At 35.5% G+C, this 111,253-nt stretch overlaps 14 protein-coding genes, 1 long non-coding RNA gene, 1 other non-coding gene and 7 pseudogenes across 20 annotated transcripts; 6 read left to right on the top strand and 17 right to left on the bottom strand.

The window, feature by feature from the left end:
* Window positions 1–5,920: 5,920 nt before the first annotated feature.
* Window positions 5,921–9,977, top strand: LOC104790188 (formin-like protein 1). The gene is made up of 4 exons (XM_010515895.3): window positions 5,921–8,138; window positions 8,222–8,427; window positions 8,629–8,873; window positions 8,961–9,977. Exons 1-4 carry the CDS (start codon window positions 6,220–6,222, stop codon window positions 9,780–9,782), a joined length of 3,192 nt encoding a protein of 1,063 aa, XP_010514197.2. The 5' UTR covers window positions 5,921–6,219; the 3' UTR covers window positions 9,783–9,977.
* Window positions 9,978–10,024: 47 nt separating this feature from the next.
* LOC147949859 (uncharacterized) lies at window positions 10,025–11,189 on the bottom strand. The gene is made up of 2 exons (XM_087510938.1): window positions 10,791–11,189; window positions 10,025–10,432 (listed from the first exon to the last, which is right to left on the bottom strand). Exons 1-2 carry the CDS (start codon window positions 11,187–11,189, stop codon window positions 10,025–10,027), a joined length of 807 nt encoding a protein of 268 aa, XP_087367064.1.
* Window positions 11,190–11,643: 454 nt separating this feature from the next.
* Window positions 11,644–15,656, bottom strand: LOC104707900 (putative F-box protein At4g10190; annotated as a pseudogene).
* On the bottom strand, window positions 12,331–13,504 carry LOC104707907 (uncharacterized; annotated as a pseudogene).
* Window positions 15,657–21,837: 6,181 nt separating the features above from the next.
* On the bottom strand, window positions 21,838–28,679 carry LOC104707883 (putative F-box protein At4g10190 pseudogene; annotated as a pseudogene).
* Window positions 28,680–29,291: 612 nt separating this feature from the next.
* LOC147949858 (putative F-box protein At4g10190 pseudogene) lies at window positions 29,292–30,340 on the bottom strand (annotated as a pseudogene).
* A 1,730-nt stretch (window positions 30,341–32,070) lies between these two features.
* On the top strand, window positions 32,071–33,665 carry LOC104790179 (rhodanese-like domain-containing protein 4A, chloroplastic). Its single transcript, XM_010515883.3, has 4 exons — window positions 32,071–32,788; window positions 32,899–33,001; window positions 33,132–33,277; window positions 33,349–33,665. The coding sequence occupies exons 1-3, from the start codon at window positions 32,202–32,204 to the stop codon at window positions 33,234–33,236; spliced, it is 795 nt and encodes a 264-aa protein (XP_010514185.1). The 5' UTR covers window positions 32,071–32,201; the 3' UTR covers window positions 33,237–33,277; window positions 33,349–33,665.
* Window positions 33,657–35,967, bottom strand: LOC104790171 (uncharacterized). Its single transcript, XM_010515873.3, has 9 exons — window positions 35,731–35,967; window positions 35,377–35,443; window positions 35,206–35,288; window positions 34,997–35,099; window positions 34,739–34,895; window positions 34,513–34,641; window positions 34,344–34,430; window positions 34,161–34,205; window positions 33,657–33,960 (listed from the first exon to the last, which is right to left on the bottom strand). The coding sequence occupies exons 1-9, from the start codon at window positions 35,816–35,818 to the stop codon at window positions 33,811–33,813; spliced, it is 909 nt and encodes a 302-aa protein (XP_010514175.1). The 5' UTR covers window positions 35,819–35,967; the 3' UTR covers window positions 33,657–33,810.
* A 443-nt stretch (window positions 35,968–36,410) lies between these two features.
* LOC147949857 (uncharacterized) lies at window positions 36,411–36,901 on the bottom strand. The gene is made up of 2 exons (XM_087510933.1): window positions 36,584–36,901; window positions 36,411–36,488 (listed from the first exon to the last, which is right to left on the bottom strand). The coding sequence occupies exons 1-2, from the start codon at window positions 36,899–36,901 to the stop codon at window positions 36,411–36,413; spliced, it is 396 nt and encodes a 131-aa protein (XP_087367059.1).
* A 2,985-nt stretch (window positions 36,902–39,886) lies between these two features.
* On the bottom strand, window positions 39,887–40,995 carry LOC104790158 (B3 domain-containing protein At5g24050 pseudogene; annotated as a pseudogene).
* Window positions 40,996–47,746: 6,751 nt separating this feature from the next.
* LOC147949856 (uncharacterized) lies at window positions 47,747–50,528 on the bottom strand. The gene is made up of 4 exons (XM_087510923.1): window positions 50,522–50,528; window positions 48,729–50,090; window positions 48,404–48,553; window positions 47,747–48,177 (listed from the first exon to the last, which is right to left on the bottom strand). Exons 1-4 carry the CDS (start codon window positions 50,526–50,528, stop codon window positions 47,747–47,749), a joined length of 1,950 nt encoding a protein of 649 aa, XP_087367049.1.
* Window positions 50,529–50,550: 22 nt separating this feature from the next.
* Window positions 50,551–53,031, bottom strand: LOC147949855 (uncharacterized). Its single transcript, XM_087510916.1, has 3 exons — window positions 52,548–53,031; window positions 51,364–51,578; window positions 50,551–51,288 (listed from the first exon to the last, which is right to left on the bottom strand). Exons 1-3 carry the CDS (start codon window positions 53,029–53,031, stop codon window positions 50,551–50,553), a joined length of 1,437 nt encoding a protein of 478 aa, XP_087367042.1.
* Window positions 53,032–53,178: 147 nt separating this feature from the next.
* Window positions 53,179–54,297, bottom strand: LOC147949854 (uncharacterized). The gene has a single exon (XM_087510910.1). The coding sequence runs from the start codon at window positions 54,295–54,297 to the stop codon at window positions 53,179–53,181; it is 1,119 nt and encodes a 372-aa protein (XP_087367036.1).
* A 3,869-nt stretch (window positions 54,298–58,166) lies between these two features.
* On the top strand, window positions 58,167–59,810 carry LOC109126548 (putative F-box protein At3g25460 pseudogene; annotated as a pseudogene).
* A 900-nt stretch (window positions 59,811–60,710) lies between these two features.
* LOC147949853 (U5 spliceosomal RNA) lies at window positions 60,711–60,825 on the top strand. The gene has a single exon (XR_015565557.1). It is a non-coding gene; the product is annotated as a U5 spliceosomal RNA (small nuclear RNA).
* A 150-nt stretch (window positions 60,826–60,975) lies between these two features.
* Window positions 60,976–62,791, bottom strand: LOC104790124 (putative CRM domain-containing protein At3g25440, chloroplastic). The gene is made up of 3 exons (XM_010515843.3): window positions 62,521–62,791; window positions 62,154–62,445; window positions 60,976–62,069 (listed from the first exon to the last, which is right to left on the bottom strand). The coding sequence occupies exons 1-3, from the start codon at window positions 62,661–62,663 to the stop codon at window positions 61,176–61,178; spliced, it is 1,329 nt and encodes a 442-aa protein (XP_010514145.1). The 5' UTR covers window positions 62,664–62,791; the 3' UTR covers window positions 60,976–61,175.
* A 69-nt stretch (window positions 62,792–62,860) lies between these two features.
* Window positions 62,861–65,564, bottom strand: LOC104790148 (poly(A)-specific ribonuclease PARN-like). 2 transcript variants are annotated; one of them, XM_087458061.1, is made up of 8 exons: window positions 65,212–65,564; window positions 64,990–65,120; window positions 64,683–64,891; window positions 64,485–64,597; window positions 64,266–64,382; window positions 64,036–64,150; window positions 63,725–63,937; window positions 62,861–63,609 (listed from the first exon to the last, which is right to left on the bottom strand). In XM_087458061.1, exons 5-8 carry the CDS (start codon window positions 64,380–64,382, stop codon window positions 62,960–62,962), a joined length of 1,095 nt encoding a protein of 364 aa, XP_087314187.1. In that variant the 5' UTR covers window positions 64,485–64,597; window positions 64,683–64,891; window positions 64,990–65,120; window positions 65,212–65,564; the 3' UTR covers window positions 62,861–62,959. The 2 variants fall into 2 exon arrangements, with proteins under 2 accessions (XP_087314187.1, XP_010514159.2); XM_010515857.3 differs by having other exon boundaries at window positions 64,697–64,891; window positions 65,212–65,558.
* Window positions 65,565–65,730: 166 nt separating this feature from the next.
* LOC104790115 (serine carboxypeptidase-like 21) lies at window positions 65,731–68,717 on the bottom strand. Its single transcript, XM_087509035.1, has 13 exons — window positions 68,543–68,717; window positions 68,296–68,441; window positions 68,107–68,177; window positions 67,881–68,003; window positions 67,689–67,791; window positions 67,519–67,595; window positions 67,275–67,376; window positions 66,856–67,185; window positions 66,623–66,688; window positions 66,395–66,516; window positions 66,198–66,311; window positions 66,065–66,110; window positions 65,731–65,977 (listed from the first exon to the last, which is right to left on the bottom strand). Exons 1-13 carry the CDS (start codon window positions 68,680–68,682, stop codon window positions 65,894–65,896), a joined length of 1,524 nt encoding a protein of 507 aa, XP_087365161.1. The 5' UTR covers window positions 68,683–68,717; the 3' UTR covers window positions 65,731–65,893.
* Window positions 68,718–70,312: 1,595 nt separating this feature from the next.
* LOC104790106 (putative sodium/metabolite cotransporter BASS3, chloroplastic) lies at window positions 70,313–72,596 on the top strand. 3 transcript variants are annotated; one of them, XM_087458046.1, is made up of 6 exons: window positions 70,313–71,033; window positions 71,231–71,326; window positions 71,407–71,439; window positions 71,538–71,713; window positions 71,798–72,045; window positions 72,148–72,596. In XM_087458046.1, the coding sequence occupies exons 1-6, from the start codon at window positions 70,889–70,891 to the stop codon at window positions 72,386–72,388; spliced, it is 939 nt and encodes a 312-aa protein (XP_087314172.1). In that variant the 5' UTR covers window positions 70,313–70,888; the 3' UTR covers window positions 72,389–72,596. The 3 variants fall into 3 exon arrangements, with proteins under 3 accessions (XP_087314172.1, XP_010514113.1, XP_087314170.1); XM_087458044.1 differs by having other exon boundaries at window positions 70,403–71,033; window positions 71,216–71,326; XM_010515811.3 differs by having other exon boundaries at window positions 70,393–71,033; window positions 71,407–71,713.
* A 22-nt stretch (window positions 72,597–72,618) lies between these two features.
* Window positions 72,619–73,872, bottom strand: LOC104790097 (uncharacterized). The gene is made up of 2 exons (XM_010515797.3): window positions 73,646–73,872; window positions 72,619–73,145 (listed from the first exon to the last, which is right to left on the bottom strand). The coding sequence occupies exons 1-2, from the start codon at window positions 73,778–73,780 to the stop codon at window positions 72,858–72,860; spliced, it is 423 nt and encodes a 140-aa protein (XP_010514099.1). The 5' UTR covers window positions 73,781–73,872; the 3' UTR covers window positions 72,619–72,857.
* Window positions 73,873–79,907: 6,035 nt separating this feature from the next.
* LOC104790087 (cytochrome b561 and DOMON domain-containing protein At3g25290) lies at window positions 79,908–81,785 on the bottom strand. The gene is made up of 3 exons (XM_010515790.3): window positions 80,921–81,785; window positions 80,577–80,831; window positions 79,908–80,380 (listed from the first exon to the last, which is right to left on the bottom strand). The coding sequence occupies exons 1-3, from the start codon at window positions 81,572–81,574 to the stop codon at window positions 80,117–80,119; spliced, it is 1,173 nt and encodes a 390-aa protein (XP_010514092.2). The 5' UTR covers window positions 81,575–81,785; the 3' UTR covers window positions 79,908–80,116.
* Window positions 81,786–82,356: 571 nt separating this feature from the next.
* LOC147949852 (uncharacterized) lies at window positions 82,357–83,751 on the bottom strand. Of its 2 annotated transcripts, XR_015561734.1 has the most exons (3): window positions 83,614–83,751; window positions 82,878–82,978; window positions 82,357–82,788 (listed from the first exon to the last, which is right to left on the bottom strand). It is a non-coding gene; the product is annotated as an uncharacterized LOC147949852 (long non-coding RNA). The 2 variants fall into 2 exon arrangements; XR_015561733.1 differs by lacking the exon at window positions 83,614–83,751 and having other exon boundaries at window positions 82,878–83,163.
* A 20,199-nt stretch (window positions 83,752–103,950) lies between these two features.
* Window positions 103,951–109,371, top strand: LOC109126538 (putative defensin-like protein 148 pseudogene; annotated as a pseudogene).
* The last annotated feature ends 1,882 nt before the right edge of the window (window positions 109,372–111,253 follow it).

The following is a 111,253-nucleotide window of genomic DNA, read 5'->3' as shown; positions in this document are numbered from 1 at the left end:
TTAAACCAATAACAGTTCAAAATTTTAAATATTTTCTATGATTGTTCATGTTTAACATCAAGCAGTCATATAACATCAAGTAGTCATATAATTTAATTGTTATGTTATAATAATTTTATAATGTTTTACATTACTTTAAATCAAGAGTTTTTTTTTCTTTCCAAAAAGGATTGCAATAGAAAATGGTGGCGGACAACAAGACTTCAATAATGATAAAAATCATGAAATTCTTAATACAAAAATAAAATTTTGTACATATATTTATAAAATTTAAATTGTATATTATACTTGATATATATGTTTATTATATTAGAAAAATACTTAAATATTTAAATAGATGATATATCAAAAAAATCTTTAAATCCTCTATTACACCTTTTTATTTAGTTAATCTCTGTTTTTTTTAGAATTAAAATTATATTATGTTGACTTTTCTTCTAATAAAATAAAGAAATAATATATTTAACAAAAGGTGCACAAAAAAAATATTTAACAAAAAAATCATTTTATAAACTTTTTTTTTTTTTGGTTTTCATGTTTAGTGGAAATATTTTTCGCTGAAAATTTTGCTTACTCAAGTTTTTCATTTATTCTACCAATCATACAGAGAAGTCAGAAAAATGCTTGACTCATGATTACAATGTAAACATGTTAAACAAGGCAAAAATAAAAGTATATTTCCTTAATACAAAAGTGAGGAATGTTTTTCTCCAAACATTATTTCACTCTAAACTTTGTTTTCTGAAGATTTCTAGCATCATATATGTATAACTTTTCCTCGTAAATTCTTGTAATGCGGATTACATTTTCTATAAGTTTGTTTCGCTCGTATAGATGATAGTTTTGTGTCGTTGTAGGGTATATGATTTAGGGTCCATGCTCAACTTTTAACTTTCACCATTATCGCCTTTAAGTAGTACTGAGTGAAGATAACGATCATATATAATCAGAAAAAGAAAATGAAGTTCATAATATGACTGATATGACAAAGGTGTAATTATTCTTTACCATCATAATAATTTCGCATGATTACATTTTGCAATTATAAAAAGAAAAAAGGGGGTGGAAAAAATATATATAATTATATATGTATGGTTTTGATTGTGTTCTTTCAAGAGTAGAATATTCAATTATGATAAGTATAACAACAACAATTAGCTTGACCGTAACTGTTATTTTCCTTTCGTAATGAATTTGCGTTGCAGTTTTTTGTATATAAATATATATATATATATAATATATTGTGAAATGATTTTGATTTAATGTTATGGATTTGTGATACCCTCGTTTTGATTGTGTGTGACTGGTATAGGTTTGATTAGTGTTTTTTGTGTATTACCAAAAAATGTTTTATTGAATCTAACTTAGTATAGTTAAAATTTCTCCCAAAAATTTCTATTTTTATTCGAAGAGAATATTTAAACTATTTTCATATTCAACTGTTTTTGTCAGACATAAGAATTATCGTCTAGTGTTCGACCATAAACATATTTCCATTATTTTTCCATTTTTTTTATAATTACAACTAGTTTTAGCTTCATCTCCTCACTTAAATTTTTATTCACAATTTTCAACAGCATACATTTCAATATAATTCTTCATCTATTTATCTAAACTGTGCGTGTATCGGAGGATGTGTCGATGTGACTCAACCTTCAACTGTCTCTAGTTAGGTTATCAATAAAACCATGCATATGTCAAAAGCCTTAGTTATTCATACTTGTAACACGATTTATCGCGGTATGCATAAAAATTTTAAAATCATAAGCAATTGTTTATACATAATAATAGTAAGATTTTATATATATGTGGATTATAAATATATAATGAATAATATAGTTTTAACTGACTTTTAATTACAGTATGGAATTTTAATTTATTTGATGTTATACATAATGAATAGTTACTACAGTTAAGACACATTTTTAATTTAGTTATAATATAAGTTTTAATTTTTTTTATCGTCCACGGGCCATGATGGACTGACGGTTGGAACTTGGAAGCGTTAAGGTGGAGAAGTGATGAGATGATATGTGGACAATGACCATCTAACGTTCAAGTTAGAAAATATTCGAAGACAAGTTACATTATACTTAAATGCATGCGATGCTAACAGAATAAAAATCACGACCCAGGAGTAAAAGCCTAAAGCCATTTTATTAAAAACAAAATAATATAATAATAAAATAGTTCTGAAAAATATCTCAAGAGTGAAATATTCTCCAAATGAAAGCAAAAAGTACTACAGTATTTGGCTATTTGCTTTTGCTACCGACAAGGCGACATACTCTCTTTTACCCGACTGTCCCTTCAATTCTCTTGGGGTTTTTGATGCTGGTTGAAGATGAGATAATCGTCGATGGACATATTTTGATGATACGGAATATATATATATCTCAAGTTCTCAACATTGGAGTCTAACCGTGGAGACACAGTTGGTTTTTTAACGAGTGGCAAATGATACATATTATTTAGGTTATGTTACGTTTTCTATATCCATTTTAATGTTTTCTTCTTTTAGAGTGATTTGATTTTCTAAATAGGGATGAGAACGCATTTTTAATTATGTCATGGACTCATGTATCAAATATATGGGAGCTTTTGGAGGTTTTCATCAAATTAGGTCACTAATAAATCCATAGTTTATACCAAGTATAGAAAAACCTCATGCAGAAATTCATAAACCAAAGAAAAAAACCTAGCCGTGTGCTTATATAATTATATTGTCGAGAAAGCAAAATTTTGACCGCCCCAGCGATCTCGATCCGCCTAAGTTTTCTCCAATGGATATAATTAATTAAGCTTCATACTGAACTAAAACTTAAAAAAAAAAAAGTATTTGAAAAATAGAGTATAAGTTTAAGAGTGGAAAACTCTTACCGGATTATCTGATCACGACTCCCATCTCAGCCACTGATTCTCTAATACGCATAAGGGTTTCAACATAAGGTTTAAGGTGGATTTAAGTGTGACTATTAGGGTGTACCCCTAGTTAGACATTGTTTCTATATGCATTTTCTTTAGAAGATATTGCGGACTAAGCATGTGCATTGTGCAATTGTGCATGTTCCAAGATTAAGAGTTATGTTCGGAACCTTTGACATATGGAAGGGTTCTGCTCACAGAAGTCTCTAACCATCTTCAACCACCATTTCCGTGGAATTTAATCGTTTGAAATGTTATCAAGCGACTTTGATATCTAACACTACAATCGTAACACCATATCATACTTCAATTTTTTTTTTTTGTCAAACACTTTCAAATTTTTGTTATCATTTTACTGAAATAACAATACAGCCATATATATGTAGCATCCATAAAAATATGGGTTTTTGGGTATTTTTATTCCTTTTCCACAAATATCACCATTAATTTTTTTTTTTTTTTTTCGTCGAACTAATTTTATTGAAAGAGTGAGTGTGTACTTATGAGGTCTTTTGCGTAAAAGTATAAAATGTAAAGTATACAAATCAATTCTAGTGTGTCGGTGGTTTTACCTGATACTCTCGTACTCTTACATTTTCAGTACCATTCCCACGTGACCCAATTATTTTACTCCTATTCTTAGTCCAATTATGGTTTATCTAGCACCTCATTTTATTTCAACTTTTATATGCACTATTATTATCTAACTTTATAGATTTTCCTAAAATTCTCAGGCCCACAAATTTTATAAGAATCAAAAAAAAATTTCATTAAATTTGATAATTTTTGGAGTCCTGGTAAATTCATTATATCTGTCATTTTCAATACTATCAATTTCTAGTGATTTGTCTTTCTGTTGCAAACAAAAAAAAATGATTTAAAACTATTAATAACATGTGTAGTGCCCATTTTACGATTGCGAAATATTCAATCAAACACAAACAAAACCGATATGTTATGGTTACGTTTCTCGTTCCAAAACGTTGCATGAGACGCAGGGAGCATTTGCTTTAGCCGCAGTGCCTATTGTATTAAAAAAATTTAAGGGCCAAATCTAGAAATATGGTTATTGGATGAAGAAGTATTCATGTAACATTTATGGGTTAACTATTTGCAACGATCGAATTAGTATTTTAATAGATATTGGTTTGAGATTACTATCGAAATTTAACATTAAGCTCTTGGTCGACATTGATACCTTAATACATCTATAAGGTACTAATACCGATAAGTATGAATTACTATATAAAGTTTAACATAGTTATAGAAAACTTTAGGGCTCTATGGTAAAAAAAAAGAAACATAATATCTAGTTTGAGGAAATATCTTTAAATTATTGGGTTGATGATGTATTTTTTTTTACCCTGTTTGTCTTTTAATCGCTGCGATAGCGATAGCGACTCCGACGAAGGCAAAAAATGTAACAGAAATGAAAAAACAGTCGCTCAATATGATCGCCGGTGACATCATTAATGAAGATAAAGAATCGCTGTTATTTTTAGCGACACAGGTGCATATCTAATACGTTGCCGTTATAACATCGTATTAAAAAACTGTTTTTTTTGGTCGCTAGAGCGTCGGGAAAAAGAACAGGACATCTCAAAACTTTTACATAATTACACTGTAAAACTTTGACATTTGTAAATAATGTTTTACAGTGTTTAATTTTTATTTTAAACTTAACAGTACCTGTTCCACCCAAATTTTGGCTCTCTATCTATTTCCCTACGGATTTAAAGTTTTCTATTTATGAAAGTTCAGCACCTATTCCGAACACTGTATACAATACACATAAATTGATTTTATTGACTTACGACACAAAATTGATACTTTAAAATTTTTTAGCAAACCAATAAACCATATATGTCAAAAATCTTTCATCGAATTAGAAGATTTTTTTTAAAAAAATTAGTAATGTTTTTAACATGTCTAGCTCAAATTGATTTAATTAGTTAAGGATAATATAATTTTTATAATCCAATTTTGCATATATATTTTAATAGAAATTCCTTTAAATACCACTATTTTATTTTCCAAAATTACCACAAACACAAAAAATTGGTTTTTAAGGATGTAGAATTTTTTTTTAGGTTTAGGTTGACACATTTAGTTTTAGGGTATAGTTTTTAGGGGTAGGATTTAGTATTTAGAATTTTGGAATTAGTTTTTAGTATTAAAACTTTAATTTAATTATGTGGTATTTTTAGAAAAATTATATTTTAATAGTATTTTTGGAAAAAAAAAAATTGTGGTATTTTTGGAATAAAAATATATTTTAGTGGTATTTATGACAATTGTACATATTTTAATATAAGTGGAAAACATCTTAACATCTTTAGAAGGAAAAGAAATGAGTGGTACTATTTTTTTACTCAAAATTACTATGTTTTCTTTTAAAGAGTAAAAGTTCATATTCTTTCAGTTTTTGTTGAACACTTTTCCACTTAAAACATAAAAGACAATTTTATCCATTAATTAGTCTAATTTTCTTCTTACATTTATTTCTCTCATATTCTCATTATTATATTTATCCTAAATCCTCCTTTTAATCTACACCAGCCTGAAATCCTAAATCCTCCTTTTAATCTACATCGGTGAAAACTGAAAACACATGGACCGACCATATACACTTTCTTCGACAGTGTCGGTAAACTACAGTAGTAATAAACTAGTTCTCGCAGTATACACCCACTTCCTTATTCTCAACCATATATTTTAATATTTTCTTTTCCATACTTCTTTCTTTAATACAGCCGTCGTCACACCGCCGTAATAATATATATTTTTTTTTAGTCTCACTTTCAAAAAGCTTTTAAACCGAATTAAATTAAATAAATAAAGAAAAAACAAATCCACTCGCATTTTAATATTCTGCGTAGTACGGTGCAGCAATGCAATTGCAAAATGCACAGTGTGTACACACTTAAACATAAACGCGGACACACTATTACAAAGTCCACGTCTTTTCCTACGTGTCATAATCCCATATGTTCTTGTCTGAATTTAGTCCCCACTACGTAACACGAATAATTTAACCACTCTCCTCTCAATCTCAGCAGCTCTTTTGGCTTTCTAGTTCTCTCTTCTCTACTCACTCATCCCTCTCACCATCACTAAACTTGAGATGTCAAAAACACACAATTAAACAATAATAATCAAAAGAAGAGAGCGAACAAAAAGATCGATCGAAATCGAAACCATTACCACACCACAATCTTAGCTGGATTCATCACTCTCCTCTTCTTCTTTTTTCCCTCCTCAGATCTTGAACAAGAAGAAGAAGACACAAACACAATGCTCTTCTTCTTGTTCTTGTTCTGCTTCTCATCTTTAGATCTTATCCACGCCGACCGTCGTGTACTCCATGAACCATTCTTCCCTATCGATTCACCACCGCCCTCACCTCCATCACCACCACCGCTTCCTAAACTACCATTCTCTTCAACAACTCCACCACCATCAGACCCAAACGCTTCTCCTTTCTTCCCATTAAACCCTTCATCTCCACCACCTCCTTCACCATCCTCCTTCGTTTCTTTCCCAGCTAACATCTCATCTCTAATCGTCCCTCACGCCACTAAATCCCCACAAAACTCCAAAAAACTCCTCATCGTCGCCATCTCCGCAGTCTCCTCCGCCGCTTTAGTCGCCATACTCATCGCTTTACTCTACTGGCGTAGAAGAAGAACAAGCAACCAAGATCTCAACTTCTCCGATGACAGCAAAACATACACCACCGACAGTAGCCGTCGAGTCTACCCTCCTCCTACTCCATCCACCGGAACGGCTCCAACACGGCGCAATGGAGAGGCTAGAAGTAAACAAAGAACCACCACTAACAACAACAGCTCTGAGTTTCTCTACTTAGGAACAATGGTGAATCAAAGAAGCATCGATGAACAATCTCTAAGCAACCGAAGCAACAACGGATCGAGTTCAAGAAAACTCGAATCACCAGATCTTCAACCGCTTCCTCCACTGATGAAACGAAGCTTCCGGCTAAATCCAGATGTTGGTTCAATCGGAGAAGAGGAAGAAGAAGAGTTCTACTCTCCACGTGGCTCACAAAGCGGGAGAGAGACATTAAACCGGGTCGGAGCTCCGGATCATCATCAAAACCCTAGATCTGTTAACAATGACACTATCTCTTGCTCATCTTCAAGCTCAGGCTCACCGGGAAGATCAACGTTCATTAGTATCTCTCCTTCAGTGAGTCCTAAAAGATCCGAATCAAAACCTGTAGTAATCACTACCACCGCCGCTGCACCACCACCAGAACCGTCAAAAACATCTCCGGCGGATTACAGATTCGTTAGGTCTCCGTCACTGTCGTTAGCTTCGTTATCGTCGGGATTAAAAAACTCCGACGAAGGAGGAAGACTAAATCAAATCTCTAGATCTCCGACGGTTACATCACTCACAGCTTCACCGGAGAATCACAACAACAAAAAAGAGAATCTCGAAACCTCTCCGTTATCATCTGCTTCAACTTCACCTGAACGACGACCAAACGATACACCAGAAGCTTACTTGAGATCTCCTTCGCATTCCTCTGCTTCTACATCACCGTATAGATGTTTTCAGAAGTCTCCGGAGGTATTACCGGCGTTTATGAGTAATCTCCGGCAAGGTTTGCAGTCTCAGTTACTATCTTCTTCTTCTCCTGGAGGAGGAGGAGGACAAGGTTTTCTCAAAGAGTTAAACGCATTGCGTTCTTCTTCTTCTTCTTCCTCCACTTGTTCTTCACCGGAGAAAGCTTCTCATAAGTCACCTAAGTTGTCTTCTCGGAACTCGCAGTCTCTATCGTCATCTCCGGAGAGAGACTTTAGTCATAGCTTAGATGTATCACCAAGGATTTCGAACATTTCACCTCAGATTTTACACTCTCCGGCGATGTTGGCTGCAATGGGAGGTTCACGTGTGCCGCCACCTCCTCCACCAATGCCGTTGTGGGGACGACGGAATCAGGTGGCTACTAAGGTGGAGACGATATCAAAACCGCCTTCTCTTACGCCGCCTTCACATCCTTTTGTGCTCCAATCCGAAAACCATCCAGTGATGACTTCTCCTGTAGAGGTTCCAGAGACGGTTAGTGCGAGTGAGCCGACGGAGGAGACTCCTAAACCGAAGCTAAAAGCGTTACATTGGGATAAAGTTAGAGCAAGTTCGGATCGTGAGATGGTTTGGGATCATCTTCGATCAAGCTCTTTCAAGTGAGTTAATGTGTCTCTTATTTGATACAGTTATGGTTTTTGTGAGTGATGTTTGTTATTGAAGTTATTGATGTGGTGTGCAGATTAGATGAGGAGATGATTGAAACGTTGTTTGTGGCAAAGACGCTGGACAACAAACCAAATCAGAGTCAGACTACTCCACGATCTGTTGTCCCGAACCTAAACCAAGAGAACAGAGTCTTGGATCCTAAGAAAGCTCAGAATATTGCCATCTTGCTTCGCGCACTTAATGTCACTATAGAAGAAGTTTGTGAGGCTCTTCTTGAAGGTAAACTAATGCTGTCACATACATAGTTTCACAATCTTTTTCTCCTTTCATCTCCAAAATATGAGTTTTTCTCTGTTTGTTTAGCTAGTAAGAATCATTTTTGAAGTCATGAATGATTGGTAGACAGCTGAAAGATTCTCTTCATTCATGGTTGGGAGATTCTAGGTGTTATATTAATGTTCTTTGTTATGCTTTTTTCAGGCAATGCTGATACACTTGGGACTGAACTTCTTGAAAGCTTACTAAAGATGGCACCAACAAAAGAAGAAGAGCGTAAGTTGAAAGAGTATAAAGATGATTCGCCTGTTAAGCTTGGACATGCTGAGAAGTTTCTTAAGGCAATGCTAGACATCCCATTCGCCTTTAAAAGAGTTGATGCGATGCTCTATGTAGCTAACTTTGAGTCTGAGGTTGAATACCTGAAGAAATCTTTTGAGACTCTTGAGGTATTACTATATTATAGCAAGCTATGTTCTCTCTTTTTTACCTTTGTTTGTATCGGATCATGACTTCATCTCCAATGTTTTGGGTAGGCTGCTTGTGAGGAACTGAGGAACAGTAGGATGTTCTTAAAGCTACTAGAAGCGGTTCTTAAGACAGGAAACCGTATGAACGTTGGGACAAACCGAGGTGATGCACATGCCTTCAAGCTTGACACGCTTCTCAAGCTAGTCGATGTCAAAGGCGCTGACGGGAAAACAACTCTCTTACATTTCGTTGTACAAGAGATAATCAGAGCAGAAGGAACACGTCTCTCAGGTAACAACACCCAAACAGATGACATTAAATGCAGGAAACTCGGCCTCCAAGTCGTATCAAGTCTCTGTTCAGAGCTAATTAACGTCAAAAAAGCTGCTGCAATGGACTCAGAAGTACTAAGCAGCTACGTCTCCAAGCTTTCTCAAGGCATCGCCAAGATCAACGAGGCTATTCAAGTCCAATCAACGATTACAACAGAAGAAAGCAACAGCCAGAGGTTTTCGGAATCGATGAACACGTTTCTGAAAAAAGCTGAGGAAGAGATCATAAGAGTACAAGCTCAAGAGAGTGTAGCGTTATCTCTAGTGAAAGAAATCACAGAGTACTTCCACGGGAACTCGGCTAAAGAAGAAGCGCACCCGTTTAGAATATTCTTGGTGGTTAGAGACTTCCTTGGAGTAGTAGACAGAGTATGCAAAGAAGTTGGGATGATAAACGAAAGAACAATGGTTAGTTCTGCTCATAAGTTTCCTGTCCCAGTGAATCCAATGCTGCCACAGCCTCTTCCTGGACTCGTTGGACGAAGGCAACCATCATCTTCGTCGTCTTCTTCTTCCACTTCGTCATCCGACGATGAACATAACTCATCTCATTAGTTTTCTTAAAGTGGGATCTCAGGCTTTTTGTTCGTGCAAGTTGTTGTAAAAAGTATGCAGTTGTTTTGTCATAATAGGTTTAAATATATATATATATATATATAGAGGAGAGGGAAAGAATTTGACAGAGACAAAGAAGTGTTTTTAATTTTTCTTTTCCACATTTGTGTAAAATAATATAGGTTTACGTTTAAATGTGTTCTTCTTTTTGTTTTTTTGCCAACAAAGGGTACAGGATTGGCTCAAACAAGCCAATGCGAAGGAATAGTGTTAACATAGGTAGCTAAATGCGGAACTGTGCGAACGCGTCTCGCAAGATTATCCGTTTTACCATTCTGAAAGCGCGGAATGTAGACTAATGTAAAGAAGGTAAACTCCTCTTTATCCGCCTGGATGTCCTCCAAATAAGGTGTAAAAGCTGGCCACTCGGAAGGCGAAGACACCATCTTCACTAGGTTGGAGCAGTCGGTAAGGAAAACAACAGATTGGTTATCCGCTCCAATCATACATCGCATGGCCCAGACAAGGGCCTCAATCTCAGCATGAAGAGAGGTTAGACTACGGCGAAGATTGACAGCTCCCATAGTGGGGACATCACCATAGGGCGACGTGCAGAACCACCCTCTTCCTGCATAACGGTCTGTTGCTTTCTAGGAACCATCTACAAAACAAATACAGTTCGACAAAGAACAAGGAACACTGAAGCCCCTGCTTCCCCGGGGAACAACCTCACTAGGAAAAGTCGATGCGACCGACAAGTCCTCTGTTTGAGCCAAAGCCCATGCTTTTGCCTCATCCTCCGCTAGTCGCAAGATCGCTAGGGGGTTGGAATCCAGATTACTAAAGAGTTTATCATTACGCGTTTTCCATTTATACCACAAGATCTAGGGAAAAAATTCATGTGTCGGAACATTTGGAAAGCGCCAAAAAAGAGAGTCCATGTTTGTGAAAGATTGAAGCTGATGGAAAAACACCTAGGGCAGTCGGGAACTGCGACAAAGCCCAAACCTGTCTAGCAGGTGGACATTCAAAGAGGGTATGATTAATTGTCTCCTCCTGAAAGCCACAAAGACCACACATTGCATCACAACTCATACCACGTTTCCGTAGATTAGTTGTAACCGCCACACAACCCGAGAGAACTTGCCACATAAAATGACGAAGTTTTGGTGGGCACCTAATTTTCCAGACAAAGGCCTGAAGAGGTGTAATATCCGGGCCAAAAACGTTTGGCCCAGAGGGAACCGTCTGATGAGAACGTAGACAATGATATCTTGATTTAACCGAATATGTACCAGACTTAGTAAAATGCCATCCCGGCAAATCCGGTTTATCCGGTTGTCGCAACGGTAAGGCAGAAATTATAGCAACATCTTCCGGTAGAAACGTAGCTGTAAGCTGAGCCATATCCCAGAAATTAGAACTCCTGTCAATGAAATTTGCAACTCAGAGCAAAGGATCTAAATGCGATCCTGGTTTAAATGTGTTCTTCCTAAAACTAATAATTTAAGGATAAATTAAATTTGTTCATCTGATCTCTTTGCTATTAACAAAAAGTTAATATATGTGAACTAAGGTAGTAAACTATTTATGGAATTGTCTTGTAAACTATAAATTAATGTCTCACTCACTATGCAACAAGTTGTTGCCAACAATTAAGGTGTCCAAGTTTCTTGCCTCTAGAGGACACAAACCATATGAAAAGGACATAAGTTTTAGAATCATTCAAGATCTATTACAAAGCGTTAGTGTCCTCACAAAAGAAACTTGAATAGTTTGATAAGAGAGATAACTAACATTATTCCTTTGGCCTCTCAGGGAAAAAAACTGGAAATCGTTTGAAGACAAGTATTTTAAATTACCAATGCAAAAATTAGTGTGACCGTTTATAAATCACTTGCTCCGGTACTTTTTTACCTTCTTCAAAGAACCTGGTTGGATTTGAACCAAACTTGGAACATAATTGACTAGAAGTGAGCATTTAGATTTGGCATCGTGATGATCCACTTGTAAGAAGGTGTTGGAGATCCCATTTTTACCGGGACACAATAAAACTTTGTTATGCGGGTCAACCAAGAAATTCATCCCACTACAAAGGCAATAAGGCAATCATCATCTTCATCTTCTTCTTCTTCATCTTCGTCATCGGACGATGAACATAACTCATCTCATTAGTTTTCTTAAAGTGGGATTTCAGGCTTTTGTCTGTGCAAGTTGTTGTAAAAAGTATCCGGTTGTTTTGTCATAATAGGTTTATATACATATATATATATAGAGGAGAGGGATTAAAATTGACAGAGACGTTTTTTTTTTCTTTTTGTTTTCCACATTTAAAAAAAAAATGAAGAATGTTAACAAGGTGTTGAAGAAAGGAGGCTACTTTAAACAGAGAGCCAAGAAGTCATTCAAACTAAAAAAACATAGCCAAGAAGTCTTTCAAACTAAAAAAACAGAGCCAAGAAGTCTTTCAAACTAAAAAAACAGAGCCAAGAAGTCTTTCAAACTAAAATAATAGGTGAAATGTATTGCCGCCCGTGGATATCTTCGGTTACTTTTGTTCTAGTGTGCAGCGTGTGGCATGGAAAAAAGAGGCAGCACCGAAAATCGCAAGTATAGCTGAGAGTTGAATCCAGAAGTTCCGCATATTGCGTGCCGCTTCCGTTGCTTGCTTCATTACCACAGCTTCTTTCTTCATTTCCTCAATTATGTAAACTTTGTTTCTGAACGCTTTCTCCATCGACTCTAGCTCCACCGCATAGGATTCTTTTCCATTTTCTCGCTTCTGTTGCTCGCCAGTCAATCTATCTTCTCGGCTCTCTAATTCACACAACACAGATGCAGTTCTCTTTAGCATTGCTAAGTTGCGCTCTGCATCCATTCCAGCGGCTTCTACTTTTGTTTTCAGAGCACCCATAGCTTCTTTGAGCTGTACACGCTTCTCTTGGAGTATAGCCTTTTCACTTTTCAATGATTCACACTGACTCTCCAAATCATTCATTGCTGTGAGCAAACTCTGGCCCTCAATCTCAAGATCCTCTGTAGTTGCTGTTTCAGTCGTCTTCTCTGATTTTAAAACCACTACCTTAAGATCCTCTACATGCCTCTTCTCCTCAACAAGTGCTTTTATCAGCTTCTTCTCTCTTGAGCTCAACTTGCGCAAGGGAGTTGTTTAGCTGACCAACTTTGCAGCTAAGCTTATCGTTAATTTTGGTTTGATCATCACAATCCTTTTGCAGCACATAAACCTTTTTCTTTAACTCCTCGATTTCTCCTTTCTGTTTGATCTTTACACTCTCCATGTCATTCTTTTCACTCAAAAGCGCTTTGATCTCACTCTTCAGTCCCTCAACCTCCTTCTTCCCCTCATCAACTGTCTTCTCCAGACTAATCTTCTCCTTGTTCACCACTTGGATCAACTCTTCTCTCACCTCCCTCTCCTTCACCAATTTATCGTTTTCAGACTTCAACTTGGCAATCACTTTCTCCAAATTGGATTCTTTCTCCTTCAACCGATCAGACCCATTCTTGATTAAGTCCCTCTCATCACAGACCTTCCTCAACTGTTCCTTGTCCATCTCAACCTTACCTGTAAGCTCATTTATTTTACCTTTCAAAACCCTAATCTCGACCTCCCCATCACTCTTCTCCCTCATCAACCTCTCTACTTCAACACCCATTACTCTAACCTGATCCAACTGGCCACGCAAACCCGTTTTCTCCATTGGTTTTTGGCGGATTCAAGGAGGTTGCAAAAGGAAAGTGGTGGCCAAGAATAGGGTTTTGAGAGAGACGTTTCTGTTTTGTTTTTGGGGTATATTTATATAATATATAGGTTTACGTTTAAATTTCTTTGTTTTTCCTAAAACTAATAATTTAAGAATAAATTAATTTTGTTGATCTGATCCTTACTGTTAAGATCTTGAATGTTTTACTAGTTTTTAGTTAGTTTTTAGATTTTGTTTCTTTGAAAATCTATTTTTTTACCTTTCAAGATTTTTTAAATAAAAATTCTCTTAAATTTAGGAAAACTAGTTTTTGAGTGGCTTCTTCCAATTTGAAAGAGAAAATAAAAACCATAATTTTTGGCTTTTGTAAACAAAAAAAATATATTCAACGAGAACATGTTTTATTTTTGAGTTTTTGATTTTTGATTTATTAATTTTAAATTCAATAGCAAAAACAACAAACCAAGAAATCAAAAACAAAAAATTTCAAAATCTAAAATCTAATAACCATAAACCATCTAAAAACTAATAAGTAATAACCATTCATGGCCTAATTAACAAAAAAAAGTAAATTAATACACATGCATAATGCACTTAGGTAGTGATAACAGTAACTATTTATGGGATCGTCTTAATGTCTCACTCACTATGCAACAAGTTGTTGCCAACAATTAAGGTGTCCAAGTTTCTAGCCCCTAGAGGATTCATTCAGATAGAAATCTTCTTCTTGTGAACACTAGATCCGTGATAAACTGATCCCAAACACGGCTTTTTCTATAAACTGCGAATATAGGACAAGTCACCATTATATACACTGAATATATCATCTTGGGCACAATAAACCATATGAAAGGACATAAGTTTTAGAATCATTCAAGATCTATATCACTAATCGCAAAAGAAGCTTGAATAGTTTGATAAGAGATATAACTAATAATATTATTCCACTGGCAAGGGAAACAAAAAAAAAGGGAATCGTTTGAAAACTAGTAATATAAATTAGCAACGCGTAAATTAGTGTGATCGCTATAAATCACTTGCTCCGGTACTTTTATACCTTCTTCAAAGAATTTGAACCATATTTGGAACATAATTGACGAGAAGTTGGCATCTAGATTTCGCATCGTGATGATCCACTTGTATGGATTTATTTTCTCCCAAAACGTGTAAAAAGGTGTTAGAGATCCCATTTTTACCACGACACACTAAAACTTTGTTATGCGAGCCAACCAAGAAATTCATAGCATTACAAACGCAAAAAGGCTTTCGGATATTGGCTAAAGTAACTGATAGGAACTTGATCCATGACGCGGCTCCAGTATTCTCAATCTTAGTTGCAATCCATATATTTATATAAGGTGCCCTATTTTGGATCTGCGCATGTACATCCATGTCTTAAGTAAGCAAACAAAGTCGTTGTTGCTCTTCTCTAGTCACTGAAAATATGATAAGAATGACGATCACCTGGAAGAGACACACTTCTAAAACTCTCTGTTGAATAATCAAAACTTTGTAAGAAATCCACTTTGTCTTTACTATAAGCAAGCCAGTAAGTATTTCCATTCACATACATGACACGGCCCCTCCACGTTTCTATGGACCAGTCTGTTGTCTTACCAACAACCCTCCACGAACTAGAGGTAAAGTCATAGATTTCGTACTCAAGTAAGTATGGCATAACTTCACCAAATTGTTGCATCCCCAAGATTTTGTACTTGTTGCATGAGGTTTTACCGAGAGCAAAGTAATCTAACTTCGTATAGGAGCTTCTGGGTTGAATCCAACTGGTTTCATGTGAATATGGGTTCCAAACAATGAGTCTAAGGTCTTTGGTGGTGCATAGCAATAAGCCGTCGCAGTGTAAGATGTTCCATATTTTGACTTCTTCTGAAGACTTGGAAAGAGGATCTTTCAGGCTAAATTGATCTGTTACCATTACCTTGTTGTTGTGAATTTCGCGGAGATTGACGCTCATTAGATAAACCACAAAATCAATTAACATGATTACCGTAGCATGAGAACGCTTCTCCGCTAGTCTCACATCTTTGATCAGAGCATTCCATCTTTTCGATACACATCGTAATCGTGCTAGAGAAGCTGTTGAAGCCTTATCGAGTATTTCCACTACCAACTCCTCTAGAAGATACATTGTGCTCGAAATTAGGGTTGAATACTTGGGAAACAAGAGAGACGATTTGTTTTAGACCTAAAAAGACAATCAAATCGGTTGATGCGTCTGGATTTGTGGCCCTGTAATGCTATTATGAGAGGCCCACGACTTCCACTGGAATCAAAAGTTTTGCGTTTCGTAATTTCGTCATTAATAAGAAAAACTACACCATTACGTTTCTTTTATCATTAAGTTTATATTTCAAAATGTGATCTGCTGAAACAGGTTTCTAATTATACATACATCTGAAATCAAATAAATATACGTGTTGCAAAATTGAACTTTTTTTTTTATAAATTTGGTTTTTAGTTTACGATATCTATACAAAGTAGATTAGATCCGCGTATTTACACGGACATTTATTTTAAATGTTGATTTTATATTTATTTGGTATTTTTTTTAAAAACGAGATTTTGTGTTCACGCACATATATTTCAAATGTGCCTTATATTAAATATATATTTTACTTAATAATAAAGAGTTTGGTTGGTGAAGATAAAGAAAGAAATACAAGTAGTATATCTTTTAATTTAGACCAATCACAAAAGCATTATTAAAAATTTTACTCTTATTTTTTATCTACATCTTTCATGTAGTTTGCAATATTTTGTAACAGCTTACCGATCTATGGTTTATTTTGTACAGCTTTATATATGTTACCAATCAACCACAAAATAAATTAATATTAATAAAACAAAACTCTAAAGAAAAAAATGAAAACTAATATTATGACATATTTGAAAAATTAACATTATCTTAAATATATTTGTTCCATATTTTGTAATCTCATAGGTAATAATTTTACTACTCGTCTAACTTATTTTATATAAAACTATACTAACATGTATATAAATAAATCAAAAATTCATATAAGTTTATTATTTTTCTCAAATTTATTACGCTATCCTGAATATTAGAAGTAAAACAAATGAAATTAAAGGCAAATTTAATAATCTCAAGAGACTAAAAAAAATAACATATTATATATAATACGTAAACATATGTTCTAAGTAACGTAAACATGAGCTTTTTTTTGAAAAAATTTTCCTCATAATTTTAAGATTTGACAAAAAAAAAAGAACTTATGAACGATTTTATATAATTTTCGTGTAGCTTTAATTGATTATTATACATCCTCATAAAAATAGAACAACCTCATAAGAAGTTAATTTATAACAAAAGAATGCTTTGATAATAGAAGGCAGTTTGATTATATTTAATGTGGATGTATTTGAAAAAATATTTTATTATGAGAAATTTATTAGTTTATATACAAGTGAGTATTAACAATCATTTTTTATTAGGATTAATAATTGACTGTATAATTTCTTTAATTATGATATTTTACTAATTAATAATTAATCGTATAATTTCCTTAATCTTTTTTTTGTGTGTAAAATTAGTAACTTATTGATAAATAATACCACATTTTGTTTTTGTCGTCTAAAATAATACCACATTAAGAAAAATAATTAATTAATTAAAAGAGCATTGAAAAATGATACTAGTATAATTAAATTTAGTGAATATAAATTTGAGAAAAATGACAATGTCTTAGAGCATGAGCTTGAAATAATTTTACTTTATTATAATCCTATGTTTTACAAATAGTGTCATTATAGCATTTTTTACACATATTAAGAAAAATTTATATATTTTTCTTATGCCCTTTTGTAATACATTAAATTAAATTCTCTCTACTATTAATAAACTGAAATAAATAGGAGTTATAATTGATATTTTGCTGGTCAATTTTGTCTTGGAAATACAAAGTGTCATTCTCTTTGTAAAATGGAGGGATTATATATAACATATACTCCCTCCGATTTTGTTTATTTGACGTATTAGGAATTTTCATGTGAATTAAGAAAGTTGTAAACTAAACCAGAGGGAGTAAGAGATATGAAAAGAACCTGACAGTCAATCTGAAACAAAAGCTAAAGGTGAATTTAGAATCATTCAAGATCAATCACAAAGCATAACTGTCATCAATGGTCTTGGTTACTACAAAAAGTAAGAGATATGAAAAGAACCTGACAGTCAATCTGAAACAAAAGCTAAAAGTGGATTTAGAATCATTCAAGATCAATCACAAAGCGTAACTGCCATCAATGGTCTTGGTTTATACATAAGAAGTCAGAATATAAATATTAACATTTTTAAAGTACATTTTGTTTTATACCCTTTAAGTTATACTTATTTACAAAATTAATCCCTACAAAATTTTGCAAAAATAATAACTAAAATACAGCAATTCAAAATCAAATATTCAATTAATCTATACTATTAAAAGGAACCATTTTTAGGTATGTAACCATAAAATTCTCTATTATTACATGTAATTCCATTAGGATTAGAACAAACAAAAAACTGAAGAAAGGGCATTTTGGTATTAAAAAAAAGAAATGAAAAGACGCGGATCCTATATTAACCGATCCGAAAATGATTAACCCGATCCGAAAGTGATGGGCTAGGAAAAGAACAAAAAAAAGGAAAAGGAGGAACACATGGGATTTTCAAAATTTTAAAAAAGGAAACACACGATCCAAGCGTGTTGGGCTACGCTAAATAATACGGCCCATTTTCATATTACGTATCCAAATAATTGGATCATTAGTTTCTATACTATTATTTATTAACTGATGAATGGAGGAATATGTAAAACCATAAATACACAGATATTCAGTTCATGCAATCACGCATATTTTCGGAACGAACATTACAAAAAAAAAAAGTATCCAAACAGATATTGATTAACATAAAGTTTGCCCAATCATTCATTATAATTAATTAACGACTGATTAAATGTAAATACTTCCGTGAATATCGCATTTTAAAGATACGGTGAACTTAAAAATATCAATCCACATAATTAGTATGATCTAATTGAATGGCAAGTTTCCTAATTCAAAATTTTATATAACGACTATGAGAAACACTTGCTTACACAATCTTTCTTAAATGTAAAATGCTTTTCACTATTTCAGAAATGTGATATCCCTCCATCTAAACCAAAATTACATATCGTTACGAAAAAATTACAGTTGACAAAATCTTAGCTACTTACCTAATTTTCCTTCGCCGATAACATCGAATCTTTAATTTTAGTGTATAATATTAAAATTAATATCATGACCTACAACTATAAAAACCGTACAATTTTTTTGTTACTCACTCGAAGCAAATACAGAAAACAGTCCACAATTGCAATCGACCCACAAAACAAATGGCAGCAACAATGATTTCACAAGCTTTGCTACTATTAAGCCCTTCAAGATGACTTGGAAGATACAAGTCAAGATTATATGGAGATCATACTTGCTGATGTAGATGTGAATATATTACATGGATCTATTGCTTTATGTTTACTATTAAAAATATTGACTGTTTACGTTTTATTTTAATAGATAACTCTGATTCATGCAAATTTTCAGCTGACTAAATCTATGGGAAAGGGCAGGGTTGATTTCAAAGCAAGTCCTACTTGAAAAAAACCAAACAGAAAACCACTAATAATCAGACGATGTGCGGGGTTGATTACAAAGCAGGTCCTACTTGAGAATAGAGTAAACCTCTATCTAGGAATATTAATTTCATATCCGCCATTGATAAGGATCAGAGAAAGGTGTACAAAGCAACAGAGGGGGAGAAGCTATAATTTTTTTTTTTTTTTTTTAAACATGTAAATAGTATAGAAAGTGTAGAAAGCACAAAGGTATATGATTGTCAGTTTCAAGAGTCGAAGACAAAGTATATGTTTATAATAGGGACCTCTACTTCTATTTTATTTACATGTTTTTAAGCAGTCATTTGGATTTATTTTAGTTTTTGGATTGACATTTTTTTTTTTTTTTCATTACTTCAAATTTTAAATCAAATTGTGACACCAAAAATGAATTTTTACTTAAATATTCTGCCTTTTCATTCTTTTTCTTTTTTTTTTTTTTTATGTTTTTTTGTTATAAAGTTCTCACCTGTTTCTTATAAACAATATTTAAAATATTTAAGAATTTTGACCACAAAAAGTATTTACAAAAAACACAGTTGTTAAATGAAAAATAATCTACCCCATGAATCCATTTGCTCATATATGTTAGTAAATGGGTACAAGATGAAAAAAGGTAATTCAGAAAATAGAAAACATTATCTAAACTCTGATGATAAAATAAGATACGAGAATTTCGGATCACAGGATGAAATCATATCATTTGGAGGATCAACTTGCGTGCCTGGACAGGTTTGACCTGCTTGAAAATATTTTAACATGTTACGTGGCAAACATAACATATGAGTTTGACCCGCTTGATATGAATATTTAGGCCATCTGATTCATGCAGTTTTAATGCTTTTTGTTGTTTTTGTCAGGTTTAATAGTTCACAAGTTTAATATAAATCTACCTAATCACTAATCCAGTTCACATTTAATGTGTGTCTGCTATCATGTCGATTTGAGGTGATTAATGTTTCATTCACAAACTTGATATAAACAAACCAATATAAGTTTATGTTATAGATGTTATACCAAATGAATATATTTATTACTAAAACTTGATCCAAAATACTTACCTATTTTCTTATCTGATGGATTAAAGTATACAATCTAAAATATGTAAATTATTATTAAAACCATTGTTATATCTATTAGATGGAAAATCATACTTGAAAAAAGACATACCACCTTTCTCTTACTGTATTTTCTGTTCTCAAATAGACATACCATATTTATCTTACTATTATTATATATAGTTGTTTATATAGATAATAAAAACAAATTGGATAATTCTTTTTTGTCTAACCTCAATAAAAAACAAATCGAATACTAAACTGGTATGAGTTTATGAATATTAACATTACAAAAAAATGCTCTTACAAATATAATCTCACATATATATAATATATTATAAACTTGATAGCAAACTTAGTTTTTGAAATCAACTCCGCACGTACGTGTGGGTCCGTATCTAGTATGTCTATAAAATCGTTACACCAATTTGATTCCTAAAATATCTCTTCTAAATTTATTTCTATTTTTCCTAAATCAATTTTTGTTTGTACTTATACAATCTTTACATTTAACATCATATTCCTACCTAAATTGATATTTTGAATCGAGTATTATCCTTATCATATCTCCACTTCATTGCTATTTTTCTTTATCAATTAAAATCTTATTATATTATATGGTTATATGGTGGGACGGGTTCTAAAACTTGACGGGTTTGAATTAACATTAGTATAAATTTAAAATATTATTAATTCGATGTTAAAATACGCGCTAAATCTTCATTTAATTATTTGGTCAACATTACAAATATTAAAATATTTGCCATATCAAATCAAGGTAATTTAACTAAATTCTGTAAAACAATTAAATCATTAGTAAAATTATGTCTTAATTAGATAATATCTTATAAATTACCTATTATGTATGTTATTATTTATACTAATAATGAACAATTCAAATACTAATTAACTAAATATAGTAAACAAATCAAAGTTAAAATTATGTTATATAAAAATATTGTCCCACGGTATACGGTAATTTAAAATCTAGTTGTAGTTTAGTTAAGAGAGACAACTAAAGAAGTGATTTTTTTTCTTTTCTACCTTTAAATTTGTTGTTCCTAAAACTAATTTAATTTAAGAATAAATTATATACGTTCATCTGTTCCTTGCTATTAACAAGAAAAATTAGTACACACATATGCACTTAGTTAATAATTGTCTTGGAAACTAATAATTGTCTCACTCACTACAACAACTAAGGTATCCAAGTTTCTAGCCTCAAGATAATTCATTCAAAAATAAATCCTCTTCTTGTGAACACTCGATCCGTGATAAACTGCGGATATGGGACAAGCCACCATTATGTACACAGAAAATATCATTTTGGACACAATAAAACCATAAAAAAGACAAAGCTCAATGTGAAACCAATTAAAAGCTAAGGTGTCTAAGTTCTAGAAGGATCTATCACAAAGCGCAAGTGTCATCACAAAAGAAACTTGAATAGTTAAATAAGAAATATATCTAATAATATTTATTCCACTGGCAGTGAAAAAAAAAACTGGAAATCGTTTGAAAACAAGTAACATAAATAAGCAATGCATAGATTAGTGTGACTGTTACAACTCACTTGCTCCGATACTTTTTACCTTCTTCAGAGAATTTGAACCAAACTTGGAACATAATTGACGAGAAGTTGGCATTTAGATTTCGCATCGTGATGATCCACTTGTATGGATTTATTTTCTCCCAAAACGTGTAAAAACTTGTTGGAGACTCCATTTTTACCGCGACACACTAAAACTTTGTTATGGGGGTCAACCAAGAAATTCATCCCACTACAAAAACAAAAAAGCTCTGGGATATTGGCTAAACTAACTGATAGGAACTTGATCCATGACGCGGCTCCGTTACTCTCAATCTTAGTTGCAATCCATATATTTATATAAGGTGCAATATTTTGAAACCATGCACGTAGCTTCATGTCCTGAGTAAGCATACAAAGTTTTTGCTCTTCTCTAGTCATGGATAAGCTAAAAATATGATAATAATCATGATCATCCGGAAGAGACACCCTTCTAAAACTCTCTGTTGAGTAATCAAAACTTTGTAAGAATTCGCCGTGGCTTTTAGTAGAAGCTGTAAGAGACAATACCGTGGACCTTGACACAACAAAAGCCCAAGTCCAAATCTCAACATCAAACATTCAAACAGAGCACAAACAGACAAAGAATACACCCTTGAGCAAGAAGACCGTTAACGACAGTACGAAGAAGATGATGACGTGCTCAGATAAGAAAAAATTTGATCCTCTGCAAAGCTTGTCGGATGACTCACCACATACAGCTGTGACCCAAGGATAAGCTTTTTTTATGTATATTCTAGATAGTTCCAAAAGAGGTGTATATATGAGAGATGTAAAAACCTAAAAGATGATAATCAAAATACACAAGTTCCTTTCAACTTTACTCTTGCCTTCTCTGTTCGTTCATGGTATCAGAGCCTTGAGAACCTTAACAGGTGAATCAATGGCGACAACATATCCCTTTCCGGATAACGTTCATGTCTCAAGTTCGGTCACTCTCAAGCTTACTGATAGCAATTACTTGCTTTGGAAGACGCAGTTCGAGTCTCTGCTGTCTAGTCAGAAGCTTATTGGTTTCATAAATGGTGCTGTCACGGCTCCATCTAAAAGTCGTCTCGTTGTCAACGGTGATGTCACCACCGAAGTTCCAAACCCCCAGTATGAGGCTTGGTTATGTACTGATCAGTTAGTCCGCTCCTGGTTGTTTGGGACCTTGTCTGAGGAGGTTCTTGGCCATGTCCACAATCTCCAAACATCATAGCAGATCTGGAACTCCCTCGCCGAGAACTTCAACAAGAGCAGAGCAAGAGATTTCTCCCTTCGTCGCAGCCTACAACTTCTGTCAAAAAGGGATAAGTCCTTCTCTGCATACTGTCGTGAGTTTAAGACTATTTGTGATTCTCTGAGCTCCATTAGCAAGCATATTGATGAGTCCATGAAGATCTTTGGCTTTCTCAATGGGTTGGGGAGAGAATATGACCCTATCACCACTGTTATCCAAAATTACCTGAGCAAGCTCCCTACTCCTACCTTCAACGACGTCATCTCAGAGGTCCAAGGATTTGATACCAAGCTGCAGTCGTATGATGATTCTCCATCCGCCAATCCTCATCTCGCTTTCATGACTGAAAAGACGAACCCGTGTGCTTCCCAGTATCAGCCAAACTCAAGAGGTCGTGGAGGTCGCTTTAGTCAAAACAGAGTAAGAGGTGGATACAGTACTCGAGGTCGTGGCTTCTCTCAGCATCAATCCAGCTCTACAACGCAAGGGGAGAGACCAATCTGCCAAATTTGTGGCCGTACTGGTTACACAGCGATAAAATGCTACAACCACTTTGACAATAACTATCAAAGTGAGGTCCCAAGTCAAGCGTTTGCATATCTCCGCGTGTCTGATGAGAATGGAAGAGAATGGCACCTTGACTCAGCGGCTACCGCTCACATCACCACCTTAACCTCAGGTCTACAAGATGCTACCTCGTACAAAGGGACTGATGCTGTGATGGTTGGAGATGGAGCCTACCTACCGATCACTCATATTGGATCAACCACCATTTCCTCTGCAAAAGGTACTATTCCTCTTAATGAAGTTCTAGTTTGTCCTGATATGCAAAAGAATCTTCTATCAGTATCTAAGTTATGTGATGATTACTCTTGTGGAGTGTTCTTTGATTCTGATTTTGTATATATAATTGATTTAACCACTCAGAAAGTGGTGTCAAAGGGTCCTCGTAAAAAAGGACTATATGTACTGCAGAATCAAGAATTTGTTGCGTTCTACTCAAATCGTCAGTGTGCAGCAACCCTGGATACTTGGCATCATCGGTTAGGACACTCAAACTCAAGGATTCTTCAGCATCTTCGAGCCTGCAAGGAGATTGAAGTGAATAAGAGCAGAACTTCTCCCATTTGTGAGCCTTGCCAGATGAGAAAGAGCAATAAGTTACAGTTTTTTTCTTCTGATTCTAGAGATTTACAACCCCTAGAGAGAGTTCATTGTGATCTTTGGGGGCCATCACCAGTTGTTTCAAACAAAGGATTCAAGTATTATGCAGTTTTTGTTGATGATCATTCTCGGTATTCTTGGTTCTTTCCTTTGTGATTGAAGTCTGAATTTGCATTTGTGTTTGTTGCGTTTCAAAAGCTGGTCGAAAATCAAATTAATATCAAAATAAATATATTCCAAAGTGATGGAGGAGGCGAGTTCACAAACAACTTTCTCAAGAAACACTTCTAAGAACATGGCATTCACCATCAAATTTCATGCCCCTACACTCCACAACAAAATGGAACTGCAGAGAAAAAGCATAGACATTTGGTGGAACTTGGTCTGTCCATGATGTTTCATAGTCAAACACCTCTAAAATACTGGGTGGAAGCCTTCTACACGGCTAATTATATCATCAACCTCCTCCCCTCCACGGGTTTGAAGAATATAAGTCCTCATGAAATTCTACTGAATAAGAAGGTTGATTATTCTGCTTTACGGGTGTTTGGATCGGCTTGTTACCCATGCTTGAGACCACTGACACAACACAAGTTTGATCCTCGCTCCCTCCAATGCGTCTTCCTTGGATATAACAACAACTACAAAGGTTACAGATGTTTGTATCCACCTACTGGGAAAATTTATATCTCCAGACATGTCATTTTTGATGAATGTACGTTTCCCTTCAAAAAAAAATTCAGTCACCTCCTTCCTAAATATCACACTCCATTGCTTCAAGCTTGGCAACATTCACCGTGTATGTCTCCTGCTCCAGTGGTTTCCCCTTCGGTTCAACTGTTGGACAAACCTACAATCAATGTTGCACCAGATTTGGAAACTTCTTCTGCAGCAGAGACGTCTGCATCAAACAATGTCGAAACGAACAATGATCATCAACATGAATCTAACTCTCACATTGCAGACGACGATGATGGTGTTCCTGTAGAAGCTGAAAATGTCCATCCCATGACTACAAGATCGAAGGCTGGCATTCACAACCAAATCTTAGGTATGCGCTTATTGTCTCTAAGTCCACTTCTGATGAGCCAAAAACTATCGCCTCTGCAATGAAGCATCCAGGATGGAACACATCAGTGATGGACGAAGTTGGAAGAGTTCATCTGCTAAACACATGGTCTCTGGTTGAACCAACGGAGGAGATGAACATTTTAGACTCGAAATGGGTTTTCAAAACCAAACACAAGCCTGACGGAACAATTGACAAATTGAAAGCTCGACTCGTGGCCAAAGGTTTTGAAACATTCAGTCCAGTGGTAAGAACATTCAGTCCAGTGGTAAGAACGACAACCATACGTCTTGTCCTCGACACGGCAGTGGCACATGATTGGCCTCTGAAACAACTCAATGTATCAAATGCCTTCCTTCACGGTGAATTGCAGGAGTATACATGTTTCAACCCTCAGGCTTCGTTGATCCAGAGAAACCAGATCATGTCTGCAAACTGAGCAAGGCTCTGTACGGTCTCAAACAAGCTCCATGAGCTTGGTTTGACACATTCAGCAATTTTCTTCTTGATTTTGGTTTCGAATGCAGCACTGCAGATCCTTCTCTGTTTGTTTGTCATCACGGTGAGGAGGTTCTCATTTTACTCCTTTATGTTGACGATATTCTCCTCACAGGCAGTAGTGACTCACTTCTGGAACAGCTATTGATCGCTCTTAACACACGGTTTTCCATGAAATATCTCGGTCCTCCATGCTACTTTCTTGGGATAGAAATTGAATCGTATGATGGTGGTTTATTTCTACATCAAACGTCTTATGCCTCAGACATCCTTCATCAAGCTGGTATGTCTGACTGTAATCCAATGCCCACACCCCTTCCGCAGCAACTTGACAACTTGAATTCACCACTATTCTCCGAACCAACATACTATCGAAGTCTAGCGGGCAAACTATAATATCTCACCATCACTAGACCTGATCTTCAGTATGCTGTCAACTTCATCTGTCAAAGGATGCATGCTCCTACGGATTCAGACTTCAGTCTCCTCAAGAGGATCCTCCGATATGTCAAAGGAACACTAAACATGGGCCTACCAATCAGGAAACACAACAATCCGGTTCTGTCTGCCTTTTGTGACAGTGATTATGCAGGATGCAAGGAGACTAGGCGATCAACTGGTGGCTTCTGCATTTTGCTAGGATCCACTCTAATCTCTTGGTCCGCAAAAAGACAAACTACAGTGTCCAACTCCTCTACTGAAGCAGAGTACATGGAGCTCTCCATTGTTGCTCGAGAACTTACTTGGATCGCATCTCTGCTCAGAGATATAGGGGTTCCACAACACCAACCAACAAAAGTATTCTGCGACAACCTATCTGCAGTTTACCTCTCCGCTAATCCTGCTCTTCACAACAGAACAAAGCACTTTGATAAGGATTTTCACTACATTAGAGAGCGAGTGGCACTAGGTCTCATTGAAACACATCATATTCCAGCTCATCTCCAACTTGCAGATGTGTTCACTAAACCGCTGCCAAAACCGTCCTTTATTGATCTTCGTCCCAAACTCGGTGTGTCTACTTCTCCAAAGCCTTCCACGCCAAGTTTGAGGGAGGGTGTAAGAGACAATACCGTGGACCTTGACACAACAAAAGCCACAGTCCAAGTCTCAACATCAAACATTCAAACAGAGCACAAACAGACAAAGAACACACCCTTGAGCAAGAAGACCGTTAGCGACAGTACGGAGAAGATGATGATGTGCTCAGATAAGAACAAATTTGATCCTCTGCAAAGCTTGTTGGATGACTCACCACATACAGTTGTGACCCAAGAATAAGCTTTCTTTATGTATATTCTAGATAGTTCCAAAAGAGGTGTATATATGAGAGATGAAAAAACCTAAAAGATGATAATCAAAATACACAAGTTCCTTTCAACTTTACTCTTGCCTTCTCTGTTCGTTCAGAAGCAAGCCAATAAGTATTTCCATTCACAGACATGACACAGCCCCTCCACAGTAGTATGGACCAGTCTCCAGTCTTACCAACCCTCCACGAACTAGAGGTAAAGTCATAGATTTCATACTCAAGTAAGTATGGCATAACTTCACCAAATTGTTGCATCCTCAAGATTTTGTACTTATTGCATGAGGTTTTACCGAGAGAAAAGTAATCTAATTTATTGTAGGAGCTTCTAAGTTGAATCCACCTGGTTTCACGTGAACACGGATTCCAAACCAGCAGTCTATTGTCCTTTGTGTTGCATAGCAATAACCCGTCGCAGTGAAAGACGTTTCCTATATCGGCTTCCTCTGAAGATTTGGAAAGAGGATCCTTTAGGCTAAATTGATCTGTTACCATCACCTTGTTGTTGTCAATTAGGTTGAGATTGACGCTCACTAGGTAAACCCTAAAATCAAGCAACATGATCATCATAGCGGAGTGCTTCTTCGCAAGTCTCACATCTTTGATCAGAGCATTCCATCCTTTGGATACAAATTGTAATCGTGCCAGATAAATATCTGGAACCCTAGCTAGTATATCCACTACCAATTCCTCTGGGAGATACATTGTGCTCGAAGTTAGGGTTGAATACTTGGGAAACTAGAGAGACAAGATGAGAGAGGTCTTAATTTAGAGCTTAAAAAAAATCAAATCGGTTGTCGAGGCCCAAGCCTTCCACTGGAATCAAAATGTTTTGCGTTTTCGTAATCTCGTCATTATACTTGGTTAGTTAGATATCTCTAATAGAATTTTTAGTTAGGTATATATTTGTTTTTTGTTTAATGTTAAGATTTATACCAAATAAAAAAAAGTTTACACTTTAATTACTATGACACCCCAAATACATCATCATACATAAAATAAAGAGAGAGTAATGGAACATGAACATCATACATAAAGTAAAAAGCCCCCTCATATGAGCTTTGCCACACTTAGAGTGGACTACAATCAAATTAGAAACTAAAGAGAAAGATTCTGATAGCTGGATTCTCTGGCGAGAAGGAGTTGAGACGGTTGCGCATTTTTGTGGAGATTAAACGATCTCACGTACTTTACTTACTAGTTTATTTTGCATCATAACTCTATAACTCTGTAACTCAAGATTACAGAAAATACTATCGTTTGAAAAAAAAAACTCAACATTATATATTCAACTTGCGTTGGATATATAAACTGGAATTATATATTCTTTGGGAACAAAACAAATTGGGCTTGTTCGTTTGGTTGACGCAGGCACGCAGGCGGTTGTGGCTGCGTCTACGTTTTTAACCGCTGAATCGAAACAACGTTTAAAAATGTTAGACGCAGGCCGCAGCGTCATAACGCAGGTACCTGCGGCAAGCAAACAAACAAACATACATGCGTCTGCTGCAAGTACCTGCTGCAAGCAAACAAACAAACATACTTGCGTCTGCTGCAGGTACCTGCGGCAACGAAACGAACAAACCCATCAATAGAATAGCAACTTATTTAATATTATAGATTGTGCATAAATTAAAGTAGTGTGTGGAAACTACAAGACATTACAAATTTGTTCTCATGGTTGGCCATGAAACCCATCCGAAACTGATGATGATTAACTATAAATAGAGTAGCAACTTATTTAATATTATAGATTGTGCATAAATTAAAGTAGTGTGTGGAAACTACAAGACATTACAAATTTGTTCTCATGGTTGGCCATGAAACCCATCCCAAACTGATGATGATTAACCATAATCTACTCTCGTCTTCTAGTCTAAGTAAATGTCTCACTCATTATGAAACAGCTAATTAAGGTGTCCAAGTTGCTATAATAAACTCTAAATGAAAAGAACATGATCCGCTCAATCTGAAACAAAAGCTAGAGTATAAGTCTTAGGATATAAGAGAGACAACCAACATGATTATTCGATTGGCAGGAATAAAAACAGAACATCGTTTAGAAACAAGTTATATAAATTAGCAATACATAAATAACGTTTAAAGTCTCAAGAGTTGGATAGAATGCATAAATTAGTTCGACCATTATGTAAATCACTAGTTGTTCCGGTACTTTTTTTTTACCTTTTCTTCAAATAACCTTATTGGATTTGAACCAAAGATGGAACATAATTGACAAGAAGTGAGCATTCAGATTTGTCATCATGGTGATGCACTTGTATGGATTTATTTTCTCCCAAAATGTGTAAGAACTTGTTGGAGACCCCATTTGTACCGCGACACACTACAACTTTGTTCTTCTTGTCGACCAAGAAATTCTTCGCATTACAAACGCAAATAGACTGGTGGATACAGGCTAACTTGATCCATGATGCGGAGTCGTTACTCTCAATCTTTGTTGCAATCCACACATTTATACGCCGCTCGACCTTAGTTAAATAACAAAGTTGTTGTTCTTCTCTTGTCACTGATAAGCTGCAAACTTGATAATAATGATGATCCTCGGGAAGAGACACACTTCTGAAACTCTCTGTTGAATAATCAAAACTTTGTAAGAAATCCACATTGTGTTTACTATAAGCAAACCAGTAAGTATTTCCATTTACAGACATGGCACGGCCCTTCCACGGTAGTAGAACCAGTCTCTAGTCTTACCAACAAACCTCCACGAACTAGACGTAAAGTCATAGATTTCATACTTAAGTAAGTATGGGAAACCTTCACCAAATTGTTGCATCCTCAAGATTTTGCACTTGTTGCATGAGGTTTTACCGAGAGCAAAGTAATCTGATGTCCTGTAGGCGCTTCGTGGTTGCAGAATCCACTTGGTTTCACGTGAATACGGATTCCAAACAACAAGTCTAATGTCTCTGGTGGTGCATAGCAACAAGCTGTCACAGTGAAAGATGTCGCGTATTTTGACTTCTTCTGAAGATTTAGAAAAAGGATCTTTTAGCCTAAATTGATCTGTAACCAATACCGTGTTTCTTAAACTTTAGAAAAATGATCTTTTTTTTGCACAAAAACATATCACAAGCACGACGAGAACTTATCGTGAGGAGATACGTGTTTGCAAAATTAAACTTTTTTTCATAAGTTTAGTTTTTAGTTTACCAAATATATACACATACGAATGCTCCATGCTGGACCATGCATCAACATTCAACATAGACGATAGATATATAGCCATTGTTTGTGTTGTGGCATGAGTAATACTAACTTAAGAAGGATATTGTGACTCTCCACCACAAAATTAGGGAGATTGACTCTTACATGGATTTAGTATCAGTTTTGTTCTCAACATCTCTCCAATGAACTTAAGTGAATCAGATGTTACCCCGCGGTGAAGTATAGTTGCCACTTGCCAGTCCTAACGTTAACCCAACAGAGGCAGTATGGCAACATTCCACTCACATACCATTTCTGGAGAAAAAAACGAAAATAGCCATCACAATTCCTCTAAATGGGGATTTCTTAGTGTAAATATATGTAGATATATATATATATCTATATATCTGTCAACCGAACATTAATTTAAAAAAACTTCAAGTGATATTTCAAACCGGACAAAAAGAGTATATAAAAGAAATTGCTGAAATTAAAGATCTAGCAACCGAGTAAGATAATCTGCCCGCAAATTCGACGAGCGTGAGATCTTGGACTAGGAGAAATGAGGGAAGATGCCTCGTAGCAGGAGAAAATTGTCCAGAAGATTAGAGAAAGCATGCGAGTCTTCAGGGGCTTGAGTCATTGCTACTAGATCTGCACAATCCGTCTCGAAACTCTGACAGGAAATTCTGCCTACAAAGAGACATTTCATAGCCCAAAACGGAGCTTCCAACTCTGCGAGGAAGGACTTCATCGAAGACATTTTACACCCAACAATAAGGTCTGAGCATCTCCATTACAATACCACTAACCCAAAGTTGAGTTTGGATTAGATGCTTTCCAGGATCTATCTAATTGGCAATATGGGCCCTGACCCGGATTCACTGAGGGAACCATAGTATCTGATGGATCTGAAGGACCACTGCCTGAGTTTGCGCATCCTCCCATAATATTTGTCACTTACCGCCTGAGTAATCACCTCGTTTGGCGTGAGTTGTATACTTTGGAACATTTTTTTTTATTTCTATCCTTCCAAATCGACCATAATATCAAAGGTAACTGATGAAAAGACTTTTGATCTCCTACATGAGATAATCCGCTCCCATAGATAAAATTAAGGTTCAAATACACAGCCTCATAAGGAAAACCTAATTTGATACGAACGAGGACACTCAAAGAAAGTGTAGTTAATTGTCTCATATGCTGAATCACATCTTTTATACATGGTATCACACTGGATACCTCTATAAGCTAAACGATCCGTCACTTGAAGTAAAGATTATTTTTTTTGTGCTATGGAGATTTCTTAAGAAAAACATCAACTGGTCAACAATGTCTTTTTGTTTGTTTTCTCAAACCTCAACTCCAAATCCTAATGAAATAGTAATTGAAATTAGTTTAGAAAATAAAAGAGTTGAAATTCTTTATTTGATGACAACTATTAACTTTTTTGTATTCATTGAAGTTTTTAAAAAAATCGTTTTAGTGTCATTGGTTCTTTTAAATGGGCTTCTCTAGTGCCATTCTACTGATCCGTAACAATGGCTATTTTTGGTTGTAAAGATGTACATATTGTAATTGTTATTTAAATTTTTCTTTTTAAAGTCAGATTGGCTATAATTCCATTAAATTAAATTTAAGTTCATTTTATATTTTATCAAAATATATTACAATATTTTAATGTGTTTTATGTTGGATTAGTAAAATGAATATTAGTGGAGTATATGGTTTATTTTAAGGTTAACAATAAGATATGAAATCAAATTAGTTTTTTTTGTCCATTTAAAAACATTTTAAAATAAAAACACATTTGTCACTTAATACAATTTTTATATATATAAAAAAAACAAATTTATTTCTCTCTTTTTTTTTTTAATTATCTTTTTTTCTCTTATCCTCTTGGCGCTTCCACTCATCGTCCGTCTCTCGTCGTCATATCACTGATGACGTCTCTTCCGATGATCCTCGCATCCTCTACTCCGCGAGGAAACCTAACAAAAACTTCTTCTTCAACTTCTCAATTCCCAAATCCCATTCTAAATTCACCAAAACAACTCCGAAACTTATCCAATAAAACCCATCTCTCCCTCACCATCTCCCAACTCATCCTCACATCCCCTGTTCTCGCAGCTGACTCCTTCGACTCAATCTCAGACCCACCTACCGGAAAAATCGATTTGGAGTCAGTCTTGGTCACGATTGACAATTTCTTCAACAAGTACCCATTTTTCGTAGCGGGATGCACTTTCATGTACCTTGTGGTGTACCCGGCTGTGATTTTTTACTTGAGGAAGTATAAACCAATATCCGCCGTGAATGCGTTTCGTAAGCTCAAGACCGAACCTGATTCGCAGCTTTTGGATATTAGAGATGACAAGACTCTGGCTTTATTGGCTTCACCGAATCTTAAGTTTCTTGGTAAGAGTTCAGTTCAGGTTCCGTTTTGTGAGAGTGATGAGGAAGGGTTCTTGAAGAGAGTTAAAGGAAGCTTCTCTAACCCGGAGGATACAGTTGTCTGTGTTCTTGACAAGTAAGGGGATAAACAAAAGCTTCAAACTTTAAGACATTGCTCTGTGTGTGTTGTTGTTGTTTTGAGAGTTCTCTTCTCTTACATGTTTTTACCTTTGATGTGGAAGGCAGTTTTGATGGTAACTCGTCGAAAGTGGCTGAATTGCTGATCGAGAATGGCTTCAAAGAGGCTTATTATATCAGGGGAGGTGCGAGAGGGAAGAATGGTTGGTTGGTATGTTACATCTCTCTGTCTGTAGAATCAATATGATCTCTTTTGAATGTTTTCAGATGTTTGTTTTGGATTAGGCTCTGTCATAAAGGTTTGGAATTTGTCTTGCTTACCTTATTAACCTATGTCTCAGGCCATTCAAGAAGAGCTTTTGCCTCCACCTGTGCATATGTCTACTGCGAAAAATGTAAAGTCATCAAACAACAATGAAGCGTCCATTGTTGGAACTGAAAACTAGTTCAAGAGCATAGCCTAAGGGTGTGCAGATTCTCATTCTTGGTTAGTTTACGTCATGCTATAATAAAAGATTTTGTTTTTCTTGGCTCCCAATTTAACTTTTGCCTTTGCAGTGGCAAGACATGATACTAGCAAACCATGGAAGAGTTACATCAAGAAAGCTTCTCTTGGTGGAAGACTAGTGATATATTGAAAGACTTGAGTAGATCTCAAGACCACTCTATGCTTGGCAAAAGCTAACCTTGTCTACAGAATGATTTCTCAAGCCATTCCAATAAAATGAGACTAGTTATTGTTCTGAAGCTTTTATGCTTTTGTACCTTTTCATATTTGTATTGTATGACTAGTTATAACTATAGAAGGAAAAAGTTTATGTGTAATGCTCCTCCTGAGATTGTTTGAAAAAATTAACCTGCGGTTCTTTTGGTAATTTATCTTTGAGATTTACGATATCACCAAATCAAAAGAAAAGTTTACTTAAAGAGAAGAGTTTTAGAATGAGATTTGTGAAAGAAGAATCAATAGCATTTCACACAAGCTTCTAAGCTCTAACTTCCCAGCAATGAAATATAAGTCTAGTACTCTTCGGTTTCTGGTTTCACTGTCCCTCGGTTAAAGCAAACCAAGAACTCTATGTTTCCCTCAGCGCCCTTTATGGGAGATTCGATAAACCCTTTGTTGGTAAATCCATAGCGCTCAACACCATTTATTACCTTCTCAAGAACCTTCAACCATAAACAAGACATCAAAGATTGTACTTAACACGTATCTGACTGGATATGTAAGATCAAGGCTTAATGCTATCCAAGATATTAGAAAAAGAAGGAAGGAATCCAGAATAGCAACAAAGAAAGAGATTCAATTGTAGTAAATTAACCCGAGAAGATTCAATTGTTAAAAAGAGGCCAGGGAGAGCCATACATACCTCCTGATGTACTTCAGGATCTCTCACTATGCCACCCTTCCCGACCTTGACAAGATACAAGATGTTGAAGAAACAATAATTACAACACAGTGATGTTTTATGCATTATATTATACAAGTATAGCCCCTTATCAAAATTCAGTGTATCCGAAATCTAGTATCTTCAGGTCACTAAACAGAATACCTGTTGTCTTCGAGCTTCAAATTGGGGTTTAACAAGGGTAACTAAAGTTGCATCTTCTTTCATCACATTCATAATAGCTGGCATCACCTGTTCATAAATTTGTAAGTCTCCAACATAACAAATAACAATCATTGTTCCTAGAAACTAACTGAACCAGTCGCAAACTTACCTTAAGAATGGAAATGAACGAGAGGTCAAGGGTCACTACATCTACTTTTCGGGGGAGTCCAGGGAGGTATCTCAGATTTGTCCTTTCTATAACAGTCACTCTCTTATCATTGCGGATTTTATCAGCTACCTATTACAATACACCGAATAATTCACTGACTAATTAGTAACAAGGCTCTTCCCAGGATGAAATCAAACAATCTCTAGGTAAAACACTTAGCACTAACCTGACCGTAACCAACATCTACACCATAAACATGAGCTGCACCATAACGAAGCAAACAATCCGTAAACCCTCCAGTAGAAAGTCCAGCATCAAGAACTACTTTCTCAGAAACATCAACATCTAGCTTCTCAAGTGCAGCTTCCAGCTTGAGTCCACCTCTGCAAAGTGAAAGAAACACGAGTGGACAGTCGACAACAACAGAGTCTTTCAAAAATGAAGAAACTGTAGAAAGATAGGGTAACTTGGATAGAATAATCACCTACATACAAATTTTGGAACCTCAGCTGTGATCTTTATAGCAGCAGTATTAGATACAGGCATACCAGCTTTATTAACTCTTCTCCCATCCACAAGAACTTTGCCTACATAACATATCATGCAAACACTTAAGATTAAGCTACACCAAGAACTTCTTGTTCCTTCCTTAATACAAATAACATAAACCTCTATGTGCTTTAAAGGAATCACCTTGCATAATCCATGATTGTATTAGTGTGCGACTGTATTCGTTAAACCTTTCAACACATGCCTCATCCAGTCTTTGTTTTTTGCTGTTACATAACAAGAAGAGTCCATTAAAGTGAAGCAGAGAAAGATGTAATCTTCTTGATTTCAATGTTTTAAAGAAAAGACCCTAACTTTTTTCCACGAGTAGCTGAAGCAAAACATTTCATGGTACTGCATTCTCCAGCTTTAACCCATCTCCCTGAACAAATAACACATGAAACTATCACTAATGAAGCTAAATAAGTAAAAAAAAAACCAAAAGTTTCAATTTTCAAATGAAATTGAAAACTGAGCATTAAACTGAACCAGATTGATCGATGAATTCAATTGTGTCTCATTCCTCTAGCATTTTGACAATTATGCAAAAAAAATTTGTGGGTTTTTGCCCACGAATTGATTCGATCGCTCACTAGATTCCAAAATCCAGTTTTAACAGAAAGAGAACTCAGAAAATGACAATGCCCACCAAGTGTTTGTAGAAATTACCGGGGAGAAGAGGACTGTGAGATTTGGATAAGAAGCCGAGGAGAGAGCCGCTCAAGGCTATGGAAGGTCTAAGAGCATGAAATCCCATCTTTTTACTTCCTTCCTCCTTGGGGATTAAGATCGAAGAGTCTTACGTCTATCTTCTTCCTCTTGTTGCTAAAATGACAATTGACAAAATGGTATACTTTTTTGTTTCTAGGGTTGCGAAGCCTCTATCTCATAAACAGGGTTTCCGTTGTTTTCTTTAATTTTTACTTGATCATCAATCAAACCAACGTTATGTTTTTTTTTTTAATATTCAAGCAATTTTTATTAATATGAATCAGAGTATACATGATCATTAATGAGATTACAAATATAAACAATGATTTGTGTAACAAAAATATCGTAAAGCAAATTAAGTGTTGCGAAATACTTTATCATTTTTGTCATTTTAGTCAATTTCGTGTGATTTTCTTGTTTGGAAGTCATCTTCTTTAACTGATGAAATACCTATAACGCTTTCGAAAATCATAGGCATCGATCCATCTGTTACATCGCAATACCTTTGGATTGATCGAAACTCTCACACAAAAAGAGATGTCAATGGTCTTGGTTGTCATAAAACACATTGTTGACGATATGATATAAGCCATCTTCTGATTTTCCTCCATATATAATTGCTTATTATAACTTCATCTTCATCCCCGAATTGCATCTTTCTCCATGATAGTTTCCATGGACGGTTTCTTCGATTCAGGTTTGCTTGTCTCCAAGATCTGCATAAACCGGTTGCAATATGTCTTGAATTTGTTGATCCTTTTACTAACACGTAGTTAAACATGTTATGTTTCTTCTTCATTGGCCATCTTACAAGAGTGTGATATGTATGCGTTGTGGGCATTATTTGTTTGAAACTCCACACACCTTGACTCCACATCACATAGAAGAAATCCATTGCTCCAAAGAAGTTGTTTAAGATCTTCACGACAAATGCTTCTGCTGTGATTCCGGGATCCCATATGCATCGAGGGTCGCAGATTTGCATTACAACACCATCGGAAATTTTTGCCGCTTCGGGATTACCCGGAAAACAGCGTGAATGAAGTACATCATCATCACACAGACAATATATTACGCCTCTATGGAGAGGAAAGAGAACCTTGACAGTGAGAAACGAAGTAGCGGCCATAGTTATCGAGATCAGGAATTAAGACATACTAAACCATAGACTTTTTGAAAAAGACATCATCATAACCAGATCGCCATGTTCTACACTGCCAGACAAACCCATCACCAAATGCTCTTGGATCGTTATGTTTACTAGGTTAGTACTCGCGCCAAGCCGTGAGTTGTTTTTAGATTATTTATTTTTATAATTTTTTTTTTTTTTTGTAGTTTTTGAAATATATAATTTTTATGTTTTTGGTTAAGATTGTGTTTTATGGTAAATTTTTGTTTATTTCGTTATTATTTGTTGATTGACGATTTAAAAGCGGTCTAAAGAAGCATAAACACCATCTTTGATATTAATTAAAGTCTCATGATTTCCTCTTCCCTCCACTATGACTCTATTCTTAACCACCGCAATTATATCAGTATTCTTGATTGTCGATAACCGATGAGCCACCACCACGTACGGTGGTTCGGTTAACTATAACCCGGTCCAATGCATCCTAGACCACACGCTGTGACTCGGCGTCTAGAGCACTCATGGCTTTATCAAATAGCAACACCTTAGGGTCTTTATCAATTGCTATGGCTATGACTACTCTTTGCTTTTTGCCCACGTTATAATTGAACTCCTCTTTCACCAACTATTGTATCATATTCATAGACCTACAATGGTAAGTAAATCTTTCAGTCTAATCTGAAACCATGGACTTAGGAATTATATTAACAATAACAATGATAGCTACTTTTTTAAAAACAATATGGAGCTTGCCATGAACCCTAACTAAGGTAGTGCCAAATAACATTGAGTAATCATAAGAGAAACGAAACAATTTTATTAACCAGAATAAAAATCGAAGATGAGTGTTTTTGCTGCGATAATTTAAACTTTCACAATCAACCAGAATCAAAATCGAAGATGAGTGTTTTTGCTGAGATAGAAAAAAAAAAAGATACGGAGTCCGAGAATGCTTACCCCTAAAATTAAAAGCCAACGAATTAGAGTTGATTATATATGGAACGACCGCTACATCACCAGATCTTGTCGCAGAGTGAAGATCCCCTCATAATACTCCCTTCCCCATTTCTGTTTTTTTTAGAGTAACGGCTGAGTCCTCGAGACATGGTGAAGCGGAGAAGGAGAATGAGAAATGTTAGATAATTTGAACGATGACATGAACGATGACATGAACGATGACATGTAATCAAAATTTAGGTGATGTGTATTAATTGTTATAATTTTATTGTTTGTTGATTTTTACTTATGTGTCAACTTTTCATTCAACTAAAAAGTTCATGTGTCAACATTGGAGATCAATCATTTCTACTTTTATTGTATTGATACCTTATATTTTTAACTTGAACTAGATAAAATACCAGTCCGAATATTTTTTATAAATTAATTTTATTTTATTATAAATGATCAGCAAAAGTTTATAAGGCATCTAATATTTGGTATTTTGCAATTACTAAAATTTTAATGGATATTTGTATACTTCAATAAATATAAGTGTAATGTACAGTCATTTTTAGTATTTACTTCCTCAGTTTCGCAAAAAATGTTATTTTAGAGAAAAAATATTATTTCACAAAACGTGGTATTTTATATTTCTAACGTGTTTTTAATGCTAATTTTATTAATTTATTTCTAAATTCAAATCTTATTTCATTGAATTTAAACCAATAAACACTTATTAAATAGAGTCAAACATGTATAATTCAACATTTTATTAATTTGTGTGAAATGTGTCAAAATAATTACCATGTATCATTACCATATTATTTATATAATTAAATTATTTTTATAATTTACTTAATATTTTAATCATTGAATAGTTTATTTGACTCTCAAACAGTGTTTTCAATGACATTTCCCAAAAAGCAAAACGCAAAAGTAAATCTGTAAGGTAAAATAAATTTTGTCTAAAACATCGAACATAGATAATAAATAATAAAATTATCAATTTAGAAGTGCTATTGTATTAGCAAATTGTCTCTCTACTAAATATCAACTTAGTGTTCAAGTTTACAACATCGAAACCTACTTTAATTTATAAAATTTAAGATAGACAATACAAATTAAAAGAAAAAAGAAAAATACTACTGAGAAATAAAGAGATGAAAATTTTATTAATTAATTTATGTGAATAATGGTAAATAAAATGTCTTAAATTAATGTGAATTGGATAACTAAAAACATGCATACTAGTTAAGAGAAAAGAAGATGACACTGGGTATTAAGAATGCCAAATGTAAAAAAAAAAATAGAAAGAAGGAACTATGCATTCCAACGTTGGTTATCATTAATCATTGTTTTGAACTAGCCTGTTTAGTTAACAAGACAACACAAACATGTATTGCCGATTTGAAACTAGACTTGGTTATTAATTGTTGAATAACTCTAACTCTCGTAGGAGATATTTGTCAGTACATTTAAACTTTGATACCTGTCAAGTTTTATGTACAAACTTATGGCCAAACTACTCTTGCCATTGATACATTCCACAACCTAGAAGGAACTATGCATTCCAACGTTGTTTTTAGGCTCTTCATTTGTCTCAGAGCAGGACTGTGTTGTATTAGAAACATGGTTTAATTTACCATCATCTGCAACTGCAGTTTTGTTTGAGATCAAGGTTGAGAATACCTTATTCAAATGCCTCAAGCAAAAACCTGACCTGTCAACAAATTTTGTTACTGATTTGATCATTTCCGGTGAATATAATGAACCAAAACACTTGCACGATTGGATCAATTTCACCACACATAGACTTTGGGATATAATACAAGAAAAGGTAATAACGCAGTAACTAAAGTAAGACCAAACAAATAACCAGATTCATGTCAAAAATTTTAAGTTCATAATCTGACACAATAGAAGGAAGAAGTTACCAATAGATCACAACAGTCCTAAAACCCTATTTCCAAGAAATTACTAAACCTCCATGATAGCATGAAATCAGATCTCTGTGCGAGTTATATAGCCTCAACAGACAAAAGACACTTAGCAGAGACAGAGAGCAAGGGAAGAGCTACTCTGTTCCATGGCAAAACAGAGGAGTCCACAGCACCTGAACGACCAAAGACTGATTTTGTCGCCCTCTTTCAATCCGTTAGCCTCAACGATGTCGTTCCACCCACAAATCAAATTGTAATTCCAGCTTCCTTTACCTGAATCTTTCTTCATCTCCCATCTCTTCAGCATCACACCCCACTTTTGAGACCACTGATCCACGAGAATCGCTCCCACTCCAATCTTCTTATTGTGGTTGATGTCTTCGTCTATGATTCTCGACTCCACAGGCGTCAAGAAGTCGTCTCGGTGTAAGTTGTTGTAAGGCATTGAGAGACGGTTCTGTGTTGGGTTTACATCAGTCACGAACAGAGTCTTCTCAAAGATCAGTTTAGCGTCTCTGGCTCCGTTCATATCTCTCATAACCTTGACAAGCCACTCAGGCATGTCTCTCGCCGTCGGTGATAAAGGAGCAACCTTTGCTTTCTTGTTTCCACCAGTACGCTTTCTCTCTTTCAAGGCACGTCTCTTGCGACTTGTGCTCCCCGGTACTAAGCACAAAGACAGATCAGAACATGGGGAATCAGGGTTTAGAGAGTCTTTGATCATCTCCGTCTTCTCGGACTCAGCCGTTTTGTAATCCAAGAGTAAGAGTTCAGAACTAGGGTTTCCTAGGGTTTTCGTCTCCGAATCATCAGCGGCGGTGACACATGATGAAGACAGCCATGGGAGTTGGTTTTGTGGGTCTTCGGTCTCATATTCAATAGGGAACTCGTTAAGATCAATGAGTGTTGAAGACGTAGAAGCTCTATTTAAAATTTGTTGTTGGTGTCTTCTATTCATCACAGACGACCTTGTTTTTCTCGGAAAGAGACAAAAGATTCTCTTAAGGGTTTCTTCTTCAGATAACATAACTGCCGCATCCACCAGCGTACAAAAATTCGACCACATCTTCTTCCCTGAAGTCGTGGGATGAACATCGTCGTGATACATACTTCTCATTCTGATCGTACCGGAGACTCAAGTTCTTCTGAGATTTTTAACAAAAGGAAAAAAAAAAGTCCTTCTGAAAGCAGAAACGTGAGGCACAATGAAGTTGGAGAGAGGTTAGAAACTGAGAATAAATGATAATGAGAGAGCCTCTCTTGCCTTATATAATACTGCTTACATTAAAGTTAGGGTTTTTGTGTCTTTCGTTTGAGTTTAGTTTGGTTAATTACTGTGATTAGTGACTAATTATAAACTGATAATTAGGAAACTTCTTGTCATTATTTTTAAACGTAAATAAAATGTCTAGATTTTTTTTTTACTTATCATTCTTTGACCATATTCGGATCATAAGTAACAGTAATGGAAAATACTATCCACTGGAAAAGAGATCTAACCTATATATATATAGCAAAGTTATTTAAATTAAAAGAAAAATGTAAAAACAATTTTTATCCACTGATCACTGAGGATTTCGACAAAACCTCTAAATAATAAATTGATGTTGTTTGAAAAAACGGTCCAGTGCAATTTACCATCTAAAAATCCACAATTTGTTTAAAAATAATAATAATAATTGTTATTACTTTTGTAATTTGTTGATTGGTAAAAAAAAACGTTTTTTTCCTTTTCAAAGCCCCTTTTTCAATGTCACCAATTGTGGCATGTGACTCTAATAGTGATTGTGAACAATAAATTTCATAAACTCTTTAACACCATCATTAATGATGATAATGAAACTAAAAATAATTATTATTGAAATAGATCTTAAAAGAAATAAAAAAATGAGAATAATTAATTTATAAAAATAAAATATGTAAAATATCTATATATATAATATATACTTGTGGAGAGTTTTTAAGTATAGGGAGGAGAAAAAATAAAGTTTTTTTTTGTTTTTGTAGCATTTGATGTTATTAACTATTAAGTAGAATTATTACAATAACCATCATGGAAGAAACATGTTAAACCATTTGGAACATAAAAATGAGTTACAAAAGACTGATGCAATGGTAGTGGGTTTGTAGCTAAATAATCTGCAGCCTTGTTGTGTGTGCGTCCTATCCATTTAAATCGCACATCCTCAAATTTAGCTCTCCAGTGTTGTATTTATCTGAACCAATTATGCATTCCTAAGTTGATTTTGATGCCTGAGAGAATGTTTATTAGTTCTTTACCAACAAAACTGCATTGCTTGTATTAGACTCTGACATTCACTTTCTAAAGCACTGTTAAGTGTTAACTTTCATACCCTCGCTTGACAAGCATTTTTGTATGCATTTTTTGTATGTATCTTCAAATAAAGTTTGCTTACTTTTATTTAAGAAATCTCTATAAACTCACACCAAATAAACTAATAAAATTGAAAATTGCTTGGAAAAAAACTTTTAATATTTTAAACTACATGAAACTAGCATTTGTTTGAATCAACATTAGATTGTATATGTTCTTATGATTATAAAATTCCATTCAAGAAACAAAAAATCACCATATATGTATGTTATAGTCATCATAACATGATCATAATTAATTAAATGTGTGTGTAATATGTGACAAACTAATATTATTTTAATATAGTAGGTAATATGTGATAAATTAATTTTATTATATTTATCTAACCTTAAAATGTTTACATAATGTTTACACTTTTCACAACTCTTTTCCCATACTTCTCTATTCCTTTTCCAAGTTTAAATCCATCGATTCTTTTATAAATTTGATGAATTGAAAATTTTAGAGTTTTTTTTTGTTTAGATTTACTTTACTTTTGAAGTTGAATATGTAACTAAAAAACTGAGTTTTATTGAATCGAACTAAACCAAGTTGAACTAAATCAAACCGAACACAATCCTAATCAAATTGTGAGTAGCATAGTTGAGTTGGGTTATAATTTTCCTAAAACAAAAATAAACTAAACACAAAAATAAACCGACATGCCCAATCCTGATTCTTTAAAGTTTAAAGTAACTCGAAACAAAACCAGCATAAACAGAGGCTTCTCCGAACTAACCACACAATAACCAGAATGCTAATACCTAAACATAAGAGATTGGATCACAGATTAGCATAGCTTCACCTCACGGTGCATTTCCGGATTGACCACATCTCTTGGTCGGGTCAGTTGGATGTATGGTCCGTTTTTGGCTTAGGACCGGAACAATGAAAGCCGAAGAAACCAAGTTTTCTGATACTGCGCCTCTGGATGTTCATGCTATTGGGACAAGTTCTACTTGCAGATCATGAGGTTCTAATAGTTTGGATTTGCTTTGTTCTTCAATGTAGGATTTGGTCTTCTCTGTGTTAGTAGTTGTTTTCGTGTCATAGGGTTTACTTAGGTGGTTTAAGAGATGATTTCATACCGAGTCGTGGTGTGTTATTTATCTCGTTGCAGTAAAAAAAATGCAATGGTTCTCGGTCAAGTAGCGTTGGATCCGCCTAGTGATTCAGGGTGATACTAGATTGACTCATTGCATTTGGTCCAATTCTATGGAGGGGAATTTATGTTTCTTTTGATTTGGATGTAATGTTTTTGGATAATGAATAGTTGATGTTGAGCCAAAAAAGAAAAAGTTTATAGTGACTAATTTGGTTCGTCCTCGAGATTTACCAAAAGGGAAAATAAAAGAAACGAGACTTTAAGGTTTAAGAAAAGAGACTTGAGCCTCCACCATGATGACATTCCGCATTCCAGGTTTCACTGAATCCTTCTTCACCATATCTTCTTCGTCTCACCTGAAGCTTTCGATCACTTGTAAATTATACCACAAAACGTTCTTCTTCTCATCGCCACAGCCTCAAAACCTGTCGTGTCCTAATACTATAACCACCAATTTTCATTCAAGCTTCCCAATGAATTGTCCCTCGGACAATTGTCGTCCTGTTCGGGGCTTGGTATACGGTAATACTCAATGGAGTTATGATGCGACATATGGTCCTGTGCAATTGATATGTAACCCTAGCACATGACAGTTCTTAACCTTACCAAAAGTGAAAAAGAGTTTTCGTGTAGTGAAAAGCTGTTTAGGGTATGATCCAATTGACAAATAACTCAAAGTATTGTGCATGGCCTACCCCTCTTCCCATCATATTCTAACATTAGGAATTGGGAAAAGTTTGTCATGGAGAATGATCAAATGTGATATACCACATTATGGTGCTGGTGTTGGTCCTAGTGATTATGGTCATGTATATGATGGGATATGCATCAATGGTGTGTTGTATTATTTAGCTGTTCTCTCTGAGTGCTTTTTAAGATTCCATGACATAGTTTTCTTTGATGTTAAATATGAGAAGTTCTTTTATATAAAGAGAGCTCAAGACATGGAAGGAAATCTTGAATCAACTGATCGGGTACTTGTTGAATCAGTTCTGGACAACTGCAAGGGTAAATTAGCTATGCTTCAGCGCAACTATTCTAGTAAAGTACTGGTATCAAAATGTGGGTTCTAGAAAACGCCGAGAAGCATCAATGGTCGAGGCATACCTACATTTTGCCTTCTCTTTGGTTGTATGCATTGACATGGACTAAGATACTCATTGCTGGAATGACTAACAGGGGTGAAATTGTGTTCTCGCCCGTCTGTAATTAGGATTATTTCTTCATTGTCTTGTACAATCCTGAAAGGAACACTATCACTAGAGTTGAAATCACGGGAATGGAAGCTTACAAGAATAGTGAAGCTTACATCTTTTTTTTTTTTTTTTTTTTTTGTAAAACTGTGAATTTTCATTAATGAAAATGATTGTACGAATACAATAGCTTAGATACATAAGATTCTTCTTGCACAAAAAAAAAATAAAAACAAGAAGAGATCTGTTATGGTATCTGTTATTCCTCTCAATCCAAATTGTATATATAACAGCTTGTGACACTAGTCTCCTCAGCGTTTGGGTTGAGATCGAGTCTGTGATGCCTTGCCAAGACGAAAGCGCATCCTAAGTGTGAAAAACAAAAGGTCTGTAACCTAGTCTCCGAGTCACTTCTAGCCAAATATCTTCACTGAAAGCACAACGCAGAAAAAGGTGATCTCTCGTTTCAGGAAGAGTTCCACAAATACAACATGAAGTCGAGTCAATTTGCATTCCCCAGCTTACTAGGCGGGTTTTAGTTGGAATTCTATCAAGATGAGTAAGCCACATCATGAATGCATGCCTTGGTATCGCACCTCTGTACCATACATGGGATGTCTAGGAGGGCGGGTGTTGCTTGTGTTTGATTGCTTCCCAAGTTTTCTTAGTACTGAACTGATTGTGCTCTGTATCCTCTACACTCCACACAAATGAGTCTTCTTCAGTGTTGGAGGTGGGTTGTGGTATTGTGGTCAGATGGATATGTAAGAGTTCCGCTTGTGAGGATCTCGCAGGGCGTAAGCACCATCCTGACTCATTACAGGCTTGAGAGACAGTACCATTTAGGGGTAGACCTGTTTGAGTTGGACCCGATTGTCCGAAGAGGCGTATCAACGGTCCAAGAGGGTTCACCAGTCATACCAAAAGCTAGCTTTCATACCTGTACCCAGTTTACAGCGGATAAAACGGATTGCGAGAGGACGAAGGTGGAGAAGAGACTTCTACGTCCAAGAGTTAGGCTTCCTTTCATCAAGGGACCAGAAAACCGCATCTTTAATTTTGTTATTTCTGATCCATTCTGCCCATAAGGAGTCTTTTACTGTGAATAGTCTCCATATCAGCTTTAGCATAAGAGTGCGGTTCCATTGGGAGAAGTTGCGAAATCCTAGACCTTCTTCTTCTTTGGGCAAACATAAAGTTGTCCAATAGACTTTTGCATTTGCTTTCTTACTTATGTCCCCATTCCACAGATATCTTGAGCAAAGACTCTCGATGGTTTTTAGACAACCTTTTGGAAGGATGAATGCAGAAACCCAGAATGTGACTGTGCCATATATCACCGTGGAGATCAGTTCCTTCCTACCAGCATATAAGACAGCGCACGAGCCGACCAAGAGGAGAATTTTGCAGTGACACGGTCAATCAATGGTCGATAGTCAGCAATACGAAGCTTTCTGTGCATCAGAGGGAGCCCTAAGTAACGGATTGGTAGTGAACCAAGATTGAATCCGAGAGATGCAATGCTGTCAGTTTCAACCTGGTTCACCCGAGCTAGGAACAGGTCCGTCTTGGCTGTGTTCATTTCAAGGACTGATATTTGAGCGAAGTTCTGCAGGACATAGTTGATAGCTACCAGAGACTCCCTTTTACCATCGAAGAACACCATTATATCATCAGCAAAAGCCAAGTGAGTAACATGGGGGTTCATTGCTGACAGGTGGTGGCCTATATGGTTGTTATTGTACGATTGGTTGAGCATATTCGTGAAAACATCCATTGCCAATGTGAACAGATAGGGAGACACAGAGTCTCCTTGCCGTAAACCTTTGGCTCCCGGGAAATAACCACAAGATTCACCATTTACCGAGACTGAGAATCTGGTGGTAGTTATACATTCTCTGATCAAAGCCACAAAGTGCGTAGGGAACCTCATTTCTTTTAGCACATTTAGAATAAATTCCCATTGTACTGAATCAAATGCTTTCTTGAGGTCAACCTTTAACATTCCTCTCTCGGAGATGTTCACTTGGTTGAATCCTTGAACTAGTTCCGTTGCCAATAACACATTCTCGACTAGGAGACGACCCGGTACGAAAGCAGATTGGGAGTTGGATGATATATCATGGTTTTTGTGGTTTTCAACCATGATATAAGGAGTCTTTTAGAGTCTTTTGAGTTGTTTTTAGGATGTTTTTGAGTCTTTACAGGTTTTCTAGGACTTTGGCACAAAAGGAGCAAAGTGGAGCAATTTGGATCATTTTTGAGCATAAATCTCGAAGAATCAATTTGGACTCGGATCAAAACAAGGGCATCGATCGACACCACTTAGGAGCATCGGTCGACACCCTCTTCAGCCGATGAAGAATCAAAAAATTGGAAGTTTTACAATTTTACCCAAAGTTTTCCTAAATTGCAACACAAGTCCCTGACGTGTTTTAGGACATATATATAGTGTTTCAGGGTTTTAGAAAACCCAGAAGTTTTATTCTAGCAAGTTTTATTTTTCTGCAACCATGTGAGATTTTAAGAGCTTTTGGGAGAGATATCTGAACTGCTTTGAGAGAAAAATTCTTGAACTCCCTCTTTACTCTTTCAATTTCAATTGCTTCTTATTCAGAATTATGTTTTGTTTTTCATTGAATATGTCTGAGTAGTTTGCTTGTTAGGTTCAGGGTTTTTCACAGGGATTTTATGAGTTATTAGATCTGTTTATTTAGGATTCTTTCTCTTTCTAGATTTTCATCATAAGTTGTTCTTAATGCTAGATCTTTGATTAACCATCTGGATTTAGATCTTAGTATTATTGATTGATATGAGAATATAATTGATTTTCCTGACAAAAACCTTTTGATGAGCAAAATTACTTCTTGCAAAGAGATTTGATTTAGTAATTCTGTGAACAATCTAAACTTGTTTTTAAAGCTGATTTTCAACCTATAATTTTACAAAGAGATTTGGATTTTCTGGTTTTAAATTTAGATAATATTTGCAGTGAGAACTGATTTATTTTACAAAAGTGTTTAGAGTTCTAGATCTGATTTTTAATTGCTTGAATCCTATTTAATTATTGATTTAATATTTTGTAATTTCCTGAGAAATTCTCTGGACCTAGCTTTTTGATCTGAGTCAAACGCGAGGCCACAACATGATAAAAAAACCTAGAGTTTCTGTCTCCATCCTCCAGCCAGTAAATTCTAGATTTCTGTCGCAAATATGACTCCTCAGCTTTTGCCAAGAGTGACCATTTTCTATGTGCTTCCTTCTCTAGGTGAACAGCTTGCGGCGTGTTTGAGCTTAAGAGGGACTGTTGACTAGAAAGCAGTTCCTCGAAAGCTTCTGCAGTTCTCTTTTCAAGGTTGGAGTAGTTCTGCTTGCTAAATTCCTTGATGATGGACTTGAGCTCCTTGAGTTTTTAGAGACATTTAGCATTTTGGAACAATCAAAGACAATGGCGTTCCACCAAGAGTTTAGCAGGATAACAAACTCTGGATTATTGTTCACTAGAGTCATGAACTTGAAAGGCGTTTGTGGCTTTGGCTTCAGAGTATCCAAGAAGACACAACACGGACTATGATCTGAGAACCCTGGTTTGCCGAAAACACCTAGTGATTGCGAGAACTCTTGAAACCAGATATCATTTATCAAAATTCTATCGAGTTTCTTTGCTATCGGGTCCACTTCGTACTTGTTGGACCATGTCAGGGTGTTTCCATGGTAGGGGAGATCTGACAGACCAAAGTTAAGCAAATAGTCACTAAACTCACGCATGCCTCAAGTTGAAGTAACTGAAGTAGGTTTGGAGTGCTCATGAGGGAACAAGATTTGGTTAAAGTCACCAATAACCATCCATGGTTTATTGAGACATTGTTGTGAGACCGCAAACTCTTGTAGCTCTGTCCATAACACCTTTCTTTCATCACTACAAGTTGAAGAGGCATAGACAATAGAGACCACTATCTCCTTTGTGATGAAGGGAAGCTTGATCAAACAGGATACCATCTGGAGAGACTTTGAAAGGATGGTAACCGAATCCGACGGGTGCCACAAAAATCCATATCTTACCCAACTCTGAGTATTCGTAATTATTCGCATAACACCATCCTGGGGCCACTCGAGAAACAAAATTGTGAGCCTTAGAGGTTTATGCACCTTTAGCCATTTCCGGAAGCTTCTATGCTTTAATGGGTCATTAAACCCTCTTACATTACGACAAAAAATATCCATAAAAAGGATATGAGTTAGAGGATTAGAGGGCCTCCAGCCCTTGCTCTTGTACCTTTCTTCTTGAGGAGTCTCTTAGAGATAACCTTGAGGAATCTATCATCTTCATCATCTGGGTTGTCATCATCACCAGATATATTGTCTGGGTTAGAGACTTCCTCATTGGTTACACCCTTAACCTCTTGGTAAGGTAGATGGGAGAAAAGGTTTGCAGTTAGGTCTACACAAAGCTTCCCCTCCTCATGATTCAAACCTTGTATAGAGACCCGGTTTTGGCCTTTATTGTTTTTTACCGGAGATGGAGCCTTAGTGTTAGATTTGCTTGTTTCTCCAACTTCAATCACAGGTTGTACACTCTGTTTGGTGGTCCTTACCGGCTGACTTGCAACATGTTTCGATTGGTTAACAGGGGTAGAAGCCTCTACCAATGGAAGTTGGCTTTGGATAGGGGCCTTACCTCTAGACTTATCTTTCTTCGAGCGAGGGCATTCCACAGTGACATGTTTGACTGAACCACTGCTCGAACAGGTGGGAGGGGCTAATGAACATCGGGATATTGTATGTCCTACTTTTTTGCAGTGACTGCAAAGGGATGGGAGCCAAGGGCTAGATACTCTGATTCTCTTTATCTGGCCTGATTCAAATCTCGCGTTGACGGCTTCCGGGAGAGGTTTGCGTGGATCAATAACTGTGTACACCTTAGCCACTTCCAGGTTTATAAGCTTTACTGTATGTGGGTGCAGACAAACTGGGTGACCCACCTGTCCTGCGATGTGTTCAAGACCTTCTCTGTTGAAGAATTCTAATGGCACTCCATGGAAGTCCAACCAGAGAGGAACTTGTGACAGCTCAGGTCTTTTAGGAGTGACATCAGGAGACCATTTCGCCACAAACATAGTTTGGCCATCTACTTGCCAGAGACACTGACTGAGGATTCTTCTACGAGTGTTCGGACATGGAACCTTGAAAAGGAAAGAGTTACCTTCCAATTCTGACACAGAATTGTCCCAAAACTGCCTGGTCCAGATTCCATTAACAATGGCGTGAAGAGCTCCTCGAAGAGGTGGTTCTTCGTAGACTTGCCCGAGAATGAAACTGTCCCACAATTTCTTGTTCTTCTCGATTACGGAGTTGGGAATTGTAACACAAGACTCTCCTAAATCTAAGACAAAAGGGGTACCTTTATTTTCGAGATGAATCGAGGTGCTTTTTACTAGATTCTTCCAGGGATGGTCCTCGCCTTCTGGGGGAGACTTTGTCGAGCCTATCACTGTGGTTTTAGCTGTTGAGGGGGACACATGAGTGGTTTCCTCAAGTACAACGGCCGCAACCGGGGTAGCTGTGGGTAAAGGGATTTCAGATCTAGGGTTTGCCGATTCTGCTGCTGGTACCACGGTTGGGGCAGCGTTACCGGGATCTGAGATTTAGGTCTTGGCTGGCATCTTGGTAGATGCAGGCAAGTCTACAGGTGAAGAAGAGACGGACGATGCGTGGGGAAGCCGCGAAGGGGTTTTTTCTTTGGCTTAGGTTTGCCCATAAGTGGCGGTGGTGACTGACGCCGAGATCGGCGAAGGTGTAGGGAGAAACAAGAGGATCACGTTTTTTGGGAGAGAAGTCAACGTTTTTTGGGAGAGAAGTCAATGTTTTTTGATAACATGTCGTACTAGCTTACGTCTTTTTAGACCATGGAGAGGATCTGAATCTTCTGGCAAGTATTAAGGACCCTGGGCTCTAGCACACTTGTATGGTGTTCATATATATATATATAGATATATATCTAACTATTAGGCAAGTATATCTAGCACACTTGCTTAAATTTTTATTTATTTATTTATTTTTTTAACATACCTTTCATTTATACTCCATAAGCGAAACGATTACATGGTACCTCCGAACGAGAAGGACCTAAAACAACTGGGAAACCTAATTATATACATAGAAACTTGGCTAAAAAATACACCAAACCAAGTTATCAAAAGGGTAGGAGCTGGAGGGATGATCCGATGAGCCATGGTAAGAGGGTATAGTTGAGTCCGGAGGAGTTGGTTTATCTCTAGCAGAATAATGGAAGCAGGACGAGCAATTGCAGTGTGGAGTCTAGAGTTACGCTCTTTCCAGATACAATAAACTAAAGCTTGGAAAGAAAGACGCAAGATCAAAGCTATGCTCTTGTCCCTTGATGGACTCTTTAGCCAAACAAGAACACTTTCAAAGGATTGAGGTGGTGAGACTCTAGCCCTTGCGGTGAAATATCTCCAAAATTCCGCTCCATAAGGACAGTTGAAAAAGAGATGTTGTCGTGTCTCATCTTGCAAGTTGCAGAGGAGACACGTCGAGGGAACCTGAAGACCCCAGCTTATGAGCCTATCTCTTGTGAGCAATCTGTGTCGAGAATTCAACCAGGAAATGAAAGCATGCTTTGGGATCCGACCTTTGAACCAAACCGACTTAAACCATTCCACTCGTTGACCTGTAGGATATAGATAGTTCCACGTTTTTGCTGTGGAGAACACATTTGAGGGCTGACTGTCACCCACTTTCCATAGGAAACAATCATCATGGGCATTAAACTGAGCATTAACAATTGAAGGCAAAGGAAGGCATGCTTTTACCAACTGAACAATGGGGTTGCGGCTGCGGCTAGCCGAGATCCACCAGTGACCATTACGCAAAGCCTCTCTAACGACAACATCCTTTGGGAGACCCGTTCGACTGGGACCAAGATCACCAGTAATGTCGACCAATGGACCCAACCCTGTCCAGTTATCATTCCAGAAACTGCAGGTTTTGCCAGATCCAATCTCACAGACTATAAACGGTCTCGCTAGAGGTCTAAGCTTGCAGAGGCACTTCCATATCCAACTTTCTGAAGTCGTGTAATTGAGATCCCAGAAACATTGTGATCCTATCAGATTCTGTTTGACCCAAGAAACCCATAAAGAACCTCCTGATACAAAAATGAGCCAGATTAGTTTAATCCCCATCACCTTTTTCTAATGCCTTAGACTCCTAAGACCCAATCCTCCACTTTTTTTTGGTAAACAAACTGACTCCCAACTGACTTTAGCACCTCTCGCTGAATTTGGAGCTCCACTCCATAGAAAGGCACTACACATACTTTCTATAGAGTCCATACACTGATTTGGGAGAAGAAAGATGGAAGCCCAAAACGTAACCGTTGAGTATATAACTGACTGTATTAGTTGCAGTCTGCCAGCGAAAGAGAGGTTCTTTACCGTCCAAGAGTTGAAACGGCTACGAATCCTGTCGAGGAGAGGTTGGTAGTCTTGTTTAGTCATCTTCCTTGTTGTGAGAGGGACCCCCAAATATCTAACTGGGAAGGAACCTCGAGAGAGTCCTGTATTACTGACCATTAGGCGATTCGACTGAGAGTCACTTCCATCTAAAAAAATAGCTGACTTACTCCTGTTGATCCCTAACCCAGATTCTCCCTTGAACTCCTCTAGGATGCTTAAGATTCCTTGTAATGAGGATTCATTACCGTCGAAGAATATTAAAATATCATCAGCAAAGCTGAGATGGGTCACAAAAGGAACCGAGCACATGGGATGGATCCCAAATCGGTGAGTAAGGACTCCTATATCAAGCTTCTTTGATAGGACATCCATGGCCAGGACAAAGAGAAGGGAGGAAATGGGATCACCCTGCCTTAATCCTTTCTTACTTTCAAAAAACCCAATTAGCTCTCCATTGAACGCAAGGCTAAAACTTGGAGTCATGAAGCACTGTGAGATCCAGCCTATGAACTGATGAGGAAGGTCTAGAGCATGAAGGACATTGAGAAGAAACTACCAATTCAGGTTGTCATACGCCTTATCTAGATCAACTTGGAGACAACCTCGTGAAGTTGGACCCTCTGAATGGAAGTTCGTGACTAGTTCAGAGGCTAGAAGGACATTCTCACAGAGTTGTCGACCCTGTATGAATCCTACTTGATTACTCTGCACCGCCTCTGCAATAAACAACTTCAGTTTCTGCTTCAACAGTCTTGAGATGATTTTATAAACGGTACTACAACAGGAAATTGGTCTAAACTGTGTTAGAACATTAATTCCTGGGATCTTGGGAATCAAAGCTATGGTTGTAGCATTGAAACTCCGAGGGAGGTGTCCAGAGGAGAAAAAATCCTGTACCGCTTCGACAATGTCTTGGCCTACTACGTCCCAAGCTTCCCACAAGAATTCTACTGGGAACCCGTCAGGCCCTGAGACTTTGCTTTTGGGCATTGTAGCTACAGTTCTCTTGATCTCTTCTGGGGAGGGGAGGAGGAGAAGTTGAGAAGCTAGAGTCGGCAAACAGCGGAAAGGCATCAACTCCTTGATATCTTGTACTGACATCGGACTAACCTAAGGGTCTTCTGTACCCAGTAAATTCTGATAGTAGGAGACCAACATGCCTTTGATCTGGTCAATATTGTGGATTCTGATGTCATCCTCTCCTCTCAGATATTTGATACTATTATATCTCAGATTAGCAACAACAAATTATAAGAAGAAAGCTGTGTTTGAATCACCTTCTGCCATCCAACTGATCCTCGACTTTTGTCTGTAAAAAGATTCCTGAGCATCCGCAAAGAACTTCCATTTCTTCCTTGCCACAAATTCTTCTCTAAAAAGAGTTTCAGTAGGAGAGTGCATAAAGGACGCTTGAATCTGCTCTAGATTCTCCAGGGCTTCCTTAGTTCTTTGTTGTATATTCCCAAAACCTTCCCTGTTTAGGCGTCGACACTCAGCTTTGACTTGTTTCATTCTCTGTGAGATGGTAAAGAGCTTTGAACCGACTGCAACTGATTGGCTCCAAGCTTGACGGATAGTATCCATATATTTAGGGTGTGTTGACAAGAAAGAGAAATACTTGAAGGATTTCTTACTTCTTTCCAGAATAGCAGAAGTGGAAGTCAAGGATGGAGAGTGATCCGAATCCCCCGGAGGATCAAATACCACCAAAGAATCTGGAAAGGCGTCCCGCCAATGCTCGTTAACCAATACTCTGTCTAATTTCCTCAGCATTGGATCCTCTGGTTGACCATTAGACCAAGTGTAAAAAGCTCCCCTGCTAGCAAGATCCGATAGATCATTTTGCATAAGGCAATTAGAGAACTCTGACATACCAATGAGAGGAAGAGGATGCGGTATAACCGAGAGGTGTTCACTTGTTGATATGATCTTATTAAAATCCCCCAGGACCATGAGAGGTCTGTTTCTGGCCGGTGATTGCTGAGAGAATAGGGATAACTCCTGCCAAAGATCCCTCCTCTGAGTTAAAGTATTGAAGGCATAAACAAAAGCCACAGAAAATGATTCACCTGTTCGCGGGTTGAAAACTCTACAGAGAATAACTTGAGCTGACTTATATAGACAAACTACCGATATGGTAGGATCCCACACTACCCATATCCTACCATTAACTGCAAAATCATAATTGTCCAATCTCCTCCAACCTGGGAGACATGCTCCTTCTACAAAATCTGCATTATCCACTAATACATGCGTTTCCAAATTACCTCCAATAATAGGCTTATTCTTACCAATCCAGCCTTGGACATACCGCTGTCTTGAGAAGCTATTCAAGCTTCTAATATTCCAACAGAAAACCGTCGTCATCACAAAAACAAAATAGACGGTGGTTCTATGCTCTCAACAGAGCTAGCAAGTCCTAACCGAGGGGCTACCCCAACTAGGCTCTGAGCTGGAAACAGTGGGAATTGCCCTATACTTCTCTGAACCTGAGAGTTTCGACTGACGAAGAGCTTGGTCTCTCTTTATACTGAACAGTCTTTTAGCCTCAAACTTGGTCAACTTCTTACTACTCAAAGAACCAGGGAAACTTGTCATCTTTGTTGGCTGCTCATCACTCAGAGACAGCATGTTCAAACTTCCTTTTGAGCTACCGACTTATTTCTTCTTACCTTTAGACCGAGACTTAGCAGTTACGAGTGCCCACTCTCCCTCGAGTTCTGGTTCAGAAGAAACTTTAACAGCCTCTTGACTCTTCCTCTGTCTACTCTCTACGATCCAGGGCTTTACAACCTCCTGAGTTGCTTCTGACATAGTCTTGTCCCTCACATGCTTGTAGACTTTTTCCTGCGGTGGAGTACTATTACTCCGACCTTTTGCTCTCCTCTGGCTAGCAACTCTTACACATGTCCGTTTGTGAGACTCTGTAGCCGACTCCAAACCAGTAGGAGCTACCTTAGCATTTGTGGAAAGATCAACACCGGATTGCAGAGCGGATACATCAGGGTTACACAAGGGGATTTCAGTATTTGCCACTACAGAACCACCAGGAATAAGACCCCTAATTCCTCCAGATTCAATCCTTCCTTTCATCAAAGGATGTGGACAACAGTTCAGGATATGTCCAAATCTCCCACAGTTACAACACTTAGGTGGGAGGCGTGGATAAGAGACTGTGACTTTCACCGAGTTCATTTGAGAGTCCCTGACTATAATGGTTGTTGGTGGGGTTTTCTCCAAGGAGATTTCGACCTTCACCTTTGTTTTCCCAAAATAGTACGGATCCAATTTCGATTTCTCCGTATGCAGAGGCTCTCCAATAACACTCGCAATAACGCTTATCCCATCTAGCGAATACATTTGAGGGGGTACATTGTGGAGAATTGCCCACGTTGGTGCTGTTCTGAGATCCTGTGATTCCAACGAACCATCAACTGACCACGGGTAAACTGAGACAGCCACATTCCCGGCCTGCCAGTACCCCACTTGAAGAACCCACTCTCGAGTTGACACACAGGGGATCATAATGAGGCAAGACGTATCAGATGTGATACGAATGACAATTTTTCCAAACTTACCACAAGCAGGATTTAGATCGGAGAAGATTTTAGCGGCTGGAGGGATGCGTCCATGAAAATGGGCAACAATATGCCCCTTCCACTGGTCTGCCGCCTTGAGTAACACTGATTCCGGAGGTTGAACTACCGGAGATCCATCTTCCATGATGACCAGCGAGGATATTTTTCTAAGGTTCCTAGGAGACGCCTTGAACCGCTCTGCTTGCAAGGGAGCTGTGGTAGAGGGCACATCTAGAGAAATTGAGGATGGATTCGAGGAATTTAGCGATACACTAGCGAGTTTTGCGGATGCGGGGCACGGCGAAGCCTGAACTATGGTTCCATCCAAAGCCGGATCTGGGGGATCTGTTGGTGCAATCATCATAGTAAGGTAGGGTTGATAGGAAAAATAAAGAAAAAGGGGGGGGGGGGAAAGAAGATTCTTCTCGGCGAACGGCGAGAGGCCGATCTCCGGTGGGAACTCTGCCAAGGAGGTGCAGAATCGCCCTTTTTTAGAGAGAGAAACTTTTTCAAAAAGAGAGTTTTTCTTTTCACTTGCTTAATTTACAGCATATATATCTAACTTATGGCAAGTATTAAGGATCTGGGCTCTAGCTAGCACACTTGTATGGTTTTCATTAGTCCTGGGCAAATAAACCGAACCGAAACCGAACTGAAATTTTGGTTCCGGTTCAGATTCGGTTAGTGGACAATAACCGATTGGATAGTGGTTCAGCTATCCATGGATATCGGTTATTCACCAAACCGAACCGATATCCATTCGGTTATCCAAATCAAACCGAACTCATATTAAACGAATCAAAAATATGAGTTTGCTGAGAAACTAACCTTGGACTTCTACAAACTTGGGCATGTGATGTGGCCACTGCGCCACGTCGAAGTATTGATACTTCAATACGTTTTAATTTAACTAAGGTAATAAAAATTATACTAAAAACCAAACCAAAATCATATATATTTAGACCAAAATACCATAATGTTTTAAATAAACCAAATATCTAAAAGTTTTTAGATATATTTGTTAAATTATAATTAAATTTTATTTAAAAAAAATATTTTTTAAAAAATATTGCACTGTTTTGGATACCCGAAACCGAACCGAAAATAACCGAAACCGAACCAAACCCGAACCGAAATAGTAAATTAACCGAATGGATCCGAAACTCCTATATTCGAAATACCCGGAACCGAATGGATATATCCGAACCAAACCGAATACCCGAATGCCTAGGACTAGTTTTCATCTATATCCTCTTATCGGTTCAAAACAAATTATTTTACTTTGGAGAGCAAATGTGTATTAATTTTTAAATTTTAATTGGCTAGCGGTTTTAATTGATGTGTAACACCAACTTCATTGAAAAAGCTGTTGTGTCATCTAAACCAATGACTTTTACTGTATTGATACCAAAACAACATTAACTTGAATTTGAAATAATAAACTCAATTTATTTGAGAAAACCAATCAACTCAATCTGTATCATATCAATATTTTACCGAAAATACAAACAAGAAACATATATGGTTATATATGCTTAAACAATATACAAAAACTTAGATATATATATATATATATATATATATATATTTGAACAAAGAAGTTAGATATATATATATATATATATATATATATATATATATATATATATATATATATATCATATCAATCCCTTATATAATAAAACGGAAGTACACAACCTTTTTGTGTAGACTATACAATATGGATTATAAAATTAATTATTTGATTATTTGATAGGTTATAGGTTATATGGGTTGTAAACATTAGTTAAATCTCAATTTCAGATCTTCTTAATAAAGGATATTCCAAAAAAAAAATCTCCATAGAATATTTAATTAACCATATATAGGTAACAAAATCTAAAAAATTAATCACTCTTCCAGAGATTAAGAGTGATTTTCAATTATACTAGCAACAAAATCTCAAAAAAAAATTGAAATCCTCGTATTTAGCATATGATTTTATTGCATAATGTTTTATTCACAACAACTTTTAAAAACAATCACATAATTTTTATTTTATATAAAAATTACAATATAAATAAAAGGAATTTCAACCCGTGCTTAATCTAGTATTCTATATTTGACAATGATAAAGTGCAATATACAACAAATAATATCCTACATAACTTGCTTATTTGAAAATATAAATAATAGGGAGAGAAATCCCAACGTATTTCCTTTGTGATTACATAAGGAAAAAAAATCATAACATTTATTTGTTATAATATAACAACCATAATTATAAAAATATAAATTTAATAATATTGGTTGTTATATTATTTTGCATGGTAGCATGGATTAATATACCTATTATTATTATTTTTGTATATATTTTGATAACTAGCTAGGGAACATGAGATTCTATAATATTGGATGTATCTTCAAGAGTGATTGAAATTGGTTCAACCAGCTAGGTTGCTAAATTATGTATATTATACAATTTTAACTTTCCCGATAGTTAAAACAATTTCACAAAATCTTTGGCTTATCTGAACAATTTTATAAAATTTAGGTTTTTTAGTCATTTTTCTCTAAACTTTATTAGTTCGTCTGTATATAAAGAGTCGGCAAAAAAACATAAAACCCTAACACAACAAGTATCAAAACCACCGACACTTTCTTCCTTCGAAGATCACAATGATGATTTTGGAACTTCCAGAGGATTTGTTAGAGGAGATATTCTGCCGCGTTCCTGCTACATCTTTGCAACGGTTACGATCCACTTGCAAACAATGGAACCTTTTATTCAAGGACATGAGATTCACAAGAAAACACTTCCATAAAGCCCCAAAGCAATCTTTTTTTTTTTTTGATAACTGATAATTATATTACTAAAAGAAACTTCAGGTTTACAAGAGTTTATATAGGTGACTACAGCCCAAAAAAAATTAAAAAGCCGTAAGTTACTGGAGATTAAGCTTCCAATAGGAAAAAAATGATTACAATAACCTAAAAACCTCAGTAGAGGTGCGTGAGCCATTTGAGAAGGAGCCCTTTGCCTTGTTTGCTATGATGAGCTAGGAGGATGTCTCTGATTGTTCTGTCAAGAAGTCTGAACAGAGAGTCCGGCGAGACAGGCGGTCCACCATGAGTACGAGAGTTGCGTTCCTTCCAAAGGAGGTAAACTGTAGCTTGGGAGACCAGTTTCTTGAGCATAGAGGGTAAACCTGTCGAGGTACCTAGGAGCCAGCTGATCAAGGTTTGCCAAGAGGTAAAAATGAGATTAGGGAGACCGAGTCTAGTGAAAACTAGTCCCCACAGCTGGATAGCGTATTCGCAATGCATAAACAAGTGCTCCATGTTCTCAAAACCGTTGGAGCAAAGTTGACAATTTGTGTCCGTAGTCATTCCCCAATTTGTAGTCCTCGCTTTTACCGGAAGTCTATTGAGATTGGCAACCCAGAACGTGAAGGAATGTTTGGGTATACCTTTCTTAAACCAGATAGCTTTGTTCCACTCTTTGATCCCTGATGCAGGTCACAACATATTTCAGGTTATTTTTGTGCTGAAAAAATCTTTTCTTTCACCTTCAGGTCCCCAGGTATAAGAGTCAAGTCCTGCAGATTCCACTGGAGGATTTAGCTGGAGGAGAGAAATCCGAAGCGATTGGAGAAGGGGATTTCTAGTCATGTGATATGGAAGTCTCCATCCTTGAGGACCAGTTCCCTGGATGACAGTTGCTTCCCTGGGAATGCCCATGAGTCTCGGACCATCATGACCTATAACATCGATCAGAGGTCCCAACTGACTCCAATTGTCAAACCAATAGCTAGTCGTTTTCCCATCCCCTATAGTGCACTCTATAAGTGGCTTTACTATAGGTTTCAAGGCGATTAGGAATTTCCACATCCAAGGTAATCTTTTATTTTCATGTTGAAGAAGTTTGGGTTTTCTTCGATCAACATCAATCTCCACAGAGTTTTACCTATAGAGTTCACTAGTGAACTTAGCCTAATACACCCTTATTTAAAATTAGATCTCATTATCTCTAAATACTGTTACAGTTCTGACGGCTTATTGTTATGCGTCAGCATAGATGCTATGCTCGTGGTATGGAACCCGTGTACCGGTCAAACCAAGTGGATCCAACACAGATTGACTGGCTACACCTACACAATGGGCTACACCTATGCTCTTGGATCCTATCAAGACAAAAAATCTGGCAATAATAGCTACAAAATATTGAGCTACAAGGTTTATGGTGACCCTGAATTCGAAATTTATGACATTAACTCAAATCTATGGAGGAGTCTTGATGGATCATTTGAAGGTGGAACTTAGTTTCCACGTAAAATTCTTGGTAGATGAGGAGAAGAAACTCTTCTTGTTTTCTCAATACGCAATACAAAATGGCAAAAACATGGTATACATTGTTGGAGAGGACAATGAAGTTAGGGAAGCGGCTTATGGAGACGAATATAGGCTATTTTTGTTTAATTATGTTCCAAGTTTGACTCAATTGCAGTAAGGTAATGATTTAAGCAAAGCCTATTAGCAAACCTCTTTTTTTTTTTTTTTGGTTTTTCTTTACTTGTTTAATTCACTGTTTGGTGTTTTCCCTATATTCGTTGCTTTGTAATATTAACACAGTTTTTTTTTTTAAGTTTTATGATCAAATGATGTTTCCTTACATAAACAAAAGTTATGTTTCAGTTTTAGCTTCTGACATTTGACAGCAAAGTCAAGAACTTTGGATAGTTTTTCCTAGGGTTGTGGAATGGAAATCTGAATGGTTACAGTGGTTAGGGCGGACAAATCCATGCAAATTAAACCGCTTTTTATTTACCATTTACTTATGTAGTGGTGCCGTCCAAATAAAGCAGAGACAAAACCGCAACAGACAAACTACTTTTGTATACAAATAAAATTGGTTCGCAGCAATCTGTTGTCCGATTTATAAATAGAACGGTCCAGACCGCAGAAGGATTTGGCTGCCCTGACCGTAATTACCATTCAAACCCTATATCTCTCAACATGGTTGACTGGACCATCTGAGAAAATTTGTGTACTTTTTTTATTTTTGTAATCGAGGAATTAGAAGACTGAACGGCCCATTACGTGAAGAGTTTGGCCCAGTCAATTATAAATCTACAAATTTGTCCCAAATCGAACGAAACCAAAACTAGACGTCGAAGGACTCCCATATAAAACAACATTTGGTGCTTGCTAGCAAACTCATGGAGCCCTGTGGTGAGCGCAAAGCGAACTATTCTTTCGCCTTTTACTAAAGAATACCGTGTGCTCCACTTTAAACGGCATACACCTATTTTTGGAGGAGTAACTTCTTTTGAAGTTTGCTCCATTAAAGCCTCAGTTCAATTTTAACTAGGAATAGGTTGTGTAACACAATTTTGATTGTCTGAAAATTAGAGACCATGAGAGTCTGTTGGTTTGCTGAAATAACGTCTCCTTCGTTAGATATTCCAAGATCATGATTCTCAACGCATTTTGTTAACACTTAAGTGCTTTTTACATTCACGTAAAATATCTAAAACTGAAGCAAAGTGTAACCACATGATATCAATTTGCTATCACAGAATTAATAAAGCTTTTGAGCATGTTAAGAAAGAAGATATAGTCAGGACTTTGTTAAACACACCAACACTTGTACCAATTGTGAGATGAGCAAAGATGATGATTGATTATTCATCGTCTTTTCTTCTTTAAAAGCGAAGCAGCACGAAGAAACATCTTATCAACTTCATCAAAGTCTGGAGACTTATCATCATTCTCCTCATCTTCTGATTTAGCCTTCCCCGGATCACCAAAATCTCTCTCTTCTCTGCTGTTGTTTATCGCTGGGAACTTCTCAAACTCTTCAAGAAAAAGCGGTCGCTCTGTTTTCTCGTCTTCTAATTCCGAATCAGTCTCAAAAATATCAGAAAGATCTGAGTCCGTTGCTAGTTCTGATCCTGCTTCTTCTTCTTCTTGCTCATCCTCCAAACACTCTCCGCTTCTTTCTATAATCTTCTTCAACTCTTCCGACCTCTCTTGAGCATCATCAACCTTAACATTCAGGTCATTTCGCTTCGTTTCACCTTGCGCTTGAATCAACTGAAGCTCTTGTTCAAGCCTCGGAATATACTTTCTAACCGCACGAAGCGCATCCCTGCATTTAGATTTGTCCAAAGCCTTTTTCCTCGGAAGAGTAATCCTCGGAGACATGATCTCAGTCGGAGGTTGAACATAGTTCTTCCCTCTGTACATAATCACCGTGTTCCCTTCGTGAACATCAAGCACAATCCCTCCAGTCAACCTCGCTAACTCAACAGCAATCTCCTTCACTTCATCAGGCGTAAACGTTTTGATCACAACCTGTAACGTCTGATGCTTCTTCCAGTGAAGATGCATGTTCAGAATCACTCCTTGGTATATACCGCGTCTCCCTACCGGAACATAGTTCTTGCACTTCAACCCCATTTTCAGATAATAAAAATGCTCTTCTGGTGTCAATATCTCAGGGTCATGTCTCGTTTCCGCTGACTCTGAAGGTTCTAGCTTCTTCATCGTCTCCATTAGACGTTCCTCTTTCTTCCGAGCCTACAGTAATAATAACAGACGTAAACACCAACATAAGAGATAACAACAAATACACATTTTGTTTTAACAAAATAAAAAGCTAACCTTTCTTAGTTTGTTAAGTATCTTTTCTTCAGATGTCATTCTTTCAAACTCTTTCTTTTTCTTCCACCGGAAAAACTTTAGCCACCGCACAACCGCTCGTTTACCTTTCAGTTTTTTCCTCTTCGGTTTAGTAAAAGCTACTACTACTCCTTCTTGACTCAAACTGTTCTCAGATTTGCTCATGGAATCATCAGTCTCACGAGCTGGAGTCGAATGAAACCAAGATGATCTTAACAAGCCAGCGTTTCTTGTAATTCCATTAAGAGGCTCCTTATGCAAAATATTACCAGAGCTACTACATTATAAGTTCATCTCTGTGCAATCAAATCAACAATAACTAGATTCCAAAGATCGGACACTGTAGTACCTGATATGGCGATTCATGAAATCAAAGCTGGAAAAGAGCGGCGAGGAGGAGGAGGCTAAGAACCCTAGCTGGCGAGATTTACGGCGTAGTAGCATTGAGCCCGATGTCAAAACCCTAGCCGCCGCCGCCGTCAGGAATCCCATTTCTTCTCACCGACGGTGTGTAAACTGCCTCTGGCGCTTAGCCGGTGCGTTTTGCCTAAAGAATGTGTCACATCAGTTACAGGTTTGTAAACCGGGTTTAATGTCGGCCAAACCAATTTGATTTATTGGTCACGGTTTGGTTCAATTTTTTAGCCACAGACAAATAAACAAAATAGGATATATGATGAACCAAACGATGGAAATAAACACCTAACTTGTTTAGCTCATGGAGTAACAAAAATGCATCAAACGTTCTGAATTTGGGTATAAATTAGTTTTGTTATGACAAGAACTAATCATAGCTCATCAAAATTTATAGCTAAATCGTTTGACCAATCTATCTCTGATGGTTTGGTGTCTGAATCAGGATCGGTATCTGAAGATTCCAATGTTTTGTCTAAAGATTCCGCCAAGTCAGCCTCCCAGAAGCCTAGTCTACATGCTTTCTTGTAAGTTTTGTAACCTGCTGCTCTTAACCCTTCTGCAACCATCTCTTTTAAGGAACCACAAAGTTGCTCTTCATTGTTAACCGCTTTGAGGAAAGTTTCTGAAGGACCTGACTCCCAAAATACCACGATTGCACAGCTCTTGTCTAAATATTTAACATCAAACTCTTGCGCAAAGACGGGGTGCGACTTTTGTAGAGCATTCTTCAGATTTGCAGCTGTCATCTTTTTTGCTAATCCCCATATGAACACCAAGTTCTCAGAGCTTACTCTCCGGCTGTTCTTTGACCAGACTTTAACATTCTCATCGTCTGCGTTTTTAGAGCAAGAGGCGACAGAGCTTTCGTGTTCATCAGAAGCCAAATCTTGGAAATCTTCATTTGGTTGGACAGTTGGCAGATCTGATTTCCGTATGGTACGAAGTTTTGCAAAAAGCTGAGATATCATTACAGCATTCTGCCCGTGACTCTGATAGTTCTCGCTTAGTTTGACCGGACAGCCTAATAAGAGAAGCCAATAAAAGTCAATATCCATTCACACAAATTGCCAAACTCATTCAGATGTTTACGTAAGCGCACAAAACAGAAATCAACATCTTTCAAAGAGAACTCTCACCCTCATTCGCCACTTCCACATCCACAGGTGCGAAGAACCGATTCAAGGAGGACATAGCTGCAGGTAGATTACTTATATTACTTAAGGGACTAATCTCTTTCATGAACTGACTGAGATCCACAACATTAGGAAATGCAGAGCTCAGTGAACTGCTGAAGTCATCCACATTTGCAGGTAGAGGACCCAGGAATTTAGCATGAATGGAAGTAAGATCTGCAACAAGTTGAGCATAAGATTATTATCCATGGAGGAAGGAAGGCGGGGAAAACCTAATTTTACATGCAAACTAAGGAGAAGAAATTTGTGATTACCACTAAGATAATTCTTGGAAATGACAGGTTTCTGTGAAGAAGAAATCAAATCGACCACCTCCCGGAAGCCACGAACTCTCCTGTTTTCTTTGTTTTCAAGATCTTGAAGCTCTCTCTGTCCAAGAACATAAATTCAAAATCTAGCTAAGAAATATCCAAAATATAAAAGAGAACTTCACCATCATTATCAGTATTTTCCAGCTAAGGAATATCCAAAATAATCTCCCTACCTTAAAAAGATCCTTGTCCTCTTTTGAACTCATGAAGACAGTACGAACTGCTTGTGTTCCTCTGCTCTTTGAAGCAACGAGTAGAGGGACAACATCATCTGCGAACTCAGTCAACATCTGGAGTAATAAAATTCAGAAGCACGTTAAGAAATTTATCAAACTAAACCATTAATATACAGACTGCATTTATCGTTCCAACTATCAACTAAGCTTATTTACCTCTAGAATGAGTTGCACTTGACGCTCACTGCAAACATCAATAGTCAAACACAACCTCGAACCATACTGCTCACTCCCTAGTACCAGTCTTCTCAGAGAGCTCACTAAATCATCTGAAAATTAAACAAACAGAAACATCATATAAAAATAAAACTTGAAAACTGAGAGCAAAATGAGATTCATATGAAATTATCTAACACTCGCTATTACACCATCTCCTGTCTTTATGCTTGACTCTACACAAGATTTTCTCCAATTCTTGACACGTGACCTAATCCTTCCAACAAAGACAGTATCAGCTACAGTAGCTGGAGAAGAAGAAGATACAGTGATAGGATCAGCTAATATCGGATTCCCCGATAGAAACTTCGATGCAGACTCTTGTGCTCTAGATAAGTATGAAATTCCTGTTCAAAATGAATTAATCAAACTACAGTTTAGAGACCAAACTCCTTAAAAGAAACGAATGAGAGGTTACAAAAGAGATAGAGCAGCAATAATAAACCTTCATAGATGCAAGTGTTGAAATCAAACCCTTCTCTAGCCATTGCTGTTAAACGAGAAGCTTGACAAGAGAAGCGATAAGAAGGCATCCCACATTTCAATTCATCCCGAGGGAACAAATGAAAGTTATATCTACAAAAACCCATAAACCCTAATCAATCAACTTGGCAAAAAAGGAAGAAACTTGAGAGCAGAGAGAGAGAGAGAGGTTTAAGAGTCATACGGATGAACGGTGAGTTTGGTGCCGTGAAGAGAGAAAGGGCAGAGAGCGAACTGAAGAATCTGGTAACGTTCAGCGGTGTATTTAGCTTTCAAGTAGCTCGTTTGCGGCGTATCAATGGCGGAGACACGGTGCCACGCGGCGGTGTACGAGCCGGTGTTTTGTAGTGAGAGAGCTATGAAGTCTGATGAATCGATGGAAGCACGAATCTCATCGAGGGTTACATGAAAGTTAGATTTTTTCACTTGCTTTACACTCCATCTTCCCTGGTTTAGGGTTTTACTATTTCCGGCGGTGGCGGAGATTGACGAAAGGAAGCGTCTTTGCATTTTTGAGTTTTTGAGCAGCACCGGAATGGTGGTGAGAAGGAGACGGTTCAATTAGTAACGAGATTTCGGTTCGGTTAGCTTCCGGTTCAACTTTTATGGTTTTCTAAAATTTTTGGTTTATTAGTAATAGGAATAGTTTATACAGTTTGGTACGATTTCGATTTTGGTTTGGATTATTGTTAATTACACAGTGTATCTCAATTTTTTTAATTAATTTTTCTTAAAAATACAAAACTTCACATGATTTTAAAGCATTTTTTAGCTATTCGAAATTAGAGTCCTTCACATTTTTAAGGGGAGAAAACATTAATTTTATTAAAATTGAAGTTGAGAGAAAACATGAATTTTATTGTAATTTATATCTTTTTCCCGGCTAGGAAACGGCTATAGAAGTCCAAAGCTTCACGCGGTTTGTATTCTGGAACGGTATGTCCTGAACCCTACAAGCAAAACATTCGAACATTAACACAAACAAACACAATGTTTATCATATTTAGAATATGAAAAAAAATGAGTGTGATCCTTACTTTGATGGTTATAAATGTGAGATTGTTCGCATACCCTTGTGTAAACCTACCATACCCAAATCGTGGAAACAGTGAGTTGAGAAACAAATTGATAGAAAGATAGTTGTGAAAAAAAAAAAAAAAAACGAATTACCCGGCAACTTGGTGATTTGAAAACCATGGCCTCCATTGATCAGTCGCTTTGTATCCTATTGACTTAGTCCATGCTTCAGAACCAGTATATGGTACACACATATCATGATCTCCGCTGCAAAAAGTTAAAATTTTATTATATGTTTTATATTTTCATTGGTTTTACTATTAGGTACCCTTTAATTCAATTCTATGCACCTGTAAATGAGAGCACGAATGCCACTAAGAGTGAGGTTTCTATGGAGTTCGATCATGCTACCAGTGTCGTGTGTATATTCGAGTTTGTCTGAGCACAACTGCCAACTTCCAATATCGCGTTCCTATCAAAGTTTCGAGAAAAATAAAATCTAAGATGTTCAAAACATTATCCATCAACTTGTAACAAAAACATATAGAGAGAATTGTGATGATGACTTGGATAAAGACCTCTTTAGCATGAATCGCTTTCCTTACAGCTGGCTCGTTCAACCATTTAGTCGCAACTATATCGTTCTGCATCCATTACAACTTAATTTATTCAGTTTTTAAAATAGTGGAGGAACGTATGATATCAAAATGTATCACAAGATTTAATCAAATATATTTTTGTAATGATTAACATTTAGCAAAAAAAAAATATAAGAGGAAAGATGCATATGTTGTGGTTGTTTACTACTTACAACGCAAGGAACACCAGAGCCAGCGAGGAGTTGAGACCAACTAGGTACAATGCCTGGACGCACAACGGAGCCTAGAGGCCATGCACGACCAAACAATCTCTTTCTCACTGCCAATGGCCTTTCTGTTTTGCCTAGCGTAAGGAGACTCTTAGGCAGAAATCCGATATCTAAGGCGGATAGAGATGTTCCGTGGTAGCACGGTTCTAGGATGTTATATATGTTCAATGAGCTCACAGTGTGTGATACATTTTTGAGCTTATTAAGACATTCTTTACTTTGATCTGATTGACCAGTATTATAGTACGTTCCTTTGCACACTAATTTAGTTTCCTGCCATTTCGTATTATACACATTAGTGGAACAAGAAAATAATGAAGAATAAAACGAGGATTATGAAAAAATGACCAACAAGATCAAACCTCATATAGTTCATCAGAGATAAGTCCCATCCCATGTGTGAAGGGAACAAGAGCATTACCATCAAACACCTCATCAGTAACTCCATTACCCACCAAATATCCCTATACAACTCAAATTAAGATTCCAATATACGAATACATTAACTAGCATCCTTAATATACTTAATGGGTGTTTCTTTAACTCCAAAAACCATACTGAACTTTGAATCTGAAATATTTATATATTCTTAACCATTGGTCGTACCTTTAAGTTGATAACCGGCTTTGCCACTTTCTTATCTTTCTTACTTGTTTTGTTTCTTCTCATTGCATTTTTATTTCCTACAAAAACAAGAAAATGATGAGAAAAATTGGAGAGTAGATTTTTTGCTAAGTCGGGTAACATATGCAAATTAAATGAGTTAAGATGATGACCTTTAACAATTTGAGAAGCAAGAGTTGGCACATAGATACCGGCATATGATTCTCCTGAGATAAAGAACGGATTTGACTGAAACTGTGGAAACATCTTAAACCACTATTGAACAGTGGAGGCAATAGTTAGTTATTGAGTCACACAAAACACAAGGAATTTCTTTAAAAATTCTAATCACATTCTTATGTCACCTCGACAAGGAATGTGTAAGAATCAGAAGCAGTTCCCGTATCATTAGTTGTATAATCAGATTTTTTCTCTGAGTAAGAGAATCCTACACCAACTGGAGAGTCAAGGTATATGATGTTGGACACCTGAAAGAAAAAGTACATTCTTAAAAAATTAGAGCAATTTCTTTTCTTTTCTTTTTTTTGTAGAAAATGTTCAAAAGTGACCAATATTGTTTTTGTTTTCCACCTTGGACCAACTATAAGGATTGAGTTGTAGAAGATTTCTATTTTTCTTTTTTGGATCGAAATTGAATGGACCTGCAATAGTATTGAACAATTCAATATAGTTAATATATGGAACTGAAACCACACTCGGACCCTATATCTCTAGTTATATATCTTTCTTTCGACACAAGAGAAGCTATGTAAAGCTTACCATGCTCGTAGACAAATCCGTCCAAGCTAGAGCAACCTGGACCACCATTAAGCCAAAGCACAACTGGATCTGTTGAAGCATTTCTCTCTGATTCCACAAAGTAATACCATAGGTTCTTACTACGTTCTTTATCTATTGCCACATACCTTAGATCACAGAAAACATTTTATACGAAATGAAAGGTTAAACACTATTTTGAAAAAAAAACATATAATATAAACTTCACCATATGAACATTAAATTTTACCCGGCATAGTGTTTAGATGGAAAAGTGCCGTTGAAACCAGGAAGCTTGGTAATGAGAGCAGATTCTGGAGCTGACTCTGTTATTGCAAAACACAAGGACAACAATATCGTAGCAACAATAGCTTCCATTAACAAACCCATTTTGATGAAGAACTTAGATTTACAATTACAACCAACTTCTTCTTGTTATAAATTTATAAGAATTGTGGTATTGTGTAACAACACTACATGGAAATAAATCTTGGGAAATATTGTGTGGTAAGTCAATAACAAGACATTTTTTTGGAATAAAAACATATTAGGTAAAATATGATAAAAGATAACTACGAAATCAAATAAAGATTTAAAAAGAACATCATACTTAAAACGAACACATGGAAATAATAATAAAATTAAGGGGAAACATTTTTATTACTAAAAGAGAGATAATGTTATTATTTGTAAGCAATAAAATTTAGTATCTTTTCAAATATAAAATATTTTCTGTGATATTGTTGTAATATTTAATAAAGTTATATTGTATATTTTACCATATTGAGAATCTATATAATATATCATATTTAAAATAAATTTATATTGTATATTTTACCATATTGAGATTTTATATAATATATCATATTTAAAATTGCCAATGTGAGTATGTGAAGCATATATACTTTATATATAAGATGATTATAAATTGATATCTATTTTTGGATTAAATTTAATTTTGTGGGGGGGGGGGGGGGGTTAATTGCGTTTTTTTTTTTTTGCAAATGGATGGTGAACTTACAATAAAGAATTTTTTTTTAGTAGTGTTTTGTAGGAATTCCATATAACTATTATTTCTTATGGTTTGCGTAAGTATTGGTTGTATGGTTGTAAAGTTTCAATTTATATGTTAATTGATATATTTGTATCATTTTTTTAAAATTAATAAAGAATGATGTTAATATATAAATTATTTTAAATAATTATTCCAATTAAATTCCATAAGAAAAAAATTTCAGAAAATTAAGTGGTGGAAATACATAAAAGTAAGTTATGAGAAATCAAAATCAAAATCATTTTCCTATGACATAAAATAGTCGAAAATGGTTGGAAATTCTTCGTCTACTATTCCACCAAAATATATGACGGTTTTTCCTATAATTTTTTTTCTTTGAAATTTCACCGTTTTAACATATTACAGTGTCCAATCATCAATTTTATAAAAATTGGTAAAACGGTTCAAAAAAAAAAAAATTGTCTGAAAATGTTTGTGGAAATTTACATGTTTTTTTTTTATTTTGTAGCGAATTGTGACGCGAATGTATGTCGTCACTCATCATTAAACTAGACTAATCATGCTTAATGACTCTGAAGTCTCTGATGATCGTAAGAAAGTTAGTGGTGTTGAACCAATGAACGACGACATAGTTTATGAGAAATATCAATCACGTCGCACATCTATGGCCATGAAATCTTTAAATACAAGTATTGGTTATTTGAGTTCGAAATATCTCTAATGCTAACTAAACCCCTACCTACAAAATTCCAGTTTAACATAAAACCATAATTATGTCATTTTAGCATGTAATTTTTTTTTATGATTTCACCGGTAACAAAAAAAAAAAATGTATCAAAAACTCCATAACATTTCTTAATCCAATAAAAATTTAACATCCTATCTAAACGCATTCATAAATTTTGAGTCTTTCACCAAACAAAACAACAATCTTTCACCCAAATTTCATCCAAAATACACAAAACCAACAATGCTCAAAGAGACTCATCGACGATGACGCCAATCAATCTCAGCCGTTCAAATTTCTTGCAGCACTCACTTGTCAATCACGCCTTAAACCTTATTAACAAGTCTCTCTTCAATTTGAATTAAAATACCAAAAAATTGTTATCACTTTTTAAAAACCATTTTACAATTTTTCTATATTATCACTTCCTCCGTCTTCTTCAATTCCAATCCTCACCCTTTCAATTTTCCCTCTACGCCAGCAGTCCCACGGCGCCATTTCACGGTGGGCCGGTGGTGCTTTCACCCTTCTCCGTCACCTATCATCGTAAAAATCAAACCTTTATAAAAAAAAAACTTCAGACCCAAAAAAGAAAGAAAAGAGAATGACTTTGATTGCTTCTTTGTCTCTCTCACCACTACAAGCTATACAAAGACAATCACTTTCGGATTCTAATCGCTTCAAATGTCAATTTCGCTCTTCTTCTTCTTGTTCACCTCTGTCTTCTCTTCATTCATCATCGCTTAGTAACTTTCTTGATTTTAGACTACGGCGGAGACAGGGCGGCGGATTGGTGCCGGTGGTAGCGTGTTCAACGACTCCGTTTATGGGTAGAGTTGGTTCACATTGGAGAGATGGGAACATGTCTCTGTTATCTTTCTGTGGTGGAACTGATGTTACGGAGAGAGCTGACTCGTCTCAGTTTTGGTCTGCTTTGCTTCCTTTTGTTGTTGCTCTCACCGCCGTTGCTGCTCTCTCTTACCCACCTAGTTTCACCTGGTTTGCACACTATCTCTCTCTCTCTCTCTGTCTCTGTAGCTTAGCCTTGAAGAATCATAGCTTCTTGTATGTCTTTGTGATCTTCTTTAGTAATGCAGATGTCATATATATGGTCTTGTACTTAGTTTACTCTGTTGTTTAGAGAACCTATGCTTTGAATGGGGGTTTAAGATGAATATCAGATAAAATGTTTTCAGGGTATCTAAAGAAATGTATGCTCCTGCTCTTGGAGGGATTATGTTATCTATTGGAATCCAGCTTTCTATTGATGATTTTGCTCTTGCAGTCAAAAGGTACTTGGGGCCATTTCTCTTACCAGCTTCATGATCATTTGTAGTTTAAGCAGATCTTGATAACATTAATTTTTATGCAGACCTGTGCCGCTATCTGTTGGGTTTGTTGCTCAGTACGTTCTGAAACCGCTCCTTGGGTTTTTAGTTGCTAATGCCTTTGGGATGCCGAGGACCTTCTATGCTGGTTTTGTACTCACATGTTGTGTGGCAGGGGCTCAGTTATCTAGCTATGCGAGTTCTTTGAGCAAAGCAGATGTGGCCATGAGCATTCTTCTCACTAGTTCTACGACTATTGCTTCTGTACTCTTTACCCCTTTGCTAACTGGTCTTCTGATTGGATCGGTAGTTCCTGTTGATGCAGTTGCCATGTCCAAGTCCATACTACAGGTAACAAGGTTTTAGGAATATGATGTTGAAGAACTCTATCATTGTTCTCTTTTGAGGTCCAACGAAAGGTTTACTATCTTGTAGGTGGTGCTTGTTCCAGTCACTCTTGGCCTTGTGTTAAATACTTATGCAAAGCCTGTGGTCACTCTTATTCAACCCGTGATGCCGTTTGTTGCTATGGTGTGCACTTCAGTGTGCATTGGAAGCCCACTTTCGATAAATCGCAGTCAGATTCTGTCAGCTGAAGGCCTTGGATTGATTATTCCAATTGTTACATTCCATGCAGTAGCATTTGTATTGGGATATTGGTTCTCTAAGATCCCAGGCTTACGGTAACTCCTTAATCCATGTTCTTTTTGTATCTCTTCAACATTTTCCTTATTCCATGGAACTTTGAAAATTTATTGAGTTATGTTGTTGGATCTTTTAACCAGGCAAGAGGAAGAAGTTAGCCGGACTATCTCGCTTTGTACAGGAATGCAGAGCTCCACATTAGCCGGGCTTCTTGCTAGCCAGTTCCTTGGTAGCAGTCAAGCCGTTCCAGCAGCTTGCTCTGTGGTTGTAATGGCCATAATGGGTCTATGCCTTGCTTCTTTCTGGGGCAATGGGTTTCGAATCAGGGACATTCTATCGCTATCAACACCGCAAAGCAGTGGCTACACCGCTGAATCATGAGCAATAAATAGCAGCAACAAACCTGTAAAGCAAGGGAACCACAACTTGGGACATTGATGACAAATGCTTTCCGGTCTTTTTGATTTGATGTACAAACAGCATTTGGGAAGTAAAGATAAGGTTTAGAGGGGATGGTATAGGTAGTGTAGACCAATCATCTTGTATGTAGTTTGCTAATTCATGGTATAAAAGTTGATCCTTTGTTGCCTCTGTGAACTCTAACCCCAGAATTCAGTGAAAGCAAGTACAGAAACCAATGACAAACTTGGAAAAGTTGTACAAGCAAGAGCCTGAGTAATCACATTTGGTACGGATCATCATCTACTTAACAATTGACAATGAACTACTTAAACTGATTCATCTGAAAAATATAGTTAAGAGGCCTTCAAAGATTATATGTTCTTAGCTCTTGCTCCCACTTCATTGACAAGATAGCACACTTAACAAAACCATTATAAAACTAGAGAGATTAATGTTCTTCATTCAACTTAATCTTGCTGCTTGAAACTTCACCATCACCAACTTCATCATCAGTCTGTTTGAGTGCTGGATACTTAATCGCATTAAGCTCAATCTTGCGCAAAGCAGCTTTGCCTAAATCGACACCACACGCATCCGAAAGCCTCACCAAATACAACAACACATCTGATAACTCTTCACCGAGATGAACTTTCTCTTCCTCTTTCCAATCTGGACAACCTATTGCCACTTCCCCTTTCCATTGGAATATCTCTGATAGCTCTCCCACTTCACCCACCTACAACATTTTTTCAAAACTCTAATAAACTCTCTTCATCTTTTTTTATAATTCACTTATCAAAATCATTTCAAAACCAAACAAAACATACAAGAAACACCTTTATACTACAAAAAAGTTTCGACCTTTAATAAATACAACTAGATTGTAGGGTATAGAGAGATATATGGGGACAAATCAAAGTTGAACACTTAAACTAAAGAAAAGGAACAATCACATGTTCTTGTCGTTGTCTAATGTCACTTGAAACTTCACTTGTCTTCAGATCTATGAATCTTCCCACTCACAAGTTACAATCAATTCCAATGTTATAAAGCTAAAACAGAGCAAGTCACATAATACTTGAAAGAAAAGATGAAATTTTTCTTGGAAACAAAACAACAAATGTGATAGAGAAACAAAAGCTAATGTTTTTTTTTTAGTTTATCATCACACGACACACAATCAAATTAAAAAAAAAAACAAGACCCAATTCAATTTTTACAAGAGAGAAGAGATACCATTGCAAGGAGGAGATTCCTTGGACTGTGATACTTCTCCCAATCTCTAGCTTTTGCAAAATCATCCATTTTCTTACTCAGAGTCTGAAGAGAGACCTCATCCTTGTTTTCTTCTCCTCCTTCTCCTTTTTTCATTATCAGTGAATCTAAAACACACACGAAAGACTTAAAACCCTTGGTTTTTGAGTGAGTATATATGATGAGAGTTGGTGGAGAAGATGACCGGTTACCGGATGGTTCCTGTCGGATACTTTGCTGCTATTATATTAGACCGACACGTGGCAGTTATATTACTAATGTGTTGACTTGGCTTTGTCCTATTTGTGGGGATTGGGAAATATAATTAAAATAGAATCTTGTTTTTTTTTTTTCTTTTTTTTTTTCTAAATTTAATTATGGTTCTAATTCATATGCTTGTTAGCTTTTTGCTCACTTTATTCTTGTCTAGTATATAATTTTTTCTAGATACATTATAGAAATGTTATACCACTAGGTACTAACCTGCGGTTCTCCCGCAGACTGAGTTTTTTTTTATAAAAAATTGTAATAATTTATTTTGCTATGATGTTATTTATTAATTTTTAAAATCGAAGCTATTAGAGATTTTATTTAATTAGTTTTTTGATTAAAAAAATTTAACCTGGTAAAAAATGTTGATAAAATTTGTAATTGTAGATTTTATTAAATTAGATTTTTAAAATCTTAGCTGTTAAATTTTTAATAATATTTTTTTCAAGTACGAATTAGTTTAGATTCGAATAGATTTTATTTAATTTTTAGATTTTATTTAATTTGATTTGTCTACGATATTTTTTTAATAATTAATAAAGATTAATTAATTAATTAAAAGAAAATGGCAAATGAATGTAATTTTTTACCCATTTTAAGGTTAGTTTCATATTTGTACTTCTCAATTAATATAATATGATTTCTAATTAGGTAAAGGTAACTTACTTTTTAATATAAAAGTAACAAAATATTGGATTTTTTAGATTAAATAATTAAGGAATCTGATTTTTTAAATAAGAAAATGAAAAAGTTATAATGACTTTTGAGATATTTCACTATATGAGATACCAATTTGAAAATGACATGTCACAAACAACTTGGTTACTAGCAGTTTCTTCAACATTTCTTTTTTGTTTAACATTTGAAATATTTTCTAGCATAAAATATAGATGATATAGATGATAAAGTAAAGGTAATTATATTATTTCAAACAGATTTTAATGGAGTTAGTGAAGATAATGACAAATCCAACAGATTGAATCAATCAGCTAATAAAGTTTTCATATGTGAAGGCTTGTTTCATTTATATTGTATTTTATCGTATATTTGATATCTACTCGCACATTTGTACAAAGTTTTTTCATTCTGTTTGAAGATTTAGAATTTTTATATTTCAGAATTCTCGGTTTAATTTTTAAATCAAAGCGACGTTCTTTGACATGTTATGAGCCATCTTCAATTGGTGATTATCGTTGACTAATTGGAAGAGTGATATGTTTTTGTCCAAAACTTATTGTATTTGTCTGAAAAAATGATAAATAGTTTGTATATTAAATCAAATTATGTGAAACATATTAAGTCCAGTTATGTACATACCTAATTCATGATTCATAAATTTTGCAATGCTTTATATGTCCTGAAAACAATAAAAAAATATTAATCAAACTAATAATTGAGTTTGATAGTTATGAGTTGATAGATTCACAATGTTTTTGATGATCCTATAAACAACATTAATATACATTATATTGGATAAAATAACATGAAATAAAATTGTGAATAAAAAATCATTACAAAAACATCAGAAAAACAAAAAAAAAAGTTGGAATGAAACAAGTGATATGTTGTTAAACAAATGTATGACTTTATATAATGAGGAGGAGATGTCGATTTTTAGAGTTAGTAAACTGAAATCTTCTAGAAAAATATTTTTTAAGTTTTACAGAAATTTAAGTGACTTTCTAACAATTATCTAAATATATTTAGAATATTTTAAGATAATTTTAGATTGTCAAGTAATTTACTAAAACTAACTTATGGAATATACTCTTTGTAATTGATTTTAGTTATTAGAATAATTAAGATTTTTTAAAAAAAAATTATAAAAGATACAATATTTTGTAATTTCGAGTATATAGTTAATGTACTCATTTTATTATTGTTTTTTCTGTATTATAGTAAATTTTCTGCAATCTCTTATTCTTTTTTTTTTTACAACAATCTCTTATTTTAAATATAATTATTAATATTTTTAAAATCGATACTAATAGCATTAATTAGGAGCATTAATATGAAAACTTACCATAAAATTTGGTAATTTATTATAGTAATTAATATGAAATACTTTTTTTCCATAAAAATATTATTGTTTGTAATTGTTAAACAATTTATTAGGAGCATGACAAGAAATTATCATAAAAATCGTCTATTTATTATAACAGCTATTATGAAAGATTTTTTTCCAGAAAGTTAGTATTGGTTGTATTGTTAAACGATTTTCTAATAGGCAAATAATAACTACTTATTAATTAGTTTTTAAATTTCTGCACAATTTTTGGTATATAGGATTTTATTGGTTGTTTATTGTCTTATTTTAGCGGATTTTTTTTTTTTTTAATTGCCACCAAAATTCGAATAAACCTCTTTAATGATCCACGTCCATTGGTTATTCCCGATCCGAACGGGTTATTAATATTTCTTGATCCGAATAGTATTATACTATTATTCATGGTAAATTAAATTTTCAATTTTTTTTTGCCTTAATTACCATTTCCGCATTTCTATTTATTGTTCTCCAAATTTTGTTTATAAAAGGAGCATTACATGGAATTCTTTTTTTTTTTTTGTACTTATTTGGTTTTTTAGCTTCCCAATTAATAGTATCAATTGCAATATAAAATCTTATAAGACTTTTGACATTGTCTTGTGATTTCAGTTTTGTAAATTTTGTTTTTCTGGTCTGGTTAACTAAAACCAAACCATTTCATTATACATTAAGTCAGTAATGGATATCATAAATAAAATATCAACAAAATTGATGGCAAATCACTAACATACAATTGATGTTCTATTGAAGTTTAGCCCAAAACACATTTTCATTAGTCTTTTAGACTTTGCTGTAGTGTGTAATGGACATAAGATTAAGCATTAAGGTTAGATGAACTACTTCTAATCAACTATTTGAGTCTCTCACTCCCTCCCTACTTGGGCCAACATACAATCCACGGACCCAAATAATCTCTATCCTATAATTCAACTCTCAAATTCGACATTACATGCATGGTATTTTCTATCGTTTTTACAGCACTTTTTGCAAATATTAAATCCGTATATACAAACTGATAAGAGTAGGATTGCAAAAAATGTGTTTTTTTCTTTTCTTTTTGTTTTTTTTTATATAAAAGGTTTTTTAAATTAAAGCATGAGAAAAAAGAGATTGTTTACACAAACCTATTGGACTTACTTACCGTTATATTCTTGAATGCAAAAAGTGTTATAAAAAAATTATATTAGATTCTCAAAAATAAGAGTACACGATACATATATCTGCTAATATGAGATATAAATCAAAACTAGATATTCACCCGCGGTACACCGCGAGACCATTTTTTAATTAAAAAATGTAATTTATTTTATATATTAACTATATATATAACGAATGTTTAATTTGTATTTTTTAAAATTTACAACCTTACAAATATAGATATACTAGTTAGTATGGAAATTAGAAAGTATTTTGTTTAAGGTTTATTGTTTTATATTATTCTATAATAGACAATTAAATAATTAATGATTTATAGAAGGAATATATTGTGTGTTTTTTTTTTATATATAGTAGTATTTTTATTATTTTAAAAATTTTAAATATATGTAGAGGATAATTTTGTATTGTAGTTTTGTATGTTTTATATTTAAAAATCAGTTAACTTTAGTATATATAGTTTTGTTGTGAAATGCAAATAAAAGTCGTTAACAATTATTTGTTTGATATGAATTCCACATAGTCACCGTAGTCTACTAAAAAAAATCTAATTCAGTATACTAATTACTTACAGATATATATTATGTAATTGACTTTTGTTTTAAAGTTAACTAATATTTGTTTTTTTGTTTTGTCTAGACCGACACAATTGTTCTTGTTTTTATCTGACAAAATAAATCTATCATCTTCTTTGTTTTTATCCCGTCCATTGTGACATTTCCATTCATCTTGACTTTTAGTCAATCGATTTCATCATCTTTATTTGTCTTAATTCGTCTACGGATATCAATGCGTTGAGATCGAAAATCTTGGCCACGGATCCTCCTCCAAAACTGAAAATCAATTCGTTTATTGATTAGGCCGATTGTTTAGGAAATATCTGTATAGAAAAAATATTGTTTTGTAAAACTAGAAACTTAATATTAATTAAATTAATTATAAATTTAATATTTAATGTTAAAGGGAGTGTTGCTTAGTTTGGAAAATTTATTAGGATAAGAAACCTTGTTTCCAAAAATTGAAATTCAATATTAATTAAATAAATGAAAAACAAATTAATAATTAATGCCAATGACATGCTTGTAAATAAGTTTGAATTTCAGGATTATTTCATAAATGTCTCAAAAAACGTATATACGATAAACATAAATGTAAATAATAATCTTCTAGAAAAAATTAAAATTTATAAACTTATGTATTCAATGATTGACATCCGTATAATATTCTAAGTCTGTTATATTAATCTTTGATTGGGATCTTCGAAATGTTGTGATTTTGATTAGTCATTTTAGCATCTCGATTAGTCATTTCATATGTTCGATCTTGATCGATTTTTTTTTTTCTATTTCGAATTCAGTCGGGTTTCCTAAAATCATTAGTTCGAAAACGAAGGAAAGTGATAGTGGGAATTATATATATCACCTATTCCTTTTTTTTTTCACGTGAAATGAAATCATTTGACTTCAGATTCTCTTCACTTTTATCATGAAGCTAAGCATTAATCACTCATTTTTTCGACATTAAGTGTAGAGAAATCTAACCTAATTTTATCGTCGTCTACAGTGAATAAGAAATGTTATTATAACGAAAATGAAATCCAAACTCTTATACCAATATAGTTTTACTACGATGAAATACATTTCTTTTATAAATTTTGTTATAAATTATGATTATTTATTCATTCAGTTATGTTCGATTTAATTGTTTTCATTCAATCGTGGCAAGTATATATATAAGACAATAGACATTTAGTTACGGTAAATGATACGTGGCAAATCTATCTACAATTTGAAGCAACACAAATGTAAAATTGTATTCGAACTCCACTACTTCAACTGTTTTTGTAAAATCATACAAATTTAAATTTCAATTTCACATTGATGATTATTATAATAATATGACTTAGTTATGAACAAGGGACACACAAAATGGGCCTAAGTTTGCGGAACAAAGAACAAAGTTCCCTTAATTATGACAAGTTGAAAAAGAGAGGTCTTTGAACAAAACGTAGCAAAGTTTAAGAGAAGTAAAAAGAAGCTAGTCATGCAAATGACACATGGAAATGTAAGTTCGACAGTCCACACCCCACTTTTTAAAGGTTATCTCTTTCTCCCTTTAGTAATTAAAAATAAAGATTAGTATTAGAGTATTTGCACTTGCAATATGAATGATGATAATTAAGAAAAATGGTCATAGTTTTTTTTTGCCCAATGAATTTAAACATGTTTTGGACGTGATTTTATTTTCTTCTAATATTTAAGTATATAAAGGATAAGAAATGAATTTTATAGATATTGAAACCACAATTTTAAGTTATTTTTCTTATAACTATTGTTATATTACGTGACAATACCTAATGATATTTTTTTTTTTTTGAAATATCCAAATGTGATGATCACCTTTACTGAAGAAAGAAACTAATAAGATCTAATTTTTAAAAAGTTTTCAAATGAATTTCAAACAAACCATAAAAAAAAAACAATTCTGAAAAAAGTTTTCAAATGAGATTTCAATATAAGTTTGATATAAGTCCCTAATGACTAATGTGAAGACAAATAGGTCTTGATGAAAATCACATTGAGAAAGACACCTACCTAGGTATGATTGTCTTCCCACCATAATTTGTCCAAGACCTTAGTGTACATAGACGTTTCATCTTATTAATTGGCCACAACGACCACAATCATGTGGACATATTTGATTACCTTTTTTTAATCACATGGGAATAAGTCCAAATAATTAGTTGGACACTGAAAAATCTTAGATTCAAAGTAGACTAAGAACTTTTTTTTTTATAAATAATCCCCTACAATAATTCATAACCAAGAAAAAAAACTCAATGACCAAACCAAAAAGCTACAAACACAAGAGAACAATAATACATCTATACATTGATAATACAAGATTTCATATTAAATTTTAGTAACAACAACCACAAATGAACCTTTTATAAGTTGACCAGATCTTTATTGGCTCAGGTCCTAAGGCTTCATTGAGTTGTTTGATTTTCTCTTGAGTACAATGACCCAAGTGACGGCTTCCAAGAGCAAAGCAATGCCTCCAAGAATGGCTATCACAGCAATGTAAGCCGTCTTGTACGTGTCTTGTGGGTTCAAGATGTTGATACCTTTAAAGACATTAATGAGCCCAAGGATGAGGATCGCGTAGCCAACTCCATGGTGGTAGATATTCCAATAAAATCTGTACTTGTGATCTTTCTTTGGCCGCAACAACATCGCAAACATCTATACAAAGAAGTTAAAATGATTCACATCCCGATGTAAAGAGTACATAATATATTAAGAGATACGGAACTCTCCATTAGAAACGCGTGAAACTTAACATGGTATCCAAAACATAGTAAAAAACTTGTATCTTGAACATGGACCTTTAAAGTGCAAAACAGAGCAAAAAAACAGAGTTTTTTTTCTTGTAATTTACCTGAATAGTGGCAAGGGCGAAGAGGGCAATGCCAATGTTACGATGGCCGGTGAAGCGAATACCTTCAGACTCGCTGCCGAGCTTGAGTCCGGTACCCCAACCGGCAACACCGATGACATAAGCCGAGAACTGACAAGACACGTGAAGGTAAAACCAAGCCGGATCTGCGGATTCAAATATTCTCATATACCTAGCTATTATTGCTCCTATAGGAAACAAAATCCCCCAGCTCACCGCGTTTAGTATCCCATGAATCTGCACAATTCTCACCATACTCAGCTTCGATTACCCGATTAGAAATCATAATTCATCGGTTTAAAGAATCTTGTTATGTAGAAACTTACATTTCTCTTCTTGATCTTGGCATTTACCTCACCGCCCCCAGAGATGGTTGTGCTGCCGCTGTTGTCACCTTTTAAATCAAGAGAGCTCATAGAAGCAAGATTCGGCGGGTCGAAAGCGTGCTTCCCAATCATTCCACCAGGACCTAATTCAGGACCAACTTGCCAAACCTGATTCACTTTTCCCTTTGCCACCAAATCAGCCGGAACCTTAACCCTAGCAAAGATCCTCAACGTTCCTCCATCCCTCGCGGCCTCCTCGGCTTTCATATCCCAAACATCAAACGCAAGCTTCGAAGGAACAAGCGAGCTATAGGAGCTAATGTTTAGCGTCTTCACCACGGCAACACCGTTACCTGGATCCTTGTAAGCGACAAGGGTTTGAGCTCCGACCATACCTGTACCCTTTGGATTTATGGCCCAAGCGATCCATCCGCCAGGCTTTGCGGGAGGAGCGGAGAAGACGACGGCGAGAGTTGTGTTGGCTGCATCGTAGGAATAGTGGAGGAAGGCTTTGAGTTGAGGGAGGTCAAGGCAGTGAGGGTAGGTTTTATCGCCGGAAAACGTCTGTGACTTACAGGTTTGTGAGACAGCCGGTGAGATTAGAAGAGCCAAGAAAAGGAAAGAGAGAGAGGTTCTTACGGAAGAAGAAGACATCGTTGGATGGAATGTAGTAACCGTAAAGGTTTTTTAATTTGGCGATATTAATAGAACTCTCTTTTTAAGAAGAGGTAATAAAACTAGCATGTGTTTTGGTGTGTGAGATTTAACATGGACTAGCCAATAATAGGTTTTTTTTTTTTTGGTTATATTTTTATTTTGCTTTTTGAGCATACATAAGAATGATGTATGATTCTGGAAGAAATCTAAAGTGAAGAAATTCAAATTAAGCACGTTTTTGACAATATGCATTACACCAAAGAAGAATTAAAAAAAAATCCACACCAAGAAGGATTTATTATTGGTTTTCCAACACTTATTTTATCTAAAATAAAATTAGATATGTGAAATAACTTTATAATAATTAAAATTTATTAAGTGAATGTACAGGACATATTTTATTCGTCACATTTTTCCTTGATAGAGAAGATTTCTTTCCGTCCTACAATTTCACACCTATTTATTTACTAGAGTCACTGTGACATCTATTAATAATGAACAATACAACTTAGGGTCCGAAAGGTGACCGCGGTTTTGGTTGTACGGGGAAAGCGGTTTTGGAGTGCGGTAGAGTTTAACTGCGGTACGTGCGGTTTGCAGGACAAGTGCGGTTTATACAAAATAAGCGGTATAGAATGATATTTGATTGGTGAAAAAACTATTTGCGGTTCAGTATTAATTGTGTGAATGGTAAAAAAAGAAAAAACAGTGCGGATTACATATATTATAAATAAATTTATTAATAATTAATATGTTTGTATATTATTATATGTTATGAATTAATAATAAAATAGCTGTATTTATAAACCTTAAATACTATAGTTGATCAAAAAGTAAATTATTTAGATTCGTGATACAAAAATTTAAAACATATCTTGATGAGTAGAAGGATTATTTATAATTATAAATTCTTGATCCTTCCACCATGAGTCAGATGCATATATCATGGATGTATCATGATCAACCGTGATTCCGGTTTTATGAGTGAGAACCTTTCACCTCTTGTAACTTTTTTTGAATTCATCAAGTTTGTTTTTGAAGAATCCATAAGTTATATTCATGTTGAATGCTTGGTTAAATTTTTCTACCATATATTCTTTACCGATAGCAGTCGGATTCTTAAGAGTATAATTATTCATCGCAATTACTTCGTCGAACAATTGAATTAATGTTTTTTCCTGAATGTACGACCATTTATACTTGTCTTTGTTCTACAAATTATGCAAATACAATGTCAAATATTATATCATGTATAATTCTTATTTAAAATTTTAATAAAAACCAGCTAAAGAAAATTTACCCGTACTGTTGTTTCCGTTGGAAGAGTTGAATTTTCGATTGGCTGATTTGAACTTGTCTGTCTAGAAGAATTTGTGTTTCTTCGACGATTTGATGACATATCTACATTTAATGAAAGTTATTGGTTACTATACATTTTATATCAATAAAATTATTTTATTGTTAATAAGAATTCTTTTAAACATATTGTTTTATTTCTAAACTAATTTATATTGTTATCTATACATATACATATACATATATAAATATATTAGTTAGGAAAATAAAATAAAAATGATATGAAACATAATGAAAATGTTCAATTGTTTTATAATTAAACTAACATGTATAATTTTAAAAAATTAAGTAAACTGGATTACAAATTTTTTTAAAATAACAATATAATGAATACATAAAGACTATGATATATGAGTATTTTAATAACCACTATGATATTTAAGTAGTATGGACAATATTATTATTTACTGAATAATAAAATTATTACTTTTATTAATTTTCAACTTAAAACATATATTACAACCCTATTTATTAACATAAAATTGCACTTTAAATCAGTTTTTATAAATTTAAAATCTAACAAAGCTTTTAAAAGTGTACTTTTCATTAATTCATTTTGAAAATATATTAAACAAAACCTATATAAGATTGTGTTTAGGAAAATATGAGAGTAGGTTTTTCAGAAAATAAAATAAAAAGAAATTAAATATGAGAAGTAATTAAAAAAAAGAAAACATTACCAAAATGATGTTGCACTACAAATCGAGAGGTAGAGAAAGAGAGAGGATAAAGTATACTAGATGTTTACCAAAGTAAAATCTCGAGAGAGAGAGGAAGGGGGAGAATAAGGGATAGTTGTTTTTTTGGTTATTGATAACGTAGACACATATGTTTATATAGTACATTTATATATTAAAAAAATTATTAAATAAAGCATTAATTGGTTGCGGTCCCAGAAGCTGCTGGTTATTACCCGTTGTATTTTTGAAAGGCGGTCCATGCTTTTATCTGCTGAATCGATCCGCTTTTTGTTTTTTTTTTTCAAAAAACACAAATTAAATTTTTTTCTCTTGATTGACTGTACATGTGCGGTTTTGTTTTTTTTTTTTTGAAAACCGAAAATTTGTTGTTCCCATTCACTGCCTTAAGGTCTGAATGATAACAGCGTATTTGATCGTGCGGGACAAAAAAATTGATAGTGCAGTGCGGTTCAACAGTAGTTCATGCGGGATAAATATATTTGCGGAATAAATGCGGTTTATATTGAATTAGCGGTACAAAGTAATTTTTGATTGGTGAAAAGAAGAAGTGCGGTTCATACAAAGTTATATATATATATATATATATATTGTTACTATAATAATTGTATAAGTAAATTACTAAAAATATAATTAATTAATATAATTGTAAACTTCTATATGTTTTGTGTTAATTAAAAATATCTAGAACCTTATATGTAGTACTGATGCAAATTCGCTGGGTAAAACTGATGGTTCATTACAAAAGCGGTCCAAGACAAAATTTGTAGGACAAAACCGCAAATCAATTTTTTTTTTTGAAAAACACAAATCAATATTGTTTTTGTGTGAATGGTGAATTTTTGCGGTTTTGATAAAATGACATTTCAATACCGCTTATATAATGTCACCACTCACTACCTTAGTCTAAGATGTATACCACACAACGGTATAATTGTTTTAGAAGATGATTATTTTGAGTTTAAAATTTAATTATAAATTCCTTTATTTATATATTATTCTAACTTGAATTTTTTAAGATTACTATGGATAGGGAGACCCAAAACTTAAAATAGATGATCAAATCTCTACTATATATCGAAGGATGACATTGAAGAAACAATGTTTTACCATGTGATTTGTAATTGACTTCAGTTAACTTGTGATATGGGACTTCAATTTCAACTTTCGCTTATGTCTTCACATAACAACAAAATAAAAATGATGAGGATTATTTGGCTTTAACAATGTTGCAGTGAATAAAATCACCAAAAGGTGATCTTTATTTTATGTTTTCGTTTAAAGCCACTGTATAGGCTTTGAAGGATTCATATCATTTTCCGTCTTGTGTTGACAATAAAAATAGGTGCTTCTGATGTTATAGGGGGATTACCAACAGTTAAAGGGGAAGTAAACCATACATGGTGTTATCTGAATTTGAGGATGAAAAATGTGCAACATTAAGGAATATAATATTTCTTTTATATCTCTAAACTTCATCATCTTCAATAAAAGAATCACACATAATGTTATCTGAATCTGAGGATAAAAATGTGCAATATTAAAGAATATAATATTTCTTTTATATATCTAAAATTCATCATCTTTAATAAAAGATTACTCATGGGGTAAATTCAAAACTCAAAAATGATGGTGGGTTTCGGCTATTTCTGTAAGGCCACAGCAGAAACAACATCCTAACAGGTTATTGTTGCGGATTTAAAGTGACATGTGATATGAGTCTATAATTTTAAGTTGAGTAATTACGTCTTGACCCAACAGAAAATACAAAGACGATGATGATTTGCCCATACAACTTACATCAAGCATGTTACTACTTCAAAATTTTATTTGGTTATTTCATTCATAGGAGATTATTGAAAAAAAATCTCTATTGCACTACAAGAAAACAGGACAACGGCCACTGTGGTAATAGTCGCTAAATAGTCGTTAATGTTAATGTAACGACTATTTAGCGACTAATCACTGTTGTAGTTAATTTTTTGTCGCTAATACGTATAGTCGTTATTTAGCGACTATTCAACGATGATATGACGTTGTCGTTAAATTGTCGTTGCATTGTCGTTATTTAGTAACCAAATTTGGCGACAATTGGCCGACAATTTAACGATTATTGTAGCAGTAGTCGTGTATTAGTCGCTAAATTTAGTGACTAATTTGCGACAAAGTTACGACGTTTTTACATGAATAAAACTTGCAATACTTTAGTCATAAATTAGTTGTTTTTTTCTGCGACTATTTACCTTCTATTTAACGACAATTTTCCGTCTAAATGATGACTATATAACGACTAAGTTGTTTTAGAAAATAATGAAATTAACTGGTTTTATTGTTTTGTAATCCTGATTTTAATCTTGATTTTAATACTGATTTATGAAATGAAAAATCTAATGAAAACACATTATAAACATAACCATAATTGTACTGAAACTAGAACATACACAAGTCCAAAATAGAAATCAAACCAAAAGCTAAGAAAGAAAAAGTTTATAACACATACAAACAGAATAAAAGACCTTAGTTCATGAGTTAAGTTACAATATGAACCATATTGGAGTTGATCATGGAGTTGTTGATGGAAGATTGTCCTCCTCAGCTGATTGAGAGGCTATAAACTCTAGGAAGGCTGGATTAATGTGGCGCATGAACTTTGCCATCAAAGTCAACTCTTTGATCTCGCTCTTTTGCTCAGCCACAAGGAGAGCAGTCTCATTTTCTCGAGCAGCAGCTTCAGCATTGAGAGTCGCCTGAAGTTCAATCTAACGTTGGGTTTCCTTTAGTTGCTCTTGCAATGTAAGAAAGGCTTCGGTTTGTGATGGTTGATTGCCCTTGCCCTTGCCAAGAGTATCTTTGAGGCTTCCAACACCATAAGGAGTTCCTCGTTAATCCTTCTCAGTGCACTGTTTGCAAAACAAGAAAAATAGTAAGTAAAGAGCAAAACAAGAAAAACAGTAAGTAAAGAGCAAAACAAATGCATGATCGAGTAGAAATGCTACTTTACCTCAAGAAAGATGGCAGTACATACATCGCTGGTGAGCTCTCGACGGTGTGAAGTACCATCTGAAAGAGTTGAATCTGCCTCTAGCTCAGCCATCTTCTCTTGCAACTTCTGCTGATAAGCTTGATGGATTTTCTCGGCCTTTCCATCAACATAAGAACCATCCGGCTTTGTATGTGTTTTGAAAAAAAATTCACCCATACTGACCTCTCTTCCCAACTCCTGTTCCTGCAATGTTAGAAAGTAAAGAATGTTTATGAAAGTGTTTAAAGATAGAAATATTGATAAATGTAACTAACAAAATAGAAATGACTTATTACCAGATCATCTTGGATTTCCCTATATGACTTAGGGCATGATAAGTGGATGTGAGGACCGAGACCATTACGGTCAGACATACAACACTTGGAATAGGTTGAACTCTTTTGTTGTTGTTCTTTAGTATCCCAATTATCAACCATCTCTTGCCAGAGAGTACCTTCAATCCATGAAGGTTTAATTCGAGACGTCCTTGCATCGTTAACCATGCCCTTCATCCGGCGGTTACAAATGGTGTTGAAATGTTCTTGAACGGTTCATGTTATCAATGGATCCCAGGTGTGAGTTTTATACATAACAAAGAGAGAATGAATTATGTCAGTGAAAGTCAGTGAAAACAAGTAATAAACACAAGTAGAAAACATGTTACATTCTACTATTCTTACCGCAAACTCCATGAAGTATCTTTGTTTTCTATCCGGAGGCAAATAAGTCCAATTATAATATGAACCATCGAATTTGTTTGTAAAAATCTTGGTAATCTTCCGAACAAGTTGGCCTTTTTTGTCCCGATCAAACCTCCACATACACATGTAAAAAATGTGTGTTGGTTTGATCAGTTAGAAAGCAAACAAAAAAAACAAAAAATCAGTTAATAATGCCGAAGAGATTCAATGGTTTCACATACACTGTTGCATCAAAGACACCCTAAGATAAATAAACCAATTGAAACGAGAATCAAAGACACCCTAAGACAAACCAATTGAAACAAAAATCAAAGACACCCTAAGCCAAAAACATTACCAAGTTATCTTCTCCCTAAGTGTGTCAAACCAATTGACACAAACATTACAAACGACAATTCAACACCCTAAGTATGACAAACCAATTGCTACAGACGAGAATCAAAACAAACCAATGCCAAAAACATTACCAAGTTGTCTTCGGCAACGATATGGGAGAGAGAACCGTCATAAACTTCTCACGGCCAGACATCGTAAGCAGAGCATTTAGAGATTGCATCGTGTCATCCTCGAGTTGAGGCGATGCATCGTAATTGTTACCTTGAGAAGATGGTTTCTTTATGTATGGGTACGAAATATAACAAACCTGTGAGGCTTGAGATGCTGTTTTGCAATCAACGTGTAAAAGTTACACATATTATATATAAATGTGATATTGACAATATATTGAGGATTGGGGCATTTATATACATACCTAGAATAAATGGTTCGTTTTTATATTACTTTCTGGATGAAAGAACATCTACAACGCCACCATTACTTCTCCTTGTGCCTCTACCAATTACAGGGTCATACCACTTGAACTTAAATAGTGTGATCTTCAACCCAAGCATTCCCTCATACTCAAGTTCTATCATATCAGTTAATGTCCCGTAGAAACCTGCAGCGTCAGATGCATCCGCATAATTTTCACCTTTAACAGAAATCCCATAATTACATGTCTTTCGTCCAGCACCGTGGTTCTCTGTATGAAACAAATAACCTCTCGTAAAATACATTGGCCATGTTTTAGCCTTATTCAAAGGTCCATGCACAATCTCTTGAACCCAAGTAGGAAATGGATTTGAGGCGTTCCAATAACTAACCTGCATATATATAAGTCCCGTTATGTTAAATAATAACAATAAGTATAATATGTATATCACGAAAAATGGTTTAACATACATATTCTTTAACCCAAGAATGATATTCGTCAGCTCTTTTCGCGGAGAGTTCTTTCTCGGTAAGTCCTGGATATTTTGCCGAAATATAATCCTCGAACATTCTATATAGAAAGATAATATCACCACAAATGTATATGAGAAAATATAGTGGAATTAGATATCTTAAAATGTAACTAATTAGTGACATGTAAATACCTCTCAATTGGCTGAAAATAGTCACAATTCCGTAAAACATATGCGTGTGCGCAACGATAGTCATCACCTGAAAGCCATATTTCATTCATTTCTCGACTGGGATGGCCAACTTGAGTAAATATAGAGGGTACTCCAGGGACATGATATTCAAACGCTTCACCTTCATCAAATCTTGTTAATCTGACCAAATAATTAAAAAGTAATTATTATGACTATTAAATTAAGTATCACATTAAAAATATTTACTCTTAATTGTTCACCTTGATTTTGTTTGTATGTTCGCAGCAAAGTAGTGCTCAGAGAAATAAGAAATCTCGTCATTGATATATGATTCAACAATTGATCCTGCCACATATCTTTTGTTCTTTGCTTTTCCTTTCAATTTTTTGAAAAACCTTTCAAAAGGATACATCCACCTATATTGGACAGGCCCTCCCAATTCAGCTTCGTAGGGAAGATGTATAGGCAAGTGCTCCATCACATCAAAAAAGGATGGTGGAAATATCTTTTCCAAATTGCAAAGGATTAAGACAATGTTCTGTTTTAGAATTTGAAGTCGACTTGTTTGCAAAGTTCTCGAGCATAAGTCCCGGAAAAATGCTCCAACCCCTACAATATTATATTTATTCAAACTTCATCACATTTATAACGGAAAAAACTTTTACTCACTTCATATATATATATAAAACTTTAATAATTAATTAATATACCTAAATATACCTGATAACGCAAGGTGGACATTCCGGTCAAGGAGTTCTGCAAAGATAAATGGAAGTAACCGCTCCATGAAAACACGGCAGTCATGGCTCTTCATGCATGAAAACTTTCCATTTTCCATATCAACACAACTAGCTAAGTCTGCCGAATAGCCATCTGGGAATTTAACCGAGTACTTCACACATTCCAATAAGCTTGTTCTAACTTCGTCTGTCAATGTATAGGGCGGGAAAGGTGCTTTACCCCAACTATCAAGATGTACGTGTGTCCGAGAACAGAACTTTGCTATATCCAACCTTGACATGACGGAATATATTTTGATTTACCTTTCACACGCATAAGAGTGTACATGATGTTATCCAAAAAATTCTTCTCTGTATGCATCACATCAATATTATGTCGGAGATTAAGGTCCTTCCAGTACGGTACCGACCATAAAATGCTCTCCTTGTGCCAGTTATGGTGCTTTCCATATCCATGCATCTTCCTTTCATGACCATTTCCACCGACGTCCTTGGTTCTTGGTGGATTTACAGAATTCAACCGCTCAGAATAAACTTGCTCACCCGTCAAAGACTCTGGTGGATACTCTCTTGTAGCGTCTTTTCACTTCAGGAAGTCTTTTTTATTTCTCCTCAGAGGATGATCAGGAGGAAGAAATCTCCGATGAAAATCAAACCAACATGTCTTCCTTCCATTAGGTAGATAAAAGGACTTTATATCATCCATGCAAACTGGACAAGACAATTTACTATGTGTTGTCCATCCAGATAACATGTCATATGCAGGAAAGTCGCTTATCGTCAACATCAGCACTGCTTTTAGGTTGAAATTTTGGCCTAAGGACACATCATATGCATCGACTCCAGTAGACCATACCTCTTTTAACTCATCAATAAGAGGTTGGAGAAAGACATAAAGACTAGCTCGCGGATGGTTTGGACCAGAATTCAGAATTGTAAGAAACAAGTACTCAGTATCCATGCACATACCAGAGGGTAGATTATATGGCGTCAATATCACTGGCCATAATGAATGGTGACGAGACATCCCAAATGGATTGAACCCATCAGTACACAATCCCAAATACACGTTACGGGGTTCTTCAGCAAATTGACGATTTTGTTCTTGAAAATACTTCCATTCCGCTGCATCAGACGGATGACTCATTTCTCCCACCTTTGCTTGGTGCTCGGCATGCCATCACATTGCTGCTGCAGTCTTGTGACTCTGATACATTCTCTTCAGTATATCACCAATAGGTAAGTACCACATACGACTATATGGTACTTTGGTTCTGCGTCGGTCATTCTTAGGCTTCCATCTTGGTGCATCACAAAACAAACATTTTTCTTCCTTTTTGTCATCTTTCAAGAATAACATACAATTGTTTATACAAATATCAATTGTATGATATGGGAGTCCTAAATTGCGCATCAATTTCTCTGTCTCGTAATGAGAACCCGTAGCCTGGTTTCCTTCTGGTAAATAATCACTCAACATTTCACAAACTGAATCCACTAACTTTTCACTCATATTATAATCTGTCTTATTTTGCATAACTCTAGCAGCTAAAGATAATTGTGAATGACCTTCACGATAACCATCATATATTGGATTTTTTGCACCTTCTAACAAGTCATATAATTTTTTTGAATAGTTAAGTATTGGTTCTTCTACACTCTTATAACCCCCATCCCATTAATAGTTATCATCAAAACCCACATTAGAAGGAAATGCATCATTCACCGTATCCACATATCTATCTTCTACTACATTACCCACTTCCTTACTCCCACTAATAAATATCGGATCAACAGTACTCGTCCCTATATCCATATTTATTTCTTCCCCATGCTTATACCAAACATAATAATCTGGTATAAACCCATAACTAAAAAGATGATTCCAAATTCTAATCCCTAGAAAACGCTTCCCGTTTTTGCACCTACTACAAGGGCAAAAACTTACCCCCGTTTTCTTGTGCAAAAGGCTGGCTATTTGCAAATTGCATGAACTGCTCCATCCTGGCTCTGAACTCTTCTGTAAAATTTCCCGTCACCTCATCGATCCTCTTGTACATCCACTCTCGAAAATTACTATAATTGTAACTTCATGACATTATTATAAATCTCTATGATCTCGTCTTTTTTTTTATGTTGCTTTGTGTTTCTGTGAGTGAGAAAAACGATTGGTGAGCTCAGTTTTATATAGGCATATTTAGCGACTAAAAAGTGACTATATCACGTAGTCGCCAAATACAGGTACACCTACTCCACAATGCCAAAAACGTGTTTTAAACCAACATTTAGCGACTATTTTGCGACATAATTTGGTGACCCTCCGTATTGTCGCTAAATAGTCGCCAAATATATGATTATACAAGCAACTACCCAAATAGTCGTTAATTTAGCGACTATTTAGCGACACACGTTTGCGACTCACCGAAAATGTCGCAAAATAGTCGCTAAATGTACGACTATTCTTATTTCGTCGTGTTTTAGTCGCCATTTAGCGACTACTTTAGCGACTAATTTATTTTGTCCTAAATTAGCGACTAATAACGACTATATAAGAATAGTCATAAAGCAGTCGCGAATTAGTGGGTAATTAGTCGCTAAATTTAATGACTACGAATTTAGTCGCCGATTGTAGTCGGAAAAACCGTGCTTTCTTGTAGTGTTGGTTTAAATTTTCATTTCCTCTTGTCATAACATATACGTCCTAAAAGATGTTTATGAAGTTCAAGGCAATATACATATTAATGGAACACACACACACACACATAGTTTTATTTGAAACTGAAGATAATTAAAATCCTAGCCATATGAGAAAGAAGACGATGATGGTAGACAAGTATTGTACTTCCAAAAGGGATAATTATCACTTTGATTTAATATCTTTACAAGGGTCATTTTTAGGGCTGCGAATTCGGTTAGTTCGGTTTGGTTTTTCGATTATTCGGTTTAATAGGAAAATTGAAAATTCTACCAAAATTAATCGACTAAGAAATCGGTTTGGTTTGGTTGATAATCAGTTATATCAGTTCGTAGAGTTCGGTTATATCAGTTTTTACCCTTGTCAATACACAACCATCAAACTGCATGTAATCATACGCACAACCCAACACCATTATCAGATAAAATATGATTCATGACATGTAGCATTTAGCATCATAATAACATAGCATACAAGTCATGCTTACAAAAAACAACAAGTACAAAAGTCAATCCTAGTTCTTTCATACAATTTCCAAAAAATTACACTTACAAAAGTCTCCATAAAAGTCTCCGACTAAGGTCACAAAGAGACTGGGAGACAATTGTTCAGAAAATAAGTCACTTACCAAAAGTTAATAAAGAGAATGAGAATTGACAAAATACCAATGATCCTCTCCTCTTACCATATGCATTTGGTATATTGTCATTCTTTACTCGATTCCAAAAAATACTTAATAGTTATATCAATTTTTTTTTTCAAAAGATATAAAGAGAAAGAGAGACAACCTTAAAATAATAATTTGATTCGGTTCTTCGTCTCCTGTTGCAAAAGAAAACCAGAAACTATGTCTATAACAAAAATATAGATGTCTTGTAAATTAAAGTGAAAGTAACATAGTAAATCAAGTGTTTGTGTTCATCTCTAGATCATGGATATGCTGTTGGGTGTGTCTCATTCTGTGAAGCTGCATAAGCAAAACAATATCCAATTAGTCATTATTTAAGAACTTAATGAAAAACTTAATCATAAGAAATGGTTTACCTGAGGACTCATGAAACTGCAATTCTTCAAACATCTGAACAAAGCTGGCTAACTTCTCAGCTGAATGGTATTCTTCAACCATTGTTGAGCGCAAAATAAAGATTCAACCATGAAAGGTGACATAGAACTGCGATACGGGTCCAAGATGCAACCACTTGTGCTAAATGCGGATTCAGAAGAAATGGAAGACACTTAAACAACAAAGACATCTCTAGCTAGCTCGGATAAGACTGGCAATTTAGAACTGTTGCGCCTCTACCAAGATAAAGCATCAAAGTCCAATTTCAAATCAGTTGGAGTCCTTGGTACAGGTTTCTCCAACAAGTAAATATCAAATGAGAATGTAGCAGTGAGCTTGATATTTACTTGTTGGAGAAACCTGTACCAAGGACTCCAACTGAAGTGTAACTGATCCTGGAGTATCAACAAGTGCTCTCATTACCATCCTCATCCGACAAATCAAACAAAGCACTTGTTGATACTCCAGGATCAGTTACACTTCCACCACTAGTTGATACTCCACGTTCACGTACGCTCAGCTTCATCACATACTCCCCATACATTTCCTTCATCACATTTTTAATTGATGATCTTAGATTAGTACTTTCCACACTGTCTTTTCCATACAGTTTGTCAAAGCAAAGACCAGCAAACTGCATTTTGTTTCTGGGATCAAACACAATTGCGATGATCACAAGTGAATTCATGTTTAAAAAACCATCCCAATATTTTTCAAACTTAGCCCTCATCATCATCACTTATGTCTTTAGTAGCAAATCATTGTTTGTGCTTAAATTGATCAGATTCCTCTCAATGATCACAAGATCATTATAACAAACAATAGAGGCCACTGTTTTGGTTGCTGAGAAATACAAAGTGCAGTTGAAAAAGATCTTCAAGAAGTTAACTAACCACTGCACTTGATCCCAATCAGCAAAAGTAGGAGGACCAACATGCTTTTGCCCATTCTGTTCAGCATTCTCTTCACCATTATCTTCAGTCTCCATGAAGTACTCGTTATATAACTTGTCTTCAGACAATATCTTTTCAAATGAAACCCTGAATTTGATTGCGGCTGTCAGCATTAGATATGTCGAATTCCACCTAGTTGCAATATCAAGACACAAGCTACTTCTACCTACGTTTCCTGTCTCAACCCTCAACAGAAACGATTTCAACCTATAACTTGATGATCTCACATATTTAATCGCATTTCTGATAGAAACAATACTCCTTTTTTCTTTGGATAAACCATCCCTCACAAAGTTTAAAACATGAGCACAACATTGCATATGAAGATACTCACCATTCCTCTCATGATCAAAGCTTCTGTGAATACCATTAGAGCCTTGTCAATCCCCTTAGCGTTATCCACTGTTACTGTGAAGACCTTCCCGATTCCTTATTCGTCGAGACAGGCAATCAAGTGCTCAACAACTGTATCACATTTGTGATCTGTGACAGGCTTAAAGCTAATGATCCTCTTTTGTAAATTCCAATCTCTATCAATCCAGTGAGCTGTTACCACCATGTAGCTGCAAGAACTCATGAGAGCTACCCATGCAAGAACTCATGAGAGCTACCCATATATCTGTTGTCGTAGACACTCTCTACTTTTCCTTACCAAACAGCTCTTTCAAAGCTCCTATCTCTCTTGAAACATACTATATATATCTGAAGTGGCAGTCTTCCAGCAATGGACCGTGTACATGGGAAGCATGTTGCTGCATAATCTTTTAAACCCCTCGGACTCCAAAAATGCAAATGGCATCTCCTTAAGGACAATCATCTCATTAACAGACCTTCTGAACAAACCTTGATCATACTTGATTGTTGTCATTACACCACTGCTATCACCAGCAAAAACATTATGACTACCACTCTCTTGATGCATCTTGAACAACTTACACCTATTAATGTGATTCTTCATTGCACTTGTTCCATGACTCACTATGTCACATCCTATCTCTTGACCATAGTACCGACAGTTGGCAAGTGCGGGCTCATATACTTGTTGAATAAAATACTGCCAAACCAAACATCTATGAGCTGGCTTTTTCCTCGGTTGGGACGGAAGAGTAGAAGTTGGTGGACCATCATCAATCTCTTCATGTAGAAACGGGTCGTTGTTGTCTTCACCAGAATCATGAGACATCTGTTAAGTTCAAAGATCAAACAATCAGACAAACACAACAAAAGATACAGAAACTTAGAAAAGAACACTATTAGAAAAACAAAAACAAAGAATCAAACGAAGAACAACACTATCATAACAACCCTAGATCTATACTATGAATTAGTCATTTTTTTCTGCGACTATTTACCTTCTATTTAACGACAATTTGCTGTCTAAATGACGACTATATAACGACTACATTGTTTTAGAAAATAATGAAATTAACTGGTTTTTATTGTTTTGTAATCCTGATTTTAATACTGATTTATGAAAAGAAAAATCTAATGAAAACACATTATAAACATAACCATAATTGTATTGAAACCAGAACATACACAAGTCCAAAATAGAAATCAAACCAAAAGCTAAGAAAGAAAAAGTTTATAATACATACAAACAAATGACAAGTTGCCACCAATTGTTATGTCATTTATAAGAAGCCCATTAAGCCAATTTTCTAACCCTAATTTAAGAAGAGTTATTTAAGAGATGATTAGGGGTTTACGCTTTATAATTTGTGCCTCCTAAACCTAGAGAGAGAAAGAGAGTAAACCATTTGAGAGAAAGAGAATAAGGAGCCATAGTTGAGATTAAGGACAGATCTTACTTGTCCTAGGAGATGTTGGAAAAGAAGGGGTAAACAGACTCTTTTATGGATGAATTTTGGTGAGCAATTTCCCAACCCATAGATGTAAGTTTTTCCCAAATTATTTTGTAACCAATTTTGTAGATTAAAAGTTATACATGTTTTCTCAAACCTATTCTGCGCAGATTCGCGAACTAACATCAGTCATCTTGTGAAATTGTTTCCCACTGCTACAAATTGAACCAGAAGCTGATCTACCCGCCGTTGGAAAGATCTGAGTCCGGAGAGCCTGAGATCGTTTGCATAGGAGTTATAATATGAGAGTTATGATTGAATATGTGCATCTAGTCGAATTTGTGATTTTTCTTCTTTGTAAGAATAAAATAAATTATAATGTATATCTAATGTTTATGATTATAAAAATTTGTATGATTATAAATTTTAAAAATAGTATTGTTTTGAGATTAAGTTTTTAGTTATAATTTTTATCATATGCAATGAACTTTTTAGTAATAACTTGTGACCATTTGAAACTAACTTCTATTGATGGGATTGGACATTATGATAGTCACAAAATATTATGATTTTTGAGAATTTGTTAAAATTCTGCGACAAATTTTTAGTTATCATTTGTGACCATTTGAGACTATAGGTTCGTAATAATAAGATACATAATTAAAACGTTATTTTAAACACGAATTGTGACGATTTTAAGACGTTTTGTTAGTCTGTCACTGAGACAGTTTTGTTACTTTTTGTGTCGTAATTATTTACGACAAAATGGTTACTAATATATTCGTTGCAACTCTTGTGACGTTTTTGTTACAAATAAAAAATTGTGACGATTGTATTGCAACCATTAAAAAATTGTCACAAATTTGTAACAATATTTATATTATGACTAAATACTTTTTATTGTGACTAAATATTACGTCTTAATAAAATTATTTTTTTGTAGTGAATTAAATCGAAATAAATAAAAAGGAATAGTTTAACGCTTGTTACCTATCACATGAGCAAAAAAATAGGAATTTAAGTCAAACTCTAGATCTTTTATTTCGGAGTATAAAGTGGTACATATCTTAAATTAGATGTGTTTGAATGTGAGATGCATTAAATTTATAAGTTATATATATATATATACTAGGTACGGACCCGCACGTACGTGCGTGATTGATTTCAAAAACTATGTTTACTATAAAGTTTGTAATGTATTATGTACACAGAAAGTTACATTTATAGATATAATTATTTGTTAAATTATTTACAGTTCAAAATTATATTAGTTTGGTTTCATTCAGTTTGTGATTTTAGAAATAATAAAGGTTTCAGCATAAAATTAAGATTCACAAAACAACATACCACAATCTAACGTTTACCAAATTAGTGATTAATGAGAATTGTATAAAACTTATAAATTATGAAACGGATAAAAAAACATCAAAAAGATTAAAACTTGAAACGACGTGATCCGTTTTTTTTAATAATAAATAATAATAATAATAATAATTACAACTAGTGGTCCCATACTCACTAGCCACCTAACCACAATCACAACCAACAGCGGAATAACCAATACCAATAAAAATCCAATAAATAATAAACATTAATTAAATTTAACAATAATCCAATAACCAATCATCAGAAAACATGAAACCAACAACCTAGCAATGTTTCTAATGACCCAACTCTAGCAACCTAGCAATACCAGACAACATCCAATCGAGTCCCTAAAAAATCCTCCTCTTCATTGCCTTGATTCCACGATCACATTTTGCCTTTACATGCATCACAAACACAAATTGCAATGCATGAGTATTTTATAAACACTCAGTAAGGCAATCCTCTCATCTACTAGACTATACACACAAGCAATAGAGATACTCTAACCAACAAACAAAAATCCACAAACAAATCAGACTCTGCATCGACCGACACAAGGCTTGCATAGACGGACACCACCTGGGGACTGCATCGACCGACGCATGATATGCATCGACCGATGCTAGTGAAACGTGCATCGACCGATGCTTCCATCGCATCGACCAACGCATGCTCGACATCACGCGAAAACCCTAATTACATCGACCGACGCCTCCACATGGCATTGAACGATGCACATGCCGAGCATCGTTTTCCCCAAAGCTTCTCGCCGGATCTTCGTTCCCGCAACCACAAGACTCGATCCCAAGCCACAAGAAAGCCTCACACAAACCTAAACAATGTTCTAACAAGCCAAACAAAACATAAACAAACAGATCAGAGAATCTCCAGCTTAGATAAGCTATGGTCATGCACTTACCTTTGCCATAGAAGAAACCTGACCCAAACACAGGAAAAAAATGCTCCTAGGAAGCTCCTACAACGATCCCAGCTACAGATCTCTACAGAAACAGCTTCCAACTCCAAGAAATCACCAAAAACACTCAAGAACACCAAGAACTCTCTTTCTCTCTTTTGTTTCTCTCAAAAGCGGCCAAAGTCGACTAATGAGACAAAAGAACGATTTAAGGGTTTTCCTTATCCCTTTGTCCAAAACGCAGCGTTTAACTTAAGTCAAAACGCAGAAACTGAACCTGCAATGACTGATGCTCCTCCAGCATCGACCAATGCACATCCCCAAACCGAGATTTTGGTTCGCGGATGTTACAATTCTCCCCCACTAATTTAGATTTGTCCTCGAATCTCAAACAAAACATCATCCAACGACTCCTGTGCAACCGTCTCCACGGCCCGCACTCCTCCAACCGATATGAAAGGTCACCTCTAGGCGATAGACTCACGCTCCATGCATTATTTGCTATTGACTTTTGGACTTTCCTTTTCTCATAGGCCTAAACCTTGAGTTTTATTGGCTCTCCATCAAACTGAAGCCTGCATGCCATAATATTGGCTCCTCATCGGGCCTAAGCTCGCATGCCATAATATATAAGGAAGTCCAATACTTGTCTCTCGGGTTGCCACCCTACAGCGCGCTCCCGGATCGTCATCCCAAGTCGATGTACCAATCATGCTCTCAAGCCACAAAGTCTTAGAATATGACGGTACTAGGAGAACCTAAGTCCCCCAAGAGTCGCGAGCAAACAATTCTGAACACGTCTGAATCCTATCCCTATCCAGGTTTCCTTCCCGTGGCTCGCGTAAGACAACACGATGTCCTACCAACCACATATCCCCTCACTGGAATACCTCATGACCACACAAGGATCATCTCACTGCCCCACGGGCCGCCACAAAGGCCAACAAATGTCCTAAACAGGACTGCCACCAAGGCCAAACAAATGTCTTAAACAGGACCGCCACAAAAGCCAAACAAATGTCCTAAATAGGACTACCACAAAGGCCAAAAAAATGTCCTTAACAGGACCGCCACAAAGGCTATCTGTGCCGAAGGACCATCACAAAGAAAACTATCCCGAAGGACCGTCACAAAGACCATCTGTCCCAAAGGACCGCCTAAACAGGCACTCTGGCTAAACAGCCTGCCACAAAGGCCACACACAGCTAAACAGCCCGCCACAAAGACCGCCACACACGGGCACAATGACTCAAAAGTCCGCCACAAAGGCCTCGCAAGCCCCTCCAAGGCTCACAATCACCAAAAATGGACAAATTCTAACTCACATAAAACTTTCCATTATTAGACTTTCCACTTCTAGAAACTTCCCACTTATAAAAACTTCTATTTAAGGAAACTTTCCCTCAAACCACCGCCTCACGGAAATTCCGTACCCCGAGCACCACCTCATCTTGTTACTTAGTCGCACAACCAACCATCCCAAGCGACCAAGTAAACAAGAGAGATGGGCTGGAATACTCCATTCCCGCTCCAGCCACGGACTACAACTGGGACCAGGCTAGACAAGTTCAAGTCGCGACCTACTTCTCGAACCACTTCTTGAACCTTGCCTTCATCTTCACCTCTGGCTCCCAAGTCTGCTCCTCAAAACCATCACAGTCCCAAAGGACTCTCATCAAAGGAATCTTCTTCTTCCGAAGTTCCTTGATCCTCCTCTCGAGAACCCTCACTAGTCTCGCCTCCAAATTCATGTTAGGCTGAAGATCCTCAGCAATCTTAGCCAACAACTGATCATCATCACGGAGACACTTCCGCAACGTAGACACATGGAAAACCTTATGGAATGCTCGCATAACCACATGTAACTCCAGTCTATATGCCACTGGCCCAACTCGCTCAACCACTCTGAACGGACCCATATACCTTGGACTCAACTTAGTCTCAGTCAATGACCTGTTCGGACCCCGCAATATGGCCATCTTGAGGTACACTCTGCACACTCCGGGGTAATGAAGCTATGAGTAGCTCCAGAGTCAAACATAACGTGGGACTTAAACCCGCCCACCAACAAAGTCCCTACACAAACTTCATGTGCTGAGAACCTAACACTTTATCACATGACAACATTAAAAACTGAACTTACTAAGAATTCACAAAGACAAGTACCAAAAATCATACCTGTGATTGCCCCGGCACTGGTTCCACCAGTCTCTGCAGTCGTATAAACACGTGGCGTCTGCTCAATCTGTGTCACCGGCTGCCCTCCCGTCTGCACCTGCTGCAACGCTGCCACTGCTACCGACAGCAACTTAGGACACAAGGGCCTGATGTGCCCTGGCTCCCTGCAATGATAGCATACACGGCTGCTGTCGACGGAGCACTCCTCTTGGGACAGCTAGCAATCTTTTGATCCTATCTCCCACACTTGACGCAACTCGCACCACTCGACGTCTGCATAGCCTCCCACCTCCTCTTGGTTACCTCCCTGATGTTTGGGCTAGCCGCCACTGACTGTGCCCGGATATCCTCCTCGATCCCTGCTGCAGTCTCAACCAGCTCTGCACGCGAAGCATTAGTCCGCCCTCTACAGTGAACCCTCAAATCATCACATAGGGCCCTCAAAAACCTCATAATCTGAGCCTCCTCAGACTCCATATCCCGACCCCCATACCTCAGAAGTCGACTGAACTCCAAGTCAAGCTCCCGCACTGACCGAGTCCCCTGAGCTAGCTGAAGGAACTGCACCTCCAACCTATCCAGTGCCTCTCTAGGGAAATACTTGCGGTTGAACTCCAAGATGAAGTCAGCCCAAGACATCTCCCTCTGCACTCTCCTGGCTGCCACAGAAATCCACAACAACTGAGCATGACCAATCAAATGGTGGACCCCAATGTCCACCCAAAACTCCTCAGGACATCTCAGAGTATCGAAGTTACGTTCCACACTCATCCTCCATGCATCCGCAGCGGTAGGATATGTACCTCCAGAAAACCGCTTGGTACCAATACGGCCCATCTTTGTCAGCATGCTGATATAACGAGAATGGACCCCCACATCGGCAGCCACTGGCTGCCGCTCCTCCGCTACCACTGGTGGCCCTACCTGAGCCTGAACCGGTGCCACTGGCGGCAACCGCGCTATCAACTGTGCCAGCAAACCCGCAAGGTCGACACCTGGGACTCCACCCACTGGGACTCCCACACCTGGGGCCCTAACATCACCGGCTACTGGAGCATCAACACCGCCCCCTCCGGCCACACTCATGGAATCCCTCTGGACACCCTGCGACTCGCCAACACCCTCTGCTGTCACACTCTGGTCCGCAGCCTCACTAACCACTGGGACTCTGCCCCTACCACGACCACGTCCGCATCCACGACCACGTCCGCGTCCACGACCACGACCACGACCACGATCAGCAACAACATCCTCTCTAACCATCTGCACTACCATGAACAGAAGGCTAAGCACACAATTATCATAACACAGAAACATAAACTCACCGTGGAATCACACTGTAGGCTCGAAGAGGATGTTCTAGGACTCCATGCCACACACAATTGACTAACTCACATAATCAATCAAGACATGCAATCCCAACATCACAACAGAAACCTAGTGAACCCAAACCTAGAACCGTAAGGGCTCTGATACCAAACTGAAACTACCTGACCCGTTTTTTTTTTTAAATAATAAAGAATAATAATAATAATAATTACAACTAGTGGTCCCATACCCACTAGCCACCTAACCACAATGACAACCAACAGCGGAATAACCAATACCAATAAAAATCCAAGAAATAATAACCATTAATCAAATATAACAATAATCCAATAACCAATAATCAGAAAACATGAAACCAGCAACCTAGCAATGTTTCTAATGACCCAACTCTAGCAACCTAGCAATGCCAGACAACATCCAATCGAGTCCCTAGAACATCCTCCTCTTCATTGCCTTGATTCCACGATCACACTTTGCCTTTACCTGCATCACAAACACAAATTGCAATGCATGAGTATTTTATAAACACTCAGTAAGGTAATCCTCCCATCTACTGGGCTATACACACAAGCAATAGAGATACTCTAACCAACAAACAACAATCCACAAACAAACCAGACTCTGCATCGACCGACACCACCTGGGGACTGCATCGACCGACGCATTATATGCATCGACCGATGTTTCCATCGCATCGACCGACGCATGCTCGACATCACGCGGAAACCCTAATTGCATCGACCGAAGATTCCACATGGCATCGACCGATGCTCTTAGGTCAAACCGCGTCGTCCTCGCACTTGCATCACCGATGCACAAAGTGCATCGACCGATGCACATGCCGAGCATCGTTTTCCCCGAAGCTTCTCACCGGATCTTCATTCCTGCAACCACAAGACTCGATCCCAAGCCACAAGAAAGCCTCACACGAACCTAAACAACGTTCTAACAAGCCAAACAACACATAAACAAACAGATCATAGAATCTCCAGCTTAGATAAGCCATGGTCATGCACTTACCTTCGCAACAAAAGAAATCTGACCCAAACACAGGAAGAAAACGCTCCTAAGAAGCTCCTACAACGATCCCAGCTACAGATCTCTACAGAAACAGCTTCCAACTCCAAAAAATCACCAAGAACACTCAAGAACACCAAGAACTCTCTTTCTCTCTTTTATTTCTCTCAAAAGCGGCCAAAGTCGACTAATGAGACAAAAGAACAATTTAAGGTTTTTTCTTTTCCCTTTGCCCAAAACGCAGCGTTTAACTTAAGTCAAAACGCAGAAACTGAACCTGCATCGACCAATACGCCTCCAGCATCGACCGATGCACATCCCCAAACCGGGATTTTGGTTCGCGGATGTTACAAAACTTCTCGAAACAAATGACCTAAATTCTTAAGCGGGTCAAACTCGTCCCCGTAGCCATACCCCATAAGGGGTATACTATATTTTTATCTATAAAAACCCGTCCTTCGAAATTTTTAAGAAATAATATTTAAATATATAGAAGATTTTATATTTTTTTAATATGTTAATTTTGAAATTAAGGAATCTTTAATATATGTTAGTTTTATACATCAGAAATTTTCTATATGGAAAACTAAAAATTAGGATTTGCATAATTTTAAATATTTTATAGTTTAAAATAAATTAAGATGCCGTCAAATTATTTTTAAATATTTTCCAGTATCTATTATTCAAAATTAATTTCAGTTTTTTTTGGTCCAAAAATTCTAAACAATAAGAAATAATATTATTTATATTTTTGAAAATATGAATTAAATATATATTTTTTACATCTCATGTTATTATTTTTATTATAATATAATACATAGGTTTTGAAAATAATTTTGAAAACATGTAGGGGATAATATTAATTAATATTTGAAAAATATTTGAATAATATTTACCAATTTCAGAATTTATAGGAATAAAATATTGTGTATATAAATAAATTGAATAGCAATAGCAGTTTTATGTAATAATATAGAATATTAAGGGCAAGTAATAAATTGGGTACAAAACTCTTTTCTTTAAGAATGCTTCTCTTTTAATACATAGATCATACCTACAATGTTTTTTTTTTTCTAATAACTTTCAACGAACTATCAATTCATTTCTATCATCTCAGATGAGCAAATCCTTTCAACTCTCGTTCACCGTTCTTATTGTCATCACAGTTCTTGTACTAGGTTTGTATTGACATTTAGTATTGTCTAATATTACATATATATATTTTTTTCCTAATAAACGAGTTTTGAATACCAAATTAGTTCTTTACAATATCAATATCAATACCAAATCTAGATCGATTACTATCTACTGCAGAGGAAACCATCTCTTATATAATATCCCTATTATCACAAACCACTAACATTTTCGACTCACTTCTACCTTTCAATCTATTTTGGCGTGTATGGAAAGCAAGGAACAATTTGGTTTTCAATAACTACTTTGAGAGTGCAACTAAAACAGTTTTACTCGCTAAATCCGAATGCAAAGACTGGACCAGTACCATGCAAATTTCGTTACCGAGTCAGAATACCACACAAAGGGTAACCAATGAATCGGCGACTACCGGCACACCCATCCATCAAGTGTAATTTTGATGCAGGTTTTAACAACCAAACATATCAAACCACTTGTGGTTGGATCTTCCGTGATCATCATGGTGAATCGTTGGCATGGGAAGCTTCTAGACTAAACAATGCAGGTTCTGCCTTAGAAGCTGAAACTAAGGGACTATTAGTGGCACTACAGCAGGCTTGGTGCAAGAGCTACCAATCTATCATTTTTGAAGGAGATTGTAATGATTTAATAAAATTAGTTAATGGTCAACATTTGAATGCTTCATTGACTAATCTATTGGAAGATATACATCTATGGACTACAAAACTAAAACAAGTATCTTTCACCTTCACAAACAGAGAATGTAATAGTGTTGAACACGCTCTAGCTAAATATGGTTGTATTGACAAAATTTATTATGCTGATTCTGTATTGAAGCCACCATGGCTAGCTCAAAATCTTTGTAACGATTATATTTAATTAATATATACATCATTTGTGAAAAAAAAAATATATATCAATACATTGATGTTAAATAAATTTGTGTCAAGTATTATTTAATTTAGAATTCAGTAACATCGAGTTCAGCTTTTTATTGTACCATACGTCCATACGTATTAGACCTGACTAGAAAATGAGTTCAAATTGTTTGTACCACCTAAAAGATATTTTGAAATTTCTTCACAATTTGGTTAATTTCTTAGTTTATAAATTTCAATGGTCTTAAGATACCCCCGAAGATTGTTGTGATATCAATTGATTATACATATTTCCATTGGTTTTAACATTTTTTTTCCATTTTCGCTGATAGACACGTGTCTCAAACTACAGCTATTGTTCTAAAAGTATTGGTATAGTTTTATATGATACATTCAAATTATTTTAATATACTAGGGATTAGTCCGGGCTATGCCCGGTATGTATTTGGCAATTTTATTTTTAATTTAGTTATAGTAGTTTTGTTTTTAGTTTTTTGTCTATTATGTATGCAGAAAATCATTTAATGTTGTATTTAATATCTTGATTAATAAAAATTTTATGGTACTATTTCTTGTTTTAGCATATTCTTATTTTTGTTTATTGTGTATTCTGTTTTGAAATTACAATTCATTTACATGTCCTATAATGTATATGGTATTTTTCTATTTTATCTCTCTCGGTAAAAAGTTTACAATTGTTTATATTCTTGTTTGAAAACGACATGTCCTTTTTGTGTGAGATTTGGGATATGTTGATAGAGATAGTTTTTTTACAAAGCAGTATAGTAAAATTAAATCATTTATTTACTTATTTGGCCGTGTTGGAATACAATCCAAGTCTCACATCTGAAGTTTGATAAAACTATCATTAATATATAAAAGGTTATGGTTAATCTATTAATTGCCAATTGGTTTTTAGTTGGAAGCCCAAGATAACCCAAATTTAACATGGTATCAGAGCTCAAGGTAAAAAAATTCTGGTGGACCTAGAAAAGTGGATACAGACATGCCTCTTGTTAACCCGAGTAATGAGGGCCCAAAAAGGGGTTTATTATCGGTCCAAGTGAGATCGGTTCGAGATGGAGTTATCATCTCGAGGAGGCGTGTTAAGATCTCATATATGATCTTTGGTTTGAAGGGAAGATTATTGGAATACAATTCAAGTCTCACATCTGAAGTTTGATAAAACTATCATTAATATATAAAGGGTTATGACTAATCTACTAATTGTCAATTAGTTTTTAGTTAGAAGTCCAACATAAACCCAAATTTAAGACAATGCACGTCATATAATTAGATTTTAAACTGACATATATGCAATATGCTAATGGAAATATATACCTACAATTTTGTATAACAGTTTGAAGCTCATAATTCGACTAACATATTATTGGATCGATAAAAAAGCATAATAGTTTACACTTAATCGCTCCACTGTGGTTGGACCTGACCTTTTATTTTTGAAGCAAAATAATACTTCTTAGGATATCATCATCTGACATTCTAGACATTGAAACAGGTTGAGAAACATATCGTTAAATGTATATTTCTCTGCACATACCAATTTTTCTAACTTCAAAATGCAAAGATATGATCAGACGACACATGTTAACTTCAACACTAAAACAACAAAACCAAGAAACAGTGTGATTTTACACGTTTAAATGTAAAAATACTTGAACTCCGAGAAACAATGTGACTATGATTCCTTACGCTTACATTTTTGACAGTCGCTGGCAAAAATCGTTTACACGTTACATCAGCCTATCCACAACCATAATTTCCCTTAGCTTCCACCACCTCCTCTGATTCTTCTTCTTAACGGCAGAAGCAACGACAATGCAACCTAACAATAAAAACATATATTTAAGTTAGCCGCAGAAAAACTTAGATTCTATAAGATAGAAAATCAAGTTTTAAACCTTCAAAGTGTCATTGTGTAACACTTTAAACATCGAGAGAATTTCACTAACACTATAAACTTTTAAAATTATTTTACTAACACTTTGAACTTTTAGAATTATTTTACTAACCCTTTAAACCTTAAAACTAACTTTCATTTTTGTACCGCCATAAAAATTAACAGAATAATAATATCTACCAACGTAAAATAGTTAAACTATGTTGGTTTAATTTAAATTTTAATTAATTTTAGTTTTTATAAATAAATAAAAAGATAAAAATAAATTTGTTTTCATCTTCATTGTAAACAAAACTTTTACGACGTTACTCTTCATATTATTAATCCTTTTAATAAATGCATCTCTACTGGATTCTAATTCAAATTGATTGACTTCTCATTGGAAATTTCACATGATTATTCTAAATATATTGTCATCTTCAATTTTACATTTGTCAAATGTTTTAACCTTACCTCTGATTCTTCATTTTTTTTTTGCTTTGATGTATTTTTAATTTTTTTTATCAATCCTCATAAATAATTTAATTAAATTAAATTAATTAAATAAGTATTTAAATCAAACCAGCATAGTTTAACTATTTCACGTTAACGGATATTACTGTTCTGTCATCTGTCGTGACGGTACAAACAGAAATATTAATTTTAAGGTTTAAAGTGTTAGTGAAATTATTTTAAAGGTTTATAGTGTTAGTAAAAATATCTCAAGGTTTAAAGTGCTACTCAATGACACTTTGAACGTTTAAAATGTGATTTTCCCGTTTTTAATTAGAAGCACAATTTAACATTGAGGACATGCAGGAGAAAAATGGAAAACTTGATAAAAGTATAATCTGTTTGCCATAAAAAATAATTGATTGGTAGTTTTCTATTTGATGATGATAAAAATGCAAACCTTATGTTTCTTTTATAGTAGTCACACAGTCACACAGTGATTTGTAAATCATAATGTTGATCTGTTAAAGGCATCTCAATTTGACTTTGCAAGATCAATCGATTATTGTAGCGGTTTTTGTTAGTTGCTACTTCCTTGAGAGTATAAAATCACAAACATAAAACTCATGTCTAGTACACGCACCAAGAACCAAAACGGAAGCTATTTCTCATCATGATCAACTAAATTTTAAAGATCCCAGTTAATATTACTCCACGGCAAATAAGAAGAAAACAATTACATTACCTGGGATAGAATTAGAAATATCATGTATTTGTAATCTTATCTTCATGTGTATGTTTAACACAAATCTCTAGTGCCTCTTGAAACACCAAAAAGCGGACTTGAGAGTCGAGACAATCAAATAACACAACAAAACTTATGCCAAAGTGTCCATTACATTCTCAATATGCCCACTTTACACTGTATGCATATTACATTAGATAGAGAGAGATAATTCACCGCAAATGAAACTGCAAGAAAGTATTGTTATCAAAAAAAAAAAGTATTGTTATTTTGTATTTATTTAAAATTTCAGAGAACGGGGTAAGAGATAATACTTGAGAACTCAATTGATTAACTTAAACGTTACTGGATTCACTTGTAGATTTTAAAAATCAGACTTTTCAAAATGAAAACTTAGTCATGTGGAAGAATAGAATCTAAACCGTTGCTGAAGGAAATCAACAAATCTGAGACATCACTTCTAAATGGTGGGTATTGCAGATCACATATTCACATATATTGTAGTTGTTCCTAAGAATTGATAAGTGCACAGTTAGGTGAGTAGCAAAACAGAGGATTCGACACAAGAAGGTTAGTGATCTAGAGGCACCAAAAAGGCATAATTTTACATGAACCAAGAAGATTAGTGATTTAGAGGCACCAAGAAGATTAGGATCAAACGTTAGCATTTGTATATCGTTGCCTCCGTTGAACCAACAACAATAAGCCTGCAAAAAAGGAACGGTAATTTTTGTTCTAGATTGATGTACGTACTTGCCAACGAAGATCCCTGTCGGGCTGAGTCGAGGAAAGGGAGAAACGTGAATCTTCAATATTGTTTCTCTCTTCCACCTATGATTTACATCGGTGAACGAACATGATGAAAGGACATAAGTTTTATCTTTAGAAATTTAATTAGAATCAACAACGGTGTTAAGAAAAGGATATGGGAGGCAGAACGGTTCGACTTTCATTTAAATCATTTTGATATGAGCTAACCCTAATGTAAGTCTTAGTTAGAGAGTATTAAGGTGATGTGGCCTAAGAAAGAAGTTCCAGAAGCTGACGTGGATAGGCTGAGAAGCCTCAAATTGTCCCTTTTATTAATAGTAATTAATTATTTGCAACTACATTTTTCTGAATGGATATACCTAAATTTCTTTGAAACATCTATCTTCACTATAAGAAGATAAAATAATACCTTTTTCATTCTGTATACATAAACTAAAATTTATATTCCAAACGTATTATTATAACAGGAGTGGTTGGAAATGTGGAGCAAAAAAGCCAACGTAAGTGTTGGAGCATTGTAAACAACGTGAGTGTGAGTCTCTGTGTTTGAAGAAACAACCGAAAGGAAGATCTATATGCATACCTTCAGCCCCTGGAAAACATTTTCAATGTAACTGTCGTCATCCTTGCCTTTAACTGCGCCTATTTTCTTCTAAACAAATAACAAATCACAAATACTGTAAAGATAAGCTTTTATACCACATGAGAACATAAGCTTAATTATGTTTGGTTAGTTAACTACTTGTATCATCCTTTTGCTGTTTAATTAATGAAATAATGAGATGTTAAAGTCTTAAAAGAAAAAATAACCTTATATAATATTTCTAATTTCAAAAGTATTATACCGGACCTCATTACACACTATATTGTATTATATATTTATATGACATAAAAAATGAATTTGATTTCATGCATCTTTATACATCCAGTTTATATAATTTGATAAATTATATATGGTTTTCTAAAAGAATTGATCAGTGCCATCTTGTAACATATGATCACAAAACGAGATACCCAGCTAAAGGAAAACTTCCGTCTATGTTCTAAATAGAAAATGTTACTTTCACACTTTCTTAATTATGGTAAATCACAAATTATGAAACTCAAATGGCGTAGTTACTATTTTCTCCCATTCTTACACGACACATTAACCAACTTGTGAACCACCACCACACACACACAAAAAAAACCTTGTATGCAATTTACTTGGTTTAGACTTCCACTACATACATAACATCTTTAACTAAACTAGGTTAGACCCGTGCGATGTCACGGGATGTTTTTAATACATTTTAAATACATTTGATGTTAAATATATGATTTTTAATTTTCTGAAATTATATTAATCATAAAAATTATGATTTACACAATGAAAAAATATAAAAATGTATTGAAAAAAAACTACAATGGTTTGTAACTTCGTAGTATTTGTTATGCGTTTAAATTTTAAGTCGGATAAATTTAATTGTATAATTGGCTTAACGAAAATTTAAACACTGTAATCATCACCGTAGAAGAAATCACATCTATATTCGTAGTAAATGCATGCAATAAGATAGACATATGTTAACTTTTGTTTCATAATATGTAAAGTTTATGTATGTTGCTCCAAGAATCCAATAAATGATGTTTATCCTCCACACAGGCTTGAGAGATTAACGTAGCTCATTCTTAGAATGAACTATAAATTAAGCAATTGTATGGTTTTTTTCTTTCTTTTTGGTCGAGAAGCAATTGTATGGTTTGTTCTCAAATTTAGAATATCAAAGCGTTGACAAAAATAAACAAAAGAAATGAATAACTTAACTAATCATAACTTGTTAATATCACAAATGAATATTATTAACTAATGATAAACGTGATGTGGAACATAGAAGGATTTTTACTGTACATGAAATGCTTAATTGTATTATTCAAATTTAATTGGCTATCTATTTTAAGATTTTGTAAGTTATAAAGGAAATGATAAATGTTAAATGGTATTTGTTTTTAGATTTTACTTGTTGATTAAATTGTTAAATGAATCATTAGCATGCAGGCTTTGATAACATTGACTTTGTTTGCATTTTTTATTGAATAAGTGACTTCTTGTGAGTTACATGCTTTTTTAAAATCTATTTTAGCAACTTCGATGTATTTTAATGATTGTGCTACATACTATAGGTAGATGAGCTAAAACAAATTGTGTAGGTAATGCAATAATGAAAAAAACATAATTGCGATTAAGAAAAAATTTCTTTGTTCTCCATGTACAATTGTTTTTGCGATTAAGAATACTCCAATTGAAACAGAGGTTTTGATGTCAATCGAAACCGTTAGTGGTGCCATTCCGAAGACCAATCTTGTACCACTAACAAGCCTGCAACAAAAAAACTTAAGCATACACAGGGCCATAAGGTCATGTCTAACGGTGGTGCTAAAAAAAGTGTTAAGGATTGTATTGATTAAAACAGTTTATTTTTAATTAAATCAGCTAAAGTTTTGTTGTGATCGTAGCTTAATTTAGCTTTTTTTTTTG

Source organism: Camelina sativa, chromosome 1 (assembly GCF_030686135.1).
Source record: "Camelina sativa cultivar CO46 ecotype springtype chromosome 1, ASM3068613v1".
NCBI classification, from domain to species: domain Eukaryota; kingdom Viridiplantae; phylum Streptophyta; class Magnoliopsida; order Brassicales; family Brassicaceae; genus Camelina; species Camelina sativa.
The sequence above is the reverse complement of the archived record's forward strand: the minus strand, read 5'-3'. Positions and strand labels throughout refer to the sequence as shown.

Excerpts from the sequence above, each read along its gene's own strand:
- LOC104790188 (XM_010515895.3), top strand. The coding sequence starts at position 6,220 with ATGCTCTTCTTCTTGTTCTTGTTCTGCTTCTCATCTTTAGATCTTATC. Across the intron at positions 8,139-8,221 it reads CTTCGATCAAGCTCTTTCAA|ATTAGATGAGGAGATGATTG; the intron begins GTGAGTTAATGT and ends TGTGGTGTGCAG. Across the intron at positions 8,428-8,628 it reads TTGTGAGGCTCTTCTTGAAG|GCAATGCTGATACACTTGGG; the intron begins GTAAACTAATGC and ends TGCTTTTTTCAG.
- LOC147949859 (XM_087510938.1), bottom strand. The coding sequence starts at position 11,189 with ATGGCTCAGCTTACAGCTACGTTTCTACCGGAAGATGTTGCTATAATT. Across the intron at positions 10,433-10,790 it reads AATGTCCACCTGCTAGACAG|AAAGCAACAGACCGTTATGC; the intron begins GTTTGGGCTTTG and ends GATGGTTCCTAG.
- LOC104790179 (XM_010515883.3), top strand. The coding sequence starts at position 32,202 with ATGACGTCTCTTCCGATGATCCTCGCATCCTCTACTCCGCGAGGAAAC. Across the intron at positions 32,789-32,898 it reads GTTGTCTGTGTTCTTGACAA|TTTTGATGGTAACTCGTCGA; the intron begins GTAAGGGGATAA and ends TGTGGAAGGCAG. Across the intron at positions 33,002-33,131 it reads GAGGGAAGAATGGTTGGTTG|GCCATTCAAGAAGAGCTTTT; the intron begins GTATGTTACATC and ends CCTATGTCTCAG.
- LOC104790171 (XM_010515873.3), bottom strand. The coding sequence starts at position 35,818 with ATGGGATTTCATGCTCTTAGACCTTCCATAGCCTTGAGCGGCTCTCTC. Across the intron at positions 35,289-35,376 it reads TCAGCTACTCGTGGAAAAAA|CAAAAAACAAAGACTGGATG; the intron begins GTTAGGGTCTTT and ends GTTATGTAACAG. Across the intron at positions 34,896-34,996 it reads GTTCCAAAATTTGTATGTAG|AGGTGGACTCAAGCTGGAAG; the intron begins GTGATTATTCTA and ends TTCACTTTGCAG.
- LOC147949857 (XM_087510933.1), bottom strand. The coding sequence starts at position 36,901 with ATGGCCGCTACTTCGTTTCTCACTGTCAAGGTTCTCTTTCCTCTCCAT. Across the intron at positions 36,489-36,583 it reads CGCATACATATCACACTCTT|ATCTTGGAGACAAGCAAACC; the intron begins GTAAGATGGCCA and ends CGGTTTATGCAG.
- LOC147949856 (XM_087510923.1), bottom strand. Across the intron at positions 48,554-48,728 it reads GAGACTCCTCAAGAAGAAAG|GATGGTGTTATGCGAATAAT; the intron begins GTACAAGAGCAA and ends GAGTGGCCCCAG. Across the intron at positions 48,178-48,403 it reads TCATCACAAAGGAGATAGTG|ATCTCCCCTACCATGGAAAC; the intron begins GTCTCTATTGTC and ends TTGGTCTGTCAG.
- LOC147949855 (XM_087510916.1), bottom strand. The coding sequence starts at position 53,031 with ATGTCAGTACAAGATATCAAGGAGTTGATGCCTTTCCGCTGTTTGCCG. Across the intron at positions 51,579-52,547 it reads CACGAACTTCCATTCAGAGG|GATCACAATGTTTCTGGGAT; the intron begins GTCCAACTTCAC and ends AGAATCTGATAG. Across the intron at positions 51,289-51,363 it reads GAACGGGTCTCCCAAAGGAT|TTGGTAAAAGCATGCCTTCC; the intron begins GTTGTCGTTAGA and ends CCCATTGTTCAG.
- LOC147949854 (XM_087510910.1), bottom strand. The coding sequence starts at position 54,297 with ATGACGACGGTTTTCTGTTGGAATATTAGAAGCTTGAATAGCTTCTCA.
- LOC104790124 (XM_010515843.3), bottom strand. The coding sequence starts at position 62,663 with ATGGGATTCCTGACGGCGGCGGCGGCTAGGGTTTTGACATCGGGCTCA. Across the intron at positions 62,446-62,520 it reads TTCATGAATCGCCATATCAG|CTCTGGTAATATTTTGCATA; the intron begins GTACTACAGTGT and ends ATAATGTAGTAG. Across the intron at positions 62,070-62,153 it reads TACTTAACAAACTAAGAAAG|GCTCGGAAGAAAGAGGAACG; the intron begins GTTAGCTTTTTA and ends TTATTACTGTAG.
- LOC104790148 (XM_010515857.3), bottom strand. The coding sequence starts at position 65,537 with ATGCAAAGACGCTTCCTTTCGTCAATCTCCGCCACCGCCGGAAATAGT. Across the intron at positions 64,892-64,989 it reads CAACACTTGCATCTATGAAG|GAATTTCATACTTATCTAGA; the intron begins GTTTATTATTGC and ends CATTTTGAACAG. Across the intron at positions 64,151-64,265 it reads AGGACAAGGATCTTTTTAAG|AGAGAGCTTCAAGATCTTGA; the intron begins GTAGGGAGATTA and ends GTTCTTGGACAG.
- LOC104790115 (XM_087509035.1), bottom strand. The coding sequence starts at position 68,682 with ATGGGTTTGTTAATGGAAGCTATTGTTGCTACGATATTGTTGTCCTTG. Across the intron at positions 68,178-68,295 it reads CGGATTTGTCTACGAGCATG|GTCCATTCAATTTCGATCCA; the intron begins GTAAGCTTTACA and ends ATACTATTGCAG. Across the intron at positions 67,792-67,880 it reads CTTACACATTCCTTGTCGAG|TGGTTTAAGATGTTTCCACA; the intron begins GTGACATAAGAA and ends ACTGTTCAATAG.
- LOC104790106 (XM_010515811.3), top strand. The coding sequence starts at position 70,639 with ATGACTTTGATTGCTTCTTTGTCTCTCTCACCACTACAAGCTATACAA. Across the intron at positions 71,714-71,797 it reads TGTCCAAGTCCATACTACAG|GTGGTGCTTGTTCCAGTCAC; the intron begins GTAACAAGGTTT and ends ACTATCTTGTAG. Across the intron at positions 72,046-72,147 it reads TCTAAGATCCCAGGCTTACG|GCAAGAGGAAGAAGTTAGCC; the intron begins GTAACTCCTTAA and ends TCTTTTAACCAG.
- LOC104790097 (XM_010515797.3), bottom strand. The coding sequence starts at position 73,780 with ATGAAAAAAGGAGAAGGAGGAGAAGAAAACAAGGATGAGGTCTCTCTT. Across the intron at positions 73,146-73,645 it reads GGAATCTCCTCCTTGCAATG|GTGGGTGAAGTGGGAGAGCT; the intron begins GTATCTCTTCTC and ends AAAATGTTGTAG.
- LOC104790087 (XM_010515790.3), bottom strand. The coding sequence starts at position 81,574 with ATGTCTTCTTCTTCCGTAAGAACCTCTCTCTCTTTCCTTTTCTTGGCT. Across the intron at positions 80,832-80,920 it reads CCAAGATCAAGAAGAGAAAT|ATTCATGGGATACTAAACGC; the intron begins GTAAGTTTCTAC and ends AGAATTGTGCAG. Across the intron at positions 80,381-80,576 it reads TCGCCCTTGCCACTATTCAG|ATGTTTGCGATGTTGTTGCG; the intron begins GTAAATTACAAG and ends TTCTTTGTATAG.